This window comes from Paramormyrops kingsleyae, chromosome 18, assembly GCF_048594095.1.
Source record: "Paramormyrops kingsleyae isolate MSU_618 chromosome 18, PKINGS_0.4, whole genome shotgun sequence".
Taxonomy (NCBI): domain Eukaryota; kingdom Metazoa; phylum Chordata; class Actinopteri; order Osteoglossiformes; family Mormyridae; genus Paramormyrops; species Paramormyrops kingsleyae.
The window spans coordinates 24448192-24591575 of NC_132814.1; the positions used below are offsets into that span (position 1 = coordinate 24448192).

Sequence of the window (143384 nt, forward strand, 5' to 3'; positions counted from 1 at the left end):
GCTCCTAACTTCGTGGGGCCTTCAGATTAGCTCAAGAACAGTGAATAGAGACCTTCATGGAATGGGTTTCCATGGCCGAGCAGCTGCATCCAGGCCTTATGTCACCAAGTGCGATGCCAAGTGCTGGATGGCGCAAGTGGACTCTAGAGAAGTGGAGATGTGTTCCCTGGAGTGAGGAATCACGCTTCTCTGTCTGGCAATTCGATGGACAAGTCTGGGTTTGGCGGTTGCCTTCAGAGGTTGGGCTTGGCCTCTTAGTTCCACTGAAAAGAACACTAAATGCTGCAGCATTCAAAGCCATTTTGGACAATTTCATGCCCTCAACTTTGTGGGAACAGTTTGGGGATGGCCCCTTCCTATTCCAACATGACTGTGCACCAGTGCATAAAGCAAGGTCCATAAAGACATGGATGAGCGAATCTGGTGTGGAGGAACTTGACTGGCCTGCACAGAGCCCTGACCTCAACCTAACAGAACACCTTTGGGATGAATAAGAGCGGAGACTGTGAGCCAGGCCTTCTCATACAACATCAGTGCCAGACATTACAAATGCTCTTCTCGAAGAATGATGAAAAATTCCCATAAACACGCTCTGCAAGGACAACCTTCCCAGAAGAGTTGAAGCTCTTATAGCAGCGAAGGGTGGGCCAACTCTATATTAAAGCCTATGTATTAAGAATGGGATGTCAAAGTTCATATGTGTGTAAAGGCAGGTGTCCCAATACCTTTGGCAATATAGTGTATGTATACATTTACAGACAGAACGTATCCAACACATTAATCAGCAGTACAAGTCAAGATGGCTCTCTTTCTGCTTTATTTCACAGACAATAAAGCAAATACAAAAGAATCACAATTCCCCTTTGCCTCAGCAATCAAATATTTAAATGGTGTACATACATTAAGACCTTCCCACAATGACATCTACCCATTTTCCAGTATGACATCCACATCACCAATCAGTAACATTAATAATAATAATGCTTACTGATTGAGTAACTGTAGATTCAGTAGAATTAGGACATGCCAATTATCCTTTTAAAGTATATATTTGTGAACTATAGAGGGATTTGAGGTATTTAGTTGCATTAAGTTCTTACTCTACTTCTACAGAATTTATAAATTACCAGTACACATTGTTTTCAGGGAAAGGTGAAGAATTCTAGATACCTCCATCTCAAACAGGGGTCATTCTTCTTGCATTACTCTGTCACCCATACAAAACTATACCAACGAGGTGTTGAAAGTAAGTTGATTTCCATTGATTTTAATTTTACAAAACAGTAAGATTATCTGAGTAAGCCGAAATGAAGAAAGCGTTTAGATACTGCAGTCTTCTCCAATTCCTCCATCGTGTTCTTGTTGTTTGGTCATTTTGATGGACAGAAGGGACAGACATTGTTCCTGCTGGACTGCAGCCAAACACTGATACACTGAAATTAAATAGCAAATAATTTTTTATTTAGTTCTATGTACTTGTATTACACCATTATGATTTGGCAAACAGGTAGAGTCATAACCCACAGAGCCACACAGCAGTGGTGATACAATGCAACTCAACTGGCCTCCTTGCTGGTCCTCTCAGTAGGTTTCAGACTGTGCCAGCAAACCAAAGCACACATAAGCACATGCAGACTCCATATACCCTAGAAGTCAGACATCATTCAGCTCGGTTCAGCTCAGAATGTCATAATGAATAAAGCGGAGAACAGCATTTAAGAGGCATGTGTACCCAAGAGTACAAACAGTGTTCTTACATGACCTCTGCTATAGACCAGAAATGACGGCGACAGTAATGCTCACCTCCTTGTGTACGGTGTGAGAGCAGCTCATAAGGTGCTGAGTCGCAGCATCTACTTGGTTTTGGCACATCAAACAAAGCTTGTACCCAACTGGAGACGCAGTCTATAAACATTAAAGGGGAAAGAACTCCTTCAAAAATCAGGCGAAACACAACGAAATTCCTCAATGTAAGACCATCTTGCCCGTTATTTTGGGCAAGTACACCATTTCATATCATGACACAGGCTCAAAGGTCAGACAATAAGAATAAGTGTGTTACACTGTACCCGTGTTGGCCTCATTTGGATGAACGCAGCTGGGCCCTGCCAAGAATATGCAGAAAATTTGCATTCATTGGGAAGGCCTGATTAGAATCACAGGCTGATAAAAAGTGATAAAGAACCACCTTTGTGCACAACACTATAAGAAGCCTTGTGAATACAGGTATAGTGAATAATCTTACATGGATGATGTCTGAAAGTGAAACACAGATGCATCAAAAGTGTAGTTCTGTGTCTCTCACCGGTTTATCACTTTGGATTAATCTCTGTGCCACCAGTTGGTTCAACTCTTCAACCGAGAGCCCTGCCAGAGTGCCGCGGGACGACTTAATTTCCTGCAGCACGGACATCAGCTGCCTCCTGACAGAGGGCGAGAAACAAGGCTTAGGCCACCTTACAGAATGCCTTATTTTCTACACCCTCAAACATACAAAATACAAACATTCTAAATATTTTTTAAAACATGATGCTTAAAAGCATAAATAAGATATTTGAGGACAACACAAACATTAACATTTACCGATAAAGAGCAGAACACAATCTTAAAAAATATGAGCAGTACCTGCTGCATTGAGAGAACTGGGCTCCCAGATTCTCCAGGAGCTTCTCCAGTTTAGCTACAGGCTGGACGTTGCCCGTGGGAGCTGCTGCTGCTGATGTAGGTGGTGCCATGCGAACGTGCTTGGGGGACGACACGGCTTTGGAAACAGAGTTAGTCTTGCTTAAAGGTGTGGCGTGTGAGCTTGAGGAGGGGACGGGCTGATAGGCCAAGCTTCCAAGCTGGGGGCTCGGCCGCGTGTGATCATATGGGGCGGCAGCTGAGGGGGGGTGGGCAGGGAGTGATTGTTGGGCAGGAAGTGATTGACTGTGTGACGGCATATGTGTTGGCTGGCGAGATGCCCTTGGTCCAGTAATTAAGTCAATCTGCGAGAAAGGACATTTATAAACAGATTAATAATATTTATACATTCATAATTAAGATTGCCGTGGGTAATTTCAAAAGCCATAAGCAATGCGAATGACATATTCCTGAAACAATATCACTTAATTTAACTATGGATTTGCTCTTCCATCAAAGTATTCTGAGAACTGATAACAAAACCTATGCGGGGAATTGCTTTAGAGCAAAGTGCAGAGGAATGTCACTTACGGGGGGGATGGGAGGCAGGGAGGGAGCAGTGATTGGGGGCAGGCTGTCCAGATGCTGGCCTTGCTGGACCAAGTGTAGATACTCAGTGAACTGATCCTGTATAAGCAGAAACGCAAAGGGCAAAGAGCTCAGTGGCACACAGATACAATGAGTACCCAAAGTCACTCCATGTATCTAAACATTACCTGCATGGTATCTAAGCTGCTACGGACGGCCTCCACCGTGCTGTCCCATCCTCGCCTTTGCTGCATGTCTTCTTGGGACACATCTGACCTATGAACACCAAATATGAAATAAGAAAAAGAATTCATTCAAATGGTCGTAAAAGGAGTATAACATTAGCTCACACATTTATACGCCTGGAACGTGTTTATCCGTAATACGCATAGTATCCACACAATCACCCATTCAGACTGACAGACAGGTTAGGTCATGTGAACGGACAGGATACTGGGACAGGATTAGCCTAGTGCAGGAATGACAGAGCATGAGGCAGGTGACACCCAAGGCAGGACACCCGTCATACACATTTGCAGTAAATCCACACTTGTTTATTTACTTTTCACATATTAGTCCATGTAAAAAAAAAAATAAATGAATGTGTGCCACAGGCAAGCAGTTCTCCTACCGGATTGCACTGAGATATTGCTCAGCATCAGACAGCCAGTCTTTCACTTGGGATGTGAGCATCTCCTTCTGCATATTCAGGCTGGCTTCCTACACAGAAGCAATTTATCCACACAAATTTTAGGCTTCACCAACACAAATAACTACAGTCGACCCTTCTGCACTGCGACTTTGCCCATTGCGGTTTCGACATATCACAGCGTCGACATAAGAAATTGAATGTTTTCTGAAAGATGTAGACGACAAGCGAAGGCCAGCACATCACAAACAAAAAGTTCAGTGACTCATATATGTATAAAATATGTTTGGAAGACGCCAAACATGTTTACAGCAGCCTCTCACATGATAGCTCATGCTTCTAATCTCTTTTCACTTCACTCCTGAAATATTTTACATGTTTCTTCCAGATCGCAGGAGGCTTGTGCCCCAATCCCCCACAATGTGAATGTGTCGACAGCTTTGACTTAGTAATGTATATTTAAATGTAAAACAAAAAAAAGCTTTCAATAACCCAATACTCAGCATGCCTTCAACACAATGAGCTTGTGATACAGACAGACAGAGTCCTTACCTCATCTCTCAGAGCATTTTTTCGATCTTTTTCATATTCCTTTGTAGTTCTATTCAACATTTCACGCAGATCCTCTAACTCGCGCTGCACTGTCTTTCTGTTCAGGATCAGACAGCAATGGTCACAATGTGAAGTAATGTGGTTCTATACACACCTGAACACACACGGACTGCATCAATTAACACATAATATTAAAAATGTGGGCAAACTCCATACTTCCGCTTGATACTCCCTAAGAATGGACTATTATTAAACAAGCCAATTTATTCTCTTATTAATCACTTGTATCGATTCCACTTACAAGCAGTAAATCACTCCGGATACATGTACAATACTACCTATTTCTATGTATTATCTGTTTTGGTCTTTTATGTAGTTATGTACTGTGTAGTACACACATACATACATACATACATATTATATATATATATAATATGTATGTATGTATGTATGTATGTGTGTACTACTTAAATGTTAAATGCAGAGCTGTATATATACTGTATGTATGTATGTATATATATATATATATATACACACACACATACATACATACAGTATATATACACTCTCACACACACACACATATACATATATATAAGGGCAATGTGGTAACTCCAATCAGCCTCAGCATGTTTTTGGACTGTGGGGGAAACCTTACGATGACACGGGGAGAACTCCACACATATGCAAGCAGAGACTTGAACCCAGGTTGTATGTAGGTCAACCGGGTTAATAAAACAGTTCTCATTCTGATATATACTGAGCGATTAAACCATTCCAGTGTGCATCAGCATTCATGTTCAGCATAAGTAAGGACCAGGTCCTTCCAAGGTGTTTCTGAATAACCCCCCCCTCCCCCCACCAGCTGCAGATAACAGCTGCAGTCTACATGCAGAGAGAACACAGCTCTGCATTTAACTCAAGGTGAAGCCCTGATATCAAGTACGACGATGTGTTTAGAAATTACTATGGTAAGGCATTGTAAGAAAGAGTAAGCATGTCAGGTGCTATTAAATATGATCAAATGATGATTGGCAATGGATCCTTGAGAAGTTTTCATTCTGCCTCAAATGACCAGGTAATCAGAACTCTCCAGTTTTTACAAACTGTAAGGTGCACTGGATGAAAGATGATTTTCAGAATTTCTGAGTCATTTACTGCTGACTCAGTGACAAAGAAGCGTCTCCATCTCATAACAATATTGCCATAGCCAATGTAATAACAGCAATCACATTTATATTCCTTTAGGAAGCTGATCCAAGGTGCATATGTATAATTTAAGATTCGGTGCTCTGTATTACAACTATTTACTATTCATAGTCTCCAAAGGTTGTGTGCTGGCAAAGTCCTCTCTATTGCACACTGGATACTGCTGACAAAAATGTAAAGCAAAAACTGCATCTTGTTTTGTGCATATGAAGTAAAAAGATATCACAGTAATTAAACAGACCATAAAAACATGGAAGCCAATACATTAACGGCACAATTCTACCTCAAAGTTTCAAAAATATGCTACGTATTCGGCAAACATGAAGATGAATTCATTTTAATGCAGAGGCAGTTTTGAATATTTACAGGATGAGTTGGAAAAGGCTATTCAGAAAGGCAATTCAGAATAGCAATTTACCACAAGCGACCTCAACTCAACTATGGGAAGCATTAAAGTAAGCATATAGCTGCATTGCGAATGAATATTTCTGACATCTTGCACCAAAAAATGGATACTGTTCCAAGGGGAAACAGGGGCACAATGTCATATTAGGTAAGCATCCATAATGTTCTGTTTAAGAATAACTTAATAGCTGGGTAAGCTACAGTTAATTTCTACATTGTCCCCTCTGCTGTGCCATAACTACACCTAGTTATTCATATAGAATTTCTGATTAAAGGGAAAGTGATTAGTGATTGTCATTGTTGACGCACCACAGCACACAGGACATGTTCTGCTCTTACTTTTCTTCCCCTTGTTCTTCTATTAGTGACCTTAGATTTCTGTCCACCTCTTCCAGGTCTTTTCCAAGTCTACCAGGGCAGACAAACTTGCTTTAGTGTGACACATAAACAGTTACTTTATCCGCATATCATTCAAGCAGCCTCAAAATATAATAGGTGCACTCGCTTAATGCATGATAACACTACTCTGAGGACCATATATGCTTACTTTTATCAAATCCAGCCATTTTCTTTCCCCTTTCCCACGCCCCTACCCATGCCCTCTTTTACCCCTCCTCCTAAGCCCCCAAACCTGCTGGTTTCCTCCTTCAATCGATCCCGCTCTCCAGTCAGCTCCACCTTTTTCACAGTAAAGTTCTTGCGAGTCGTCTTGTAACAGTTGAGCTGGAGCTTTACTCGCAGGGACTCCATCTTTTCAAACAAGGCCTGTCGCAATTTAGTTACATTTAGAAAAACTGGGGGCCACCATGCATCACAAATCAGCAGGCAAATCCTATAGAAATTATTTAAGTAACATGCAAAATTAAAAACACAACTGTGATATGTAGAAATTTTAATTGATTTCTTCTATGTTTTTTGGAAAGTTTTTAATACTAATGGTATATATTGATAAAATCAGATAATTATCAAGTAATATTTGCATAGCAACACTTCATGTGATTTTAATTAAAGAGCCAAAAAATTAAATGTATTTTGGTAAATATACATTTTAGACAAGAATTTTGCCAAGCAACCAACCAAAATCATTTCAATTTTCTGTGAGTGTTCTGAATGCTGTAACAATTTCTGGAATCATGAGCAAATATGGAGAACATTACAGTACAATCCCAGATAATACTCTCAGGCGACTTCAGAAGCAGCAAGCCTTAATTCTGTCGGACAAGCGAGAACATTACATGGTGTGTGCAATGGAGGCCAGCAGCTAACAGTGAAGGTTTATTCTGCCAAGAGGGAGGGTCACTTCTTCACTGACACTACAAACCTTCACACTGGTGAAATATAGATTAGTGTCAAATCACAAGTTCAAGGGAATTCTTCAGGCTGCTTATTTAACGCATATTGCACTGAAACTTTTTTTCTTCAATCAAAGGAATGAAAAAAACAACTAGTCATCAAACTATTTTAAAATAAAATGTTTAATGTCTTGTCCTAGTGCAGCTAGGGAATCTCTCTTTTCATTGTTTGCCATTGTTGATTGCAACTTTACATTAAATATAAAATTTGAATCATAATAAATATATAGACATTAGATGCAAAGGCAAGGCACACTAGATGGCATATTGTTGAGGAACAACAATGGCCAAAAATTCACGTTTTGTAGAAGAAACGGTAGTATTTCTTAGTATTGCAGAACAATCTTTTTTTGGCACACGGTAAACTGTCAACATACTAAATTAAGTGTGTCCTAGCTAGGCAATCAGAGCGACACTTTGTCACTCAAGGGTAAGGCACGGAACTGCTGGAGACGCAAATAGGAAATTATCCACAGGCCACACCGTCCCATTTGATAGTGCTTTCTGTTCAACCCAAGAAGAACGCAGCCAGCAAAGCTACACCTTCATAGACCACGTACTTTGCAGAATGCAGCCGGCAAAGCTACACCTTCATAGACCACGTATTTTGCAGAATGCAGCCGGCAAAGCTACACCTTCATGGACCACGTACTTTGCAGAACGCAGCCGGCAAAGCTACACCTTCATAGACCACGTACTTTGCAGAATGCAGCCGGCAAAGCTACACCTTCATAGACCAAGTACTTTGCAGAACGCAGCCGGCAAAGCTACAACTTCATAGACCACGTACTTTGCAGAACGCAGCCGGCAAAGCTACACCTTCATAGACCACGTACTTTGCAAAACGCAGCCGGCAAAGCTACACCTTCATAGACCACGTACTTTGCAGAATGCAGCCCCTGAATTCGACCACGGTTAAAGGCTCACAGTCACAGAGAACTCAACCAGTTGGCTGAATCAAAATCACTGGATTTTTACTGCCAGGACCTTAAGTCTCCACGTCTGCATACAATTGCACAATTATTCAACCTTCAACAAGACTTCAATTGCTAAAGTGACTCCAACTGCAGCTCTGAAGACTGACCTTATGCTGTCGAATGGCATCATCCCTCTTTTGCTGCAGAAGCTGAATTTGTTTTTCATCTTGATCCTGGTCCTCCTTCTGCTTTTTGTGCAGGGCCTCATACTGCAGGGTCAGCTGTGCACTGGAGTTCTCCAACGAACTCTGTATTACCACACAGAGATAAAGAAAGACGACTAGACAACTATTTTAATATCTTCTCCCGGTGTTAGCAACTGGGATTTTCAAACAAAGCAATTTGTAACTTACAAATGATAATGATACCTTACCATTTGGCAAATCCTGTAACACTGCAGTGACTGCACTACTATTTTTTTTTCCCTTTTCCCGTCTTTTGTTCAAGTCTGCAGCTATATCCAAAGCAGTTACTCCCTAACATATACACTCCTGGGCAAAAAATAGCCCAAACCCAAAATTGCAAAACATTGAGCTTTTAATGGTCTCAACAACAAATAGCCAGAAGTTATTTAAAATTCTCAACACCCAGACATGTGTTATTTTGAATTTCAAACCATGAAATATTTAAATCTTTTCATGATTTACTCTTTGTGTATAAGAAGCCTGTGTAAGTCAATGTCCCAGTTTCCAGCTATTTCTCCCAGCTGTTCATTGCAGCAGCAATCAGTGACGAGCAAACGGTGGCAAAGGTCTCGAGGGTGTAATTTTTAGTTATTGCTAATTATGGACTGGCATCCGCTGCAGGTATGGGCAATTTAGAGACACCCAGCTGACTTAACTGCGTGCTGCAGTGATAACCCAAAGTACCCAATAACTGCAAACATATAGATTCAAGAGCAGGAATCAGCCACACAGCTCTGAAGGTGTAAAGATACAATGATAAACCATCATGCACAAAGCCAAAAAGTCAGATCATCAGTAAACATTAAAAACTATGTAATACTGCATTTAATTAACTGTACCGCAAACAAGTGAACATTTAATATCTGATTAGGACTCTAATATGCCATTGCCCTTCAAAGAAGTTCACTTTAAAATTACGGTTTTAAAAGGCTTACTGAGTCTCATCTCACACGTGATTTCCACCACAACATGAACACCATCCAAAATGACAAGCAACTTGTAATTAAAATATTTAATGTCCTGACTGGACCATGTAAAAATACTGTTGCAATTAAAAAACACATACACCTTACCATTTGGGACTCCCAATCTGTTTCAGTGTTTGCTGCATTTTCTGCTGTCCAGAATTCTGTCTATGGAACGACAACTAATATAAACTACACTTTACAAAATAAAAAATACACTATATTTTGTACATAATATATAATTTGTGACAGAGCATTCATAACAGAAACATTCATGCGTATTGGTTATAAATCAGTTATTTTCCAAATAAACACACAACACTGATAATCTGGATCCTTTCATTGAAGCAAATCAATTCTTTTTTCAAATTTTTTTCTTTTCTTGCCTTATGTGCTTTTTACGTTACTCCTGTCTTTCTTAGCCTCTCTGTCCCACTGTTGTCTCCCCCTTTGTTCGTTTTTTCTCTCTCTCTCTCTTTCCTTCCTTCTCTTTAATCTCTCTCCCTACCCCTTTTCTTCACTCATTTTCCTAATCTATCACTCCCTTCCGGGCAGCTCGGCAACTGGAATATTTTACATGTATTAAATAAAATACAATAAATATACGAATAAAAAGAAATTGACCAACATGAAGGGCCTATACAGAGTTTATAGAGCCCCTCATGGTAAAGCAAATATGTCTGACACAGCAGTGCATTCAGACCATTATTCTGCTTGTGAAAGCTGCCAGACAGGACACATTTAATAAAAAAAAAAAAAAAGAAGCATATCAATTCTATAGTACTTTACCTGAATTTCTTTCTCCTCCAAGTTTGGCCTTTCTGCATCATCGCTGGACAGTTCCATGCTCTGCAGTGAGTATAGTCTCTCCTGTCATTTAAGAGACAAGTGAATTGCAAGTTACATCACAAAACGCCAAACCAGAAGGCCAGGACGTCCATCTGTGACCGAAAACGTGCCAGAGAAACTTGACCATGTAACACGACAATGATACAAAACACAGGAGTAACTCAAAAACAGAGTCCTTCAAACGGAACAAACTCCATATACCAGAATGTCAGAGTCCTGAGGTCAGTCCCATTGAGGAACTGTGACGTGGTCTAGAAAAACTGGGTGTCCCCATGCAACGCAAACCATACTTCAGCAAGCAAATCCCACAGAAATTCCTTCAGTATCATACACTATTAAAAAACCATTTGTAGTTTGTATAAATTATAATTGATTTCCTCAATGTTTTTGGAAAGCCTTTAAGACTATTGAAATATATTGATAAAATTAGATAATTATCACAAGTAATACTTGCAACCCAAAAAAGTCAGATCATCAGTAAACATTAAAAACTATGTAATATTGCATTTAATTAACTGTACCGCAAACAAGTGAACATTTAATATCTGATTAGGACTCTAATATGCCATTGCCCTTCAAAGAACAAGTTCACTTTAAAATTACGGTTTTTAAAGGCTTACTGAGTCTCATCTCACACGTGATTTCTATCACAACATGAACACCATCCAAAATGACAAGCAACTTGTAATTAAAATATTTAATGTCCTGACTGGACCATGTAAAAATACTGTTGCAATTAAAAAACACATACACCTTACCATCTGGGACTCCCAATCTGTTTCAGTGTTTGCTGCATTTTCTGCTGTCCAGAATTCTGTCTATGGAATGACAACTAATTTGAACTATGCTTTACAAAATAAAAAACACAGAGAAATCAAAATACATTCTTTTACAAGGTTAATGACTGGATCAAATCAGATGAAAATCACAAAAACATTAAGCATACTATATTTTGTACATAATATATAATTTGTGAAAGAATGTGTGTGTGTGTATATATATATACATATACATATACACACACACACACACACACACACACACACACACACACAACACTGATAATCTGGATCCTTTCATTGAAGCATATCAATTCTATAGTACTTTACCTGAATTTCTTTCTCCTCCAAGTTTGGCCTTTCTGCATCATCGCTGGACAGTTCCATGCTCTGCAGTGAGTATAGTCTCTCCTGTCATTTAAGAGACAAGTGAATTGCAAGTTACATCACAAAACGCCACAGCAGAAGGCCAGGACGTCCGTCTGTGACCGAAAACGTGCCAGAGAAACTTGACCATGTAACACGACAATGATACAAAACACAGGAGTAACTCAACAACAAGTCCTTCAAACGGAACAAATTCCATATACCTGAATGGCCATGTCAGAGTCTTTAAGTCAGCTTCATTGAGAAACTCTGTAGCTCATTTCAGGTTTATGATGGAATAATATATATTTGCTGTAATATTTTCTTGCGTGGGAGTCTGAGAACATGAGTATGACGCCAGATTAGGGCTGGGCGATAAAACGATTACGATATGTATCGCGATAGACACGTGATCGATATCAATAAAAAATGTGTTCGATAAAACGTTCGATATTTTTTATTCTTCGTCGGAAGAAAACAGAGGTTGCGAAGCTAGTTTGGATCCGAACAGGTGTTCCGGGCAATTCGGTTTCCCTATGTTTCCCCTGTCTATCGGGAAATAATGTTTCCCCTAATATTAAATCAAAGAGGTATGTGAAATGTCTGAAAATCACTCAAGTACATTATTACATGTGAATACTGTATTGTTATTAGTACCGAGGCCCAGAGTTGCTGTATACCTGTTTTAACAGGGGGGAACCAAATATCCTGGATGTCAGGAAATAATGTTTCTCCTAATATTTAGGCAAATATGTATGTGGGATGTCTGAAAATCACTCAGGTACAGTATTACATGCGAATACAGTAGTTCGTCACGCATAATATAGTCTTATAAGAAATACTATACCGTTTTCATCAAGAAATATCTCTATCCAGCGAATTAAATACTTTCATTTATTATCAGTAAAAACAAAAAACATGTGATGTTTTAAAATATGTGGCTTGTTTACCTCAAGAGCTTCGTAAAAAGACATGAAAACAACAGCGAAACCGTGTACAAATCAGCGCGCGACAGGGGAAACATAGGGAAACTGAATTGCCCGGAACACCGGAAACGCAGCTGTCATAAATGGACGTAGCACAGCAAAACAACTGCTTTATGGAAGTTTTGCCGGTTTTTTGTGAATCACTGTGACCCTTCCCTAACGCCGCTCGCCCCCCGTCTCCTGAATATTAAGTTATAGGTCTGTATCCTTTCGGTTTGTATGTGTCATGTTGTCCGGTTTTTCGCGTATCCCGTGTTTCGTTTCGAGTCTGCCGTGTCTTTTGTTTCCCCTTCTCTCTTTCCTCTCTGTGTTTACGGCGCACTTCCGGGTTCCGGCTCCCTACGTATCGCGTCTTCCTCGTTAGTGTTTGCATGTGTGTCTTTTCCTAGCACAAAACCTGGACTGAAAATATACTTGAATAGTTCAACTTCAAGTATGATTAGAGTAAGAATAACTTGAAGAGTTACTTTTTCATATTTCTGCAGGTTTTATATTTCAAACAATGTTACTGTACTGTATCAGGTTTGTTTTTTTATATTACAGATGTACTGTATCTCAGTCTACGTCAGTTTTATTTATGTTTACAAAACACTGCACATATTTTAAAAACACTTTATTTTCCATGGTTGTTGACATGTTTAAAATAAAAATGTTTAAATGTAATATATTTTTCTCCTGGTCTTTATTTTAAATGGGTCATAAAAAATGTCAATAATTATCGATATCGACCGATATGAAACACTCATATCGTGATACAGTTTTCAGTCATATCGCCCAGCCCTACGCCAGATGCGTGATAGCTGGCAGCCCTGTTAATGAATTCGTCTGAAAATCCCCGAGTACCGCCAATTGCTGCTATTTCATAGCGCATACTCTAAAATATTTAAAAAAACGGCAGAGGTACCAGACACAGTAACTCCCCTGTAACACGGAGCTTATTTCATGTGCGAATAAAATACAAAATACAAATTGACGAACTTCCTGTTATAAAAAGCTAACAGTTAAATCCAACCAAAAGCGCGCTCCAATCTATTTCAGTGTTTGCTGCATTTTCTGCTGTCCAGAATTCTGTCTATGGAACGACAACTAATATAAACTACACTTTACAAAATAAAAAACACAGAGAAATCAAAATACATTCTTTTACAAGGTTAATGACTGGATCAAATCAGATGAAAATCACAAAAACATTAAGCACACTATATTTTGTACATAATATATAATTTGTGAAAGAATGTGTGTGTTTGTGTGTGTGTATATATATATATATATATATATATATATATATATATATACACACACACACACACACACACACACACACAACACTGATCATCTGGATCCTTTCATTGAAGCATATCAATTCTATAGTACTTTACCTGAATTTCTTTCTCCTCCAAGTTTGGCCTTTCTGCATCATCGCTGGACAGTTCCATGCTCTGCAGTGAGTATACTCTCCTGTCATTTAAGAGACAAGTGAATTGCAAGTTACATCACAAAACGCCACAGCAGAAGGCCAGGACGTCCGTCTGTGACCGAAAACGTGCCAGAGAAACTTGACCATGTAACACGACAATGATACAAAACACAGGAGTAACTCAACAACAAGTCCTTCAAACGGAACAAATTCCATATACAGTACCTGAATGGCCATGTCAGAGTCCTTAAGTCAGCTTCATTGAGAAACTCTGTAGCTCATTTCAGGTTTATGGTGGAATAAAATATATTTGCTGTAATATTTTCTTGCGTGAGAGCCTGAGAACATGAGTATGACGCCAGATGCGTGATAGCTGGCAGCCCTGTTAATGAATTCGTCTGAAAATCCCCGAGTACCGCCAATTGCTGCTATTTCATAGCGCATACTCTAAAATATTTTAAAAAACGGCAGAGGTACCAGACACAGTAACTCCCCTGTAACACGGAGCTTATTTCATGTGCGAATAAAATACAAAATACAAATTGACGAACTTCCTGTTATAAAAAGCTAACAGTTAAATCCAACCAAAAGCGCGCTCTACATCCCCCTTTTCAGTCATTCAAAGTATGCTGGTTTTACAAAATAATTATTTCATGAAAGTTATGCAAATATTAAATTAAGAAACTTACCAAGCGATATGTTTCGCTCACCCACCAAGAAACTGAAAGTGTGACGTTAAACCGAGTGCTAATTCCGGAAGTCGAACAAAATGTTGGGCATTGTAGTTTTTCTGTCCGAATGAGTTGAGGCATATTTATTTGGATTTGGATTCTTTCACTTCTGTTTTCATTCGTTCTTTGTGTGTGAAATAATTACTAAATGTAACCATGAAGTTCACAGACATGAAGTCGGCTGCAACATTTTTTTAATTATCTGCCAATATCTGATGTATTATCCACAGATCTTTATTCAACTTTAGTTAAGCTTTGAAGAAGCAGCATTTCATACCAGCATAATTTCAGTTCTGTACAAACCTGAGTTCACGACGATGAAGTTAGCTTCTATGAAATGTGAAATGCATAGTACACAGTAGATATGCCCATGTAAGGAATCTTGAAATGCTCAAAATGCCATGTTTCCAGCTGTTTTTCAGGTAAAAAAACCAATCCGAGCCAGGCTAATTTCAATGTTTACTAAGAGGCATACCTGCCATGTACTATGCATTTCATATTTGCCCGGTCCAAGATTAATAAGACCGAATTTCAGCTGGAATGTTTTGACACTTTTCAATTTCAATTCAATTTATGTGTATAGCACATTTTCACAATAATACATTATCTCAAAGCGCTTTACATTTATTCCTGCCCAAAGCCCCCAGTGAGCAAGCCAGAGGCAACAATGGCAAGGAAAAACTCCCTAGTAGGAAGAAACCTTGGAAGGAACCAGACTCAGGGGGTGGGGTGTGGGGGAGGAATCCTCCCGGGACCAGCAGAGGAAGTCAAATGGGCAAGATGGCAAAGTTCCAATTTTGGCAAACTCTCCCAATTTTAACAGTGGAGTCTCAATGTGGGGGGCAGGTAGGTGCTGGTGCTGCTTCAGATGGCAGGACAAACAGTGGTACAGCAGCAGGGGATTCAGGAGAGACGTCACAGGCAGAAGGGCAAGCAGGCCGGAAGGACGTCACAGGTAGTGGAGATGCCGCAGGCAGCGGGGTAGAAAATACCTTGATAATTGGGGTCTCTGGGTAGCATGTCTCAGAGGGTTACCAAGTGGTAGCGTACATAAAGTGAACAGTAACGGACCCAGCACTGATCCCTGTGGGACACCATATTTGACTTCAGTAGGCTTGGAAGATTCATTGTTCACATGGACAAACTGATAATGATCAGTTAAATAAGAGCGAAACCAAGAGAGATCTGTCCCCTTAATGTTTACCACAGATTGTAACCGGTCCAAGGGAATACTATGGTCCACAGTATTGAATGCTGCAGTTATATCTAGTAATACCAACAAAGATATACAGTCATAGTCAGAAGCCATAAGCAAATCATTCATTACTTTGATTAAAGCTATTTCTGTGCAATGGCTTGGTCTAAAGCCAGACTGATGTAATTCATTAGCATTATTTTTCTGTAGAAAAGAAGACAGCTGAAGGATCTTTGAAATGAAAGGAAATTTTGAGATAGTTCTATAGCCTCCTAAATCACTAGGTTCAAGATTTGGTTTCTTTAGAACAGGTCTAATAACAACCATTTTAAAAGGTTTTGGGTCATATCCAAGCCTAAGAGACGAGTCTAACACATTTAATAGGGTAGTGCTAATCAATGGTCGAATCCCCTTGAGGAATTTTGTAGGAATTGGGTCTACAAGGCTAGCAGAGGATTTGCAGGAGGAAACTAAGCTCAAAAGTTCTGATTGTTTTATAGGAAGGAAAGATTCAAAGTTCACATTATCATTATGCATAGGACTAGCAGGAGGCTGGCAGGTGTATGTAGCTACAGACATGCACTGGATGGTCTGTCTAATCTTAGTTATTTTACCATTAAAAAATGTCATGAAGTCATTGCTCTTAGAAGCTTGTGAGACTTCTGAGTTTAACGTTGAAGAATTCTGCATTAACCTAGACACAGATTCAATAGGAATTTAGGATTATTTTTGTTCTCTTCAATTAGCCTGCAGAGGTACATAGCAGTCACTAGTGCTTGTCTGTCCTTAGAGAGGCTCTCTGTCCAGGCAGACCTGAAAACTTCTAGTTTAGATGAGCGCCATCTGTGCTCTAGCTTGCGTGAAGCCTGTTTAAGTTCACGCGTATGATCAGAGTACCAGGGGGCAGATTTCTTATCTCTATGCATTATCTTCGTAAGTGGAGCTACAAGATCTAGAGTGCAGCGAAGCGATTTCTCCATGTTCACAGTTACCTGTTCAAGGTCATTGATACCATGGCTAAGAATCAAATCCACTTGACACTATTAAGGCAATATCTCAAGAAGTTTTTGGTGGATCTTTTTAAAACTGTGTAGGCACATTTTGAGGGTGACAACCTGGAAGTGATCCAATTTTGAGGCAGATTGTCCCACAAATGGAGCAGCGCCGCATAGTGATAGCAAAAAGGTAGTTTTATTTAACAAATAACCGAAAGATCAAATTTAATCAATTAAACTTAAGAGCTTAAAATAGCAAATTGAAAGCACAATAAAAGTAAAGTGTGCGCACATTTTAGGAATTTTGAGAGCTTGATTTAGTATTTTGTGACCATGTCCTACTAAAGCATGATTTAGTATGGTGTTAAATATATCTGTCCTGTAGTTCAACAACGGATTGTACTAACAACATTGACCCCGGGGGTTCAAATCCCAGGAACCACCCATAAGTTGTACGTCTTCCCTCTCTACTGTAAACATTTTTGGATAAAAGTGTTAGTTAAATATAAATGAGTTACATGTACATCGTGCACAATAAAAAAAACTGTCCAATCGCCCCTGCAGACCTCCATATATAATATTAGTGTATCTATTACAGTTCTTACTGTTATGTCAGAAAATGATGGTCATAGTACAAAGGAGAAATAAATATAACATAAATAATAGTAAAAATTTAAACATGAATAATATAAATGACAAGGTTGAGCATAGACATTAAAACACAAAAGAATTTGAGTAACCACCTAGTTGCTAGAGATTCTGCAAATATAAGTAGAATGTGCAATTAATTAATATGCATACTTTCACACCTACATATCACAAAAAGTACTTTCAGCATTCAGGTAAATCCCAGTTAACATTTGTTAACTTTTACGTTTCCATGATCCACCCAGTCCCAGAAACAGTACTTCACTTTTATATTTCCTGGTGATCCTTTTAGAGATTGTACAGGTTGGTGAAAGCAGGATGAGTATGGATTCGATGCCCAGACTAAATGACATGGACATCCAAGACATGCAATGCTGTCGTGTCCAACAGCACAAAGTCTAGTTTATTCATTCATCTTCTATACCTCTTGTCCAGAGCCATTACCAGAAACAACAGGTGCTAGTCAGAGAATTGCACACCAAAACAGGCAAAATATATTTTGGAAAGTTAACTGTGATTCAACACTAACTACAAATAGTCATTTAATTAGCAAGTAAGAGTCACACATTAATCTTCCATATGCACATATCAGTAGAGGGTTACAGAAAGCCAGGAACCTGAGGCAGGGGCACCTTGATCGGGATACCAGTCCATGGCCGAGCAAACACTCACATGCAAGCACACATTATGGCCAATTGTAGTCAGCGATTCACCTAATCAGGGGCTTGCACAGAGTGATGCAGCACTGTAGCCTCACACACACCCAAGGCTTGTTTCAGCAGTTTGCATGTATCCCTGAAGCACAGGTTTTCTATGGGTATTCTGGTCTCGTCCCACAGCTCAAAAACCGGTAGTAAGGTGAAGTAGTGTCTCAAATTGTCCATAGTACACTATAAGGACCAAAGTATTGGGACACACCTGTTAATCTTTGAATTCAGGTGTTTCATTCAGACCCATTGCCATAGGTACATAAAATCAAGCACCTAGACATGCAGTCAGATTTACAGACATTTGCAAAAGGATGTGGAACTGTCAAATTATGCCACATTTTCAGTAAGTCAGTTCGTGAAGTATCTTCCCTGCTTGACACTCCATGGTCAGCTCTGGTATTATTGCAAAGTGGAAGTGCTTAGGAACCCGTGGCAGACCATGTAAAGTGACAGAGTGAGGTCTCCAAGTGCTCAGCCACATAGTGCATAAAAGTGGCCAACGCTCTGTTGACTACAGCTTCAGATTTCCTCTGGCATTAACCCCCAACACAAAAATGCTGGGAGCTTCATGGAATGGGCTTCCATGGCCGAGCAGCTGCATGCAAGCCTCACATCACCAAGTGCGATGATAAGAAACTAGACCGTGTACACACACTACATGGCTGTCAAAGGATTGGATATACTCAAACACAGTATCCACAGTTCTGATTACTGATTCTGGGGAAACCGTGCATTCATCAGCAATGTGCTGTATGTTATCTGCTGCTTTGGACTGTGAAAATATTCAGCAATGTGCTGTCAGTTTTTTACCTGTTGTTATGAGCTGTGATGATCAGCAATGCTGTCTGTTATGAGCTGTGATGATCAGCGATGCTGTCTGTTATGGGCTGTGATGATCAGCGATGCTGTCAGTTATGGGTTGTGATGATCAGCAGTGCTGTCTGTTATGCTGATATGGGCTGTGATGATCAGCGATGCTGTCTGTTATGCTGATATCGGCTGTGATGATCAGCAATGCTGTCTGTTATGCTGATATCGGCTGTGATGATCAGTAATGCTGTCTGTTATGGGCTGTGATAATCAGCAATGCTGTCTGTTATGGGCTGTGATGATCAGCAATGCTGTCTGTTATGCCGTTATGAGCTGTGATGATCAGCAATGCTGTCTGTTATGCTGATAAGTGCTGTGATGATCAGCAGTCCTATCTGTTAGGCTGTTATGGGTTGTGATGATCAGCAATGCTGTCTGTTAGGCTGTTATGGGCTGTTATGATCAGCAATGCTGTCTGTTAGGCTGTTATGGGCTGTGAAAAACAGCAATGTGTTTTCTGTTGCTGTTATGGACTTTGTGATCAGAAATTGGAAATCATCTAATAAAGATAATGTTGTTATGACTTAGACTAAAAAGCAGAGGAATGCTATCTAAGGTGTCTGCCCCCATTCCCTGTACTTTTTACCCATTGACATTAATATTCATATATTTATAGATACATTTACATATATACATATACCTTTGTTCTATGCATATTTTTTCTTTTGTGTACTGCATGTTTTGCATTAGTCTCAGAGGCTACCAAAACTGCATTTCATTGCATGTTGTACCTGGATAATTTGTGTATGTGACAAATAAAGAAATCCTGAAATTCTGAATCCCGAAACAGGTTTTTCCTTCCATAGTGCTGCTTATGGTAAGTCGCTCGAGGGTAAGGGAATCCATCATCCTGCTAAGAAGTATGTGAGACTGTTTCTGACCAAGGTTTAAGTACCCCTCTGCCCTACTGCTTATTCACCGTGCTCCAGAGGTCCTCGTGCACCATGCTGACAGAGCATGCTGGATGGAGCCAGTGTGCTATGAAGGGTTTATTTTATAGCAAGTGAGCTTCCTTTGGATGCAGACCTGTGAAAATGTGCATATGGAATAAATGATTAGAGGATCCTGCTCTGAGGCTATGGCCTTAACGCATTACGTAATCATCTGGATAAGATGAGATTCCATAGGTCCAGGATCTGGATCAGCACGGTTGGTGATGGAGCTGGACAGTAGGTCCGTTACCACGTTCTTGCATCTAGGATTGCAGCTTGGGCTGAATGATACTGTTGATGCCTCTCTGACCAGAAACAAAGTTTATGCTGCTTCTGTCAGTGGTGGGCCGAAGGGCTCCCTTCATGATAAATCTGCCATTGCTAGAAATAGTCTCATCTTACTTGTGTAACAGTGAGGGCCTAAAGGGTAAAGGCAAGGAGCCAGTAACTGGAACAGCACAGTGCTGCCCAGCTATCTGTGCTGAGGGGTCTGTGTCTCCCTCCTTGAAGGGAGAGGTGCTTCCCCTGGACTGCGGACAGCAGCCCCTTTGTTACCACCACACTTCTGAATATCTTCCCTCTTTCTCTACATAAATCTTGCCTCTGAAAGGAAACCTGCCCACACCAGGGGTCCCCAAGCATTTTTCCCAGAGTGCCGAAGTCCATCAAAGCAAAGCAACAATACAAGGTCCACTATATCCGAAAAAGAAAAAAATTGCTGGCTGGTGGAGACCCCTGACAACACATTTCAGTGGGGGTTGGTCGATCTCACGATCGGAAACCCATTGTGTTTCAGGCCTGCTCCCTCGTCACCCAAATTTCCTGGCCCATCACATTGCTAAGACAAAAACCAGTTGAGTTGCACCTGGGCATGTAATTCTTTCCTTAAAAATCAATATAAAATTTGCTAAATTCTGCAAAAATATGCATGAGTCTCAAGTAATGTACTCCTTGAGCATTTAGGTTGCGTGGATAAAATGGGGGGCAGATGTGGCTGGTACAGTGGCCTCCTTGCTTTATTAACCAACAGTCTGGACTCAGGGGCAACATCACAAACACACAACTGCAGGTCATTTAGTTTTAAAAGGCAGTATGGTGACATGCAACAATCAAAACTCAAAAACTAAAATTTTCTATGGAAGCAGCAGTACAGCTTACCCAGATGAACAACATGCCCTTGACCAACACCAATGTAAAACACAAGTTATAAACAGCATCATTATTAAGCTATACACACCTCAACAATAATAATCATGAATGACAATAAACAAATAGAATACTAAGGCACTAAGGGTCATAGGGAAAACTCACCCAAAACAGAACCAATCACAGTCCAGATCTTTCTGAGGAAGTGCTGCAAGAATGCATTCTTTAGTGACATCCAATACAATATGATTACATAATACCTTGCAAAAACATTCACACCCTGCAAATGTTTTCAGACATTGTGGGATTACAAATAATAGATATATGTTTGTCCAGTTATTATTTATTTTGCATAGTGATATACTCAAACAGAAAATATTTTAAGCCATAATGAATTGTCAGCAGATAATGGAAATATTGGCTACAACTGAAAAATAAAAAACACTGAGCATGTTAGTTTTCCTTTGTGTGATCTTTACACATTAATCCCAGTTGTGAAAAATTCAGTTGATTAACATATAAATGAAAATGGTGATTTGATAAGGAAGAAAAGAGTTATTAGTTTTAAAGATTTAAATGAATTACATCAATATTAAAAATACATTTTCGAGGGCCTGCATAAATTATATTATTACAAAGGTAAATCATCAATAACTATATTTACAATTTCATTGCAATTTATTCAATATCATTTCATTTGAATGAGAGACTGAATAATTCAGTAGTGTACTCTAAATAGTATTAATAATTGCGAAAAATCAGAGTGGCACTAATAGTTCCAGCAAACATATGGTAATTTATAGTGAAAGTCCTTGTAGTATTTTAACATTTACTTTTCCATCTATCTTCCAACAGTCCTGGTTGGGGTTGCAGGGACACCCATCAATAGTGATGATAGCCATACACAAACAATAATACATATGGCAATTTAGAGAATCCAGTTAACTACCCATTTATACATTAAAGGCTACAACTACTAATTGATAATGTCAATAATAACTGGCAATAAAAATAGTTGACAATGACTTTTGTCATTGATTGGCTACAATTTTGTGTATAATGACATCACATAGCAAAGTTAATGTTGGTATGTTTGTACTTCACTTTTCTATGATTCATTACACTCTCCACACAGTAGTGCACACAGACTCTTGGGTACACACTACATTTACCCAGGAATGCAGATGGTCGTGGTCGGTGCATGTGTACAGTAGTGATATTCCACCAGACCAGCAGAGGGCAGATGTATTGCAACAAACAGAAATACAAGCAATATAGTGAAATAAGTAAACTTTCATGAAGTTTTAAAATTGTTACTAGGCTTTGGCAATATTACGGTAATACGATATACCACGGTATTTTGGAATCATGGTGACGAAATTAGCTGGGACCTCCGACCTCCCTAGCTCAGCAAATTTTATGGCGAAGTGCTAAATTTTTATTACAACTGTGACTTAAAAATACAGACGCTCCTCTACTTATGAACTTTCAACTTACGAACTTTCAGACATACGAACGAAGAGGACCAAATTGTCCAAATTGTGTTCATTGGGTTCTCATTTCCTGTACGCAACATCAAATTTTTTTTCCTGCGCGCCAATTCCGCCTAGTATTTCTGGCCGCTACTACCGCCGCGCAGCAGCGTAGCGTGCGTACTCCCAGCATCCTAGTTCTTTGTACCTGCGTATACCCTTAAAATGACGTTGAATAACGACTTACTAACATTTCAAGTTACGAACGGCCCTTCAGAACATATCTCATTCATAAGTAGAGTGTCTGTACCTCAATATTTTTGTTTGATTATTATTATTTGTTTTAATAAAGCATTTGCACTTTTCTTTAAACCTTGTGCTTTGGCCCAACTAATCTACTAATCATCTGATCACATGATTAACCAGTCATCGAAATATTTTTTTTGCCACCCTAATACAATTAGATTCTATGTGCAATTCAGGAATATTAATGAACCTAACTGCATGTCTTTGGGCTGTGGAAGAGAACTGGAATACCCAGGGGAGAGAAACACAGACACACACACACACACACACACACGGCAGAACTGAACCCCAATTCCAGTGTGAGGTGCTGCTAAAGACCTACATCTCTTTTCAAGTATTGAAATCAGTGTGTCTGTTGCCAGGTAATTTCAGTGGATTCTATACAGATATATCTGACTTTTGATATCATTTCAGAGAAGCCCATACCATCAACACACTAATTTGGTCAAATCCTTGTACAAAAAGATTTGATGATGGTAGTCAACCTCAAAAATCTCTAAAACACAGAACTGATCTGAAATTAAATCAATTACAGTCATGTGTCGCATAAAGATGTTTAGGTCACTAATCACGTAGTGACATCATTGTGCAATGCATCACTCACGGGTTTGTGGTGATGCTGCTGTAAACAAATCTACTGTGGTGCCAGTCGTATAAAAGTATGGAACACACAATTATGCATAGTACATAATACTTGATAATGATAAAGCAACTATGTTATTGCTTTATGAATTTAGTATACCGTACTCTTTTTACCAAAAAAAAAAAAGATTACTGTAGCCTAGGTCTGTAGTAGGCTATACCATATAGGTTTGTATAAGTACTCTCTACGATGTTTGTGCAATGACAGAATCGCATATCTCCAAATATATCCCCCTTGTTAAGTGGTGCATGACTGTGCAGGCATTCAACTCGCACCGACCTTTTGACCCTAGATATTTAGGTGAACATTCTTATTTTCTTGTATCTCTTCATACAGATGCTGTCTGAACTTCAACATTTCTTCCAAATTCTTGTATTGTAAGACCTCCTGTATGGATAATAGTCTTATATCTTTGGGAAATCTAAAAGTAGACTTGCCATACAGAGAACAGATCATCTGTGATGACAATGTGAATGAGCGCCTCAGATCAGAGCATTGTGGAAAAATGCTAGCATTCCACAAACCAAACTTGCCCATGTCACCAGAAAATTTAAGGTCTTCAACCCTTAAGCTCCAGTGATGTAGGCATTTTTCAAGACTATTTCCGAAAAGCTGCAGTTTGTCGATTTCAGTCAATGAGGTCACACACTGTTTCATATTGTCCTCTATTGCAAATGCAACTGTCACATAGCTTGTGGTGCCACGTACTTTCACACTCAGCGAATGCATGAACACACCAGAAGGTACATGAAGATCACTGCTGACGTCACACCCGCTGATTATTGCACCCTCACCTATTGTCACATTAGCGCCAAGTCTGGAGTACTCAATCACTGTCCCTGGACCTACACTGCAGCTCGGATGAAGGACACTGTGAATTATGCAACTGCCTGGCACTACACTAGGGCATGTGCTGAATGCACTGGAAACCAGATTAAGTTCAGACCTAAAGTTATCATCTTGTGTCAAGTGGAAAAGGTATTCCCCAGTAGTGCCAATGTGATAGAATTTAGAGTTATTGAGAACAATAACATTAAGGGCCTTTCCTTGAAGCCACTGAAATATAATTTGCCTGACTTTTAAAAGACTGCTTTCTTCTGTCGTCACATTGCTAGAGTTCTGGGTATACGCTATTGTGGCTCCAGGGCCCAACGCCTGCAGGAAATCCCCATAGGCATCAATCTCACAAATTATAGGCCTGATGTCTTTGAGCAAAAGCAGCAGACATTGCACTGTTGCATAATCTATATAGTATGTGCTGTCAGTGTAAACAAAATCAGAATTGGTTACATTCATAGCAGTTCCCTTGCACACCGCACCATTTTCGTACATTTTTTCAATGCTTGGTTTGTGGAGAAAACGGTAACAGGACCTGTATTCCATCTGGGAAGTTCCAGATTCTTCCCTGGGATCCAGTACAAACACTCCATGAGTTGTCCCGATGGAGAGGGGGGAGGGGTGAGCTAAGGCAGTAAAGCCAGGCTTGTCAAAAACGATCTTCTCTGTGCTTGCGATGTTGTAAAGTTCAATGTCATCGGCACAAGTCACCAAAACCCCAGGTTTCATGTCAATGGGGAAGTCTATGTACATTGACAACTTAAGTTCAAGCATCTGGTATACTGGGTCACCAAGTGGCAAGGCAGTAAAGATTTTTCCTAAGGCACTGGCATTTGGAAGTCTTTGACTCAATCCTCCTGGGATGCAAAAGAAAATGGTTAGAGTTAGCATGGTACAACATTTTTCAAACCTGCTTCCATTCACAAAGTAAAAAAATGCAAAACGAATAAATAATTGTACACACCTGCATGTATAATCATTATTTTAAACTTACTCAGACTCTCCCCATACTTATCTTCCAAGTTTTCTAAGACATATAGCGTGGAACCGCCATTGCCTGAAGAGCAATAAAAATATTTGATTAATTCTCAAGCTAGTTAAATGCCTGCACTTACAGTTAGAGATTCATTCAGAATTAGCTACCTACCTATTTTATATCCGGGAGGATCAGCAAACACATGATAATGAATACCAAGTGGAAGTTCTCTTCTACGGAGTTTCTCGGAAAGTTGCAGTTCGTATGCCAGTTTCTGGTCTTCATCAATGGCTGTGACAACAACAATATCCCAAAACTCTCCTGTCCGTACTTCATGGCCTACAGATAAAAATACAAAAGTCAACTATGCAATTTTTTTTTAGGAAGAGTACGGGGTTCCAACAATCCTCCCCACAAGCAGACATCTGTCAAGACTCTTTCCAGTTGGGAAAATATACAGCTTTTTTCAAAATCTAATTTAATCCTCCATTAAATATTTTGAATAAAAAACATTAATTAGATAATAATTAGCTTGAAAACTCAAAGTTTGGTATTTACTAACAGTTCCAAATGCTTAAAATACCCCACAATTTTGCTCCCACTGGCAACAGTGACACTTACACTTTGCTGCGATAGCAGCCCCACATGTAACACAAGCTGTAGCGAGTGCACAAAACAACCCAAGCTAGTGACTCCCAAATTATCCATTGTTTTTTTTTATACTAGTCATGTTGCCCTGCCAACTGCATGACCTTGGTTTAATGGGATTTTCCACTCTAGGCTACTTCCATCTGTCAAAACTTTTTGTTTTAAAAAAGATTGCATATCAGTGCTACTAGTTGTCGTTTCAAGCATAAAGAACATGTTTCTTAGTTTGCTTTGCAAGCATGCAAGTCACATTTGCTATCGTCACCCTCTTATCTGACGTTCTTATGCTAATCCTACTGCAAAGGGTATGCACATGACGTCACGGCAGGCAGACGTCACTGCACTTACACCCACTGAGTGGCATAAAAACTGAGTGGCAGCACTATCGTTCAGCTTGAGTGCCGCAAAAACAAATTTAAAATAGGAAAGCTGTTGTGCAACTGATTGTAGAAATCAATTTAACAAGAAATAGAAGCTATCTTTTTACAGACAGAAAACTAAACAAGTAAGTATCGGATGTGGATCGGTCACATATGGCTTATACCCGATCCATCTAATTAGGTACGGATCGGTGCAGATACCAATCCTGAATATCGATAGATCAGTGCACCTCTAACAATATCCAGGGCTCCCTGAGAGAAGGAGGAAGAGAAGGAGGAAGCACCTCCTTCTGGAAACACTGACAACCCCAACACAACCTTCAGCAACCTTCAAGGTCTTGTCACAGAAGGTCTCCCACATCACATTAGGATCTGCAGTTGAAACCAAGTCTACAAGTTTCTCACACAAACTGCATGCAGACTCATTAAAAACAGACTGATCCTAGAGTCTAGCTAAGTCAAGTCTCATTGTCATAGGAAGTGGTATCCAACTAGACCAAAGCTGACTCTTCAGAGTAGTAACAAGACGTCTGTGGTCAGAATTCACAAACTGGGCACTTCTGGAGACCCCGCAGTTCTGTAGGGCCACTTTTCCACAGCACCAAGTACCGTACGTTTGATACTTTCTCTTTTTTGAATTCCGGTCAAGTACCAAACCAAAAGTTCCAGTACCAAGAGTGCCAAACCAGCTGGGGTGCTACTTTGGGGTGCTACTTTGGTCCTTTGGGGGGGACTTGAAACGGTTGCTTTGTCGACTGGTTATTCAAAAAGCTTGCTTCTGAACCACAATACAACCGTAATCTTAAAAAAAAGTTACAAACTCAGATAAAAATGATAAAGTAAAAAAAAAAAAGAATTGCGATCTGGTCTGAAGGACGGGTACAAAAAAACATCATAAAGACATTTTTTGAATTCACTACAAAATACCCCGCCTAACTTTTATGATGTCATTTGGTGCTGGTAAGCAGTTTTTATGCCAGTGGAAAACCAACGCCTTGAAGTACTGTACTCGAAGCACCCCAGGAATCTCCAGCATCTGCCCACAAGGATGTGATCGATCTCCTTCACCGCACCAGAAATGCCGGTGCACCAAATCCAACGATGCGGCTCAGGACACTGGAACTTTTGCGAAGTCAAGGAACATTAAGCCACTTTCACCATGGTTGCCAGACCCGTATGGACAGACACAATCCTCATAGCCAGCCCTGTCAGTGGTTGCACTGCAGTCACCCATGGCCAGAGGAGTGTCACCTCATGGGCACCCATCAATCACCAAGCAAAACTGCAGATAAAATGTCTCCTTCACCAAGATATCACACACTGCGGTCGGAGCATACACTGAGACAACAGACAAGACACCCAGAGAGTACCTTAATCTGAGTCTTATAATACGCTCTTTGAAAGAAGTGACACTGGACACAATCAGAGGGAGCTGATCCACCATAGTATCAACTACTGCCTGAGTATGGCAGCCATCAGGGCAAACCAACCAATAATAGACCAATTCCTGTGGAGTCCTGTCTGCCGTCTCGGAGCGGGGCGAAGATTTTTACGGAGGCTGGAGTGCAAATCAGGCCACCAACCCACAAAATTTCCCTGCAAGTTGGAGGGCCACTTTCAGGACTGGATACATAGTCTAATCATATATATTCTACACAACAGAATATTAAGCTGGCTTCTTCAAATTACATACAAGTCTGTGTGATTCGAGAAAATCGTTTATATAACGATTCATGTAAAATCAGCTTTTGACATCTTTCATTATGTTCATCCACCACTGTATATTAGTGGCAAATTTACAATGTCTGCGTCATAGCTTTCAATTGAAAAGAGAAAAAGACCAATAAGGTTTGGTTGATATAAAAATTTTGTCTCAACATGATACAAATTTAAGGAGATAATTCCAGTAACAGATGCTGTAATTTTATATGGTGAAAAATTAAATGGATACCAGTAGTTTTAGTTAAACAGCGTTTTACTAAGGGACATGATGATGTCAATTTGTCAAACTCAAAGAGCCAAAAATATGAACATGAAACAAGTTGCCTTATAACTTTAAAACAAGTGAATAACAGAAAATTCATAATGTTAAACTCTCAAATAAGTACATTTTACGACAGTACCTCATGAATGAACCATGCCGATAAACACAAAAACAAATCACTTTTGGCCCTAAAGTTTTTCTGTGTCATAATACAATGTTTTCATTCCCATTGTCTTTTCACACTTTTGTGCCTAATTTATGGTAAGTTAAGGAGCTGGGTTAGTCATGTATAGTGTATTATTGGTGCTCCTGAATTTGTTCATTATCTGCAATAATACACATTAAAGGAATTTTCCTGTAAACCATGCAACACACATAGCTCGGAAGTGAGCTTCGAAATAACTGCGATTACCAAAATCCATTGCGCCTACGGGCACGGAAGTATACCCGGAAATATAATACAAATATGATGACGCCACACAAACGATACGTCGGATGGTCATTTTATAAGAGTTTAAATATGTATTGCATAGAATAAAGTGATAATGAAGCAACTGCGCTTTGTTTTCTAATTTGTCCCTGGAATTATCCTTAATTATTGTGGAAAAAGTACAACATCTACTTATGTATTTAACCATTACACTGCCATACTGATATATAACCACTCTGTTATCGCTTGTTTTAGATGTGATATTCTGAAGCAGTAAAAATTGTTGCCCATGTAACAGAATCTCCTTGCTAAGAGACAAGCTATGCTGCCGTGTTAACTACAACTGGCGACTACAATGCGAATAAGCAGCCGACTCCAGTCTCGTCGAAGCCAGCAAGCGCTTGTTTATTCGAGTAGAGACTGGATAAGATGTTTTTTTTAAAAGAAAAAGAAAAAAAAACTTACAACTGTTGTATACTAACAACTGAACTCGATACAAAACGGAGTGTCATTTTCTTTTATAAAAATGTCAATTAAAAATCTGAAGTGCATTCAGGAAATGGCCATATAAAACATTTATCACAATAGAGCCTGCAAGTTGCCGTAAATGGGTTATACCTAAATGTCATTCACGACTAACATCTGTGTGAACAGCACATCTGGTATCTAACTAGCCAAATAAAAAAAGAGAAAAGTGAAGGGCTGTGTTTTACCTCTTAATTTATTAAACTTTTCGAGTTTTTCCGCAGCAGCTTTTTGCAGTCTGTGCATTTTAAAACGTAAAACTCCGTACTGACATCCGCGTACACATTCGCACACTTCAGATTCAGGAAACTGCTATACGCCCGGAAGTTACGCAGCATTTGCCTGTTGCCATGAAACGTAGACGCGTCCGCCGTATTGATCCGGACAAGTACTGTACAGGTAAACAGGGTGCTGTTTTTTCAGATAAAACCCATTATAAAGTACTTATTTTTCAGCCAATTTCGGATTACATTTATCGTATATGCAAGGCCTTGCGATGCACGTTTGAAAAATTGCTTTGTTATATTCTACTTGGCGCTTCAAAGAGAGGATTGTGTAGATCTTTTGTCAAATTAATTGCTTATGCGGTGGAAAATAGATTTTACTAAGGAATTAATAAAAGCAACAAAACTCTCTTGAAATGATGTCATTTATGTCGTTTCTGTTTTTTCCATAGTTACTTCATTGTTTTTAAAGGGGGCACAAAGTGCATAACATAGACAGAACAATAAATAAGAAGCTTGCTTAAAATACATTCTAATTAACTCCTGGACATGTGTCTACCCGTGTACAATAGAAAAATAAATATATCAGTATGTTATTTGCATTAATCTGTAAAAAATAGAGAGACAAAAATAAACAATTTAGTGTTCCTGCCAGTCCTGTAATTTTAACAAATGAAATAAATAGAATCAGTAGACCTAATTAACATACAATAAAATAACATAAAGAGGAACATATTCAACTAAAAAAATGCACTGATTTGTGCAGCCCCATGCAGCACACCACTAACATATTTTCACTGAATTCCACTCAAAGTACAATATTCCCTTATTGCATGTTGCCTGAACCAATATGGCGGCACCACTGACATTTGAGGCAGAGGTGAATGTGGTGTCTATGTATCCATGTGCATGGAACTTACTACTGATTCTTGAATGCTGACTCCTCTTCAATTTTTGATTATGTTTAAAAGGTCGTTTCAACGATCTCTCTATATCTATCCCACAATTGCTTATCCTGAAACCTATCCTAGGTGAGACTGGGCACAAAATTTGGATTCATCCTGGATTGTATGCCAGTCCACCATAAGACACATTTATTGTGTTTTAATACAAAATTTTAGATTTTGTAAAAATAATAAAGGCTGAAATTTCTCCAAACACCAGAAGCCACTATGCATCTATAAAAATGTTCTTAATGAGTATTACCATAGTACAGTCATCATATACATCACTGTATTTGTATAATAGTGAATTATATACAGTATATTCTACATAGAATCGTAAAAGTAAAATAGATTTTATTTCACATACAACATTTAAAAGAGATCAACCTTGCTTCCCCTCCCATTTTATATTGTAAGTAATGGAGTTCCAATGAAATTTTATTCTGGGATGAATATTATTTTTGGAATGCAATAATTGTCAAATAAATTTATTGCACAACCTATCCAACAGGAAATATCTTTTCAATGTAAGTAGAGGCAATTAATGTGCAACCCCATTAGATGAATTAAACCAGTGAGCATGATTAATAATAAATTTATTGCATTCTTTAGAGGAATCAGGAAATTTATTATGAGTCATAGGACAGGATATGACCCGCTTCCCCTTATGATATGTCACCAACAAAATATATGCTACAGCACAGATTCATTTATTTGCAGTAAAATTACTGTTTTTCCACTGAAGAGATCTATGGGGAGAGAAGTTTTAAGAGGTGTTTATCTATCAAGTAAAAGAGAAGATTAGATCAGCACTATCCACTAGTATATCAGAAACCCAAACATTAAACAAAATATGTTAAAACAAACATGTACAAATTCTGTATGACACATTTTTCACCAGAGACAGCTAATGTGTGGCATAAAAGAAGTTCTTGCCAGGTATTCTTAAAACTATTGTATCAAAAATGAAACAAAAAAATCAATATAAAAATCCATATGAAATGGTGAGTTTACCTCTGTAGTCTGAAGTCCGCATGGTTTGCTCCTCTTTATGTTGTAAAGAGGTGACACAGCTTAGACAGGAACCCTAGTACACACACAGGCTTTCCGAGGGTATGTGGTGGTACAGGAAATGTGGAGTAATTCAGCTTTTCATTAGGAGAATTGCAAGCGATAGAGATTGCCATTTCAAGCTTAACAACCTCCTCCTTCTCTTCATTACCATCATTTTCATACTCTTCCCTGCTCTGATTAAGGTAGGCTGGAAGTCTGCCACATATGCCATCGAGCTCGAGGATCTTAGTGAGCGGGAGGTCCCTAGAACGACGTGAGTTAATGTTCTTACATTAATGTCAGAGCCACCACCTTGTGTTTGGCATTGCATCTGAGGTCACACTACTTCCTGGTAACTTCAATGACCTCACACAAGTTATGTTCACATGGAACGCCAAAGAGCTGCTCAGCATTCAGAAGACAGGCTGCATTAACTGCAGTCACCACATTCACTATTACTTTAACAGATCCAAGACAGATTACATTCAGGCCCTTCTCACTTACTAACACTGACTGGGTCATTTTCACGCACCAAAATATTTTGTGTAGAGAAATTGACATCACCTTAACTTTTCCATTTGTTGCTCTGATTTAATAAAACTGTAAGAGTTTTAAGGTCAAATATCACGAAACTAGATGACATGTTTATAAATCTTTCAACTTTATCGCATGTAATCCACAATAAACAATCACTTTGTATGTTTTTTTTCCCTTAGTTTTTTGGTAGTTTTATTTTCTCATTTCTCTGTTGCGCTGTACTTGATGAAATACTTTTGCTTATTACAGAAGTAAATGGTAATATGACAGCTAACACAATGATGTTGTGTATTTTCCGTCTGTCTTCAAACAAATTTTAGAAATCGATTATAAAAACTAATTTAAAGAAAATCGATGCTACGGTAATGAGTTTGTGAGAATGACTTGACTATGCTAGTGAATGAACAACCTGATGAGTACTTGTTACCAGTAAGTAATGGTGTGTCATACAGACATAACTTTCATTAACACATGGAACAAAGTTATATTTTGATTGTACGTCTCTTTCTTTTTCGGATGTCAAAGTGGCTTAGTGGGTAACACTGTTGCATCACACCTCCGGGGCTGCTGGTTTGAAGCTCATGTACTGTGTGTGGAGATTGTATGTTCTCCCACTGTCACACGTGATTCCCTTGGACACTGTGGCTCCCCTCACAGTCCAAGGATATGCAGGTAGGCAGTCAGCCCTCCCCCCCACGTCCCCGATCAGGATATGCAGTTAGGCAGTCAGCCCTCCCCCCCACGTCCCTGATCAGGATAAGCAGTTGTAAAATGGATGCGTCTCTGTATCCTTTTTCGCTGAATGACACGGAACTTGCTCAGTTTCTTACACTGCACTGTTAGTTACCTCAAGATACGTGTAATTCACTAGTGCACACTTGATGGCGACACTATCAGGGTCTATCTCACAGGTATAATTTGCTGATGCAGAAAAAGGAGTTTAAATTCCCAGGCTCTCTTTTACAGTTTTAGTGCCTGATCTTTAGAATCTACTCAGATTGAGCTTGGTGATACATTATGCTTCACAAAGGTACTTAATTCGCTTATCAATTCAAGGCACTGACTAAACATAAAAATTTGATGCGCTGTTCGATTGTAGGAATCAACTGTTGGAAACTGATACAGACACTATTGATCCCACCCCTATTTGAAAAAGCAGCAGTGTTTCCATAATCATTTTTCAGCGATTCAGTTATATCCTCAATGGCATCATCAGCTCAGCAATAACCTTCCTGTATCACCCCATTTAAGCTTTTCAATATAAATGTTTTATTATTATTATTTTTAGCTTTTAGACATGAAAGTGTAAAACACATCAGCTGTCCCCACCTGTGAATGGAATACTGGAGACCATGTAGTTCCACTAATGAAATGTACCCCCTCTCAACAGATTGACAGAGAAATCAGTTTAGCAGTCAAGCAGTCAATAATTCAAATGATTACCACTGTTGCTTTTATTGTAGATACAAGTGAACAGTGCATTACACTGAAGATAAAAGAAAGACAGCGTGAATTTGTGGCAGGTATTTGAGGTATAAAGCTTATAATAATTCATTATGTGGGTAACAATAAACATCTTAATTACACAGTATTATAAAGGATGGTAAAGGCACTCAAGTAAAATGTTAGCAAAAAATGTTTAAAAATTGTTCTCCTTAGAAATGTCAGGGGCTGAAAGGAGATCACAGACAAATACAAGTACCCATAAATAAACATGAAGTAAAACTAGTTTCGCCCTCGTTTTCAAAAATTTCCATCTCTTCATTTCTGCATGACAAGTAATATGAAGGAAATTAGAAATCATATGCAGCTCGAGCTGTGGGAAAATGATGTACTCTGTATACTTTTATCACAGCAAATATAAGTATGCTGTTATTTTTAATTAATTGTGAAACGCGCCATCACGGTTTCAGACTTACTGTGATGGAAAAGGCATATTTATTACTATTTGCATTTTAGCGGAAAAGTATCTCTCATTATAATTATTTCACACCGCACACAGTTTTTCTCTAATCTATTGCATTTAGGCAGAGAAAATAAGCCATTACCAAAAATAATAAAAAATATGTTTAGGAAAACAATTCACTTCAAGCAAAGCCTTGTGCAGACATCTTCTGGGCTTAGGAATACATGGTCAGTTGCAGCCACTACGGAAAGAAAGTTTATCATTTATCCTTTTCAATAATATATTAAACATTGGTTTTAACTTATTCAAAATTTGAAACAATATAATTAATATATTAATACAGCTAAAGAACAGATATTTATGTCTGGAGACATTTTAAATGACATTCACACATCATGCATGTTTTGCAAATATTTAAAATCAGATTAATAATATTAAAACTTATAGTATTTTTTTCATTTTACCTCTTGGACGTTGACCTTAATGGTTCCATTGTTGTCCTTGTCAAGGGTTTTGAAGGCACCTAATTTTAAGATAAAGAATGTAGGCTGAAAGCAGTACTGAACACACTACATCCACATTAAGCAATTTGTTATTTGAGTTCAAAAAGAAACTCACGGCACATGGCGTCTAGTCGCACCAGGCAGCCAATGTAATTGTCAAAGTCCATGTTACCATTCTCATCACTGTATCTGCGTATAATCATGTCAAAGAGCTGGGTATTGAGAGGAAAACCTGAGTGGTGCAGAAAAAGGAAAGAAAGATCAGAAAAACCACCATGAATGTATGTTTTTAGCACTGCCATGAAAATACTCAAACATTTTTATCCACAGCAATTTTTGAATGCAAAGGTACCTACACAAAAAAAAAAGATACAGAGAAATACCAACAGACCCATATGGCAAGGGAGGAAGCCCAAGAGAGCACACAAAGTCCATAAGCTCAAAATGTATATTTATTTATTTTTAACTATATAATCCATCCAGTACACAGGACAATAGCTTAAACATCACTTCATGACTTGGAATAAACTGGTTTTAAATACATTTAGGGTTCTCAAGTCATGCGAGATACAAGCAACTGCAAATGGAGATATCTTTTCTTTATTCTGGTTTACAATTCATCAGTTTAAGGGACCTCTGATGTAACACTTGAGTTAATGTATAATTGTATATTACTTAAGGCCATGTTTTTAGTAATTAATTACATTCATAAGGCACTATAAACATGCCTATAAATATCAAAAGGCATAACAGCCATATGTATTATGCAGTATGAATATCTCACCTGTAATGCCCTATAGATACCTTTATAATGCATTATAATGGTCGGTATAAGCATTAAGGATGCTTTGTACTGCATTATAAAGGTATCTATAGTGCATTATAGATGAGAGTTTCATAAGGCAGTCATAATGCATAATTAACATAGCTATAATGAATTCTAATTCTAAATTTTAATCCCAATGTGTTATGCCTTTTGATAAATGTACAGCCATGTTTATAATGCATTATGAATGTGTTTAAAAATTCCTAAAAACATGGCTTTAAGTAAGATGTTACCAAAATTTTTAATGAAGCATGCTTTGTAATTGTGCTATACACAATTTCAAATAAATTCTAGAATGGTCTGGGTTCACAGTATGTATTGTGATTGCTCATAATGTGTACCATTATGCCAACATTAACAATTCCATTCAAATTTGGTCATATTAACTAAATGATTTTATTTTATTTTTTCTGAATCCTCAACTGTTTGTAATTCTTGTGATATCACGTATTTGAAATTAGAATAAAATAATTTTATATTGGATTTAAAATGTTCTCTCACCTGCAGCTGTAAAGGCAGCTGGCAGTTCATCCGCTCCTATGACTCCAGAACGATCTGCATCATACGACTTGTAGATGCCCTGAGAAAATGTCAATCAGCAAAGGAACCACGTTAAATGAAGCCAATGTTATTAGTCATTGATACTGGTCAGTGTCTCTTCTGTGCCCAGGAAACATTACTTCACATTGAATTAAGTAGTGATTAGACAATAAACTGGTGGTGTGGAAAACAACAGAAGTTCTGATAAATACACTGCGGTAAACAGAGATAAAAAGGGAAAAAAGAAGCATAGGGGACAAATGACAGGTTGGCAGAGGGGTTCAAAAGTACATAAACCTACAGTACAAAGTACATAATCCCTGATGTCATCACCAGCTTCAGCACACTCAGTATTAATGGAAATGTTTTTTCACCCTCTTCAGGTCTCCAGTCTAGGTGTGAAGTGCCCAAGTGCCTTTTTTTCTACTTATATTAAAACATTCACATTTTTATTTTAAATCATCTCCCGGTTAAGGTCCTAAACCCACTTTACAGAAGCTGCAACTCTTATTTCATGCATTTCTTCCATCATCTATGGCAGCATTTCTCATCCGGGTCCATGGGCCCCCAAGACGGTCCACATTTCTGCCCCCTTCTGGGAACTGGGAGGCACCCGGGTCTATGGTCATGCTGTTTTCTGTGGTCTCCTCTTGTGTCCTCTTAGGGACTTAAATCAAACCTCCAGCGTTCCCACAAGCCATCACTCCAATACAAGCTCAGGCGCTGCATCTTCCCATCAGACACAACAGACTACGAAGTACTCAGTGTTTTCAGGTCTCTCAGCGGAAGACACTTAATGTATCTTACTGACCATCTTTCCACTCCAATCATTTGTATATGAATAATACATTATTCTGATACATTATTCTGATACAGCTTTTTTCCCTCTAAAAGTTAATGCTACTGCATTGTAGTAATGACTGACATTTTGAATTTGAAACTGACATTTTTAGATTTTTACAGAACTGAGTTTCCCCTTCTGGGGACTGAAAAAATGTTCCCCACACCGTCAGAGTAACAGGTTCTTTATCACATTGTGGGGGCATTTAGTCATCAATGTAACACATACTGTACATAACACACCCACACACACACAGACACACACGCAGATACACACACATGTGCTTACCTGCCATTTCTTGATGTTATTCCATAGATGTTTAAACTCGTGAAAGCCAAGTTTACCAGTGCTATCGCTCTAGATGAAAATTCAGGAAAATCCAGACAAAAACATACAGCACTTCTGCTTTTCATTCCGCAAAGGGGCAGCGTGTGGCTCAGTGGGCTAAGCCTGTGTGCCTGTAATCAGAAGGTCACTGGTTCAAACCCAGCCTCAGCACATCTACGGGTCCTTAAGCAAGGCCCTTAACCCCCAGCTCCCTGGGCGCCGCTATGGGTGGCTGCCCTTCGCGGACAGCTTACTCTACAAAAAAAGAGCAAGTTGAGGGAGGTGTAAAGACAATTTCCCCAAGGTGATCAATAAAGTATCTATATAAAAAAATGGGTAACACAAATACTGAGATTCAAATTTTAGTTTGGGAACAACTGACTTGTATTAGAAAAGGTTTGTATTTTTACTATAGATTTACCCCAAACAAAGTCGTGTACAGAACAGTTCAGTGCACTTTTCATTTGATCAGGAAAGCAGTTTGGGAGATAAAATGAACATACTTAATCTCCAAACACACATATTAAGTAAAAATGTGGCAAGACGGTACACTATGGGGACGATCCATCCTGGTTCCTGAGTGAATTATGCTGTAATATAGGCCTATCAAACATCTCTCAACCTAAATCATACTATACAACAGCACGGTGGATAAAAGTTATATGACTTTTTAGATGAATTTTCGATAAATTTTAAATCCTCGTTTCAGGCACGCAGCCTGCAGCTCACAATACCCCAAACCCTTTCTACTGGCAAAAGGATACATCCATCACAGCTACCATGCTCCGGCAAGACTCAAGGCTGAAGCCATCCGTCTTCAGGTCAGAATCTGCAAATGTAGCAAAGACAAACATATGAGTACTTCTGGACAGACAGAGAGGAGCAACATAAGTACTGAAAATCCTCAGGTTAGAGAAGGTATACACCAAGGTAAAATATATTGTATTATAATATAATATATTACATTATTTTTCATATTATATGATATTATGCATATGTCACAGTTCGTAAGTCACATCCACGATGTCACCCCAAAATCTAGCCAACATCTACTGTACTACTCCTCAACTTTATTTAGACATCCTGTATTTACTTAATTATTCATTTTGTTTTGAAGTACAATGATCTAAATGGGAATATTGATGTAGAGAAATACAACTTTAACAAAATCCATAATGTATTCGATGTTCTTACATACCTGGGTACAATTTCAGATATCTTATGCCTTCTACAGATCATTACCAGGTCTTTTGGGTCAATATTTGCTAAACTTAATTTTCTAAGAAGTTTTTAATAGGCACTTTAGGGCTAATTTCAACTTAAAAGCAACTTGAACATGAAACTGAAAGCAAGATGTTTCAGATTGAATGTTGATCGATTCAGTCAAATTTTCATCCAGATATCAGATGTCTTAAGACTTACGCTTAGCTATGATTTTGTTAAGGATGTTCATCAGTTCATTGGGGCTGACTTCCATATCCTTTACAAAAGACAAAATGCAACAAATGATCAACTTCAATAGACAAGCATTTAATCCATCCATCCATCAACTGCTTATCCAACACATGGTCATACTGTCAATCCAAGGCAGGTAGGGGAAGAACCCAGATAGGATGCCAGGCCATTACAGGGCACATTACAGGAACACAATGGACAAGTTAGTCACCAACTAACCTCACAGCATGTTTCTGGAATACAGGAGGGACCCCGCGAACACATGGACAACACAGAAAATTAAATTTGGAATTGAAATAATTATATAAGGCTAATCTTTTATTTTGTAAAGTATGGGAGCGAATAGCATGCAGTTTTATTACCACATAGTGTTTATCAATAAAAAAATGAAACAGATAATTGCAATCGTACTGTCAATTGCAAAATTGTGGCTAGTAGGAAATGAGTGCAAAAACAAATAAGCACATCTAGAATAGTTTATATTTGTCTAAACAAATAATCAACATTGACCTTTTAGTCCCCTGTAGTATATTTAATGCGATAATACGATTCGTAAGAGACGTTCCTCTTTATTAGCGGAATTCTCCCGCAATACAGGTTCTAGTGGTCTCATGTCTCACAGCCACTCTCGGACACTGCCTTGATTTTTTTTTACGGAGCATGTTGGTAGCCCTGTTACAAATTTAAGCAAGAATCAGTGGGTTGCTAGGCGACACATTTGGCACCGTATTCAGAAAATCACTCAAAAGTAAGTTTTTCAGCCACTCAGGCTAATTTGCGTTATGTTTTTGCCGTTACTTAAATTCCCAGCTAAATACTGAATGATTGCCAATTTCAAATACCACCATTCTGTAAATTTCTCAATGGCAAATAAAACAGTAAGAATTAGTTTCTACAACAGTAAAGTTCCTCTCACAGCACCTTAAGACAGAAGCCTAACCTGTAATTCTTGCTTGGTAGATTAACTGGAAACTATAAATGACAGATCTGATATTTAGGATTTGTAATATCCGTTTCCAATAGAAGTAACTGTTAAAAGCCTGTGATCGCTACAAACAGAATACCATTAAGTGGTGCAAGAATGGGAGTGCCCAGTGATTTTCTGGCACCCAGTCCAGGGTCTCTCATTCTTCATGGGATAGACTCCACACTAAAGATTGGATGAGCAGATTTGGGAAACAGATGGACACTGATTTCAGGAAAAAGGAGCAAAAAGGATACGTACATCACCAGCAAGCTGCTGGAAGACTCTGCGAAATTGCTTCTCTTCCTCAGTCTCATTTGGGTCAGCATATGCCAGCGGTCTACGCGGTGGAGGCTGTACAACACAGGGCAGTTTTTCAGCACTAAAACAATGCAGTTGTATCTAAATATGTCCATATGAAAGCCAAGTGTGTCCATAAGCTAAGTGTACTTTAACAGTCATTTTTATATTTGGTCAGGATACATTAAACACATTTGCATTGGCAGTCAACACATACAGTGCTCTCATAAAGGACAAAAGAATGTTACACGAAATGTTAAACGCCATTTTTCTAAAATTCTGTGCAGAATAGACCATTAAGGTTTTAGTCACTAGCCATTCTAAAACTATACTTCCAATATTTCCTATCCTTTAAAGAACAGATTCAGCTGGGCAGATTCAATGACATAGTTGGACAGGAGAAGAATTTGTCAGAGTGAATGTATAATTTTTTTATTATTTGGCAGGGAAATGTTTTAAAACCTTATTTATAACTAGTCAATTTTCTTCTGAATGTTAAATATTGATACATATTAGGCAGTACTGAAAAAGCACAACCTAATAAAACCATACAAGTGGCTTAATGTCCTGAATAGATACAGATCCAGCTTATCTTCCTAAATATATAGCCTACTAAACACATACCCTCATTATCTGCATCATGCACTCTAAATACATGAGTTGCATGGTGTTGTACTGCCATGTGATAAACTGCTGTAAACAGCATTGCAGAATACTCAATGTACAGGCCTGACCTTCTCCACTGCCAAATACCAATGACAATTCTTTTCTTTTAAAAGACAAACTTGGGGAAAGAATTTATCAGTAAAAAATAATATTTCTTAAACATATTATTATATCAAAGAGATGAAAAAGATAACTGCTCACCGGGTCTGAGGGTACAAATTGGCTGGGGTCAATATTGCTGCCAAAAGATGATGATACACAGATTAGTTGCCAAGTTATTTTAAACTATGTACCATTGCGACAATATAAACCCTATCAAAATATACCATATAACTCAACATTTAAAAACAAAACAGACATCCTAGAATATTTTACAGTTCAATTACCCGGGATAATGTCGTTAATATATGATATGTATAATAAATGTTGTTTTGATATATATATATATATATATATACACACACACACACACACGCACGCACGCACGCACGCACGCATATTATATATACACACACACAAAATGGTATCTATGACAAAAACAGCAGTGTCTAGGTGACAAACATAGACAGTATGCTTACCTAACAACATCCAGGAGACCACCAAGTAATTTTTTGGCCAGGTTCATCTTGTAAGGATCTACAACGCACAAATTAACAAATCACTACAGGATGATTAATATGAAAGCTATTACACTGCATATTTATGCATTACTCATAATTGCGGATTAATAGTGGATAGCCCACGGAAGTAGAATAGCATGGCGTAACTTTCTGCCAAAGTCCTACTGTTATACTACAATCATTCAAGATAAATATTCAAACAATTAGTGGAACGTAAGCGGCAGTACAGGATTTTTATACCCTGAAGGCAATGGGAGTTTCTGTCAAAACAGTTTTACGAGGCAGCTGGCTGGATGGAGGGGATTGGCCTTTTCCTCTCGTTTTACAGTAAAATCCAAAACAAGAGCTCGCTATTAAGCTATTACAGTATCACAAAGTGACAAATCAGTTTTTAAACAGAAATGCATATCATAAATTTATTTTCCAATTTACTACAAGCCTTAATATACCGTTAAAAAAGACTTACCTCGGGATCGGCGTCTTGTCAGCAATCGCACGAAAAAACACCCTACTTCCGGTTTTCAAATTAAAGGTCCGAGTGAAGCTATTTCTTTTTTTGATACAGAGGGTGGCACTCTGGCCTCACACTTCCGTGTTCGGGGTCCAAATCAGTATAAAATCGGTGCACAGCGTATAACTGTATAAAAATTTTATACCAGCGAGTTCTGAATATATCTTAATATATCAGATTTGGAGAGTAAGTAGTTGATAAAACAAAGACTGCCTATCAGCTCTCTTATACCGATGTCAGATATTTTGCTGAAAATACAAACGTGCTAACTCATTTGAGACAAAATCATCTGAATATGTGTGTAGAGCTAGAGCAAGGCAGAAACTGCATCTGTCAGTCAGTCTCCCTGTGGCATTTAAGGTACTTTTGTCAGGAAATTTTAACTGGGCTAAAAAATAACTGTAGACTATAGGGGTGTTTATTGTTAAAAATCCATGGCCATGCTTGGTTATACATAATTATACATCTAGCAAGTGATAAATCAGCTCTTGAAGCTGATGTGTTGAAAGCAGGATAAAAGCATAAGGCGTAAGCAAGCTTAAGGATCTGAACAACTCTGACAAGGACCAAATGTTGATGACTAGGTAACTGGGTCAGAACATCTCCAAAATGACACATATTGTGGGGCAGTGTTTCCCATCCCAGTCCTCGGGGAACACCGGACAGTCCACGTTTTTGCTTCCTCTCAGCTCCCAGCATACCTGTACCAGGTATTCGCGGTGTTCCTGATTGGCTGGGAGGGAGCAAAAATGTGGACAGTCCGGGGTTCCCCGAGGACAGGGTTGGGAAACACTGTTGTGGGGTCTTCCCCAGTATGCAGTGGTCAGCACCTACCAATAATGGTCCATGGAAGGCCAGCTGGTGACCTGGGGTCATGGGTGCCCAAGGCTCATTGATGCACGTGAGATTCAAAGGCTAGCCTGTCTGGTCCAATCTCACAGGAGAGCTACTATAGCACAAATCGCTGAAGAAGTCAATGCTGGCTGTGATAGAAAGGTGTCAGGTGCACCTCAGCTTGCGCCGTATGAGGCTGTGTAGCCACAGACCGGTTAGAGTGCCATTGCTGACACCTGTCCACCATCGAAAGTGCCTACAATGGGCATGTGAGTGTCAGAACTGGACCGTGAAGCAATGGAGGAAGGGGGCCTGGTCAGCTGAGTCACATTTTCTGTTTGCTGTGGACAACCAGGTGCATGTACATTGTTTTCCTGGGGAAGAGATGGCACCAGGATGATGGGAAGAAGGCAAGCTGGCGGAGGCGATGTGATGCTCTGGGCAAAGTTTTGCTGGGAAGCCTTGGGTCCTGGCATTTATGTGGATGTTACTTTGTCACATATCACCTACCTAAACACTGTTACAGACAAAATACACCCCTTCATGCTAACGGTATTCCCCAAATGGCTGTGGCCTCTTTCAGCAGGTCAGTGTGCCCTGCCACACTGCAAAAATGAGTTCAAGGTGTTGACTTGGTCTCCAGATTTCCTAGATCTCAAACCAGTTCTGGACAAACAAGGCCAATCCATGGAGGCCCCACCTGGCAACTTACAAGACTGAACAGAAAAGTGTGACAAAGTGGTAATGTTTCCCTTCAATGCTGAAATGCCAGCAGCTAACAGGTAGTATAGATTAAGATCAACCAAGGTCTGACCCCAATGAAGGGGCCAGTGGAACATAATGTCACAGTATGGACCCCAGAAGGACTGATCCGGGCTTTTTCTCCATGGCAAAGCAAGGACCGGAGGAATCTGGGCTGTTGTCACTTCACGACAATCACAGTATTTCGCAATTACATTTGGTGCATGAACTTCTGGAGATGGCCTTGCTGAACGACAAGAAGCATATCAAGAGAAAAAACAGGAAAATAAGCTGGAATGGGTACAGCTTACATTTTACCAAGATGGTGGAGGCCCAGGTACGTAGTGGAAGTGTGGCAGCATTGGGGGGTTTGGTAGAGGTAGGCGGGAGGCTGTAGGGCTAGAAGGGGTGGGGGCCGAAGTTTGGTGTTCTAGCATTGTTGGAGACCAGGGCACATTGCTGTATACTGCCTGAGTCATGGGAGTTTAGAATGGGATGAGGAGTATGATACAATGCCCAACCAAAAGGGCTCTCTCTCGCCCCCTCCAGTCTGCATTGCATTGCTTTTTTTTAGTCCTGATGGACCTCAGCCTTATTTGAAGACCACTGGTGCGCTGGCCCTTGTGGTGAGTCATAGTGAGCGTAGGTTCTATTTATAGAGGGGAACGTTGTGTGTGTGAGAGGATTCATTTAAATGAGAAGCAGAAACTTATTTATGCAGTAGAAGGGCCAGTCCCTCGTGTATCAATTGCTTATGATAGAGCTATGAGCTGGAAGGACTTATGTATCTGTCTGAAGGCACTAGAGGAAGTAGCGGAAAAGAATGATGAGCAATGGTGGTCTCCATCTGCACAAATGTACAGGATCCCACATTTAACAGTAATTCAGGTTAAACAAGTGATATGTAAACAGCTATCCCAAGGGACCTTGGCTCCAAATGCCTTATCGTTCTTGTTGGACTGAGTGCATAAATAGATTCTCAAGTAATGCCCCCCTGCTTATCGTCCTTGTTGGATGGAGTGCATAAATAGATTCTCGAGTGATGCCCCCCTGGTTGAAAGGGGAGCAAATGTTCTGAGAGGAATGCAAATGTCCCCTTATTTGCTTTTTAACACTGTGATCCCATGAGGAAAGACAATGGTCCATAGTGGTTTGTTCAGGATCTATGATTAGTGAATGCTGCTGTCCATACTTTTGATCCAGTGGTTCCACACCCTGTAACTATAATTTCTTATATCTCAATAATTAATATGGCTATTACTTTCTTCGGCATTCTCATATATCCTGACTTACTGTATCAATGGTATTACACTCAAGGTTTCTTCCTGCTAGAGGGAGTTTTTCCTTGCCACTGTCGCCTCAGGCTTGCTTGGTGGGGGTTCGGGCCACTTATATGTGAACTGTTTTGTGACAATGACTGTTGTTAAAAGTGCTATATAAATAAGATTGAATTGAATTGAAATGAATTTAATTGAATGCTTTACCAGTTGTTCTGCTGCTGACAAGAAACCACTAAGGTAAATCATCAACACTGCACAGAAAATCATTGGATCTCATGGTCACGTCAGACGTTTTTATCCTTGGAAAATTCTTGATGCATACGTATCTATACATTATTTGTTTATACACCACATATTTATTTATTAGTTTCTTTACTTTGTTTTTTCTGGATTTTCACTGGAATGACATAGCATTGGCAATGATGTAAGGCCGCTAGCCTCATAGAACTCTGTGACCCTGGATTCCTTTGGGCCTGCGCTTCATCCCTAACCCTAACCCTAACCCTAACCCTTCCTCCCTGGAGGAAACCGTCAGTTCAGCTCTGATGAGGCTGTCTGTCCAATGACTTACCTGACTGTCCAATGACCCTCAAGTATACTGATTACAAGGATATCTCAACCCTGAAGTAAAACAATAACCAAAACATCTGGTAAGAGATTGGTATATCACCAACTTCAAAGAAAACCCACTGCTTGCTTTGGTACTTAAAGGAGGGTCCATAAGTCAGGGGGATATTCTGTAGCCAGAACCCCCCACATGGCTGGTGTGATTAGCATACTCACCATGTGTAGCGTTTATCGAGGAGACACTCTGTAATCAGAGCTCCTGCATTGTGCTGTGTGAAAGGATCTGTAGCCAGATCTACCATTGTGTACCATTGTGATTCTGTAATACTTGTGATTAATGTGAAGTAGTTACAGAACGATGAGGCCACATAAATTAGACTTTGATTAGATGGATCTCTATATCTTGTTGGATTTTATAACTTGTAAATAATCTTTGCTTTGATTACTTCTTGATTATCTGAAGGTGCTAACTCCAGTGCATTCTGGATAGATTGGGCATACTGTCTTGACCGGGACCTAGATTACGTTAGAGTGTGGGGTAAGGGCATAATGCACTAACAGTGAGCGACTCTAGGTTTTCAGATTGCCATTTGACTAGATAAGTTGAGATCTCGGTTGTTATGTAAAAAACTATTGTGCAGCCTCTGAGTCGAGTTTGTCAGGACCACTACCGTCTATTATCTTTAGCGAGTGCCCAAGTTAGACTGCAGTGAGTATGGACTGAGCCTCTGAGGAGCTATATTCAGTTAGACTGCGTCACTGGACCTGACTGGCTGACTAAGCTGACATTCAGTATGTTTACATGACGTTAGAGGAAATTGAATTATTGTGTTAAACTGACAAAAACCGACTTTTAAAATACAGGTAAAAATGCTGGTCCAATTGAAATTGTACTAAATTGATTTTCTCAAGGGCAGACTAACAAGTCCAGATGCGGTTGGGAGTCAATATACTCTTGCATGTATATGTTCAATCAGACTCAAACTAGCCTAGGCGCTCTGCACATGCGCGACAGCATCCCCCCGGGATTTGACCCGGAAGTAACAGAAGAAACTTGGAGCACAGCAGAGGTCGCGTTGTTGCCACCCTCCAGCACCATAAGGTGGTGTTGTCTGCCTTTGGATAACACCATAGCCCACAGGGAATAGCATGCATCTCCTTTGTAAAAGTAGTACAACGTACAGCACATAATGACTTCTTAGGCACAGCCATCAGTAGTGTGTCTGTCTGCGGGGAGAATGTCAACCTTGTCGAAAGATTTATTTACCTCGGCAGCGACATTCATGTCTCTGGTGACTCCTCCTATGAAGTCAGCAGATGGATTGGAAGAGCATGGGGGGTCATGAGGTCGCTGGAAAGGGGTGTGTGGCTCCTGATATGTTTGCAAGAGGACGAAGGTCCAAGTCTTTAGAGTCCTGAGACATGGACGCTATCCAGTGACCTGAGACGAAGATTAGACTGCTTCAGTACTATGTCTCTTCGGAGAATCCTTGGGTACCGCTGGTTTGACTTTGTGTGTATGAGGCACATTACCTGCATTGTGAGGGAGCGTCAGTTACGGCACTACGGCCATGTGGCGCATTTCCCTGAGGGTGATCCGGCTCGCAGGAGGACCTGAGCGGCTGGTTCAGGCCGAGGGGACGCCCACGTAACACCTGGCTGCGGCAGATGGATGGCCATTTCTGAAAGGTGGGACTGGACCATGTGTCTGCCTGGGGGGTCGCTACCCGGGATCCCAGAAGTAATCTGGACAGCACAAATTATTTATAGATCATACGTAAAATATTCTAAACGATTCATTAATTATTTTGGAGCCAGATTAGTAGATTTTGCCAAAAAAGGTAAGTAACTTTTCAGAGGCACTCGGATAGGCCAACACGCATTCGGTGCCTTCGGCTACCCAACTGGATTCTACCGTTTGGCCTGTGGGCGGGTCCCTATAATGGCAATAAAAGAATTCTATTCTATTCTATCAGAAGATAAAATAATAAAATTAGTTGACACTGGCAGCCATGGATGATGAGAGGATTGCTTACAATCACAGTACTCTGAAGAGCATCTTTTCACAGGTGAAAGGCCAGCTCCTGTAACAGATACCCCCTACAAACCAGGTGGTGATGCCTTGAAAAATGACCTGAGCACTGGCACAAGCCCCGGGGACAGGAGACTGTATCAGGTGCTTCTGATGACAGCAACAGCAGTACGAGTGGAAGGACGAAATATCTGGGTCCATGCCAGTCACTGCAGGAAGTTAGCAGCACCTGGAAGAAGAAGCTGCCAATAGAGTCCTTGCCAAGGACACCAACTCCATACCCCCAGTGATGTGCACTTCTGGACTTGTCTTCTATGTTTCCCTCAGTTTGGGGATAATAATATTTTCTCCTCTGGGATTTTAATGATCATGGCAGTTATATTATTAAGCCTTTTGCTATATGGGTGGTGCATACATTCATGTATTAAAAGTGCAAAAGAGAATTCTGACCTGCAAATGGTGGTATTGCCCACAATAAATGTCATCTCCGGTCCCCTCTGTCTGAGCTGGAATTCTCCTTTACAACAACTAAGGAGACTGAACTGTGACGAGTTGTTGTGAAATAACAAAAAGACGACACAAACAACAGGCCACATGGTCTGAAGACTTCACATGTAGTTGTCTCACAGCCTTGCATGTAATATAAGTGCATGTAAGAGTCTTAAATCTGATGTGGACAAATAACAGATATAAGTTATAGCTGTGTAACTGGGCTCAGTTCCTTAGGTTGAATTGACCTTGCTCATTCTATCACTGTGCAAAAACATGTGAGGAGCAAAGTAGCTGATATAAATAACTGGTGTTTGCCTTAGAGTCTTTGAATCTGTTCAGCTTCAGCAGCTGATTAACAAAGCACTTTGTAGTATTGCAATAAAGGTTATAACACCACAAGTAACACAAACAGTATTTGAATTTCCAAAACACACTTGGTGTTTACAGTAGCTTGTGGTACCACGTATTTGAATAGCCAACATTTCTTATGGTTCATACAACAAGTAATACAATTTGGTAACACTTTACTTGACGGGGCACAAATACTTAATAACTCAGTTACTAGTGAAGTACAAATTATGAACAAATCATGGACAAATATAGTTGATACTTGACATAAGAACAAGCATGAGATCGGTGTTATTCATGATTTATTCCTTCAGTAGTTCCTTAGTAGATCCTTCAGTAGTTCACAAAGGTTTAAAGAATTTACAGATATAAGACTTAGTTTGTGGTTAATTAACACATAAGTAATAGTATAATACAATATATGTGCCCCGTCAAGCATGTTACCGGTTCATGTTTATGTTGAAATGTTAAAATGGTTTTCCCATACTTCTCAGAAGGAAAACTGGTTTTGGCCATTGTCAGTTTCCAAAATAAACTATTCCCATTGTGATTCTCAAACCCACATAATGGAAACCAGCTACAAACAATGTCATGCTTGTTTTGTGAGAAAATCCCTTACTTCTGCTGAATAAGTTCAATCCATCATTCATCTTGTTTATATAATAACACTGAATATTTTTTTTAAATAAGAGGGAGCAGAAGCAAAACCACCGCTGTTTAGTGGCTTGTAGTGACTCCTTATAACTCGCATAGACATGGCTGGTTCGGGGTATTTCGTTCGTCCTGAGAGCTACAGCTGCCCCCTTTGCATGGACGTTCTCCGGGACCCTGTCAACATCCCCTGTGGAGACACTTTCTGCCTGGATTGCATTAAACTGTACTGGGATCAGGCTGACCATGTAGGAGTGTACAGTTGCCCCCAGTGCAGGGCGACATTCACTCCACGGCCTGCGTTGCAGCAGTACGTCACTAATTCAGGACAGGATTGCCGAAACTGGCCAGAGCAGCCAAGCTTTCCGGCCCTCCAGCAAGACACCCTCTGTGATTTCTGCACGGGTCACCGAAACAAGGCCATCAAGTCATGCCTGATGTGTTTGGCTTATTACTGTGAGGTTCACATCAAGCCCCACTACGAATCAGCCACCTTCAAGAGGCACAAGTTAGTCGATGAGATGGGACACCTGGACCGCAAGATATGCCCTCAACATGAAAAGGGGTTTGAGCTTTTCTGCCGTTCGGACCAAATGTGCATCTGCGTTCTCTGCACTGTGCGAGAGCACCGCAGTCACAACATTGTCTCTGCTGAAGAGGAGCGAGCTGAAAAACAGGCAAGGATCTTCTGATTGGCTATGATTAAGCAATTATTTACTGAGAATGGAAATTAAGCCATGATGCATTCTTAATGGCATTTGGCATATTAATCTGCTAGTGTGATTTAAAAAAATGCCAAATGTAAATTAGTAGCATTTTAGTTAGAATATAGTTCTTAAAGGAAGAACATCATAGCAAATAGTGTGAATATATTTTATCGTACTGATTTATTTGCATATTTCTAAGAAGAATGAAGTTCAGCAATGATATATTTTAACCATTTATAAATTATGCTTTTCTCTGTGTTGTGTGGCTGTAGAAAGCATTGATTGTGACTCAAAACGATGTACAGAATGTCATTCAGGAGAGGATGAAGGAACTTCAGGAGCTTAAACACAACGTAGAAACACTTAAAGTAAGCTGGACCTTGAGCATGTTTATATCTTACAAAAACTTCAATGAGGCATCAAGTTACTAAGATGCTCTTTGCCATCGGCGTGACCAGCCACCTATAACCTATGTCGTTCCTTTGTCTGACAGGGTCACGGCCAGAGAGCCATGGCAGACAGCGATAAGATCTTCACGGAGATGATACAAGCAGTGGAGCGCTGGCATTCTGAGATCACCTGCCTGATCGAGTCCACCGAGCAAGCGTGCATGACACAGGCACAAGGCTACATGGAGCGCTTGGAGATGGAGATTATGGAACTTCAGCAGAGAGATGCAGACCTGAGGCACATACTGGACACTGAGGACAGCATCCACTTTCTGCAGGTGTGCGTTTAGTGAAATGATTTCAGTTCTTCTGTATATCATAAATAATAACGTCACTGTATGTCCTGGTTTTCTGGTGCCTGTTTTGGAGTTTTATTTCACTACTGGTGTCAGGCTGACATTACAAAGATTTCCACGTGTTGTACAGCCGATACCTTTCATGAGCTGTGTGCTCTTTTCTTCCAGAATTTTCCCACATTGTGTGTTCCACCTGAGCCAATAGTCCCGAAGGTGGTCATTAACCCAGAGTTCTCCTTCAGGGACGTCACCAAAAACGTGACCGGCATGAAAGACCACCTAGAAGATATCTGCAAAAAAGAACTAAACAAAATCTCCAAAACAGGTGAGAGAAAATTTGATGCTTGACTGCCCGAAATATACTTAACCACAGGAAAACTGGTATTTTGAATGACATTTTTTTTATTGTTTTATAAAAATCAAATTTGCAGTCAATGAAACTCCAATTTACATACTGTTATCCAGGACTGGAGATAAACATTTCAAAGGTAAGGTTCTGTTATGCATGCTGCAAAAATTTCAAATGCAAAACACCTAATAAAAAAACAAACTCTAAACTTTAAAAAGGGAATTCGTCATAATACAAGCTATCATATCATATAAGTACTTTTTATACATTTATTTTGAAGTTCCATCAAGAGTTGACCTTCAAGAACCCAAAACCAGAGAGGACTTCTTAAAATGTGAGTTTTGGAAAAAAAATGTGTATATTTACTGGTGCAAATATATTAAACATAAAAAAAATGAAAATTTTGAAAGCAGCTAAATTATTGTCTGCAGTACTTGTGGTATGTCACTGAAGCGTGATTTTGACAGGCAGAATTGAATTGTAGTACTATGTTGTCCTTTGTGAAATGTTTATTTATTTATTTATTTTATTAGATTCCTGTCAACTCACCTTAGACCCCAACACAGCCTATAAGGAACTAATGTTATCAGATGGTAACCAGAAAGTGACGAGAAAGAAAACTGCCCTGTTTTATGCAGATCATCCGGAGCGCTTTGATGGTTTCTCTCAGGTGCTTTGCAGAGAGGCACTAAGCGGATCCCGTTATTACTGGGAGGTGCAGTGGAGTGGAGAGTTCTCCATTGGTGTGGCGTACAAAAGCATCAATCGCAAGGGGAAAAATTCTTCCAGCCTTCTTGGTTACAACGACAAATCTTGGAGTATGCTGTGCTCTGACACTGGCTATTCTGTGTGGCACAACAAACTGGACAAAGATCTCCCTTGCTCTTCACATGCTGCAAGGGTTGGAGTCTACTTAGATCACCGAGGTGGCTCTCTGGCATTTTATGCTGTGTCTCAGTCCATGGAACTTATTTACAAGTTTCAGGCAAAGTTCACCGAGCCATTATATGCAGGGTTTGGTGTTGGTTCTACTGTCTCCATTTGCCACTTGAGGGACAGTTTTTCCAATCTCCACTGACCAAAGTAACAAGACACAAATAAAGTGGATGCACGTGGAGATGACCCTCCAGCCTTGTATGTTGGACAACGTTGTCAGCATGGGTCAGTATCCCTCAACGTCACTGACATCGTACGAAGTCCATGTCTGAAGTCTAAGGTGGAAACAACACAATATCATTAAACTAATTAATTGATTTATATTTATATGTGTGCGAAATATCTTAAGCCATGGGGCAACACAGTAGCTAGCATTGTAGCCACACACCTCCTCGTTTGGGCATTTGAGTCCTGGCTCTGTCTGGGCGGAGGGTTTTACTATTAGGACTTGAGGTTCACCATGGGTCATTTTTGTTATTTGAGTATCCCTGTAGTTTGTTTAGTTTTTGTGTATTTGTAAATCCCACAGCACAATATAACTGAGTAGGTGGCAGTGGTGACCTAATAGGTAGGGATGAGCACTTGTCATTAAAATATTGTTGGTTTGAATCCCTGACCAGCAAGGTACTGCTCCCTGGGCACTGAATTAGCTGTCCCCTGCTATGTCACCCATGTGACATATGAGTTAAATGCAGAGTATGTGTTTTGTTGTGCTATAATGTGTCAACAACGACAACTAATCACTTACCCCTTCACCAATTTCACACTGATTCCAGCCTGTTGTTAATAAATTTGCAGTAGTGACACACAACCTACATCCTTTTAGTTCCACTTCTGGCCCCGTCATGCCCAGGATATGTTACACGACTACCATAGCAACCACAAAGTTCTCATGCAGTCTAGACAAAATCTTACCTTATAACATTTACACAGTTCATACAAGTTTAACATTTTAATGTAGTTTGTCTGAGATGCAACACCCATAAAACCTTAAGAAAATCACAGCAAGATATCAGTCTTACAATGACTCAGGCATTTTGGATAATAGCATAAACAATTTTCCCAAGGGGCAACTGTACCTCCTACTGGTGAAATGAAATGCTATTTGAATATATTAAATTCAATAAAACTGAATTATATTGTAAAGTTATATTTGAAAATGTGGCTTGTGTAAGTCATATCAATGCATAATAATTTGTTTATTTGACTAATTTATCTTATTATTATGAATGACTGGCTGGATTGTCTCACAGTCTCACAGTCCCCCTGGCAGAAATGCCTAGAGTCACCTATGAATGCTACATTTGATTTCAGTGTGGATCTTTTACCGGTCTTTGTATTCACAAAATTTTAAGTACTTGAAATACACTTTAAATGTACACAATATACACAAGTGTGCAATGAATTGCTCAGTTAATGAGCTACGTGCAGAAAGGCTCTACAACTCATCACTCATTAGGAGACACTAGCTGGTACTACGCAGGTGTACCTCACAAAGTGGACACTGTGAGGATAATACCAATTTGCAAATAAGTAGCAATATTACTAATATTAACTGTAATAAATAGCAGAGGAATATATCAATTTAAATACATTATGCACATACAAATGTGAGTAAAAATGCAACAAAAAATCCACTACGTGCACCAAAATAATAAACAATCTGAGAAAAATATATTAGCCAATGCAAAATTATGAGTATAAGCGGCCAAAATGAGATTTCTCTGCAGGATTCCCAAGCTCGGTGGCAGGGTGTGGGGAGCTAGGGGGTCTGTAGCAACCTCAAGAACGAGCCGATGCCCCTTTGGATCTAGAGAAGCCAGCAAATGTAGTTTGGGTGTCTTAGGGACGCTCCAGAGCAGACCAGGGACACGCGGGATGGATTTCACGTTTCAGCTGACTTGGGAAAATCTGGGGCATCCCATGGAATAAAACAGAGTTTGTGGTCTTCAACAGAAAGAACTGGTCTGACCTGCTCAGCCACCACCACTCTCAACATACATTTATTGGTGTTTCTCCACATTACAGCAGTCAGTTAAAAAAATAACCTTCAGATACTTTCATTAGCATGGATTCCCTGCTGGATCCTGCCAGCTGTCATCATGCTGACAGCCACCAAGTTCTGGGGCTAGAAAACGTTGAGAGATGAGATGACAGGCGGGATGTTTTGTTCTGGTGGCACAGGATTTATGAGGCTCGTCACCCATACACACCCCCACTCTTCATTAGTGACATTGATAATGACTGAACCCAGGTAACCTAGGTGTAAGAGTTCCAAAAATGCCATTTTTGCAATTTGGAAAGCTGAAATATTAGACAAAGATACTGTAAAGCATGTTGTAGTTTTCTTTCCTTTTACAAGGCATTAGGTTGCGTGCCACTTCGTCAAAATTAACATTTAAATAAAAGAATGGCTTAATTATGGGGGGTAAAGGATGAGAGGAGCAGTATACATGAATCTTACTGAAGTTCTTGCAGGATTAGAACTTCCCCTTGTGAATATCATCATACCATCATTTTTGTTAGCTATTTTGCGACTGTTAAAAATGAAATTTCCATAAAGCATGGCTGGCTCTGTGACTCTAGGTGGTAAAGTAAGTATCATGCAGTTTCTTTAAGCTACACTTCCAAAATGACTAAGGATGCAGACCCTTCTCCCTTTACTGAAGAAAGGAAGTGGAAAGCTCTGCATGGCTTGTACACCTGTTATGTTTAACTGAACGCCTTTTTTATTTTTTTAAACTCCAAATACAACACACAACAAAATGAACACAGCGTTACTGTTTACATAATACTGCCACTTCCTGTATGTGTTGTATTATAAACAATAAAAGCAAAATCTCAACGGAACATTGTGCAAATATACATGTGCTTTATCCCTCCCTCAAGTACTAGCAATATTAAAAGCTTGATTTGAACTTGGAAAATTCTAACAATCAAATTACACTTGTGGGAGCCCCACTGGACCTTATTTGCCCAGTTGCACAGTGGTTCTTAGAACTTTAGGAACATGCCGTATCGTCAATGACACACGGGTGCTCCGAGTCAAGCAGTCTCCCATAGAAGCATTTGTTGCTGACAGATTAGCTACCCTGTCAGTTAGGATGTCCTGATTCACACCCTGGATGCCATGAAGAAAGTACTTATACATGTCATGCTGAAGAACCAGAAGGCTCCGGGGCTCCACCAGCAGAGACAGTAGGTAGCGGCTCTTTTCAGTTTGGGGAACATCCTGCTGTTGAAACAGGAAGACAGACTGAACAACCACAATTCCTAAATCCATGAAATCTAACCCACAGAATGCATTCAATGGGACATAATGCATGATGCTCATTTGACAAGCCATTAATATTTCAATGCATATTAAAACACTATTTATGGATTGTTTTTCTCCTGGGGTAGAACTCAAGAACTAACCAAATGTCACACAACATTATTGTACAAAAACTCATGGTAAATCTTTACACGACACATTTAGTTGTCCTCTGCTTTTCACTACTCCTGTAATAACCTGTGTCCTTAAGTATAATGTAAACACTAATAAGATGAAGGGCATTTAAAAACAATATTGTAGCTGGTAATACAGGGATTACTGACTTTGAAGTTTTTTGGTTGCAGTCCCAGGAGAGAATGGACCATAACGCCCTTGACTGATACATTTAACCTGATTTGGTTCAGTTATCTAACAATATAAATATGCAAGTTGTAAGCTCATTTGCATAACAGTACAGTTACGTAACTAAATGTAAATATTCTTCAAAGACATACAGACAAGGTTCACGCAAGTACTTCATCTCTCAAATTCAGCACAGTTCCCTGGGGACCAGATCTGTTTACAGTAATCAGATGGTGCTTTTGGTACTAATATTGGCAGTAATAAAGTCTGTTTTTACATACAACCATCCGGTCTTATAAAATTTACCTTAGATTCTACCCATTATGGCCTCAAAATGTGGAAGAAATGTTAAGCAGTTCTGTTTTCAGGTAAGTTTCTGAGTAAAAGAGCCCAATCAATAAATTCATTCAAAAAGAATGAGGCAAATGGCAAGTGCTATACAGGTCTCATATTTAATAGTACTTATGGTTACAATTTGTTCAAGACTAGGAATCTCCGTATGCAGTTACATTCACATGTAGTACAGCTCGGAAAGTGAACGAGGAAAAAAGTATTGTGTGTTTACCTGTGAATTGTCTATTGGATGGTAGAAATCTAAGAGAGTATGAGACCCCAGGTTAATAGTAGTCACTGTGGGGTGGTAGAGCGGCCCATCCTCATGTGGCTGAGAAAGAAAACACAAAAACATCAACAAAGCACTTATCTGTCGCACTACCTATATGCACTTTTAAACACAGGTGCTATGGGACAAAAACACATCTCGTTAGAAAATAAGTGAGACACAACGGTCAGATTGTCATGTCATGTTCAAATTGTTTTTCGTCACACTTTGTGTCCATTTAGCTGTAATTACGGTAGTATTTTATATACAAGGATATTCTGCTTTTAGAGAATAGTCCATTGTAGGAGAACTGCACATTTGGTCACATGACTGATCTGTGCTAATCACTGTATAGATATATCTGCAGTAAATATTTATAGGTCTATTAATTCCTGATGGCTGCTGGGGGGTTGTTACACCCATGAATACTCCTCGCAGCAATATTTTCAGGTATTCAAAATTTGCAAGAATTATTTTACCACAACTCTCATTAAGTTGAGACAGAAGTCTCAAAGAGGATTTGGCACTAGATATATGTAGAAGGGCTCATTAGAGGGGCAGCCAGACAACCAATGCATCTTATTACTACAACTGAAACAGAATTTTTATTTATTTTTTTAATTTTGAAGGAGGTTACTTCTAAGCAAGTTTTTAAATAAGAAAATATGGAAGGCGGTGATGAGAATCAGAACCAATTTTATTTGTTTGTAATACACATGATAATAAACTTCCCGATTTGGAATCTTTGTATGCTGCCTGCAGCCTATCCGACATTTACATGCCTGTCACATACAGCATCAACTTAATGAACAGGCAGAAATTACAGAAAACTCTTCATGAGTCTACATAACTCTCTCAAGCTCTACTTCTGAACATTCATGTTTAAAAAGCACGTCAAACATTTATAAACAAGCAATTTCCACAGCTCAAACTACAATTTCAGTCCATTAGGCCCTAGCATAACAAAATTAGTATTTATATTATTGCAAGAGAAATTAATAATTCCATACCATAATTCCTTCACCTGGTTTGTATTCATTCACCAAGACATGATTGGCAGTTTTCCCAGAAAATACTCCAAGGGCAGAAATCTTTTCAGTGTATTTCTCAAGCCAGCTGGGCAGTTTCTCAGAAAGCATCCCATTAGGATGGGGCAGGCCACCTGCAAATACAGACACTCATCTGTATGGCTACACTTTACGTGCAAAGGGATGACAACAAACATACAGAAACAATTGTAGCAGTTTGCAATGCAAATAAATTGACATTACTGGGAGTAAGAGGCTAAGATTTCACTCTTCTCTAATGAATTAAGTGCACGTTCAATAAGATTTTTTTAATCCAGTCATCAAAATTAGGGTAGATATGTATATACTGTATACCTTTACATGTATTTACCTATACAGTCAGCCCTCGTGCATTCGCGCATCATGATTTCATTGGAACCGAACTTATTTTTTCTGTACATCTTTACATAATTTTTGATTGATTGAATACCTGTACCCTGTACGTACAGTACATGTTTCCTTTACGGATTTTATTGAATTGTACCCTGGTTATGTATATGACTTCTGTCAATAAGTTTACAGTCCCGTTCATTTACTCATTTTACCTTACTGTGAATGCAAAAGAAAACGGCAGCCTATGGCGTGTACGATGAATTATTAGGGGTAACATTAGTATACTGTACTGTAAATGTGCTAGTGTGACAAATATCTGTAAGGCGATACTGTACTCTATTTTAGTATTTTTACATCAAACGTTTTTTTTTAAAAGGTAATGTATTGAGCTAACTTTTAAATGAAATTAAAGTGTTTTGGAAGTATGACTGGGGTCAAATTTAGGGTTTAAACTATAGAAATAAGCATATATTACCATTCTTAGTGACTCTACCAAACATCCACGAATCCTCCTCATTCGCGACGGACATACCTAACCTCGCAAATGTCCGAGGTCTGACTGTACTGCAATAGCATATGGTTTAATGACATGTTGTATTGCCCATATTGTACTTAAACTAAAATGTAATCATTAACATATTCTAAACCCAGAACAAAATCACCATTTTTAACAATTTATATTCACTTCTAGTATTTATTTGTAAAATATAAAATATAAATATCCAACCACAATTCATCCCAATATTAATTATATAAGATATAATGATAAAAAGGACAATTTCATTTAACTGAACTTGCATAGCTGTTAACTTATATTTACTTTGGTCATTTTCATTAGTTTTTCATTTTAAACTGTCAAGCAAAGCTAAAATTAAGGCTTTTAAAACAGAATACAAGGTTGGCTACAATAGCTATATACATAGTATAACAAACGCGGCTGATTTAAATGTCGTTATACCCCAATTCTGAAGTCGCCGGCCAGAAAGCTGGGTCCACTTTGGTTTTGGGGCTTTGTATACCTTCAACAAAGAAAAACATTTCAAGGACCAATATATATCAACTTAAAACATCAATTTTAATACAGCCTGAATTTAGGAGACTCAGATCAAAAGCACTGTCACATTACTAATAGGCTCCGGCAGGTAAGCACATTGACAAGTGGAAAGTGCAAACAGCAGCCCAAAATGCTTCATATTCAACTTTTTTCTATGCCCATAAATGTCACATTAATTATTTTAATAAATTATATGTAATAATATTTTTTTATAGAGGATATTTCTTACTCTTTTTGCCAACCATTGCTTTGTTGTCATTTATTTGAAAAACCACAATGAAATACAACCATTTTACAATGGTTCAAACAAAAATATTGGTGAACTCCACCCTCAATTTTCTCACAGAAGCCTGCAAAAAAACTCCAGTAAAGCAGGTACCACAATAAAGCTCCTGCTTTCTCAGTAGATTCAGTTGACAGTTACATTCCACAATTGATCAGTTCCTCTTCTGGAATTTTACAGTGAGGTCCTGACTCACCAGATCAGGGGGTACCCCAAGAGCCAGATCTCAAAATCTTTTACAGATAATTATATGAATGTTTTCATCTTTATTTGGTATCAAAATAAAACATTCTGACAACAAATCTAACCTGAGAAATTTTCAAACTTTACCTGCGGATAAATATTAGTAATACTGCTAACATAATACAATCATCAGGTTACAAAGGAACTATATTCATTAATATATGAGAAAATTACTTGCTGTAGAAGGTATGCTTCTTCATCCTTGCTTATGAATTCAGGAACATAATAAGCAGTAGAAGGCGCCTTGGAAAAACAAAAGTCAAATCCTGAACATTCCTAAACTTAACAAAACTAATAATTAAACGTTGGTTGCCACTGGACAGCATAGTTATTTAGCTATTATAAAGATATATACCTTAATTAATACTTCAAAGTTAATCTTAAAATGAGAATCGTCCCGGTAAACGGATTGTTCACATGCCCTGGCTAAAATAGTAATGCTACCGAGATGATACCTACATGCATCTTTCTTGAGCATCTAAATCCAAATACTCCTCATCCTTCTTATTTAAATGTAACATTGCAAGTGCGAAATCAACTAATCATTACACACACACACCCCCACACACACACACACACACACACACACACAAATACAATAAAATAAATAATTATAAAATAATGAAAATAAAATAAATGAAGCAGGTGAGTGAGGAGAGTTATGATAAAACGTGCACTTACGCCTTCTCGAAACCGAAGTTTACAATCACTAATCTACACAAGTCTTGAAGTGAAAACTGCATAACCAAACAGAAATCTTGTGAAATGCTCGAATACACAAGTCACGTCACCATTTCATTTTCTAAAACGCTACGTTCAAATCACAGACATTGTCGTGCAAAGCAACATTGCAACACTGATGACAGTTACATACAGACACACATAATACATGATAGACGTCGTAATTTTCAGAAATGCAGAGAGCGGATAAAATACCTCTTTAACTACAAAAGTTTCAAGTTGCTTGACAATTTCCCCAGGTTTCTCCATATTGCCATTCAGTAAGCCCTATGAAATTGTAAAAACCAGATTATCAGTTATCAAGCAGCCATACCGCAAACAATTATATAACTGAAAATCAGTTTTACTAGATAGTGTAACTCTAGGTTATAACATTAAACCCAAACATTCTCCATTTCCCGGAAGAAGAGAAAAGACTGCTTCCGGCCATCTGCGAAACGTTAAGTGGTTAAACACTACGAAGACCACAGGACTCGAGGTCTCTGTTTCAAGGTCCCATTCGTTAATATTCACGATATCCTACGGTCGGTAGAAAAAATGGCGAAATCACTCGAATTGATTAATGAAAATTATTCATTTTTAGTGAGGCTGGGTATGATTTTAAAACAAGTTCATTTCCGGTAGCCAAGTGAAATACACTTTCAAAATAAGAGCACGCATTAAAAAAATAAAACATATAACACATCATTTAAAGTATATATTTTGTCTATATTCTGTCTTAAAGCATTTATAACGGTTAGTCGTTTAACCACATTTCGACCTAAGTATAAATAAGCAGTAGCAATATAATGGATGGAACTTTGAAATATTTCCTACGTACGCGGAATCCTGGAGGATCGCGTTAATATGTATTTAATCCCTACGCTCAGGGGCCAATAAGTGTTTATATGTTATACCGACAAATTTTAGAAAAGCATTACGCATATGACTATGCATGTATGTTTCTCAGGGATATTGTTGAAGAATTGTTAGCAATAGGTAAGATTCGATTCTGTCGTAATTGTTTCGGCCGTTAGGCCTAAGTGCCGTACGTGGGTCTAATACGGTAAGTGTGTTAAGCTTGAAAAAGTATTTAGTTATTATCTTCGGGGGTGTAATAAATCGTTTTTCTGGTACTTAAAATGGTTTAGATTATTGTAAATCCGTTCATGTGTCATCTATCATTGACTCATTGGAGTACCTAAAGTACTGGCAAGAGAGGAAGCCTGTCTTTTCTCATTGGCTTGATAGGGAAGTGAATACTGTATATATCTATATCTCAGCCAAACGTACTTAATATTACAGTATTAATATTACAATTTTCCACTTTTATTTACATTAGAGAAGTTATGAACAGGAAAAGGAGCCAGAAAAACAAAGAGCCGGCAAGAATGGCGGCCTCCTTGAGTTATCTACAATTAGCTAGCAAGCAAGAGGTGAGCTTGAATTCAGGAAGTTTCCCAACCACCCATGAGACGACTGGTACATCAGGACTTGAAACGCCGGGGCCTTATAACTCCAAACCCTCAAACCTGTCGAAAGCTGAACCAACTGATGAGTTCAGCCAAGAGTTCACAGATCTGCTCACCCTAAATAATGAAGAGGGGCCACAGAAGAAAAACTATGACTGGGAACCATATGAAGGAGACTCCTACCAGGAAGCTTGTATGCCATCACAGGGCTGCTCTCAGACATGTAAGGACTGTATGCGATGTCCCTTTTTTTGGGGGGGGGTATGAAACAGAAATGAAAATATTATTTTGTACTATGATGCTCTGGTTCTTGTTTTACTAACTTTGGGGAACACTGGCACTTAAATGATATTTTAAAACATAAGTCATATATATCTCTTAGTTATTGGTGTACGATTTAGCTTTTATACACAGCATGAGAACATTAATGAATTTTGTTTTTAACCTTTTGTCCCTTTGGAATGTTGCTGCCCAAGGTTCACTTATAAAATCTCTGCCTTAAGTACTAGGCTGATAATCATGACAGCAAAGTCTATTAAATCTGGCTTCATTAATGTGATCATGAAGCATCTAATCATCTTGCAGCCACTTATCAAGAGCATGGGGCTTGAAGCTTATCCCAGGGACACTTAGGGCAAGTAGGGGAGCACTCTGTATAGGACATCAATACGATGAAGTAAAACTGACTGATTACTATAGCAGTGCTTCTCAAACGGGACCTTGGGGACCCCCAGACAGTGCATGTTTTTGGTACCTCTGGAGCTGGGAGGGAGCAAAAACATGCACTGTCTGGGAGTCCCTGAAGAACGGGTTGAGAAACGCTATAATGCTGCTTTTAGGAAATTTTGAAGATGATTCAATGGTAAACAAAGAGATGAAGATAGTGATAGGTGTTGTTGAACTTGTTTCAGTTCATTTTATTCCATTCAAATCACTTACTTACCCCCAAGGGGCAATTAAAAAGGCACATGGAGTAGCACAGCAGCCATTCACACATAACAATAAATATAGAATAAAAGGACATAAACACATAACATTTGCCTAACAGCAATACATTTTAATTCTGCGTGTTCTAATAAAGTTTTGAGAATGCGGTATCAAAGAGCATTTGCATACAAATGATAATTACTGAATATAGGTGTAATTTCAAAAGGAAATCTATATAACATCTGAAGAGATCAGGGAAAGAGGGACGGGGGGGGGGGCACTTGCAGAAAGGGAGGTCAGAAGAGCTGGAATTGTCGGCTCAAGGATAGAAAGGGTTAGGGTCTTAATACTGCAGGGGGTTGTGATGGTTTTGTGTGTTTTTTTGATGGATATGGAAATTACAGTTGCAGAAGGTGAGGTTCAAGTTCTTGGTAGCTTTGGGGAACAGTGGTGGTTGTACCCTCAGTAAAGTTGCAGTTAAGTAGGGGTAAATATCTAAATGGTGGCCTTCATGGTAGAAAAGCCTCATCCTGGTTGATTGCCCCAAATTTCAGCTTATTTCACTTGCCACAGTACCTGGGCTCTCCAGAGCGGTAAGATGACCCAGTTTTATGCATGCAGGTTTAACAGGTCTAAGAAAATAAGGAGAAATGAGGAATGTAGAGCAACTCCTGACCTGTAGAGTTGGTCTCCTGACCTCATTTGCACACTTATTTACAACTGCATTGCACATTCTGTTTTTGCACACTGCACTTTTTAATTGTTGTTTTTCTTACTATCTATTATTTGGGCAAAAGCTTAGTTGAATTTATTGTTGCCGTAAAGCCTGCTGTTTCCTTTGAGGTCAAGAAGTCTGTCTCTGTCTGTCTGTTAGTCAGTCAGTCAATCATCTTATATAATGTACTCTAATCAGTTGTCTTATATAATGTTCTCTATATTCCAGTCACTTACCCAGATGGTCACAGTTATAGGACAGCTGCTGTCTCTCATGAGTGTCTTGATCGTCTGCTCCAGAAGCTCCCTGAGTTAAATAGCTGCCGCGGCTGTCTGGCTGCTTTTGTTCTGGAAAGAGGTATGTTTATTCACACTTGACATTCACGGTGTATCTGTGCACTTACTGTTCTGCTTGTCGAAAGCTAAAATGAAATTTTCATTATTGTACTTTGAGTCTGGTGTCTTAATGTTAAAATGGTGGAATTGCATTCGGCTTGCAAATGAACACGAAGATGAATAGTATAGTGTTTTCTAGTGTTATAGTAGCAGAGTTGTTTTTGCACCATACAAAGTAGTCTGTGAATGATGTTTTTATTTTATGGCATGTGAGAAAGTGAGGATATTCTCAATTTTTATGGAATAGTGGTTGCCTTTTTTTAAAAGTTTCTATATCTGAATTTAAATGTGAACTCCTTCCCAGAGGTGACTGGATCTGATGGACAAATTTATGAGCAATATGAAACTGTGGCTCTTGGCACAGGCAATACAAGCAACAGTGGCTGGCTGTCTTTCAATGGTTGTGTGGTGCACGACTGCCATGCCATGGTTATGGCTCGTCGAGCACTTCAGAGGTAATACACTTTGCATGACTGATTGTCAAGGGATTCTAGGGTTTGGGGTTGTAGACATGATAGCTCAAAGAATATAATATAATAACGATAACATCTAATCATGTGCTTTTCTTGCTGCTGTTATTTTCCTTGAATACAAGGTCAAATAGTTATTTGAGCTGCTATGGGTTTTAATAACAATAGTAGTCATAATATTAGTTTGATGTTGCCCAATGAAAAATCGCTGCCAGTTACTCATTGGTCATTTAAGAAACATCCTCAGATCTGATAGGCCCACTGACCTACAATACTGGCTACTTAAATGTTTCATGAACATGTTCTAAATGTTTTAAATAAAACACAGCTGTCATTAAAAAAAATCCATTACCCACTGAATTTGCATCATGTTTTGGAAAACTTTTTTTAGCATTCAATTTAATTCCCATGCCCACAAACCATGTTCTGTATTTTGACACCAATACAAGGTGTCAAAGGGCAGCAGTCAAAAAACAAACAAATAATTTATTAAAATGACGACACAGTCCTTGTAAATGTGAGTCACATACGTCCATAGTGTATGACTGTATGTTTGCATTTGCCCTGCATTGGACTGGCATGCTGGCATGCTGGCATGACATGCAGCAGGTACCCTTGCTTTGCATTCTATGCTGCCAGGGTTGGCATACAGGCCTCCCTGCAGCACGTTTTGTAATAAGCAGATGGAAGATGGATGGATGGTCGAATGTAGCAGCGTTAGGTTTACAGTATGTTTAATCATTGGTAACTGGAGAAGACCAGCACTAAAAATTAGAGGATAATACTAAATTCATTTTAAAAAATGATTTTATTAAAGAATTTTTTAAATGATCTATAGACATTGATATGGCTCATTTGTGTGGGTTTTGTATATTTATGTAGTTAAGGACCTTGCTTTTAAAGAATTCCCTTCTTCGGATTCTCATTATTCCGTGAGCAATCGCAGTGTGATGCCTGTGACTGAACTACCTTCGCTTCTGCTGATGGATTCCCCAATATTTCTTTTGAGGGCAGGTTCTTGTTCAAGCAGCTTCTTCTTTTCTTCAGTAATGACCCAAAGTGTAATGAAAGTTCCATCTATAGAAGCTCTCCTGACAGTAATCTTCTTCAGCTCAAGCCAAGAATCTATCTGCATCTCTATACCAGCATAACCCCTCAAGGTGCAGCACAGTGTGTTTTCCTGTAAGTATGCAAAGGACTTTTAAATTTAAAAACGCACGACACATTTCTGCACATTTTACTGTACAAATGCCAAGGACCAATTATTCAAATTTGAGGTATAACGAAAAGCTATTTGCAATTTGATATATGTAAATGTCTGACACATTTTTCTACTATGGTTTAAAAAAATGAATTTAATTCAGCGTGCTACAGCTTCCTCAAATTAGGTATAAATATAGTCATTATATCTTGTTCTGATATATTTTAATATGATAATCTAAATCACATTATAATAACTGTTACTGCACTGTATTGTCCTTCTCCAACAGAAGGCACTACTTTGTACGTATCGACACTGTACAAATCCTTTTCAGATTTTTTTCTAGAATGATTGAGATCTAGATTTATCGAGAGAATTTAATTTATCATGCAATTTAAAAAAAGTTCCAAACTTACTACAATTTTTAATCATGTCAAAACATGAAGTTTGCATAGATGCTCTTATGAAATGTTCACATTGTATTTGTGAATTTTTAACTAAGCTAAAAAAAAGTTTTATCTATAACTTTTTATAAAATGTTCTAATTGAGGGCACCTGTGTAGTAAACATAATGGCAAAATTACCATGGTTATAAAAAAGTCTACATACCCTTATTGAAATTGCATCTGTGATGTAAAGGCAGAAATCAAGAATGATATTTAATGTGACCACGGAGCCAAAAAAGTAATGGGGAAAAAACAAATAAATAGAACAAATAATTGAAATTAAAAACCAGCTGTACCCTGTCTGTTTGCACACCCTAACCCCCATCTAATGCTTTGTGGAAGAACCTTCTTCATTTATTACATCAGTAAGTCTGTAAATAAGTCTGTTATCTTAGCACACAATCTTCTTTGCAAAAACAGGTTAAAGTTTCTTCAGATTACTGGGTCACCTCCTGTGCATAGATTTTCTTTGGGATTGAGGTCTAGGTTCTCCTTGGGTCATTTTAAGATTTTAGTCTTTGTTTTCGAAAGCCAAGTAAATCCGTTACTGAAAATCAATTTATTGTCTCTTTGATGATGCATCTTACTTTCTAGTTTCTAGTTAATTTATGGCTATCAATTTGGTACCAAGGTCTGAATCTGGAAAGCAGTTTTCCATACTGACGTCCACCAATAGTTTTCATAACCTTTCCTTTCCTCTGTTCAGTTCATTACACATGTACATTCATTGTCTTAGGACTTGTATAAATTTACATTTTTATTCTTGGGTTTTGCTGAAAATATCATTATTCTGCTTGCTTAGAAAACATCCAGTTTTCATTTTAGTCAGTTTTCTAACAAGCTTCGTAAAGCAAATGCATATAAATGAATACCACCTCACTATGGACTGCCTTTGTCTGCAGAAAATCACCCAGCAGCAGCTATACCTCCATGAATCTCCAGTGCCATGCTAAAGGCTCTCTTGTTCCCGCGGCTCTCATAAAACCTAGTGTATGGGGTGCAAGGATATGCTGCATGTCGGAGAGCGACAAGCTGAGCCGCTGGACAGTGACAGGCCTGCAGGGGGCACTGCTGAGTCACTTCATTAAGCCGCTTTACATGACCAGCATAGTTCTTGGTAAGCTAATTACTGATTAAGGTTCTTAGATCTTAGTACTACTACTTTTCATTTTTACATATTACCTGCTATATTGTTTGCATTCTTATCCAGTTTAATGAATGTACCTCATCCAGGTCTGCATAATGCCCAATACCCATATTCTTATTGAACTTCAGTCTTCATTCATTTATACTATTGCTGTGTTTGTAAAATCTCAGCCTTATTTATTTACAAGCAAGAAGACTCAATTTTTCTAGACTTCACTGATATTCAGTAAACTGCTCGTGTGTGTCGCCTCACACAGGCGATGCCAGACCCAGCTATGAAAAGGTATCAGACGCCATTAACGAGCGACTAGCTGGAGAGTGGGCGGACCAGCTACCCCAGCCCTTCTGCAGGAGCAAGGTGGTGTTATTCAGCTTGGATGATTTGCCGAAGGGCTGCTCAGAGCACTGTAGGAACTTCAGCCTTAACTGGAGTCTTGGGGACTCTAGTGTGGAAGTTTTGGACAGTACGAGCGGCACAGTCATTCCGGGGTAAGCCCACACACTACAAAAATATTGATCTTCTCTGTGACATATATTCAGTTTCTTTATCTGATCTATTTGGTATTGTATTTTCTGATTATTACAAAACTAATCATTCTTCAAAGGTTACAGTAACACATTAATGAATTAACACCATATACTGTGTTTCCAAAAAATGTTTGAATGAATGAATGTTGCATTTATATAGTGCTTTTCAAGACACCCAACGTGCCTTACAGAACCAGTGGGGAGCCATTACAACCACCACCATTGTGTGGCCCCCACCTGGATGATGTGATGGTAGCCATTCTGCACCAGTACGCTCACCACACAGTAGCTATGGTGGTGAAGAGGCAGGAGAGAATTCACCAGTTAGATATTAGGGATGATTAGGAGGCCAGATCTGATAGAGCCACAGTGGGCAGTTTTAGCCAGGAGATCGGGGAACCACCCCTACTCTTTCAAAAGATGCCCAGGGATATTTTAGTACCTCATGGAGTCAGGACCTTGGTTTTACATCTCATCCGATGGGCGGCACCATTTTTACAGCACGGTGTCCCCATCATTGCACTGGGGCGTTGGGATCCACACTGACCACAGGATGGGCTGACCTGTTGGTTTACTGAATGGTGTGCTTACTTAAACCGATGAACTCAAATGTGAACTTTGTTTCATTGTTTAGTTCCACTTATCCAGGTATTTTCTTTATTCAAAAGTATCCAAATGAGTTCAATTACAGTAAAATGTTTTGTTGTCTGCTGTGTTCACATGTTTCATTGTTGTATAATATGTTGGTAAAAATTGAAAATGGTGGCACAATTTTTAAATAGTCATGGAAAGTTTTATTTATTTATTTTCCAAGTGTGTGTAAAGCCCTATAAGCATCTGCTGAAAGTATAATCTTGGCAGTTTTTCCTTATTTTATTTGCCATCAGTCATGGAGATTGTTCTCACAATATACCAGGCATAATGCAATGGGTTTTAGCTCCACTCTGAAGTCATAGTTATTAATTCTTCATTAACGATTGCAACCGTTCCTAAGCTGGGGGTTGTGGGTCGGCCCTGGGTTGGCGGGGTGGGGGGGCTGGGGGCGTCTATCCGTGCCGGGGGGACCTGTGTCCTCCTGGACACCCCTTCCCATGTGGGACTGGCTGGGGTGTCACTCTGGGGGCCCCTGGGCATGCTGGCCTCTGGGGGTTGGCACTGGGGCAGGGCAGAGAGGGTACAGGTCCCAGGTCAGTCTGTCTGGTGGATGTGGGTGTCTGTGTGAGATTGGCACATCGGCAAAGCCGGTGCAGATGATGCTCCAGACACCTCCTTGGGTTGGGGCGGGGGGTGGTGTCGCCGTGCGACACCCCTGGGTGGTGTCGCCGCGCGTCCGGGCATGCCTTGCCTTATGCCTGCTGCCCTGCGGCACTATCACCTATTACCCCACGCCCCCCCCCCCCCAGCCCACACCCACCTACACCACACATAGGTAATGGGGGGTGATCAGCTATTCACCCCCCATCTCTTTTAACTACATTTTAGACGCCACACCAAAGACATCACACCGCACCACACAGAGGGAAGGGGGGGGGGGGGGTGAGATTAGCCATTCACCCCCCCCCCCCCCCCCCATTATTTTAACTGCACTTGAGACATACATCCATGTCACACACTCCTTCACGTAGGGCCTTGGAGGGCGGGGGGAGCTGTGCAGGTTCGGGGTCGGCTGCTTCGGCTGCTCGCAGCTGGACTGCGCAGCTCCCTTCCCCTCTATTTTAACTGCACTTTAGACACTGAGGGCTTGGGGGGGGCGGTGGGGGAGGACCACAGCTCTGGCTGGGGTGTCCTGTGGCCGTGGGGCTCCTGGCTCGTGCTCGCCGGTGGGGGGCGCCCGGTGCCTCCCCCCTCTGCCTCCTTGGGTGGATGCGCAGCCCTCCGGTGGCGGGAGGCCCGGGTACCTGGCCGCTGTGGGGCGGCTGGGTCCATGATGGCCCGGGGCTCTCCTGGCCGACTGGGGGGCCTCGGGGTGGTGCTGTTGTGGCCTCACACACTCATTGGGAATCATTCCATGTTAACCTGCACACTCATACATACACTCACAACCTATTTCAGTTCACCTTCCCTGTCAGCTCTGGCTTAATAGCGCAATAATCTAAAATGACGAATAAAGAGTATATTTCAAGTAACATAAAAGTGTTGGCACAATATAGCACCCAGACTAACATCCTGCTTGCTAAACTGCCGGACACGACAGGGGAAGAAAAAAAAAGATTGCAACTGTTAATCAGTGGTGGAGGAAGTACTGAAGCTTAGTACTTAAGTAAAAGTACAAATATCCTGCTAAATATGTATTCAAGTAAAAGTAGAAGTGCTACATCAACAATCTTACTTAAGTGAAAGAAAGTACTAAGTACTTATTTTTAAATTTACTTTAAAGTATTTTTTTAAGTAAAAGTACTCACACAATGGTTTATCTCAACGTCTGGGGTGTGCCATTTTGTAAAAGAATAGTAGATACACTGACTTACGCCTCTACCGATGTCATTGCTCGTAATAATTACAAGCAACTAAACAGTATATGTGTATTGGCTCTGGGTCCATGTTGAATGTCTCGTCTTCTTGAAATCAACCAGCTCGTGCTGCTAACTGACGCGCGCTCTGCCATCATTGGAGCTAATAAAGCCACCTGATTGGTAGGAAATGGCAAATAACACAAGAACGCAATAGGCTAACTATTGTTTCATGCAAGATTTTGAGGAAATTGTGTTCATAAAATGTAACGACTAACAGCATAAATTGTAGAAATTTAGTGGAGTATAAAGTACAGATAATTGCGGCAAAATGTAATGGAGTAAAATAAAAAGTATGCATTATTATTTTTACTTAAGTAAAGTACAGATACGTAAAAATGTACTTAAGTACAGTAACGAAGTACAAATACTTCGTTACATTCCGCCACTGCTGTTAATACATTATGTGCATTTATAACGTAAGGAGATTCCAAAATTAATGAACTCAGTATTTTATTGTTTAATACATGGTGCACAGTTTATTTTCAGATTTTACAGCTTAGCATATAATTTTGCTATTATCTTACCCATTCATAGCTTTTTATAGATATTATTTCAGATTTTATAGATTTTCACAGTTGGATTGGTAATATAACTAGAGTACAACTAGAAACACAGAAACGTGTGTAAAAGCATTCTGAAATATATGTAAGTACATGTAACATTTGTTTTTTTTGGTCTTCAGGTCTCCCTTTATAAGCGGACCTGGGTTCTCCAGCAGGCTGTGTAAGAGGTCTTTCTTTGCAGTCTTCAGAAAAATTGCCAGACTAGGGAACCATCAAGTCCTACTTGATCTCCCTACCTACCGAAATGCCAAGGTGTGTGTGAGATAATTTGTAATTAATGTTAGAAATTATTACTTATCCATAAGATGGGGAAAAAATAAGCATTAATACCTCATACTTATCTTCCTATATACTAACATTGAGAAACAAATTTGAAAATTCTGTGTCAAAGGACCAGTTTTAAAGATAGCAGTGATGGCTTTTTGATTTACTGTCAGCTTCATTACTCTTGACTTTATGTATTTTAGATGGCTGCCTGCCCTTATCAGAGCGCTAAGGCTATGGTCAGCAAGCAGTTCTTAATTAACAATGCAGGCCCCTGGATCTCCAAGCACCTGGTGGACTGTTTCAGCCAGTAAAAGACTGTGGTAAATTCATACAATGTTCATAATACTGGTTTCTGTGTGATGTCTTTTTTTGGTGGAAGTAAAAATATTAAAAGTTAAAGCATTTAGAGTTTAAAAGTTAATAATTTTCTTGTGTGCTCTTTCCAACAAAATATATTTTGTTGCTTTAATTTTGCATGCTTTTGTTTAACTTTGTTTAATGTTAAATAAAGAGAAATGATCAAGTGTCCTTTATTACTACATGAAATCAGGTAAATATTTTACTTATATTGTTTTCTTAACTGTCATGCACTATTTGAACCAAACTATTGGGACACCTGGGCTGGGTTTCCCGAATCCTTCTTAACGCTACATCATTCGTAAGTTGTACCTTAAGTTGTCTCTTAATGCTCTGATGCGTTTCCCAAAATGTTCTTAGTTAATTATATCTTCGGTAAAATATTATTTCGTAAGGTTGGTCTGAGCGCCTCTTAGCTGTTGTTGGCTCATACTGCTCATTTAAAATAAGACCAACCTCATTAGCTACAGTTTCATAACCAAACATCACTTAACTAAAAAGTAACTGAACCTTATGAAAAAATTAATTTGCCTGACTACAATCTTTGTTAGGTTTCGTCCTTGAGTTCTGAATGCACAGCGAATTCAACTCAGTAATGTGTGGATTCATAATGAAAGATAAGGAATATATTTTGATATATATTATATATTGATTTATTAATTGGGAAGGGGGGGTACTGCTGATATTGGGGTGAATGCATTTCCCCTATTTCCGACACCCCTGGAATGCACACACCTCTCTGAATGTGCCAGAGTCACAGTATATCAAAACTTCAGTTCACGAGGTTGATAGAGTTGATGTTGCAGGCTAATTTACATACTTGTCACATATTTTCCCTAAAAACACCCTGAAATAGTCTTTAGTATCGATACTGAAGCACATATGACATTCTCTTACATTCTCTTTTCTTTGGCCATTTCTAATGCCTATATCAATGACATGCGCACATATTGGTGCACGTAGGTGTTTTGTAGAACAGATAACAATAAACTAGTGATGCTGCATTCTGGGGGGTGGGTTCATATTTATGGTTAGATGATTCAATTTGTTAATTTTATATTTTATTTTTAGCTTCTCCCCAGTTCTGAATAATGCTATATTTTGAATGATTCCTGCAGTGTTTTATTTATTAAAAAACACCACTTTCTCTCATGTGGTTGTCAAGCAGTTGCTGCATGGAGGGAATAATCAATTCTCAAGCCATCCATGTCAACCAATCAGGTGTTCTGGTGCCTATTAAGGTCGCTCTTAAGAAACTCTCCCTTACGCAACTTCTTAAGAGACTGGTCGGGAAACATATGTAGGAAAATAAAAACCTTTTGTAAGATATATCTACAGAGAATTTGTAAGATGCTAAGAGTCATTACACCTACAGGAACTTTTGACATGCCATTCTATGCAGTTGGTCCCCCTTTTGCAGTTATAACAGCTGCCACTCTTCTGGGAAGGCTTTCCACATGACTTTGCAGTGTGTCTGTGAGAATGTTTGCCCATTTATGTAGAAGTGTGACTTTGCAGTGTGTCTGTGAGAATGTTTGCCCATTTATGTAGAAGTGTGACTTTGCAGTGTGTCTGTGAGAATGTTTGCCCATTTATGTAGAAGTGTGACTTTGCAGTGTGTCTGTGAGAATGTTTGCCCATTTATGTAGAAGAACATTTGTGAGGTCAGTTACTGATGTTGGACATGAAGGCCTGGCTCTCAATCTCCATTCTAGTTCATCCCAAAGAGGTCAGGTCTCTGTGCAGGCCTGGTCAAGTTCTTCAACACCAAACTCACCCAGCCATGTATCTATGGACCTTGCTGTGTGCATTGGGGCAGACATGTTGGAACAGAAAAGGGCCTTCCCAAAACTCTTCCCACAAAGTTGGAAGCATAGAATTGTCCAAAATATCTTGAGGCTCTATTTTTCACCACAAATTGGTTTTGCTAGTTTCACACTAGCGCATGTTTTCAAAATAACCTATGATTATGCACCTGTTTCCTGCTTGTAGGAGGGGTGTTTTCTACATGAGGTGTGACTGGTTGCATTGTCAGCACGTTGCTATTTTAATGTAGTGGAATGCCATTGTGCTTTTGACCAACAGAAACCACGTCGCATATTATTAAACGATATTTAAGTGGTGCATTTTAGAAATGTGCCGGTGCATGATGCTCATTACAGACACAGGTACGTGCTTGAAATGTTTTTTATTTATTTTGTTATTTAAAATAGCTAAATGGATTTGGACATGCCCATAAATGTTAGTTGCACCTTTGCATTAGATTGTCAAAATAGAGCCCTTGATATGCTGCAGCTTTAAGAGTTACCTTCACTGGAACTAAGGGGCCAAGCCCAACCCCTGAAAAACAACCCCACACCATAATCCCCCCTCCACCAAACTTTATAGTTGGCACAATGCAGTCAGGCAAGTAATGTTGACTTGGCATCAGCTAAACCCAGATTTGTCCATTAGACTGCCAGACAGAGAAGCATGATTTGTCACTTCACAGAGTCCAGTGGCAGCGTGCTTTACACCACTCAATTCAACACTTGGCATTGCTCTTGGTGATGTGAGGCTTGCATGCAGCTGCTTGGCCATGGAAGCCTGTTCCATGAAGCACAGTTTTGTGCTGGAGTTAATGCCAGAGGAAAAGCTTTAGTGACCTTATAGCACTATGCGCCCTTGGTGTTATTTTACATGATCTGGAACTTCATGGGTGAATTTCTGTTATTTCAAAACACTTGCACTTTGCAGTAATACCGCATACAGTTGACCATGGAATATCTAGCAGGGAAGAACTTTCAAAAATTACTAATTGTAAAGGTGGCATCCTATACCAGTACCACGCTTGAAATCACTGAGCTCTTCAGAATGATCCATCCATTCACAAATGTTTGTAAACCTGACTGCATGGCTGTGCTTGATTTTATACACCTATGGCAATGGGTCTGATTGAAACACCTAAATTAAATTATTAAGAGGTGTATCCCAAAGAGGTCCCAAAGATTAACAGGTGTGTTTTGTCCATATGATGTATATTCGTTTAAAAGCACATATAAAAAATTGGAGAACAAGGAGCCTACAGATTTCAGCTGAAATTGCTAAGCACATGTCTTGATTGCTTGCCCAAGATGCCACACACTTACACGTCAGACCATTGCACTTGTTACAAGCATGCAAGGGTGTGGTCAAAATATGGTCTCTGATTTCAAAACAGTGAAATGTACATGTGTTTGGGTATAGGAACGCACTAATTTAAGAAGACCTTATTGTGTAATAACTTTAGTATAATGTTTGCAGGATAAATCTTTTAGTAACAGAATAATATTTCAACTAAGCTGAATATCTATTTATGCTCTTACCTTTTAAAGAGAATGTACAGATATAACCTTTTAATATCAAGCTCTTGTCTTTTTATAATTTGTGTTTTCATACATCACTCAAGTCTATGTACGTATTCCTGTTTTCCATCTGTTTCACATTAATGTATTATTTGATACATTGTTGGTGTTTTTCTACTACCTTACCTCACCACATATATCTCGCTACAGCATCTATACGGTGCATCTGTTGCACCTGCAGGGTTGTAGACTGGTCCATGATCTTGTGCTAGTTATTCGTCGCTTAACATCCTTTGGCTTACTGACCAACCACTTTAACGACCAAGCTGTCATAGAGATAGCATAGATTGAACTGAATAACATCCGAAATCGGACATAAAAGACCTGCGTCGCGACCTACAGTATGTACCATGTGGTAGGCAGTATGTAAACAAACGCAGTCGAGGTAAGATTCTCAAGCTGGTGCTCTTATTTACATGATATTTAAGTGCATCATGGGCTGCAAACGCCATCAGACCTGGTCTACAAATGCTCCCAAGAAAAAAGGAAAGTAGTAGACCTTGTAACAGAATTAAAAGTAATAAAACAACACAAAGAAGAAAAATATGTAAATGCTATTGGATGACCAGTTAATGAGTGCTCAACATATGTGGGACCTCCTTCAGGACAGCTGGAAAAGCATCCCAGGAAGCCACTTCATGAACCAGTAGGAATTTGAACTGGCAACCTTTTGAGTCCCAATCCACAGAACTGCCACGACCCCCTACCTCAATCACCAACACTGCTTTGGACATTGCTTGATTCCTTATATGCTATTTTATAGTTTGATATCTTTACAGTTATTCTAAAATGTAGGGAATAGTACAAATAAACCTTTCTATGGTAACATTTTGACTGGTACTGTATGTATCATCAATATTCATAAATTAAAATAGACATAAGTAAATATTCAGCACTGTTATAGATATAATTCTTCACATTTGTGCATGCTTTTGTCTAAGTCAGAACAGATGTATCTTACTTGAAGAAATCCTGTCCCAAATCAAGACAAGTGCTGACATGTTCTATGTGCTTTGAAAATCTAAATATTACCTAAATAATTTTAAGAAGTCCCTATGTGAAGAAATCTGTCTCCATGTCTTGTAAATGTTGTGTCTTGCAACGTTTTTATTAAGTATTCTAGAAAACGTTAATTTCCTTAAAAATCCGTTTTTTTAACGGTTGGAACATTATAATATTAGATGTTCTATAGGCACTTGTGGGGAGGAGTTAAGAGGCAGAGGTAAGTGATTGGGAAATTCACATTGATTCATTTTACTTGCCTCCGCATCTTATTAAATGTATCAGCGATGTTCTTGCATACCTGATCGGGCAGCCAGTGCCCATCCCCAGTTCTGTATTGTCACTTTGTTTTATCCTTGACGCACACACCTAAGTTTACGCACGGTCATTACCTCTGTCCCTGCCCAGTCTTGTAAAAAGGGAAAAGAAAAATATGTGCGATGATGTCAAGCTTTTCCAGTTATAAACTGATAGACGTCACCATGTTTTTCATGTGGAAGAGCTTGTTGAGCAAGCAAGTGTAGCAGACTGGGGAGCTATGGGAATTTACGGGGAAAATTAAAAAGTCCAGTTTCAAGTGCTATTTAAACATAGATCCTAGATCCTATTTGTTTAATTTAACTGTTGACCTTTAATTTATACTGTAAGGATAAGGCAAGACTCACATGATGATTATGATTTAAAGCTATTCTGAAAAGAAACTATTTTACATTGACATATAATATATACTATAGTTACAATGTATTATTATGCAATCAACACGTTAGGGCTCTGACGGGTATTTTTAATGTCACCTTTTCGTTATGACAACTGCATGCTGCCTATAATGCACTGTGGTGAATCCGCCTATATAGGTACCCAAACAGGTTTTCAGAGTGTTATGTTCTGGCTTGCATTTGTAAATAAGATTAAGGTGTGGGTTGGCCATTTAAAAAAAAATTGTTGCAACGGCGGGTGTAGTTACAGACTTCAGTTTAAATTTGTTTCTTGGGAAGAGGTAAGGTTCAATATTTTGTTTTTAATTGCTGAGCTATTTACATATTATGTTTTGTAACATGTCCCAAAAGGGGTTTATGGTAATGTTTTTTATTTGTATATGTCACGTCTATTAAAATAATCTCATGGGTAATGATAGTATAGTCGTCCCTCTGTATTCGCGAATTTCATATTCGCGGGTTCGGTTATTCGCGTGTTGGCAGTCAAAAATGAAACGGGATTTTTTTGGACGACGGGTAAGCAAAAAATATATGAACAGCACCGAAAATGATTTGGATTACATAGAATCATATAATATATAAATATTAGTCCTATGTCATATTTGATAGTGTAAGTGCATACAATCTCTTTAATATTAAGTTATTTTTTAGAAAGAAAGAAAGAAAGAAAACTGCAGGATTTAAATAAGTATCTTGACTTGAATAACCATCTTTGTGCCGTTTTGTCTCTAAAATGTTAAAGAGTAGAAAAGACACATGCAATGTTTAGAGTGTAAAAAGTACTTAATAATCAGACTTTACACTAAATAATCTAACTTTATTCTACAGATTGAGTGAAATAGTTAGTACAGCCAAATTCAAGATTGACATTTCAAGACAGTTTGAAACTTAATGTTCTCATTGGTTTTAAATCTTTCAAAATATGACTATATATTATACGAGATATTAAACATAACTTTTTATTCCTTTACAATATGTTAATAAAATAAAGGAAATTAGGAACTCGTAGCAGATCCTTTTTGTAGAATAATATATGTTATAATAATGTATTAAATCATTCATTTTATCATTGAACACATTTGCAAAAATATCTTCAAACCCTAACAGCATCCAGACTTGACATCTAGAGGGTGATGCTAATCAAATCGGTTCATCGCAATTCTTTAAACTGCTGTATACTGTACTGTATGTTTGTAGCTAAAACTGAGTGCCACTAGAAATAGGCCTAATGATGCCCTTGAGCTAACATAAGAATTTGTTCAAATCAAGCTTCACACACCACAGTTGTGCTACAGATGGCCAGTATAGTGCTAGGACAAGCTCACAATCTTTAATGGAAAGAACAGTTTGGACATTCAAATGATCAATGGGTTTCATTGAATAAAATTCACCTTGAGTACCTCAGATGAACAACTTTTCTAATATCGATTAATTGGGTTAAGAGCTGCAGGGACGTCCTGTGGCTACTGCATTTGCCAGACACTCGGTGAGGGAAATTCACAGGCTATATTGCATTTGTAAGATAAGCTGAGATCCCAGCAGTCACTAGCTGAAATATTCAGAGATATTAGCTGTCATTTGAATCTCAAGTCATCAATTTTTATTAAGTCATCAATAACTAAATATTAAATTTGTTATAGTTGTAAGGAACCAAGTGTCACAATATGCAGAGCTTTTTTTCTGGTGTTATTGTCAATCAGTACAGGCTAGAGAACACTTTGAACAGTTGTTTTCCATTTTAAGAGAGTGCATAGTTTTATTGAATTACAATATGGATATGTAACCTTTTGTAACAATTTGTAACCTGTTTTAATAGCATTTCTTAATTGTTTTGTAATTGTAAATCATAATATTCATTAAGTAACAAGATAGTGGCATTTAGGGAATTGTTTATGGTTTATGCATAAATAGAATTCACAAACAATGACTGACATTTGGCAGGAGTAACATTCAGCTTCATAGTTTAAATTGCATTGCATACTGCAGGGGCGCTAAGAGAATGTAGTAACTGGGGATGTTTCATTAATCCATTTTCCGGCTGCTTAGTTGGTACCAGGGGTCTGTTCAATTCAATTCAATTCAATTCAATAGGTTTATTTCACTTGGCGTCTTTTCATTCATTATTACTTCACAAACAAACATCAAATAGAAACAGTCAAGTGAAAAAGGGGGAGGAAGAAGAACAATCTTATATAACCTGCCCCTTTCTATGAAATACAAAGTAATTTACTACATGGCCTTACAAACATACATCATCTTATTTCCTTTTTTTGTTTTTTATTTATTTGCATTTATTATTACAATTAAACATGTCAATATCCTTCATTATTAACTCAACTCATAAGATTTTATAATGTTTTCTTTATGAAGTTTCCTAAATTGACCAATTGGACATAGAAACAGCATGGCTGGGATGTATTGCATTGTGGGGACCAAATATCCCCACTATGTGATAAATCCTGTCATTTTTACCTTATAGGGTATTTATTTTGGTCCCCACAAGGGGGAACTCAAATTAATAAAAGTTAGTGCAATCAAAAATTAAAATAGCCTAAAAAAAGTCTTGTATTTTATTTGGTTACTTATGGTTAAGGATAGGGCTGGGTAGGGGTTAAGGTCGTCCAAATGTCCCCACAAAGATCTATGAATACAATCAAAAAAGTAAAAATGCCAAAAGCCCTGTATTTTGTTTGGTTTGTTCCACTTAAAGAATGAATTAGGATCCTTGTTTATAAGATTGAAAGTAGAACTAATGCATATTATAACAAAATATTAGAATGCAGTAGAACATTATAGAACATTATAATCACATTATATCCATCTAAAGAGTGATAACAACTGGGGAATGTATAAAGTAGCCACTTACAACACAATGCTCAGCAAAGCATATTATGTATAAGATTTGCTTCATTTAGGAGGGCAAACAAATCTGCATTACATGGGCCGGGAGGACGAAACAGGGTCTTTTTTTCAGTTTTGGGAGTTTGACAAACTGGGAAAGATGAAATGACTGAAAGGACAGGCATTTCAGGTTTACTAAAGGCACCTGAATGCACAAGTCCTGACAGAAAGGTGGAATGTGTGGTCTGAATGATGACAGTAGTGAGAGAAAAGAAAAGACTTTTATATCATAATAAAATATAATAATAAAAGTTGAATAAGTAAACAAATGGCTGGCCAGCTGACATTGTTCTGTCAAAGACCATACACACCCTCTAACTGCCTTTCATTGCATTTGTCCAAATCTTTAGCCCATCCCACCATTTACTGTATACCTATTTGTTTCTCCCTGTGCTGATGCTAAAACAGCAGCCCTTCCTTTTCATTCCTTGCTGTTTTCATTTAACCCATTTCCATTCCCATGATCCCAGTGTCACATTGGTCTGTTTGCTGTCATATCCGATCTTACAGTTAGTGACAACTAAGTTTGGTTTCTCTTAAGACCACACTCAAGTGCATCTGACAAGAGATATGAGATTGGTATGGCTCAACCAAATACCTATAACTAATTAATCTAACCTCAAATTATTTAATATATTCATAAGTTGGAGCATTACTTGGATTCACATTTCCATCAAAAATGACATTAATAGAATAGGTTTATCTTTCAGACTGGTTTCATTTTTTATGACAATGCTATGGTGATATAAAAGAGTACATAACCTTATTTTATCTCCCTTGTGGGGTCCCCCAAGGATCTATTCTTGGGCCTATTCTATTCTTGCTATACATGCTGCCCTTAGGAACATTTCCTTTGATTTTTGTGCAGATGATACACAGATACATCCACCCCTGAAACAAAGCAAAACAATTTTTTCTTAATTTAAATTACAAAAAACAAAGATTGTGTTGTTTGGGCCCTCTGACCTTTCATGCTCCTGCAAGTAACCATGGCCCTTGGAGAACCTGTAAACCTTTCACTAAAAACCCTGGTGTGGTTTTTGATACGACCCTTAAATTTAACAAACAGATTAACTCCGTTAACTGTTTCTATCATTCAGGGCTGTTAGCTAAATTTAAGCCTATTCTTTCTGTAGCTGATTTTGAAATCTATGCTTTTGTCTCCTCTTGGCCCGGCTATTGCAGTTCATTATACACAGGAGACAGCCAATTGTCCCTTGCTTGTTTACAATTAGTTCAGAACACTGTGGCCAGGCTCCCAACAGGCACATGAGAACATAATCATGTGTCACACCCATCTTTGCCTCTCTCCACTGGCTTCCTGTTCCCTACAGGATCAATTTTAAAATCTTATAGTTTGTTCTTAAGTCTCTGAATAGTTTAGCCCCCTCTTATTTTGCAGACCTCCTGATGACTTAGGTCCTCTAATCAGGTGTTGCTGGTCGAGATTTAAACTGACTGTGTCTTTTTGGTAGTTACCCCCAAGCTTTGGAATGATCTAATCCTTTATATGAGAGCTGCACCAACTTTGGTCACATTTAAATCCAGACTGATAACATATCTTTTCTTTTAAATTATCATGTTTGTCTTATTTGTTTGTTTGTTTATTCTGTTTGTTTCATGGATATTTTGTCTATTTATGGGATTTGTACAGCATTTTGATCAACTGCTGTTACTATAAATGTACTTTATAAATAAAATTGACTTGACTTGCTATCATTCTTGATATTCTTGACCTCAAATGCGTAATTCATGCATTACTTAAATATATACAGTCAACCCTTCTGCATCTCAACTTTCCCCATCATTTCAATAGGCCTATATTGGCAGGTTGGCATAAGAAATTAAAAGGGAATTTTTTGGGAGTCTTGAGAAAGCTGGAAGCGCCACAGAAAAAGTTTTATTAACTCATAAATGTATAAAATATGCATTCAGTGCTGGTTGGAAGGACACTAAGCGTGTTTACTAGAGATGGGGGGAAAACTCGATTCAGTTATGTATGGCAAATCTTTTGTGCAGCGATTCATGTATCACCACACTAACTCCGAAATTGTTTTTTTTTATTTTTTTTTATCAATTTACAATTTCTATGTATTTGGATTCAAAGTGGAGAAATGTTGCAGTTCCTCTATTATCCTACAGGTGGTGCGCTTTAGAATACAGTGGAAACCGCATATAGTGATCACACCTGTCTGGGTGAAATTGATCAGTATAAGCAGATGATCATTATAACCAATTGTTTTTTCTTTCTGTATGTCTCAGGCAGATTTCAATCTGCACATTTGTATATTTATTGCATGAATATAAGGTAATAGAACAGACAGCATTGCTATTTACTGAATACAGTACAGCTGTTTAAAACACAAATTAAATCACTGAACTGTATAACTCAAATATGCTATAATACAGTACTGTTTATATAAAATATAGCTTATTGTGGTTTTGCTGCTCATTGGCTCGTTTCTGGCAGTTTATCATAAGCTTTGGCGAGTCTATATTTGCCATTGAGAGAAAATTACTTCTTTTTTCCGTTATGTTTTCTTTGCATGAGGCAGGTAGCTATCAAAAAAAGATGAGTTACTGCCCAGAAAAGTAGGGCTATAAAAGTAAAGTAAGAAAAAAAATGGAATTACCATAGTTTAATTTTTCCATATGTTGTCTTGTATAAAAACCACAAAAGGAACACTATAAGCAAACTACTTGATTACTATAAGCAAATTATTTAAACAGAATTTGTACAGGAATGATTCTATCCCAAGCTTTTTGATCCATATATGTGGTTGATCACTATAACTATGATCATTATAAGCAGTTTCCTCTTATTCTTGCCGGGATATTCCCACATTGACAGGCAGCACACCATTCTGTGTAGTAGGAGCCATTTATATTGTCTAACTTCATTTAGCAATAACCAGAATGGCGGAGGACATAGCAGAGATTTGTGCTATTACTCCACAGTTTAAATGCAATGTATGTGTCACGATTAGAGGCGAAGGAAGACGCAGGGCTGCGAGGTTCTTCAAGGGAACGGGTTTATTCATGAGATCCGGGGAGACATGGACTTACATCACGACAATACAATGACTGATCTGCTCAGACGTACTCAGACGCGGACTAAATACACAGGAATGGGCGAACAGAACAAGAAACAGGTGCTGACAATCCGCGAGGTGGGCGTGGCACACACGAGGATCGGACGGAGCTGGGCGTGACAGTATGGAGGAATTTTGGCTTTCAAAAGTTTATGCTGTTGTTTAAGTTTAAATGCTGTCTTTGGTTTTTTGAGGACGAAAATTATTTGGAGTATGCTACGCTTAATGACGTTCAATTCAGCTGTGCAGCTATTTAATAAAACTTTTGAGCTATGATTCAACTTTTTTACATGTTCAAGGTTTTTAAATTCTAAAAAAAAAATCGGGAAAAAAGTAGTATTGAATTTCGATATTCATCGAATAGCAATACATCGAATCGGCATCACCTAAGCATCGTGATAATAGTGTAGCGCCAGTGAGATCGGCATGCCTCGTGGGCGCATGTATATAGCCCATATATGTACTGTAAATAGCCCTTGTATTGTTGTTGTTATTGTAGTTATGGTTAATACTTGTGTTCCTGGGGGGTATTCCAGAAAGCTTGGTTAACTTACCATTTGGTAAATCTTAACCTCTGGGTTGATATACCCCAAACCCGCATACCATGAGTATGTCGGTTCCAAAACACCTGAGAAGAGTAAGTTCAATCAACCTCCTATTGCTTACCCAGAGTTAATGCGCGTGCACCGTGCATACATAAAGACGTTTTCAATTGATCGCCGATTTCACGAGTCAGAATGGAAAATCAAAGTGAAAAAAAGAGAGCGGCATACTTCACAGAGGCGGAGTTGGAAGTTTTAATGCACGCATATGAGGAATTCAAGCCAATAATAATGAAAAAAAGCAATACGGCTGCATCGGCTAAAGAAAGAGTTGGCTTGGCAAAAAATAAAGGACAGAATAAATGCGTGTGTATTAAATTGCAAATTTGACATCGCCTCCCCTTTTATTATAATGCAAAATAATTAAACACATAACCCTTCCGCATCCTTTTTACTGTTAAATCACTATGAAAGCATTTACTTTTCCTGCCATTCATTTCTTTAGGTTAAAATAACAATGTGTCTCGACTAGGAATATATGGTTTCTTATTTAATAAGGTGTAATCCTTCTGGAGACAGAAGAACTTTGAGCCAAGTCAAAATGAAACACAAAAACATTCTGCAAAAAGGTTATTGATTACACGATCACTTAACTATTTATTAAACACGATTTAGTATATTCTTTCTGTCATGTAGCTAATAGAAAAAAGGCTGAAGCCCGTCTAACTGGCGGGAGCCCACCACCACCTCCCCTCACCCCATCTGAGGGCAACCAGTGGTAACCAGCATTGTACTGTCCTGTAATGATTACCTATAGTTAGTGGAAAAAAGTAATGAGTTTGATGATTTTAACAAGGCAAAAAATTAAGGATACAAAATCAAGTTACCTGCACATTGATACTATGAATAGATTTCCTCCGCTATCTCGCTGTACTTGTATAGTGACAATAAAGACATCTATCTATCTATCTATCTATCTATCTATCTATCTATCTATCTATCTATCTATCTATCTATCTAACATAGTCTCCCTCATTTATTAAAGGAGCCTTAATAGGAATGTAGGTGCCATCAATGCACCCAATTATGAATGAATGAATGAATGCCTTTTATTGTCACTATACATGTATTACATGTATTCCAAATTACATTTGGAAACCCTGAAATAGAAAGTCATATAGGGAAGTATCAAGTGTGTGTGTGTGCAGGATGAATACATGTAGGCTATAGATATAAATAGTATGACTATATATTAAATATGCATCATAGATTTTACTACAAAGGACAAACCTACCACTCTGTGGAATTCCTCTTTAATAACACGCAGAGCTTTATGGACAGGGAACTGTATAAACGTGTGTAAGAAGCGTTAAGTACCAGACATACTGTGCGAACGGCTCTACACACAGTTGCCTTTCCTATATGCTCTGCGTCGCCCATATTGTACAAAAAATGCCCTGACGCAAAAAACCGAAGCGCTATGTACAGAATGTTTTCTGTGCTAAGCGCAGACCCGCGGTTTGGGTTTGTGACATTTGCAATATGCGGTTTCAAGAGATGTTAAGTAAATGAACGATTCTTTTGAAAACTGATAACGCTTTTTCAAATAATCATTAGGAAATGACAAGACATCAATACGCGGTCTTATAACTCTCTCCCGGCGAAAAAAACCTTGTATAATTTATGCCTCCACGTTCACAGGATCGTCATCAAAAGGGCACGCCATGCTCAGTAACCTTCTGCAACAAACTTACCCTGGAACATAACCTGCTCAGTAGCAGGTTATCTTCAGAGAGTAAGCTGCTATGGTTACGTACATACCCAGAAAGTTAACCTCCGTTTTTGGAACCGAAAGTTGAGGTTATCCACTAACTTACCCTTAAACTTACCCGGGTATGTCACATAACCTGCTTTCTGGAATACCCCCCTGATAGTGGCGTGTATGTTTTCCCATGTCATGTGTGTACCCTGTCCGATCTTCGCGTGTTCTTAGCTTGTGTGAATCTCCCTCCGTGTGTGAACCTTACAGTGTCGACGTCTGACCACCTTGTGTCTCCGCTGTTGTATTTGAGTTTGGTGCTGGTTTGGGTCCTGTTCCGGACCGTAATAAAGAACGTGTTCTCTCCTGGCAAGCAAGTCTCCTCGTCCTTCGCTGCTCTCGCGATGCCTCGGTCCACCCGTCGCTACAATATCGTATCAGGAGGTCACTGGTGATTTCCATCCTTAGTGTTTACTGCAGCCGCTCACGTGATATCTCCCAGTGATCTTGTAGTGAACTTCGTGTGTCGTATTTCTCATATCTTTTTGTGCCATTTTGTGCTGAACCTCCCTGCTGGAGGTGCTCGCTTCGTTTCGCTTGCAGTGGAGACCAAAACTTTTATATGGATTTTTCTGATCGCTGGGAGCCTGCATTCTTAACCCTCATGATGTGGAATGATCAGCTTTATAATGCTATGAATGAACTGCTTTATATAAGCAGTGTTTGAGAAGTAATAAAAAAAAATGCAATGAAAATATAAATAAAATATTATGATAAGCTTCTGTATTATTGGTTTTTAACATCTACAAGGAGGATATACATTTACTGATTATGTTCATTTGTGTTTTCATCAAGGTATCAGACCACAAAACATGTCTTCTCAAACCAACTTTGAAATGCGCCTGCTTCAGGCTATCCTTCTTTGGGGAAACTTTGTCATTATGGTGAGTTTTTATTGTTTACTAATTCTACCGGGTCTTACATGTTTCTCCCTAACTGCTGCTGTTCTGTATCTGTACATATTAAACACTACCGTACCATACCATATCCCTAATTAGTATCTTGATTATTGTAAGATTCACAGATCATGAGGGGACATAAGAAGCTGAAACAAAATAATTCAGCAAAAATATTTTCATACGACCACAATAAAACCAAAATAATACCTTAACAGTGGGAGAATACAGCCATACACAGAAAAAAAACCACAATAACACAGATAGACAAGGCAAACTAAAGCAGAATTCCATTACAGCACAGACAGTGGCGAGGAGTGAGTCACTAGGGCTGCATGACAATGCTGCACACGGAATTCTCATGCCAGATATAACTGTTAGAATGTCTAAGAACCACTTTAAATGCAAACTGAGAATAAAATGACACAAATCTACATTTCTATAGGAAATAGGTTTAGTCATCATTGTACCATAGCATTTCTAATCATGACGGAACCATTATCAATTGTAATAATAATTTCTAAATCTATAAAGTCTTTCTATAGAAATTATATCTTTGTGTTAACTTGTGTTTTACTTTCTCTTTTCATTCTGTGGCATTACAGATATATTTTTTCCAAGAATGCGTAGTACAGGAGAAGATCCTGGATAGGATTCCTGTCCACTGAACGGCAAATACATACATACAGACACATCCTTTATGCAATTTAGGCACCAGTTGCTCTAGGGACACTGGATGCTGACCGACCCTGTGCTGTCACCCCAAAACTTGCTTTAATTTTATGTGTGCCTGTGAGAGACTGGGTATGAATAAAGTATCACTTTAAGCCACGTCTTTGCAAACCCGTGGGGAAGGATAAGTGAGTCACCATGCCAACAAGAGGCAAAATGAAATGTAATTAGCACAGTCATAGCTGAATCTGGGTGGCACGGTGGCTCAGTGAACAGATGGAGGGTTTCAGTCTGTATAGGGGGGGTCCTTCTTTGCATGCTGTGGAGGTTTCCTTTGACTACAGACTGTCCCTGATTTAGACCCTGTGTGACTTACAACAACTTCCACATACCATTGAAGTTTTTTTTTTTTTTTTTAATTAAGTAAATGTAAATGAATTAAAAGAAAAGGTTAAGGGACCAGCCAGACAACGCACAAGTCTCTACCCATTAAGATTTTCCCCGTACTTGTATGTTCTTCATATATCATGTCCATTGTGTGATGTCATACTCATGACCAATTACATTAGCAGATACAGTGCTGTAACCAATCAGATAACACAAAACCCACATGAAAGGGTTCTGAGCGCTCTTACACAGAGCTAGAGGCTCCGCTTAGTCAGTTGCCACATCGTAACTGTTTGTCTGACATTATTAATCTAACATTTCAGACCATCATCCAGTCCATGTTGCATGCTTTGTGCCCCACACTCATGTTTTCTGGGATAGGTTCAGGCCATCCTCCCAGCACCACCAACACACTGTGACCCTATTCGAGATTCAAAATGCAAGAACTTTATTGTCATTGTGCAAACACCATGAAATTGCAGTTGCATCAGCCTCAAATGGTGCATTATATTTAAAAGCACACATACATGCAAAGTCAATTTACATAAAAATTAAAACAAATCAGAGCTATAAAAGTACAAATTCTTAGTAATAAATACAATTTATAGGCAATATAAAATATAAATATAACTAAACATCAGGGTACAAAAGAACATCAGCAGAAGTAGTACAGTGAGGGTGCAATAGATAGATATTGAGTAAAAGTGAATTAGTGATGTTGAATGAAATGCACGTACCCCATAGACGATAAGCAGTTGGAAAATAGAAGGACATTGTCTGAAGCAGCTGGCTTTCCATTCTGGCCGTTTCCTCCGATTTCAGTAAAATCCCTGTTCCTTCTTCCCTTCCCCCAATCATGCAGCTTTAAAGGGGTTTTTGTTTTTTAACGACTACAACTAATGTGAAAAGAATGACCTCCCCGTTCAAAATGTATTTGATTGCAAATATTACAAGAATAGTGTATTGATTTTTAAAAGATATTTATTTCCTAGTTGTGTTTGTATTATTTGGGACATACACAATCGTGAAAAGTTTCATTAGTATTGCATATGGTGATGCAATGGGCATGTAATCTCAGGCATGGTGTTACAATTACTGAATGCTAACGCTACTATTTATCATCACAGAATTTTCTTGATTTTAATTCCATAGCAATGATACTTCAGGCATTTGACATTTCTGTTAATAGTATCAATGCTGTCTCACGATAAAAAATAATGGCTGCAAGTCACAGCATTTAAAAAGTTAATTTAATATTAGTCACATTTTAACAATTTTTAAAAATATCTCCAGTATAGTTTACACACCACCTGAAGCGAAAATATGCCCATATACTTGAGGAATATTAATATTACTATTCCCAGTAAACATGTCAACATAGATGTTCCCTATATATTTTTTTTTTTTTACTGTTTTTTATTAATTTATTTCAAACAAAACACTAGTCTTAAAAGTTGCATATTGAATAACAAACTAAGGATTAACTTAAAATTTGTTTGTGATCATTGTGATGAGATTATGCCTTTATTATTGGCAGCTATATAAAGTGTTTCCCGTACTTTCTTCTCTCTGACAGTGCTGTGGGATTGCTCTGATGGCTATGTGCATCTTCTTCGTCTACGATCGCGACCATTTGCATGTCCTGGTGTATTACACAGGAAGTGACAGTATCTGGAGAGCAGCCTGGATAGGCATTTTCACAGGTTTTGCCCTTTTTTGTGTAGCAGCATATGCAATGTATGCCATCATGAAAGAAAAGAAAATGCCCATACTTGTGGTGAGTTTTTGTTCATATGCTAAATGATGTTTGGGATTTAAGGACAAAAATAAATTACAAAAAAATTTTCATGAATGGTACTATTTTATATTTTATATATACATACTGACCATTTAGTTGACTTTGAAACCACTAGATTAGTTTCTACAAATTACATTTATACAAACTTGTTTTTTTATTATTACATTATTTTTAATTTTTTTCAATTTGTTTCCAGTATATTATACTCATGATGATCATTTTCGCCTTCGAAATGGCATCTGCTATCACAGCTGCAACACATGAAGACTGGGTAAGTTGAATGATTGCTTTTAATTGCTATTAATTTAATATAATTATCTAATTGCTTTTAGTTATGTTGCCTCTCCAGAAATGTATCGATGTAAATAGGTAAATATGTGTAACGTTTCTCATTCTTTTCAGTCATAAATCTTGATTATGACATTGTATTAAATATACTGACATTGTATTAAAATGTTTTGATGGGACTTTTTAGTAATAATAATTAATCATATATATATATATATATATATATATATATATATATATATATATATATATATATATAAATGATAAACAATGTGAGTACTTATGTAGTCCATTACATGTTTTATATATTTTGATATATATTTTTATAATTTGTAATGGATTTATTCTATAAATAAAATATTGCATAAAAGTACATTGTCTTCCCAGAGCAGTGATTCTCATTTTTTGTATTCCATCTATAGTTCGGACCAGAAATTTTCCTGACGGAGATGCTACAAAAGTACGATAAACAAGTACTGCCAAGCAACACGAATGAGATGAACCAAATACAGGAGATAACAAATTCATGGAATCAGCTCATGACTCAGGTATTTTTGTAAGGAAATTACATGCCGTGGTCTGTCATGAAGTATGATATATTAAAAGAATTTTTGTTGAATTAAAAGATAATACATTTATAATACATTTTTCTTATTAAAATGTCTCCCCCTTCACAGTGTGTAGTATTTATATCATTTGAGATAAACTGACTATTAGAGTGGTCAGAACTGATGGCCTGATCTTCAGTTTAGAGTACTATATGTCTAAATGAGAGTATGGAAGCATAAACACAACCTGTGTCTCTCACACAGAAAAGCTGCTGTGGAGTAAATGGCCCGCAAGACTGGGTGACGTACAACTCCAGCTTCAGGCAACTATACTCAGATGCCAGCTACCCCTGGCCAAGGCAATGCTGTCAGCAAGATGCAATGGGTGGTGTCGTCCAGTTACAGGGATGCCAGATTGGAGTTAACCCCTATCTGTCTACTACGGTAAATATCACACAAAATTTACTGCCTTACATTTGCTCGACATTCAAACTTAGGTTGACATATAATGATATAGTGTATAAGAACATTTAGTATGTTCTGTGAATTGGGTCAGTTTTGGCAAATATCCACTTGCTAACCAAGTGAGCCCAGAACGTTCTCCAGTCATTCATTATCAATGACTTCTGCAAATGTTCACGCATTGGAAAATGTTCATATTTTGTTTCTTCGTATTTAAAGCACGCATAAGTCAAGCATAAGAATGCAAATATTTGTATAATATACAGGGCATTCTGTGCATTCAAAGCAAAAAAGAGGATCAATTAGAAAAAAATGCATAAGAATACACTTCCATAAATATTCGAACTTACTTATTGCGATACAAAATTCCATTAAAGGGATACCCAACGACCTGCCCATTCTTTCTTTGAAATGGTTGTATTTGTTATGTGGCCAGTAATAATGATCTATAGGGGTACCCGATTAAACGGCTGCAGAGAGTATAAGTGTCATTTCCTTTCTTTTTCATCGTAATCTAGAATAAAGTTACTTTCACAGCATATGTCTTGAGAATTCTGATCAATCTTTAATATATTTTTTGATTAAAAACATTTTGTAATTTTACAGTATGACATCATAAGACAATGTTAAATATTTTTTTATGATGCTAAATTGATCACTTTTTATGATTAACCATTATAATTACTGGTATTATTATTTTGCCTGTATATCTTGATATATTAAAAGTGACAATGTCCATTCTCCCATTCAGGGCTGCTATGCTTACATTGCTGGACCAATAATGACACAAGGCTTGGCAGTCTCCTGGTTTGGATTTGCTATTTTGTGTTGGGTTGTAAGTATATCTGTATATCTTTAGTATATTTGACTATAAATGAATATATATACAAACATACATAAACACACAAACACATGCATATACGTAAATGTAAGCTAGTGATTCAGAAGTCTATCTTTCTTTTGCATTAAGCATAGTATTTTTATTAGTACTGATTTAGCTGAATACATTTATCCAAAAATACTACAGTTTATTTTATAATGCAATATTGGTAAGTACACTGCATCAGCAGGGACCATCTGGGAATTCATAAAATATCAATCATTATTTCCAATCATTCTTATAACTAACAGTCTACTGCAAAGTTTCTCAACCACTGCTCTTATGGCTCAAACTATTTGCCGTGGATATATATTGGGCAGGATGACCATATAATAGACACTCCAGGCAGGATGCAAAAACAGGCTTCAAATATGCACATAGCAAGTATTCTGACTGTAGAAAACAAACATCACCATGAAAAAAAGCGAAATCCTGGACATTTCAAGCTATTTTTAGGTCCCAGAAACAGACAAGTCTGGGGAAAAGAAGATGTGTGGTCACAGTAATAGCAAGTAAATGCGTTCTGTAGTGGCCTTCCCACCCCCAACCAGTTACTGAAAATTACAGAGGGAACTCCCTCGCCCCTGGATATTTTGACTGTCTTTTTTAGGGCATGTTTAGCTTCTTCAAATGCCACCTGGTCAATAGGGGTGGGAATGAGCAGTGAACGTCCGAATTGCATAAATACCTAGGGACAACTATAGACTTAACGTTGAGCTTTGAAGAAAACTGAGAGACTGTGTGTAAGAAAGGGCAGCAATGTTTGTACTGTCTGAGGAAACTCTCTTATATACACATTGACAAAAGCATATTGACCTTATTTTATCATGTTTTTATAGAATCAGTGTTATCCTTTCCTTTGGTTGCATGGTTTGGAAACCTGTCCTTAAAAAACAGAAACTCACTGAATCAAATTATTAAGTGGTCAAGTAGAATAATTGGGGAGCAACAACACAACCTAACATCATTATATACTAGACAGGTACAGTGGATAACTGGCTCAATTTTGAACGGTAAATCCCATCCCTTAAACACGGAGTTCCAACTTCTTCCCTCAGGACGAAGTTTTAGAATTCAAAAGTGCAGAACTAAGAGGTACAAGAATAGCTTTGTTCTTGTGGCAGTCATTCAGCTGAACAATGAAACTACAGTTGGGCAAGGGATAAAGGGATACATACTTGCATACTTCCTCGTATATTTTATCAAATATTTTACACATGTAATTATACTTATGTCTTGTGTGGTTTTGCTTATTTACCTACTGATTTACTTGTCTGTGTGGGTGTATGTGTGGTTTGTTTGCTGGTTATGTGGATGCTGACTCTACTCCTGTAAACTAAATTTACCTACGGAATTGATACTACAGATGTTCCCCAGGTTACGATGGAGTTACATTCCGATAAACCTATCATAACGTGAAAATATTGTAAGGTGAAAATGCATTTTTATACAGTACACCTAAACTAACAAACATCATAGCCTGACCCAGCCTACCTTAAACATGCTTAGAACACTTACATAAGCCTACAGTTTATTTGTTCTCCCTGTGTTCATGTGGGTTTCATCCAGGTCCTCTAGTGTCCTTCAGGGAATTAGTGTCTTTAAACAGTGTGCCCTGCTCTAGGCTTACTGCAAAACTGCACCATGGAAGATTAATGAAAATAGATAGTAATACAGAATTTATACCACTTATTTAAAACAAATTTGGTCCCAAACTCATCCCAGGGTTACTCAAATTAGAGCAATTATTTTAACACATCTTAAACCATCTTTTAATAATGCAATGAAAGTGTAAAGTGAAGTAAAATCTACTTTTGTTTGTTCATTTGTTTGCTTATTTGTCTGTGTGTCTTTGTGCCAGTTCTTAGTCTTGCTGGGCATGATGTTCTACTACACTCAAGTTGATTAGTAAAGAAGATGCTCAATCATAGAAGAAGAAGCAATGGAATTTCTTTCATTATTGTTCCCATAAATAGGTAAATCAAGGTGTTATGTCAAGGAGTTTGTTTTTAATTATTATTATATGTATGGTTGTTATGTGGTGTTTGGTATTCAAAACTGCTCATAATGTTTACAGTAAGGCCTATTTTGATACATGAAAGTTTGTTACTATACTAGTTATGTTATTCATAGAATAATGAATAAAATAATACAATAAATTTGGAAGAATAATATAATTATGCAAAGATCTCTGGACACATCTACCCATTTCCTTCTACAGCTTTTGGGCAATACATAATTTAGGAGTCACATGTTAAGAGAAGATGGCACATTGAATATTTTTTACATATATTTTGTTCTTTTGCGTACTAACTTTTATTGTCCCTAAAAATGTATTACTATTGTTGTATTACACTTCAATTATAGGCAAATTGTACGCTGCAGATCTTTTCCTTGTATTATCAAAGATTTTCCAAGCACACGAGTGTTTAAAAGAGTCTCACACTGTTCTAGAAGATTTCACTATTTATGCTGTTCTGGAGGAATTTCAGAAGCTGTTCTTTTAAAAAATAAAAAAAATGAAAAGTGTCACTTCTCAGTATGTTTTTCTTCCATTACTATAATGCATTATACCCTGATAATTGCTCTGGTCAGGAAGGCAAAAAAAATGTGTGATATGCCTATGAGGCATTTTATTGGAGTCAGGGTTGCACCTCATTAAACAATCCTTAGTTGATAGTTTATGCTCTTTATGCTGAAAGTAAATTGAGTCATTGATTCACAATATACCTCCCCAGGGAGTTTGTAAACATTGCAAAATTTGCATTGAAAAATTAATAGTTTTTGCTAGCACTAACCCATTCCCTATTATTCATTATTAAGGTGTTTCAGAGCTCATTTAACCATTTTTCTCTATGCAGCTGTTATTCTAGCTTAATCCGACTTTGACATTTGATTTAAAAAAGTATCACTACATGACAGGACCTAATTATATTGAAAGTTATGTCATTATAGTAGCAGAATGTAGTGTAACCAATAGAATTTCATAATGTTTTTAATGTGACCAGGAGACCTTAAATGAAACTGCAAGATACTTATGTATGTACTTAAAGGGACATCAAAGGGGATGGCATGTGGCTCGGGGGAATCGGAATGCTGCCAATTGAAGTGACAATTAAGGTCAGCAGCAAGATTTCAGCGCCAGTCCTCCTAGCATGACCCTTGACCTTCCAGGGATTGATTGACCTTTCAGGTGGCCAGGGTGCGTCCAGGGATACGAAGCAGCTGCTCAGGCACCCTGATTTTCGTCTGATGGAACACACGATGCTCTTTATGTTATGCAATTCGGAACGTGATGTTCTCTGCTTGTATAACACATCCAAACCTTGCCATTTGGTGACCTTCACTTAATTCTGCAGCTGACTTAGGCCATTGGTGCTGAAGCTAGTCTATGGCTCTACATGGGCATGAAATGGCACTGAACACAGTCCAAAAAAGGCAATGTGGGTTTTACATGAGCTTTCATCCATAAGTTAGACAGCCCTGTAAAGTATTGTAATCTGCTGATTAACTAGCACTAACGTGAGCAAACCTGACAATCGTTTTGCAGAACACCCCAACCTGGGCCATCCATTCAACACCAGGTTTTCTGAAAATATTAACGGACTGTATTTCTTGCAGACTGTGAGGAAGTGTCTTCCAGAGTATAGGCCCTGCCACCCACAGGGGACAGTCTGAATTTAGGTACAGGAAGAAGGTTAGAGCCTGAAGATCTTAGTGTGTGGGCTGGAGTGAAAAAGAAGGTCAGACAGATATTGAGGGACAAAGCTCTCCATGGGAGAGCTTTGTGGACGATTAGTAAAATTTTATACTTGATTTTATAAGTGACAAGTAACCTCGAAGAATAGGAGTGACGTGGGTGGATTTTCTTGTATGTGTAAGTAAAGGGGCAGCAGAGTTCTGAACATACTGTAGCCTGTTGAAAAGTTTAGATGGGAGGCCAGAAAGCAGAGCATGACAATAGTCAAGGTGGGTAGCATGAAGGCATGGATTAGTGTTTCAGTATCAGTAACACTAAGGGAAGAACAGAGGCGAGAGATGTTACGGAGTTGAAAAACTGATCGAAAATTATGCCCAAGCTATTGACTGTACTTGATGGTTCTGCTCCATTAACATTAATTTGTATCTTAGGCAGAGTAGAGAGGAGTGATTTAGTACCAACCAGAATTTTTTTGTCAGAGATGTAAAAAGTTATGTCATCCAGTGTTTATTTGTACCAGCACTTACCTATAATTGAGTGTCATCAGCATAGCAATGGAAGCTGAGACCATAGTGATGTATGATTTGACCTAATGGGAGCATAGGGATTGTACACAGCCTCTCAAGATGGCGGCCCACCTGTTTCATGGTGCGGAGTTCCGGTGTGAACCAGGGGTGTGAGTAGTAGGGACTAGCATGGATTTAGTAGGTGTGTAAGTGTCCAGAACATGTGAAGTTATTGAGTTATACAGTGAAAGTATCTGCACAGGAGAAGTCAACTCGAGAGCAAAGGAGACCAGATGCACGAAGAGAGTCTGAAAAGGATAACTGATCAATAGACTTAAATTTGCGATACCTAATCACAGTTTTTTGGCTTGTTCTAGGAAAAGAGTAATTCAATTAGAATTCAATTAGTTTATGATCTGAATTACCAGAGAGTGAGCCAGTAGCATGAACATTTTGCAAACCAGAGGAACAGATAAGGTCCAGTGAATGACTCTTGGTATGGGTTGTAAAATCAACATGCTGTACAAAATTGAAACAATCCCATATCAAGCACAGCTGATGAGCAGATGGACAGTCAGTTTCCATATAAATATTGAAGTCACCAACATTATTGCAGAAGACACACAACAAACAAGAATAAGCAGCTCATTGAGGTTAGAGAAAAAATTAGGATGGAGCTGTCATGATAGACCACTGCCAAACCACCACCCCTGTCCCTTAAATGGGGCTTAGACAGAAAGCTATAGCCAGGAGGTGTAAACAGGTTCAGTTGTAAATAGTCGTTCATAGTTTGCCAAGTTTCGAATAGGCAGCACCATGTCCAGATTTTTTGCAGTAGAGAGGTAATTCAGGAAAGCTGCTTTACCCGTCAAAGGCTGACAGTTTAAGAGCACACATTGAAGACTTAAATCAGCATCTTTGCCCTTGTTATTCCACTCTGTAGCGATTGACCGGTGTCTCAACAAGCTCCTTTGATTTAAGCCAGATTCTTGATGAGCTAGAACCCATAGTTACACCCCACTGAAGAATCAACATAGTAAATGAGAAAGTGGAAGCTAACTCACCGACTATGCTGGCACAGGGGAACAATATATAGAGGGAGAGAGGGCTCATGGAGCAGGTGATATGATCAACATAATGTGAGAGAGAGCTCAAGTAGAGAATACACCAGGAAAGTGGCTGTTCTGAAACTGAAATAAGCCAAACTGAGACTGACAAAATGCTAGACAAAAATAATAAACACCGGTGAGAAGCGGCAGCCAAAATGTGCACAGCGTTCTCTCGCCCGGAACTGGAAATAAAAGGTGACTGAGTGAAGCAAAAATGTGAGAAAGACGTGATGCGGCCAAGGACATGAGGTCTGTTTCCTTAGCAACCCCTAGCACCAGCTGGGGTATGAGTCTGATGAAGGCCGCCTGGGAGGAAGTCTGTGGGATAGTTGTACCCCCTAGTCGTTCCCTGACAACCTGCGTCAGTTCATATTACAGTTACAAGGTATGAAGGCAAACTTCACCTTGATTCAGCACCTGGTCAATAACTGGGGCATAAAAAGGGTGGAGAAGAAGAACACCCAGAAGCTCAGGAGAGTGTCAGCACTGACTACTGTGTAGCTTTCCTTCATTCCCATCAAGAATTAACCAGTTGTACTGGAACTTTTTTCCTGCCTCACTGTCTCTGCTTTGTAACCGCAGAGCCTTAGGGGTTCATACGGCATAGCAAACTCTGCCGAAGATGGGACCCACTGAAGAACCCAGGGCTCTCAGCTGAGGACGAGTGAATTGTTTGAAGGTGTCTGAGTAAAAGCTTGAACGCCCTTCCTCAGGTCTAACATGGATCCCTCATGGTGAATATGCCATTAACCTTCCTATGGTGTTTGGGTCAGCACCGAGCCGTCTGTAAGTTTAAAATGCATAAAAGCAACACATAAAGTTGTGTACTGCATCAGGAACCTCTATTTAAACAAAATAATTAAAACAAAAAAAAATTCACTAGGCAAGGCATGCCCAGACACGTAAGGCAAGGTAAGACCAGTTCAGTTTTTTTATATAATTCTCTTGAGGTTTATTTTACCACCATTTTTTTATTGAAACGAGAGTTATGCTGTCATAAGAAATGTCCAGAAAGCCACAAAAAATATTAAAACCAGTCTTTTCATGGATAAGGAAGCTTAACAAGGCAACCAAGAGGTAAGAAACAAATTGGATGATAAATTATCGCTTTGAGGGTATTTTATGGCTGATTTAATACACGGGATGCACCGACTCGTCTAACATAAGAGATAGGAACAGAAAGCTAACACAGGACAAAGGCTACACCGAGAGATTTCACATCCATAAGTGAAATGCAGGTAAGGTAGGAAAATGGTTCCCTTTGTGATGAAGGGGGGTTAGAGTCCCTGTCTGTGTGCATACATGAGTGTTCAGGTCAGAGTCCCTGCCTGTGTGCATACATGAGTGTTCAGGTTAGAGTCCCTGCCTGTGTGCATACATGAGTGTTCAGGTTAGAGTCCCTGCCTGTGTGCATACACGAGTGTTCAGGTTAGAGTCCCTGCCTGTGTGCATACATGAGTGTTCAGGTTAGAGTCCCTGCCTGTGTGCATACATGAGTGTTCAGGTTAGAGTCCCTGCCTGTGTGCATACACGAGTGTTCAGGTTAGAGTCCCTGCCTGTGTGCATACATGAGTGTTCAGGTTAGAGTCCCTGCCTGTGTGCATACATGCGTGTTCAGGTCAGAGTCCCTGCCTGTGTGCATACATGAGTGTTCAGGTTAGAGTCCCTGCCTGTGTGCATACATGCGTGTTCAGGTCAGAGTCCCTGCCTGTGTGCATACATGAGTGTTCAGGTCAGAGTCCCTGCCTGTGTGCATACATGAGTGTTCAGGTCAGAGTCCCTGCCTGTGTGCACACATGAGTGTTCAGGTCAGAGTCCCTGCCTGTGTGCATACATGAGTGTTCAGGTTAGAGTCCCTGCCTGTGTGTATACATGAGTGTTCAGGTCAGAGTCCCTGCCTGTGTGCATACATGCGTGTTCAGGTCAGAGTCCCTGCCTGTGTGCATACATGCGTGTTCAGGTCAGAGTCCCTGCCTGTGTGCATACATGCGTGTTCAGGTTAGAGTCCCTGCCTGTGTGCATACATGCGTGTTCAGGTCAGAGTCCCTGCCTGTGTGCATACATGCGTGTTCAGGTTAGAGTCCCTGCCTGTGTGCATACATGCGTGTTCAGGTCAGAGTCCCTGCCTGTGCACATACATGCGTGTTCAGGTCAGAGTCCCTGCCTGTGCACATACATGCGTGTTCAGGTTAGAGTCCCTGCCTGTGTGCATACATGCGTGTTCAGGTCAGAGTCCCTGCCTGTGCACATACATGCGTGTTCAGGTTAGAGTCCCTGCCTGTGTGCATACATGTGTGGTCATGTTTTGAGTCTTACTATGCAGAGGGTAAAGCTATTTAGAAGAAATGCCAGATATGATATGGCAGGGTAGTGTTCAATGGTTCTCGCTTAGCAAAAAGGTATGGAATCAAGAAGTAAATTTAACAAGGAAGGTTGTGAGACAGGAACAGAAGAAGAATGTGAAGAATAATGACATTCAAGGAATATCCATTGAACCCCATTAGAGGTCATCCTAAAATCACTGACATGTCATAGGCCCAGTATCCGAGGCTGAAGAAGGTGTCTAGGCCATAAATGAGGATTTGGTAGGAAGGGAGGCTCTTTCAAACCGCAGGAACTTTTTTTCAGGACCCTTTTTTTTCAGGTTCCTGCACCCTTCTTGGTGCTGCGTCATTTGTAAGTTCTACCTTAAGTTGTCTCTTAATGCTCATTATTTCTCAAAACATTCTTAGTTAAGTATACAGTATATTCCATAAGATGTTCTTTCATAAGGTTGGTCTGAGCCTCTCTCAGCTGTCTCTTATCAATGTTTTCGGCTCATACTGCTCATTTAAAACAAGACTAACATAGTTAAGGGTACAGTTTCATAACCAAACATCACTTAACTAAAAAATAACTGACCCATATGAGAAACTGATTTTGTCTGATACATGACTTCAGTCTTCGTTAAGTTTCATCCTTGCGCTCTGAATGCACAGCAAATTGGCCTCAGTAAAGCGCAGATTAATAATGAAAGATAAGGACCATGGTGTCGATTATGTATTTATTTATTAATTGGGAAGGAAGGGGGCGGGGGTTCTGCTGAGATTGAGGTGGATTCATTCCCTCAGTTTCCGACGCCCCTGGAATGCACACAGTTGTCTAAATGTGCGAAAGTCACAGTATATTAAAACTTTGGTTTATGAGGTTGATAATAATCGACACTGCACTTTCATTTACATCTTAGTCTAATATATTTTGTATTTTACTTTTAGCTTCTCCCCAGTTCTGATTAATGCTGTATTTTGAAGCATTATTGCAGTGTTGCATTTATTAAAAACACCCTAATGCTGCAGTCAAGCAGTTGCTGCATGGAGGGAATAATCAGTTCTCGAGCCATCAATGTTAACCAATCAGGTGTTCCAGGGAATCAGACGTAGGAAACACGTTCCAGACGTTTACATACCTTTCGTAACATATAACTACAGAGTCGCTGTTACTCTTAGCATATAACGCTAAGAGTCACTGTTATTAGGAAACTGGGCCTAGAAAGTGGAACTCAGCCCGATTGCAGTTCCTCAGAGGCAATTCCAGACCGCTTTTTAGTACTGACTCAAGACAAACTACTGGGCTGATTGGTTGACCCATAAACAGCACCGCTTGAAGGTAGGTGGAAATACAGGTAAAAGAGATTGAAAATTGAGGCAATGGAATTATTTTTATACTTCATTTACATTTAAGTAATTTTTTTTTGCTTGCATCTCCATATTTCTGCATCGGAAAATTTGATCGTTAACCAAAACACTTTTGCCTAATATCACCAGTGCCAGTGGTGAACCTTGTCAGCGCTTATTAGCGGAAAACGTTACAGGTTTCTTTATTATGTGAAAGCAAAAGATCAATCTGCCAGCCACACTTAATAATCAAATATGAACATGTCACTGGTGATATAAATAACAGATAAATGTCCTGTTTTGATCACAACCCCCCCCCCCCCCCCCCCCCAAATAACTAACAAATAACAAAAGTTATTTGCTTATGAGCTTTTTTGCATTTCCCATGCTTATTTAACACAAAGGTCCCAGTTCCTATTGTGTGATATGAAAGCAACACACCAAAGTGGCCTGGGGCTCCAAAAATTCCACATCGAGACAACCCAGGAACTATTAACCAGGGAACGGATACTGGAACTTCAGAGTGAATAAAGCACCTATAGACAGAATAGTACAGTATACTCTCCCATTAATTATCCAGTTTTACCTGTAAAGAAGGCAAATCCTAATCCCAATTCTCTCATGGACTCCCTGGAGGTCCTGTGTCTTTCATTATTGGCTTAGTTAATTTGTTCTTCTCAGTACCAGTGCATGCAGACCCACAATACTGGTGTGTATTTACATTCAGAGTGAAAAGGTGGGCCTGGACGGTGATGCCCCATTTTTATGGTGTTCCAGAAGAAGAATTCCACAGAATTTCAGATTAGTTAGTTTTAACAAAAAAAAAAATGATTCAGCAATGAGCAATATAACCATGAATGATAATCTTATATTACAGGATTTCCAAAGGAAGATAGACACCATTCATTGAGTAAATGAGAGAAATGTAAATGGGAAATATTCCCAAAGTGTTAATGTGCATGCAATGACAGAATAGTCTTTTTCTTACAATGCATTACTCTTGAATGTTATTCGGATAATGTCCCTTCTCCTCTGCCTGATTCCTTTCCCTGACGATGGCCCACCGCAGGACCAGGTCTATGGTGGAGGTGGCCATACAGTAGGTGCCCTTCAAGCCAGGCCCCAGGGTTGCCCTGAAAAGGCTACATGCTGTACTGCGCAACGCTGCCGCAATCACAGGACAGAGACGTCCAGCCACGCCACCGAATGACCAAGAGCAAGAACTTTCCCTCCTGCCGGCTGACCCTGGAGATAGTTCTCTGAGACACAGTCTGCAATAACCACCTAACTGCTCAAAACCACCACTACCCAGCAGTCGTGTAAACACAGCCCCTGTTTTTGTCCTGCTTTCTTTATTTTGTGCTAATAAAAATAACAGACATGCTTTAATTTTCTTCATCTTTTGAAAACAATTAAGTGAGGTCATCCACGTTTAGGCACGGATGGTACCCACCCACCTGTAACTGATGCTCTAATAATTCTGTCTCTAGCTGGGCTTCTTAATTGGGAACTTCACATGATCCGTCTAGGAAATTACACTTTTTATTTGTTTCTCTAAGTGAACGTTGTACTTTTGCAGGATATGAGAATAAAATGTTGTTAATCTTGAGGACATGTTACCATTTCTGAGAAGATACATGACCTCAGGATAACTACGGATATCCTTACTGTGTGTACTGTAGCGATGTAATGCGTAATGACACCATCTGAGTCTGTAAAACGATGAAGGTGAAGAAGCAAAGTCATTGATTCCATCCCACATCAGAGACATAAAAACATACCACACATTCAAACACAATTAACAAAAATGGTTAATTAGCCTCCAAACATGTCAACCCTAAATAACATCACACTACCCAGCACCTCCAGTTAGTTGTATCTGGGCGCTGCTTTATTTTTACCACTACTGCCATCAGCCATGTTCTGTCTTTCTCTTTTTTATGTATTTATTATTATTATTATTCTTTTCTTCCTATATTTACTGACCCTTCTCTTCTTGTATGTTTTATGTGTCTTTTTATTTACTTTTTTTATTATGATCTATGTATATTTTATGCATCTTGTTTCTTTTATTATGTATCTGACCTGTTGCCATCGGTCCGTGGACAACAGATGTAAAATATCCATTTTGGCTAATTCTGGCACATTTACATTTTATGTTTATTAATGTGCACTGTTCATGTCAAATAAACCATAAATAAATTGTTACTATTATGTCTCAGGTACTGGAAGCTTTGGGATTCCCAGCCGCCCTCAGATATATCACTGGTAGAAGGGTAAATATTAGTTATGAATGTAATAAATTCATTATTCGTGTGCAGTACTGTGCAAAATTCTTAGGCAGTCAAATGACATGTTTAAAGCTATTTATCTGGGTGGCAGGTATATATTTGCTTGGAACAAAAAACACATTAACATTAGAACATATGCAAATTGAGAGTAACAATGAAAAGTAACAGGAATTAATTATGGGCGACAGAGTGCTGCAGCAGTTAGTGTTGTTGCCTCCCCCCTCTGCGACGAGGCTTCAAGTTTCGGCCATGGCTCCGTGTGTGTGGCGTTTTCATGTTCTCCCCGTGTTCTCCTGGGGCTTCCTCCAGGTACTCTGGTTTCTCCCCACAGTCCAAAAACATGTTGTGGTGAACTGGCGCTACCAAAGTGTGCCCTGCATTGGGTTGGCATCCCATCCTGGGTTGTTCTCTGCCTTGTGCCTGCAGGATAGGCTGTGGAGTCCCAGCAACCTCACGCAGGATAAGTGGATACAGAAGATGGATGGATGGAATTTCTTTGTTCTCCCAAAGGTTACTCACCTCATCTATTACACATATTCATGAAATTTCACACTGACCATAAATAATTAATTAAACAAATTAATTCAATGAGGTATTGATTAGATATATTAGGTGTGTTAGTTGCTCAGTCAAAAATACATGAGGATATTGAATGGTGGCTGCAAATACTGGGGAGACTTTACGAGAGCTTTTTTAAATGGTTAAGCTAACACACTTTTACATATATATCTTAGTTTTACAGTGGCATGAAGATTTAAACATCATTTCTTTTAACTGTCTAAAACTTTAGTGTAGTACTGTGGATGCTTGTGTACTGGGGGGTGGCACTGATGACTTGCTTTGCAGTGTTATATGAGAGTACCAGCACCTCTTTTTACTATATATTAAAACCCTCATCTAGTATGTGAGTCAAGTATTCATGGAAGATTGAGTGCCAACTGAGAACAACCAAAGCAAATAAGAGAAATATTCAAAATTTGATCAAGTATGTAATAAATTATTATAGGTAAAAACCAGTATAGTTCTCACTATGGACTGAGATGTATATGGTACAGCAAAAAATGGCTAATTTGTACTACTTCATTAACTATTTGCTTAAAATGTTCTTTATCATTGTTAAATAAGTAACTTTGAGTTTCAGGAATGTGTAGGGAGATTAATTTTCAAGGAGACATTTCCCCATGGTTTCCGTTTCAGTATGACTTTCATTGAAGAAATTTACGGAACAGACCACAACACTGTGATAACGCGCTGGCGTGGGACTCCGCCTGACTCTGATCACATGACCTCCTGTCGTCATTTCCGCCTTATTTCTGAAAATGAAAAATGACAGCATTTAGATGTAAGGAGTAATTTCATTAACTAAAGTTAGAGGGGAGACAGGGATTGTAATGTTCGTTCTGCACTGCCGGAATTCCGCTTTGCCAGAACTCCAAACGAGGGTTTTTAGATTGTGGTCTTGTGATTAACGCTTTGTCAGATTTTGCGTTATCGTACATATTTAGTCGAACCTCATCTGTTAATTTTGCAATGCTGATGAATTTGTTCAAGAAAGTCAGTGAGTGAAATCAGTGTTTGGTAGATAGCTGAAGGCTGCAGAGAGAGCAGTGTTTATCGGTTAATGCTCCGTTCACGCCTCTCGGTAATTCAACAGTAAGAATAATTTGGAAGATGACTATTGCTACTCCGATGTTTAAGTTTACAAACTGCAGCTTTATTGTCACGGTTTAGGATTGTTCGTTGTATCATATTGCAAAGATTCTTGTGTATCGTAGTACAGACTAAGATGTTTCATGGCGCTGAAGGAAAGTGTCCTCTTGTAGAAGACAGTTTCAGCCGTTTTCCGTCGCAGAGTAACATATACGGGTTATGTCAGGCTGGAGAAAGGGAGCTGTTGGCTGCAACCCTTAAGGGAAAGGTTGTTTGTTTTAAGTATCAAGACCTCCGACAAAAAATTAGGCCTGTTGCTAAAGAAGTGCAATTCACGTATATCCCAGGTGAGCGAGAACGATTACTGCAGTCGACAGAAACTGAATTACAAAATGTTTTACATGTTCATTGCAGTCCCTCTGACATAAGCAGCGACCTACGACTTCAAATAAGGACCTTCACTGTAGAAAGTTCCTTGACTGTCTTTCATGTTTTTTTTGTGTTGGCAGTTGATGCAGAAATTGTATCTATCGATTCCTTCAATAAGTCACCTCCTAATAGAGGTCTGGTTGTGGGCATTACGTTTATAAAGGTAGGGCTTATTTCTCCAAGCCTGCATATGCACGTCACTCTGCAATTGCATGTTGCATCTTACAGATTAAGAATGCTAGCTAGTACCTTATGTTCTGTTAAATGTTAAAATAATGTACTGTGTGTTCACTTTTAAACAGTGCTGCTCTTAATTTCTCATATTACCAGATAACTGGTAATTTTTCTCACTTTTTACCTCTCCATCTGAAGTCTTTAACTGATTATAAACATAATTTTCTGCACTTCAACCTTCCCATAGGACTCGGGTGATAAAGCTAGCCCATTCCTCAACATCTACTGTGATTATGAACCTGGTTCAGAGTTTAATCTGGAATCAGTTGCACGTAAGTCACTTACAGTGCATATTGGTAAAATGTATAAATATTTTTTTAGATTCCAGATGTGCCTACTCATGTTATATTGTAAATGTCCTGATGCGTAAGATTTGTTAAACACTGTAGTAACATCACTGCTGAAGTTCATGTAATATGTTTTCAAAGCAGAATTAACAACATAGGTCTGTCCTCTTGCTATGCCTGTAATTTCTAAGTACTATTTGTAAAGTTCAAATTCACAATGCTGATTTAGAAAATGTCAGTGCATCCAAAAAAATGATTTCTCTGTTGATTCATTCTTTTTTTCTGTCCTTTTAGAGAGCTGTCTGAATCTGGAGCTGCGATTTACTCCCTTCCAGCTGTACCACACAGAGTGAGCTATACTTTGTCTTGACTGATGCATGAGGAGTATTTTGGCAAGCAAACTAATGCAACATTTTTTAAGTTCATCACTTTTATGTTCAGAATAAGGGTTGAGCAGTTTGTTACCTGGGGGTATGGGTAGCCAAATTGCATGTCTGTGGTACACAGGTAATTGTGACATTTCGTTTATTGACAGAGGTGGCAATTTCAGGTCCAGAAAGTAAAAATCCAGACCATGATTTTGTTTCAACCAACCAGTTGAGCATAAAGAGTCAGTCACAGAGTACTCACCTGGTTGGTTGAAACATAATCATGGTCTGGATTTTTACTTTCTGGACCTGAAATTGCCACCTCTGTGTATTGGAGCACATCAGGATGGTTTGTATTTAGCCTGTAAAAGTTTCTATGCCCATTATGTGAAGGTTTTTTTTTTCGTTTTTAAATACAAAGATAGAGAATGACTGCTGGTTGTGTGATTTGAGCAAGAGGCAGATGCAGAAAACTTACTTGATAATACTGTGTTATAAATCTTGCTGCATTACTTTTCGTCCTCTATAAACGGTGGGAAAAGTTTGGAAGCAAGACTTCTTGTATTTAACTCTCCCACAAATAGTAGCAGTGTATATAGTGTTTAAATTTTTTTTCTTTTGTATGCACCATTTAATTGGACCGCATTTCGTATTTTCTGTAGTACTATGCTTTCAGTAGAATAGGAAGTCCAGCTTTGTCATACTCAAGTTTGGAATTTTTGTAATCATGTTTTTGATGGAAAAGGTGTTACCTGGGGGGGGGGGATGTGCATTCCCAATATATAAGACTCTTTTTCACCAACCTCAGAGTGCAGTGTGGGGACGGCAATGAGACGGTGTTTCTGCTCAGCGGCCATGACCAGCAGATTCATCTCTACAAGGAGGTTTGATTATTCAGCCTTGTTATGTAGGGCAGTGTCTCCCAATCCGGGCCTCGGGTGTTTTCGCTCCCTGACAGGGAGCAGAAATGTGGACTGTCTGTGGGTTCCCGAGGACTGGATTGTGAAATACTGATGTAGTGTAATTCCTGTGGATTCTGTATCATCATCACTGTTCCTGTCTTCTGTAGAATGCGTCCTTACACCAGTTTGAGGAGCAGCCAATCGGAAGACTCTTCCCTGAGCTCCTGGACCTTCCCAGCAAGTCAGTAACGTCTGCTTTCCAAGTTTTGCTTCCTGTCAAATGTGTGTTTCATGTGTGCCAATTGCTTTTTAAAATCTCTGCAGTGTGATATGGATGGATATGATGAGAGTCTCTGGTGGTCGACGGCTGTCTGCCTTTGGGTGTCAGAATGGCTGTGTAGGGCTGGCCTTAGTGAAGCAGGAAGGACCTGGTGAGTCACCTGATGCTGTAGCGTTTTATTTATACACTCATTCCTATTAATGTGCAGTTATGTCATCCACAGTGCTGCTGAACTGAGCAGTAACTTTATTGCATTATAGATTGTATTACTTGCAGTGGAAATGTGTTTATCTTTTCAGGTACTTCATGATATGGCAAACTTGACAGGGAAATGGCAGGAAATTGTTCATACTTTGTGGTATATTGTGATTTTCAGATATATATATATATATATATATATATATATATATATATATATATATATATATATATATATATATATATATATATATATATATATATATATGAACAGAAGCTGAAATAGAAAAGTAAATGTACTGTTCAGAGTCTGACATGCAAATTCACTCACCAATCAAGGCTAGTGACTCGCCAGTATATACTGAGCCCAGTTCTGGCCTCGAGGCAATGTGTCACATGCAGTTTAACCAAAACAGGATGTCCATATACAATTTTAAGCAGAATGTAACCCTAACCCTGATGTCACAGACCGTCAGTGTTTTTGTCTATGTAATATAGTTGTCCTGTTTGAAGTCTAAATGCTTTATTTATGTTGAATCTGATGTAGGAGGTTATATAAAATTTTGTTGACCTCTGGGGGGAAAAAAGCAAGAGATGACTCGGTGTTTCTTAAAATTCTGCATTTTTTAAGCCTGGCTTAATCCTAGATCTGTTGGCCGAGGCTACATTGCGCGACAGGCTACTTCCAGGCTCAAAGTTTCTGAGACAGCAGTAGACAAGAACAAGGTGAAGCAGGAGACGCTGGCAATGACCAAAAAACAGCCAGGTAGAGGGGAGAAGCGACGTTCTAATGGCAGAGAGATGACCGTCAACATATCCGGCAGTGTCCCATAAATTGGAGGATGACTTCAAGCGACCTTACGAATAAATGGGAAACATTAACTGTATTTTGCAACATTTTTGTTATTTTCTCGTCTTTATATTTAGTGAATCCTGATCTACATTGGTATTTTGCAACAGTCCAAACATGTAACTTAGGTGGACTAGTGTGTCTAAATGACCCTTTGTAACCAAATTTGAGTACTGGTGTTGTGGGATGGACCAGAAATACCCTGCCTTGTTCCCGCTGAGACACACACATACTGCTCTGGAAAAAATTCAGAAACCACAGTAAAATTTTCAGTTTCACTCATTTCTCAGTTTTTGGGTATGCACCTGTGTGAAATACATACAAACTCCAGCCTGGCTCTTCCCTGATTCTCATTCTCCTCCTACATGGTGGATCTTCAGTCCTGCTTCTAGGAGCCTGATACAAACTGTCCTAGCAGTGCACTTCACACCACTTAAGACCTTGAAAGGAAAGCTTTTCTTTTGTGTTTTTCCCTGTTGCATTGGAATAACCTGTTTAAATCCATAACCATATACCAAAGAACTAATCCAATGCCGAAACTGTAATAAGTACTTTTGCTAATAGATAAATGAGTGAAGATAATGTAGTACATGCTTTGAACTGTTCAGATACAGCAATGCGGTGATCTATGCAGACTGGATGGCATGTGGCAGATGATAGAATGATCATTATGACTATGAGAGACTTGAGACTTGACTTGCAGAAAATGACTTGTGAGCATCTCTGCTGCAGGATCACAAAGAGTTTGCGCTGGATAAGCGTTGTGGAAAATGGATGCATGCAGTAAAAAAAGGCTTTTAAGTACTCAGAGATACCAGAATTCCCACAGTCTCAAGATACCACACATACTTTGAATCAAACCTTCATGAAGCTTATTCTCAAATTTGTGTTTTAAGTGTATGGAGGACAAAGAGGCTTATTTTGGCTTATTTTGATCTATGGGTGTTTCTCACTGCGATTATAGAAATTCTGCAAAGTTGGCGAATCCAGCAGGACAGCCCAGTCTCAAAGGTCCTGCTCTTCTCACTGGGAACTCCACGGCTTCAGACAAGGACAGACCAAGATGCTTCAGCACATACAAGTGAGTGTTATGATTGTGTCCATTTTGACTTTTTCACAAAGGCATTTATAAATTTCCAAACGATGTTTTTATGCCGCTTTTCCTTCTCAAATCACTAAAACTAAAACTGAAGGTCAGATAACAGAGGATGGGAACGAGAGCTATAATCTTCTTGTCACCAGCACCATTGAGATGGCTGTAGTGTACAGGTCAGTCATTTTTGTATGCATTGCATTCATATACCTGCTTTTTGAAATATCAGAATGTTTTAAATGAAATATCCAGTGTTTTATAGTTATTGAGAGCTCTGTGAGGTATTCTGTCTCTCCGTTTTCCATAACTGCTTACACAAAAAATACTTTTTATAAATGTACAGTCAGATTCACCAATCACACCCCAAAGCAGCATGGTGGAATCTGATCTCCCAGATGACAGTGTAGCGTAATGCTTTGTTGCCGTGTTTCCCTCTGTTGGGAAAACTTCATGGGGGTAACAGTACACGTGCTTGGATGATGTCATCTCAAATGACTTATCTGTTTGGGTGTTTTCCAGCAACATCTGAGTTGGGTATAACAGACTCCACAGACAGTCTTGGTCTTATCAACTACTTTCTCTGCAACAAGAAGTAGCCATAAACAACTCAAAGCCACATTTAGCACAATATTTTTCTTATTGAACATCTACTTGTTGGTTTAGGTTGTGACCGTATCAGGAAATGAATTCATTTGTATCATTGTGGGTGTGCCAAACTGACAATGAAAAATTTGACTGATCTGCGTATAGTGCATGTGGTGGTTTTGAATTCTTTTGGCATTCTGTTAAAAAAATACAGTAGCCTAATAAATTTGCATCTTGTGTTGAGGGATTCTTTATGGTTCTCATCCTGACTTTTTGAACTTCAGTCCAAGATAGAATAATGAAAGTTTAACTCAGTTGGGTGGCATTATTGACTAGGGCCCATGTTCATGGCTGATGGCAGGATCTGAAATCTAATGCTATAACTTTTGTTTCTGGTGTGTTCTCAGGGATGTACATACATGTGGTTTAACCAATTCCATCTGTTTGCCAGAGAGCAATCAGTATGATGTGGTGCTTTGTGCATTAGTAATTGACTTGGAGTTTGATGGAAACAGAGAGTTACTTCTGGGAACTTATGGACAGGTGAGTGGCAGTGTGTGTCCTGTTTTGTATGAAAAATTGTTTATAATTGTTTTCCCTAGACAGGGAATACATATGATTTTGGGACTGGTCCACTACTGCAGGCACTTTCTTGTTAGTGCAGTGAGTCAAAGTATTTGATGGATCATTTTCAGATTTTGCAGACACATTGTGTGGGTAGAGATCTGGAACTGATCCAATTTTGAGACAAATTACACCCAAACTGAAGCAGTGACACATACTGTAGATAGCAAAGTAAATGAGCATCTCGATTGATCCTATTAGATGAATAACACAAGGTATTTGTAAGTATATAAGTATAGCCAAAACATTTTGCCTTTAGTTCTACAAATCTAATTAAGACAACTTATGTCACTGAAGCTTTTAAATGGATATTACATCTTCAATATTTGAACTTGGCTGTTTTTTCATCTTTATGGGGACACCGTGTGGCTCAGTGGGCTAAGCCTGTGTGCCTGTAATCACAAGGTCGTCAGTTCAAACCCAGCCTCCGCACATCTGCAGGTCCTTCACCAAGGCTCTTAACCCCCAGCTTTACACACACACACACACACACACACGATAGCTGGGAAATGCATCAGATATTAACATTATCAAACAAGGGTCTAATACAATGTCCCAGCATGCTCAGCATATTGCACAGGCGCTACAATATTAAAGGGCTAGATGATGTGCAATATAAAAACAATTCTTACATCACTAGTCAGTTAGATTAGGATTAGGCTTTTTCTTACTTTAAATTCTGTACAGAAATTATAAGTCATTGGAAAAGGGAAACTACAGAAAGTACCGTATCAAAAGTACAGTACCTGGTGCGGTAGAAAATCTTGACTTCTGCTTACCAATTGGGGAACATGAGAGTATATTCATTGTGAAGTGGAGAGAATACAACATTCTGGCTGTAGTTATGGAGAATTGTTATGAGTATTTGTTCTTAACAGTTTACCACACCATAGTGATTTGGCTTGCTCAGCTGAAATCTGGGCACCGCTGGTACTCATCTGCTGTGGGTCAGATTGCACACTTTTGGTATTATCTCCACATGTAGCTACCAATTTCTCCAAGTGACCATAACTGGTGAATGCGAATCAAATGTTGACCATTGTGTCATGGTTTAAGTGTCTACTCATTAATTTGCATCATCCATGCCCAAATATATATTAATTCCTTCCTTACTTATTCAGGTCTATTTATTCTTTTATTAACTTGGGTGGTGGTTTTTCCAGGAGTTGCTGTGCTACAAATTTCAGCTCTCAGACAGCAGGCAGGTCCATCTAATGTGGAAACGAAGCTTCAAGAGTCCATTATTATCCATCACTTATTTGGACTTAACTGGCGATGGTTTAAGAGAACTGGCCATTCTTACACTGAAGGGCCTTCACATACTACAGGTATAGTATGGGAGACGGTCTCCCCTTATAATGTCTCCCCCTCTGTCTGGGAAGTTCCTAAACAATACCGTAATTGCACAATGCATGTATTAGTATAGATATGAAAAAGCACTAACTGTTTCTTTCCTTCCTCCAATTGCCTGCAGCATAGCCTAACCTGGTCTGCCAATCTGGTTCTTCAATCTCTGAGAAAGAGAGCATCTCTGCTGCATTAATTCTGGCCACTCACTGGTGCCCTAAGACTGCCCAGGTTCACCAAGGGGTGAGACACTCCTGTGTGGAAGGTTAAGGTTCCATGCTAATTTTGTACATGGTTGTGCAATATCGTGCTTGTATGCCTTACACGCATATTAGGATGCTTCCTATGTCTGGATGCCCCCTAATGTATAAAATTGTTCATGTAGACATCAACAGCCTTTTATATTTTATTTGAAAACTTACAAAAACTGAATGCTGTCATGAGAACATTTTTTGCTTTCAACTTAAAATACATCTGAACTGTGGCCAGCTGCAGTTTTTGCCCATTTGTATGACTGATTCGCTGAAGATTCATGTCTAAATTATTTGTAAAACTACTTTTAAAAACTTTCAAAATAAAAGTAAGAGGTCCTCACACTGCCTAAGCTGTTCTGTTGAAACTTTGCTGTGTGCCTGGCATTTGTCTTGTTAAAAGGTGAAATTTTGCATCGGTTTTGTATACTGCCTTTATAAAATTGTCTTGTTCTTGGTTCCAAACGAAAAATCTATGCTACTCTTCTGATTTAATTTTAATGCCCTTTCTGTTAATAGTCATTTTTGCTGCGTTCCATTTACTTTGAGGGTGAGCTTTTGTGCTGGGAATAACGTCACACCCAACTGTAGCAACACGTCCACAGATAGCGGTGGGACAAATAGGCACAAATAAAACGTAAGTGCTAATAAACAGCGTAAAACTACAGCTTTAACTTCTGTTTATAAATAGTGCAGCCATCTTGAATTCTGAGGTTGGTGGTGTGTACATTCCTGCGACTTTACAAGTCGGAATTTCGACTTCAGGGGGCACAGAATTTTTCCCTCCTTTTTTCCCCCTTGACACAAGGCATGTACATTGGGGGAGTGGGATATTTTGTGCATTGCATAAACTGATTGATTATACTTATATTTTGTGAATTTGATACATTTCTGTAGACCCCTTCTACTGTTCTATGGACCAACATGGTTGCACAAATTAATACTTTTAACCAGATTTCCCTAGTTACTTTGTACCATTTTTGTACCATTTTCCACTTCTTGAATTTAGAGTCTAGGATGGACATTACTAAATTGTTCAATAATAAACATTGTGGCAAGGCCTGCTTTTAAAAGGTTGCCAAATGTATCTGCACAATGCTGAAAACTAAAAGCATTTGAGGGTCATAGAAATGCATAATAGGACAGGCTAGAGAAGAGTGACCCATGGAGAGAATCTGGCTTATTGGAAACATTCCTACTAATACTTGGTTGATTTTGCTTTGGGGAAATTCTAAAACAAAAAATGTCCTGGATAGCTTCTAAAAGTGGGCTCTGCCTGTGGTAAAGGCATTCAACCCTTTTATCTCTTAAAGGAACAGATTTTGTCCGAAGAACAATTAAGATATTTGAACCAGTAGCTTGATTACAGTAACATATACCATTAACAAGATTTTTTTTTTCTTTGAAATAACTGCAAGAGAAAATGACTGAAGCTCCAGTGGATAAAGGGAGTGCCCAAAACTGTAGTACCGTTCACCTGTGTGGTATTCCTTTACAAATAACGCAAATATTTCAATGAGCTGAATATGTGGAACTGAAAAGATGCATAAAACATGCAGCAATTACTGGAGCGTGTACACATCGCTGGTGTTTACTCAGGTTAGTTGAGCCCTTAACTTCCGTAGAATCACCTTATAGATTGCCAACACCAAAGTCCAAACAGAGAATTTTGCAGGACTAAGGTAGAAGGAACAAAAATATCCTTTAATGTAATTTAAAATGAAAAGCCAGTGCAACCCTAAAAGGAGGTTTTAATCAGAATCAGAAAACTTGTATTATGCCATAGGAAATTGATTGCAGGCTGTGCCCCCCCCCCCCCCCCCCCCCCCCGACCCTGAACAGGACAAAAGGTAACAGAAGATGGATGTATGGATGGATGGAAATTATGATTTGACTCTACAGCACACAATCACAGAAGAGGGAAACCAGACGATAGTAGACAATACATAGTACCACAGACAACACTTTCTGTATAGAAATGTTGATAAATTGAAACGGTTTAAACTTGAAAATATTTCTTCTTGGCATATAGGTGTTTAAATGCAAGTTTCTTCCCCTTATGTCTGCACTGGATAATTTAGGTTATACGCAGTCTCGCCTGCTGATACACTCGTGCAACTCACAAGCCAAATTTTAAACTAAAAATGGACAGATTTACCCTCCGCCCACATTAGATAATCCTGTGGCTCACCCAACATTTCAAAGCTGGAGTCCGGCCTGCTTTACTTCCATTTGATTAAACATAAAAGGGACCCACTCGGGGAATACTGAAGGCTACGTGTCGGGAGTTATCGATTCAAAGAACGCTTCTAAACGGACCTTTTAGGCGAATGATCACTGAAAATAATCTTGGTTTCTATCTCAAATAGTAATATTATGAAAATCACAGGTAAACAGATTGGGATAATTTTGTGTTTGGTCAGTAGCAGAACCGACAAAGCTCGCCAGCTTTAAATACATCCGTAGATGACCTTCTGTCTCAGTCGCCGTTTTGTCTTCCCCTACTCTAGGGGGCGCTACTTTTTTTTTTGGAAGGTTACTTACAGTTATTTTTCGGGAAATGAAATCCAGACCCACATACTGTGAATAACGATCGGTTTGTTTTTCCGTGAATATGTATTAAAGTCACTTTTCCTTTTGCATTCATTGTAATGCTTTAGTGAAAAGTGTCTTTGGTTTTATTTGTTTATACTTTTAACCGTTCACGGACAACAAAAAAATTCCTGCATAACGTTAGATATTCAGAATGGCAGAAGAAGAGGACGATACGGGGGTAAGGGTTCAGTTTTAAATTTTGTTTGTGAAGTTAATTATTTTTCCTTTCTTAGAAACAAGTTGTAGTGGAGAATATTTTGTAATACTGAAAACAGCTCATGGCTACGTATTTCGACATCAGTCTATAGTTTCGTAGCGCGGTCATGTCGAATTAATACTGCACAGAATCAAAACATGATTTGATTCTATCCTGTCCTGGTGTCCATTGTAAATTTTATTACCAATAAGATCGCGTAGCCGTATTTTTCTCGTTTCACAGCTTTCGTGTTGTTTAGGCTACCTTCCGTTTGTATCCGCAGATATTTTCACATCCGTGTGCATTGAAATGCCGTTTCCCTTGGGGCCCCCCATGATGCTATATATGAATATAAGGCTCAAATATTAACCTGTTTAAGTTAAAACCCACACCATTAAGTCTTTTCTATATGTGTTTCTATATGTTAATAGTAAAACTTTTAACATCTTCTGTACTTTTAGCATCTAACTGTAGCATCTTCCAAACAGAAAAGTCAGTAGAAGTCGTTTGCAAAATAAACATATTAAACATATTAATGCTGAAACAAAAAAGGACATTGGTTGGTAAAAAGTCTAGTTGGAAATCATCGAAGTAAATCGAGGATTTTTTTTCCAAATTATTTTTAAGCTTTGAGCAAATCTCGAGGGTTTGATAAACAGACCGTTTTGGAGTATAAAAAGAAAGTTATTTTGTGATGGTTATTGAGCCGCATGTAGCAGACCCGAGGGCGTTTGTTTTGGGACCAACAAGCATTCTGAGTTTTAAACACGTGTGAAACTTAAAATGAATGTACCTACATAGACAGCCTATATCTATATTTCATAACAAACGTTATGTGAATATCCCTATTATTATTATCATCATCATTATTGTTGTGATGGAGTGGTGGCTCTGAGGCTAGGGCTCTGTGCCAGCAGTTGGATGGTCGCTGGTTTAAATTCCATGAATGCCGGTAGTGATCCTACTCCATTGGGCCCTTGAGCAAGGCCCTTAACCTCCAATTGCTTCATCCTGGGTATGATGTTACTCTACATCTAGTCCTGTAAGGAGATCCTCCAAATCTGGGGGTCAGTGACAGGTTTGGCACTCCAGCCCCTGGAATACACTTGTCCATTCAGACTAGCGTGGTGCTGAGGTTCTCATCCCTGAGGTGGTTTGTCATGTGATGGGTGCTGCAATGTGCTGTAATTAGCACATGCCCCCATTATACCTCCTCTTATTATTATTATTGTACCTGTCATCTTCCTGTTGCCATTGATTCTGGCTGTTCTCCTCTGACTTAACCAGAAATCCCTTCTGGTTGCTGATGGGATTTTCTCCTGTGCTCATGCCATTCTCTGTAAATTCAGTATGCAGGGAATATACACACGCATGCACACACAATTGGAGATTTAGACTCCGCTTCACCTAGCTGTGTATCTTTGACCCATGAAGGAAACCCACACTGCGCAGGGAGACATTGCACACTCACAAAGCAGAGGCAGAACCTGAGGCCCCATCAGGTGTGAGGTGTGACTTGATGCCACCCCCTGAGTCTCTGTGCTGCCCGGTAACAGTCATACCACATTAAAAATCACTTAAGCTCTATTAAAATGGACAGTGTTTAACATCTTGACCTTTTCTGTATGCTTTCAGTTTTGAGTTGCAGCTGTGTGATTCACTGTTTGAACTGGCAGAATGAGCATTGATGAGCGGGTGTACCTTATACACTGGCTGCTAAGTCAGTTTCCAAAGGGAATGTGCAAACAGGAAGCCAGAGGTTTCAAAAATGAAATTGTTTGGCCTTGAGGTGGTGCTGTGTTTAGCTTGGTTGCCTTACACCAATGGGGACTGAGGTTGGAGTTTGCATGCTCTCACTGTGCCATGCCGAGGTTTCCTCCAGGTTCTCTGATTTCCCCCCACAGTCCAAAAACATTAAGATTAATCGTGCATTCCATTTGCCTCGGATTCCGATTTTCGGAATCCGAGATTACGTCACATCCGGTAAAAACTCGGAAAAACCCAGTTGGATACGTTCCATTTGCCAAAGAAGTAGCAATACCATCGACCCATATGAAAAAGCAAGATTTTTTGCTTAGCCGGACAACTTGTCGGATTTAAGGTACCTCAGTTTAAATGGCCTTTATTTTCGTTCACTTACAATTAGCCCGAACTACCTTAAATCCGACAAATAATCCGACTAATCATGAAATCCAATTCTAGACCGGTTAATTGGTAGCCATTGTTAGCCATATCACTTGATAACACATTACGCGCGGTGCTTCACGTATAAAACTCCGTAGCAACACGTCCACAGATAAGTTGGACGGTATAGTGTGTGCGACCGATTTAATGAGCCAGAAATGAGAAGTAGTGCTTAAACAGGATAAAACTACAACTTTCCCTTCTGTTGATAAAGGGCGCAGCCATCTTCGATTCTGAACTCGGGATCCTCTGCGTTATCCGAGATCATTCTCGGATCTCCGAGAAACGGGAGCGCGCATGTCGTCACTTCCGGCTTTGAAACTCGGAATCCAACTCGGAATCCGAGTTCCCAGGGCAAATGGAACGCACCATAAGATGGAGTTTATTGATTGTCTGTGGGTTTCAGCACTGTGATAGGTTAATGCTCTGTCCTGGGTTATTCCCTGCTTTGCGCCTCTAATTCCCTGGATAGGCTCCAGACTCCAGTAACCCAGAATTTTTACATATGATATGTGTTTGTGATAAATATTAATTCGCCTATTTGTGTGTGTGTGTGTGTGTGTGTGTGTGTGTACACACACACACACACACAGTATTGTGCAAATGTCTTAGGCAGCCAAAGTAAATGATGTTTAAATGACCTTATATTGGTGTAAAACTGTGCTATTATGTTTGTCAAAGTGTGTTAGCTTAACCATTTCAAACCTCACCCCATTATTTGCAGCAACCATACAATACACCCATGTATTTCTGGACTCGACTATTAGCACACCTCGTGGCTAATAAATATCCCATTGAATTTTTAACTAATTAAGTGAGGAGAGGTTTGGAAACTGAAATGATGTTCATCCATTCAACTAGATGTCTAACTTCTGGGAGAACAAGACATTTTTTACTGATTTTTAATGTGGAAAATGTGGAATTTTCATATATTCTAATGTTAAATTGTGCTTTTTGTCTTGTGTAAATGTGCACTTTCTACCCAGATAAATACCAGGGAGGGGCGATCCACATTTTTTCAGTTCAGATACGATTCCAATACACAACTGCCATTGCTTTTTTCATGTTATCTAGCACAATTCCATGCACTCGATTTAGTGGGCTTTTCCACTAAACGCTACTTCCACCTCTCAAAACTTTGTTTTTACAAAGATTACAAATCACTGTGCTAATACTAGTTGTTAAACGCATAACATACTTGCAGATCATCGCCCTCTTATCTGATGTTATTACATTCCTCCTACTGCAAAGGGCATCCACATGACGTCACAGCAGGCGGAAGTCACTGCGCTCACACCCACTGAGTGGCAAAAAGACTGAGAGGCAGTGTTAACGTTCCGCTTGAGTTCTGCAAAAAAACACGTCTAAAATGGGAAAGAACTGTCGTGCAGTTGATTTTACAAATTGACTTAACAATAGGATCTCTTTACAGACTGCCAAAAACGAAGTAAGTATTGGACGTGAATTGGTCACATATGGCCAATACCCGATCCGTGTAGTAGGGATGGATCAGTGCCGATACCAATCCGAATATCCGATCGGTGCACCTCTAATAAATCCATTAAGTTATTGTAACTTTATCAGACAAGGAAAACATCTATATCAGTCGCATCATGTAGTCGTACGCTTTCAGACACAAATGCGCGGTGAATACTGCCATACATTCCTAAATTTTCCTTTTGGATAATGTGCTGAATCGATAGCGTTTATCAAGAGATTGTCATAGCATCTCTTTTTCTTAGTTTGATGAAGACATTGAAGATGGTGGAATAGGAGCTGAGGGGGGCCATGGGAAGAGAAAGAGGCTTTTTTCTAAAGAACGTAAGTAATTTTTGTCATTTTGGTTAGAACATGAAATATGCATGGAATGCTTTAGAGTTGAATCCTCAGGGGAATTGTACAGAATAGGACAGTGCTAGTTCTGAGTAGCGATTTCATATTTTTAAGTCACATTTTGCCCTTTGTCTATAATCATTGAATAAATATGGATATGAGATTTGTCCATTTTACTGAAATTTGCCAATTAAAAAATCTTAAGTACTTTCTAGCTAACATATTGGGTGCTATATGACATGAAGTAGCCCATACAGTAATAATGTACAGAAATATTTCATGAGATGGTAGCACCTTAAATGTTCTGCAACATAGAATAGAATCTTGCTGTGTCCCATCTTGTGTCCCATCTTGCTCTCTATGGGACACAGACACATTACACAGGTGAGAGTGAGCTTGGGGGTCACAGCACAGGGTCAGCCAGTGTGTGACGCCCCTGGGTGCTGGCAGCTAAGAGTCTTGCTCACTGGCCCACAGACATGTGACCTTTCTGCTGAGGCCACGACTGAAATGCAGTGAAATTTACAAATAGTAATATCACAGTATTTTGTTTCACCTTGAATTTTCTAATGAATTTTATCATGTTACTCAAGTCAGGTTAGTCACAAATATGAATGTAAATCAAATTTTTCAGCTGGACTAAATGAAGAATATCTGGTGAAATGTTCTTTTTAACTTGCTGCTTTAAAAAGTTGACGTACGATTTTCAAAAACACGAGTCCACTCATGACACACACTTGTGTGCTCTCACTACATTCAAGGGAACAACAACTGAGACATGAGCAGTTGTCAAAACACAGTTCTTAAACTGTTGGATTTCCAATGGATTGACTTGGCATCATTTTATGCATACTCGTGTATTAGATATTTCATTACTCTCACTAAAGATGACCACTTTAGTAGAGTGTTATGAGTATGTTTTGGGTTGTAATTGCTTGAAATATCTTAATGTTAAATGTATTGCCTCTGTGTACCTTTACAAGCAATTCATAGTACTGACAATGTCTACTTGCTTTTTACATCTTATATTAATGCAGAAATTGAACTTGTATGCTCTTAACTAAATCAATGTCTTCAAAACAAAAAGTTAAACACATAAAAGCTTATTAACTATTCAGAGCAGTAATGTAATTTTACAAAGAATATGGGGAATTCAGTTCTGCTTAATGATGTGAAATGTTTTGGTTGCCTGTTGAAGAAATTTAATATAAAATGAAAATGCTGTTCACAGCTTTATCTTTTTTTCTTATCTATCCTTACCCTGCCTCCCCCCCCCCCCCCCACACACAATAGTTCGATGCATGATGTATGGATTTGGTGATGATCAAAATCCATACACGGAGTCTGTGGATATTTTGGAGGACCTTGTGATAGAATTTATCACAGAAATGGTAAGGTATGACTTGTAAAAACTGTTGCAATGGTGCAAGCCTTTGCATATGTGAATTTTTATTCCAAGTCACTGTTTACCTTACCATGATGATACAGTAGTGGATATTTTATCCTAGTAAATGTCACACAAATAGATATTTTGGAAATGAGGGCAAATTCTGTAAAGCGCGTTAGATGTGATGCAGCCCTAAATCAGGGTTACCCCAGTCTTCCCCTCCAAAATTGGGAAATATTAACAGGAAATTGAAATTCTTCCAGTATATGTGAAACTGGTTCTGTTTTTCAAAATTCTATTTTTAGACACACAAAGCAATGTCAATTGGACGTCAAGGTCGGGTGCAAGTGGAAGACATTGTATTTCTTATTAGAAAAGATCCACGGAAATTTGCCAGAGTTAAGGATCTCCTGACAATGAATGAAGAACTGAAACGGGCTCGCAAAGCTTTTGATGAAGCAAATTATGGATCCTAAATACAAGTTTCTGCATTGCTTTCAAATGTATTTTGTATTTAACGTTTGTTCCCTTATGTTTATTAAGATTAAAAAAAAATTGGTCATCATGCATTGTGTAGTTGAACTGAGCATTTTATCAAATTCTTGTTAGAGCATAATTACACGCATGTAGTTATTAGATTTCCAGTGCTATGGATGTTGTTCCATTCTCCTTCATCATTGTTTAATGCTAAAGACCAGTCCCAAGGTTTTGCAGCCATGTTTTTTATGGGGAAGTGCTTTGTACCAATAAATTTTTGCCTAAATCAATGGATTAGTGTATTAATATTAACATTGTTATTCAACAGTGTTCAGTATACTGAGTACGTGCATCTTTCAGAAAGATATTTGAATATCTTACTCATAGAGTTGGCAAACTTAGGGTAAGGAGTAAATTTTATTGAGCAACGATGATGAAAGTGAAGGTTATGTAGGTCCTGTGAGTGTGTTCTTCCTCTGCTTTTAGAACATAGAAGTTATGTTACCTCAAGGATACAGCTGTGCACCTTCACCCCAACCAGCATGAGAGGAAACTGGGTACCCAACAGCTTCACTTTTTTGGCAGATGGCCGGTGGGAAATATTTTCAGCGGCACAGATGTGTAAAGTTTGCTCCAAAAAAAGAGCAGTGTATGGTGGTTATTTTAGGCATAGGTGAATATTGATGCACTCCTCCTCTTGGGCAATAATGCAGAAGTCAGTCAGGAACACTGTTTTTCACATTAAGAAACAGGTTCATGTATTTTGATGAGAACATGGTTCACATGCAAGAGATCTACGGGTAAATACAGGGCTCAGCTGTACACTCAGCATTGCATTATTCTTATTTAGCAGTGATGTGGAATTCATTTAAATTTTTTCATCCGTCTATCTTCCAGATGCTTTTTCTAGCTGGGGATAGACATCATGCACTTAGGATGATTATAGGATATGTGTTCTGAAGATGAACAGGTAGTTCTTTTTGCTGTTCCAATGAAAAAGATTTCTTAAAACATGCTTAATTTGGAAGCTCCAAGACGAATTCTTTCTAGAATTTTACTTTAGTGCCAATATATGCCTCTTATTTTGGGCAAGGCACAGCACTAAGAGTGTAAAGGAATTCATAATATGTTAAAATAATAGGGTTTCATCTTGGTTCCCAGTTTCTTTGTGATCAAATGGCCAAGAACACCTATGTTAATTGCCGGTTTTTTCTTAAATGCCACCCTCTTTTGTACTGCTCGTTCCATTCCCTATCTCTAAAAAGAGAAAATTCTCTGTTCCGTTACCAACTCCCCATGTGTTGTCCATCTGTTCGCCAATCTTGATCAAAGCTTTCCCGCAAGCTTGGGGCGTGTGGTGGGGTGGGCTGGGGGGGGGAGGGTGACTGACCAGGCAAACTATGGAAACCTTTCTGCTCCATAGCAACGGCAGGTTTTCTCTGCTGTCCTGAAGCTACAGAGAGACACAATTCACAAACCCAGTTGAGGATTGTACCGCTGGGACTTTCTTGCTTGGCCTCAAAAGTACTTCCCTCCCTTCCTTCACATATGTGTTACCCATTTAAAAAAAAATAAAAAATTGCCCAAAATAGCAAACAGCATTTTCCTACAGTTTCTAGTGGGTGGACGCTGCATGTTTATGGCCAAGTACTGAGTGGCTGCTGCCGCTTGTGTTTGGAGAAGGTCAGATGGCAGAACCTCCCGAGGAAATCAGTGGTGGAGAGAATGGGCTTGCTGCCAGGGTGAGATTGAAAGAAGCTGAGGCAACTCTCCTAGACCAAGGTCAAGCATCCCTTTGACTGTATGCAGCAATTTTCGGACTCCAGCCGGGTGTTATTGCAGCTAGCGGTTTGTTCCCCTCAGTAGACTGTAGAACAGGAGGAGGTGGAGCAGTTCGTCTTCAGCTGTCTAAAAACCACGTCAGACAGGCTGCGGCGCCTCCAACCCCCTACTCTCTCTGCAGCTGTCCTTTTGGCCCAAAACCACAAAAAACATCCCCTTAAAAAGCTGGGATGTGTCTCATCGCTTTTTGCTACTGTTTATGAAGGGGAGCTTCTGCAGAATAATCCAGATAAAAATAATTCTTCAGGGTATGTTTACCTTTTTACCATGGTCCATTTTTGTCCAGTTTTTTCCAATGAAGGAGTACCATTTATTTCACAGACATTAAAAGACCTGTACAAATGACTGGTTGTGAAAGCAGACCAGGTATTTGGACGACTTGCAAATAAATAGTGTAGATTCAGATTTATCCTCACAGTTTTCATGAACAATAAGTGAGTGAAATTCTTGAGCTCCAAGTAACACAGTTCATGGGGGAAAACACATCCTCAAAAACCACAATTTACAATTCGAACAATAGAATTTGGAAATTCCTCTGGGATTCTGAACTCATGATTGTACCCGAGGTCTTTATTGTAGACAGATTGTTCTTCTTTTCAGGATAGAATAATGTCTTAATTCCATGCATTTCTATATGCACAGTCAATAAAAGTTTTTTATTACCCTAATGCCTGGAGTTTTTGCTTGTTTTCATAATGATTTTAGCCTCGTAATGACTTGCCTGACAGGATTTCTTAAACTAATTTATTATATTTGACATGGGCACAATTATTGGCACCCCTGCTAAGGACGAGTAAGAAGTATTATAAGAAATTCACCTTTTTGGTAAATAAGCTTAATCTCACACTGAAAAGATGGGAAATATCCAGCCTATAAGTGAAGTAAATTTATTCCAAGGAAGAAAAAAAAATCCCTTATCAAGAAATATTTATTTCTAACAAAATCACATCAGCCACAATTATTGGCATCCTGCCAGCATAGCAGCACTGCATCTTCTATAACATCTTATAAGGTTGGATGATGCGGAGCAAGGAATCTGAGACCATTCCCTTTTACAGAATCATTCAGGGTCCTGCATCTTTTCTTGTGTAGGTGAAGGCCACGGCAGGAGCATAATTTTGTGTTCAATCACCAATTTTTTTGTGTTGATTAGAGCATTGTCCCGCTGGAACATCCAATGACGAACCCATTTTAGTTTCATGGAAGAAGCAGCCAGATTTAGATTTAAAATGGTGCCCATGATACCATGTGTCCTAACAAGTTTCCCAGGGCCTTTGGAGGAAATGCAGCCCAGTGACGATCTTAGCTGATGTGGTTCATCACCACCGGCACCCCCTGTCTGAGGCAAAGTGAAATCCGGTGTCAGTTCAGCGCCCTAGGCAGCCGCCTACGTCACCGATAGGATTTATAAAAATACATTCTTCAGGAAACATTTATACATAAACTCAATTTTCATACGAAAGTAAACGTCAGGTTTATAAAACCTTGTGTAAACTGCAATACACATTGTACAAGTTATAAATCCCACATATCGTGTGTGTGTGCTTAAGAGGTCCCCCATTCCCAAGCACTATTTACCCTGCATTAGCAATGCAACTTGACCCCGTGTATATAAACGCGCACATCCTACGTTTGCAATGCCATTTCAGAAGCGGTGGAGCCTCAAACAATATTTCTCGAAACAAATTTGAAGTGCAGACTTTATAGTATCCGAAGTGGAGGGATGGCAAATAATTTTATCTGGAAGTATGTTTGCCGGTGTGACAAACAAACGAAATAGCCGAATGGCAGCATGTGACTGCTACTGTTACGGAGGTCAGCTCAATAAGCTGATAGAAATAATTAAACGGTCACAGATTTAATATCCGTTGTACTGACATTTCTCTTGTCTATGTAGTTAGTGAAATAGGGTTAATACCCAGAGTTTAAGTGAGTAACCGCTGTTTCCTGTGAGTAATGCATGTAAATATCAGTCAAAGGAAAGCTTACACATACGAAAAACTCTGACATATGTCTCATATATATATATATATATATATACTGTACATATATATATAGCTATACATACTCGCACACACACACACACACATACGTAGCTCTTGAAAAAGATTAAGAAACCTCTCTATATTTTGAAAACAATCTGCATTTGTAAATCCTGGTTTAATCCCGGTTCTGCTGGCAAAAGGCTACATGAGAAGCAGGTTACTTCCAGGTTCAAAATTTCTAAGACAGCAGTACGCAAGAACAAAGCGAAGCAGAAGACACTGGCAATAACCACAAACCAGCCAGAGTGGTGGAAGTGATTTCCTAATGCCAGAGATGACCGTTACCTTATCTGACAGTTTCTCATTAATCAAAGGATGATATCAAGTGACCTTCAGAAGGAATGGGAAACATTAAGTGTAGGTGTGAAATGCAACACTGACACTTCATATCAGGCTCCTAGAAGCAGGACTGAAGTCCCATAAAGCCAGGAAGAGGCTCTTTATTAATGAGGAGCAGAGAAGAACCAGGCTGTATACATATTGTTCACAGACACACACCCATGAATTAAGAAATGACTGAAACAAAAAATAGTGCTGTAGTCTTTTAATTCTCTTAATTTTTCCCAGAGCTGTACGTGTGTGTGTGTGAGCGGGTTTACCTATCCTTATGTCCCCATAATGTGATAAATATCTGTTTTTTTTCCCTTATGGGGACCGGTTTCCTGTTCCCCATAAGGGAAAACTCTATTTTATAAAAATCGGTGACTTCTATGAAAAAACTAAAAATGCAAAAACTCTTGTATTTTGTTAGGTTACTTATGGTTATGGTTAGGGCAGGGTAGGGGTTAAGGTTGTCATAGTTAGCATTAGCATTTTTCCTATTGAAATGAATTAGCGGTCCCCATAAGGATATGTATACCCTACCTGTGTGTGTGTGTGTGTGTGTGTGTGTATATGCATGTCTTCTTTAAACTTCTTGTTTAAACCATTTTGTGATGCGGCATAGCTTTTATTGATGGCAAAACCTCTCTTGTTCTCTAATTCTGATCACCACGGTATATGTGCGTATGTTTCTGTGTGTGTGTGTGTGTGTGTCATGTGAAAAAGAAAGTACACCCTCTGTCTTAAAATTAAGGACATTAGATAAATACAACCTTAGATGAACAACAGCACATGACATATTACACTGTGTAATCATTTATTTAAGAAAAACTAAGCCAAAATGCAGAAGCAGTAGTGAAAAATTAAATACACCCTTACTGCTTCAAAAGGAATTAAAAAGATAAGTAACATTCAGGTGCTTGATGCACTTGATTAATTGATCATCAGCAAGTGTGACCACTTCTATGAAAGCAGACGTTTTGGCACTTTGCTGGTCTATAGCATGTATGTTACCACAATGCCAAGGAGGAAAGACCTCAGCAATGATCTTAGAGAAGCAATTGTTACTGCCCATCAGTCTGAGAGGGTTATAAGGCCATTTCCGAACAATTTGAAGTCCATCATTCTTTAGTGAAAAAGATTATTCACAAGTGGAAAACATTTGAGACAGCTGCCAATCTTCCCATTAGTGGACGACCCAGCAAATTAACCCCAAGGTCATCCCTGCAATGGTCGGAGAAATTGCAAAAAAAAACCAAGAGCTGAGACTCTACAGGCCTTAGTTGACAGGTTAAATGTTAACTTTCATCACAGTACAATTAGAAAAAAGATTGTGAGCAAGTATGGCTTGTTTGGAAGAGCTGCCAGAACAAACCACAAGATTTATGGTACAATATCCTTTGGACAGGCGAGACCAAAGTGGAGAAGTTTGGCCATAATGCACAGCACCACGTTTGATGAAAACCAAACAGCTTATCAGCAAAAACACCTCATACCAACTGTCAAGCATGGTGATGGAGGGGTGATGATTTGGGCTTGTTTTGTAGCCACAGGACCAGGATACCTTGCAGTTATTGAGTCGAACATGAATACCATGGTAAACGCCTCTGTATACCAAAGTATTGTAGGGTCATATATGAGGCTATCTGTCCGAAAGCTATAGCTGAAATTGGGTCATGCAACAGGACAATGATCCCAAGTACACCAGCAAATCTACAACAGAATGGCTAAAAAAGAAATGAATCAAGGTGTTGCAATTACCTAGTCAAAGTCCAGACCTCATCCTGATTGAAATGTTGTGGCAGGACCTTAAGAGAGCTATTGGATTGTGGGGGGTACTTATTTTTTGACACATGGCCTCTCTCCATTTTGGCTTCATCTTTGTAAAATAAGGACACGGTGAAATCTAGTAAGGACCAGATGAGTTTATATTTTAATGTCCTAATATGTAAAACCATAGAACTGAAAGAGGGTGTACTCTCTTCTACACATGTGGGTATTTATTTCACAAATATACATATATGTATGTTTTATTTATGGTGTTCTTTTATAAATCCCAAAACCTTTGTATAAATGTGAGTACTGAGATTCATATATATATATATATATATATATGTGTGTGTGTGTGTGTGTATGTTATATATGAGACGACCTGCATTGCTTTATATTATATACATTCATTCTTTGATGGTGCTTTTATTGCAATGGCCCGCAATAGCACCCATAACATTAGAATGATGGAAGTGTGTGATCCAGGTTTTTTAAGTACTTAAAGATGGACAGGAACAGCATGATTTTGTAATGTAGGTTGTTCAAGAGCTGAGACCAATTCATCACACAATTCCATCAGAATCACTCATTATAATCCAAGATGGCTGATAAGCCACATCATCAATGGAAAAATAATCATTGTGGTCTCTAATACCCGTTACCTTTGTGTTTGGTCGTACACAACGTCATCCAACAAAGTTAAATATGCCATGATGATGCTGCGTGTGACATACTTACACATGGGCCATGATACATATTACAGTAATTGTACGTGTGAGTACACATGTGTTGTTACCTATGACTTTTGAGTATGTACACCTCTGATTTACCATAGATTCTATGCATTAAATAGAGACCATTGTCATATAAAGTCATTCATTTAAAAAATAAAACAGATGCTGAATGTTAGTTGCTTATGAGATATAGTAAAAATGTTTCAGTATTTAATGTGCATTTCCCCAAGTGCAAAGACTAACTAAATGCAACATAGATGCACATTTCTATCCGAACTCTAGATGTCACTTTTTCCTGTTTCCTCTGACACATTCGTACGGCTGCACTGCACCATTCATAGACGTGCAAACTTTTTCAGGGGGATTTATTTTTGTTGTTCCCTTATAAATCCCAAAATCTTTGTATGTGCATAACAATCTTTAGTGGCTTTTTTGTTCATATGAAGCCTTTATAAATGACCCCCCGGGTTCCTTTCAGGATAAACATCTCTTTTGAATGCCAAACCCACCTGTACTGTTTGTTGCCAAGAACTCGATTTCCATTTAATCTGATCATACAACATAGTTCCAGTCAAAATTCCAGAAGCACTTGTGCTTTTGGATAAATGACAGGAATGGCATTTTTCTGACTGCCTTCCAAATATATATTGCCATGGAGGCAACATCTGATGGTTATAGGACTGAATTAAAAATATTATTACTGGTGTACAAAGTACTAAATGGTCTCGGGCCTCAATGCACTTCTGATTTACTTGAACATTAAGAGGCATCCAGACCCGTGAGGTCTTCTGGGAAAGGTTCACTCAAGCGTTCCCAGAATCAAGACCAAGCAAGGAGAAGTAGCATTCAGTTTCTATGTTCCCCATCTGTGGAGCAAGCTTTCTGAAGAGCTGAGGTCTGCTGAAACTCTCAGCTCATCTAAATCAGGGCTTAAAACATTACAGTTTGCTACAGCTTTTCAATAAATTAAATCAGGTAAGTCATACATTATCACTTCAATATAACTACTTTTCAGTTAACTGTTTGGCTTTTAGGTAATTTATTATTATTATTAATAATAATGTGTTTTAAATGTGATTTTAATGTCTTGTCTTCTGCCTTTGTAAAGCACTTTGAATTGCCTGAATTTTGTCCGAATTGTGCTACATAAACAAACTTGCTTTGCCTTGGTTTGGGTGAATAGCTGACCCCAAAATGCTACTTTTTCCTTGTAATTCTCCAAAAGAATTCCTTTGGAATTTTTCCATCCTCTTCACTGTGCCTGGTGGCAAGATAAACCTGGATCCTCTTTCAAGTGAGTTTGCAACATTGCAGTTGATTTGAACTTAATTATGGCCATTATTGTAGAAATGGGCATTTTCGGGTGAGTAGCTATTTTAATATAACCATTCCCCGATTCACGAAGATGAAAGCACATCTCTCGCATTTGATTCCTATGTTGATGAATGACTAACGCTGAAGATGAGCCTTTGTCGGCTGCATTCCTCGCAGGTCGAACACTAAGCACTGTCAAATGGGACGGTCTGCCCACTTGACCTCTGCACCATGAATGTTGGAATATATTGGGCTGCAAAGGTTCCATCTGGTGGATCCTTTGTGACTCAGCAAAAGGACGACACATTTCTAGACCTCATTTGAAGGAGCCTTTGGGTGTTTTCACACCTTTAAAGCAAACTCAGATCAATTAGTCAGGATTTTTTGCGTATCTGTGAACACGCCAAACGAACTCAGACCCCTTTGAAACGAACTGAACTGAGACCACATCGGGAGGTAGTCTCAGTCCGGTTCGCTTTTAGTCTGCATCACGGTTCGTTTAACTTGCGCATTATGAACACAAAGCGGTCCTGGCTTGCTTCGACAATTTTTACCCTTTAGCTTTGCCATAAGCAGATCACGTGGTACAGTCCCGTGAAACAAGCAAAATAATGGCTGCAAATGTCGGACACCAAATAGTTTGGTCAGAGAAGGAGACTACAGTGCGTCTTGACATTTGGAACGAAGGAAACATAAAACATCAACTATGTACAACACACAGGAATTTGCATCCATTGTGCAGCCATCTTGTTTGAAATGAAAACTACCCAGAATCCAAAGCAGTAAAGGTCTGAGAGCTCCATAAGAACTTGAAGTATGAACAGAAAAAGGACTGAGGCCCCATCTGAGCTGAAGTAAATCAGAAAGAGAACTAAGTCCCCTTTCAAATGAACTCGCATTGTAAACAAAAAAAGAACTGAGTTCCCTTTCTGTTGGTCCACTTTTGGGACCACTTCTATAGGTCTGAGTTCAGTTCCTTTAAAGTGGACTATATGTGAAAACACCCTTTGAATAGGTCAGCCTTGTCACTCTGCTAATATGCATTAGCCTTAGAAGGATGCAGCCCCTGATTTCAAACACAGCCTAATGGAATTTGGCCTCTGTGTCACCTAATATTTATACCCCAGTGAAACAGGAAGTCATGGATTACTGCTTGAAAGTTCCTTCACACTCTGATCAACTTCCATCCATCCACCCATCTTCTGAAACCGCTTGCCCTATTCAGGGTCGTGGGGGGGTCCTGATTTGATTTGATTTGATTTGACAATGCTATACAGTTTGGGCATCCTGAACATTTTACTAAACGGCCACTGCAGCCATATTCTTTTCTGTGTTTATGTTGCACCATAACCTTTTTTTTAGGCCTTTGTTGTTTTGACTGTTGTAACTCTTGTATCTGGGTGTTAAATTACTGCAGTTGTCTGCACCTGGCATAAAGTGCTGATTAAAAAAAAAAACAACTACAGTTTTGTGTTGCATCAGTTTCCCTTGATTCAGAGCTAAATGTGAAACAGTTCGTCCCTTTAAAACCCTAAGCACATGAGCACTCTGTTCACCAGATGCGGGCTCTTTGTATTATGTGTCCACGATGTAGAAATATATATTAGCTTCTCTCTATGATTCTTATTCACTTTTTAATCACTTTACATATTATATCTTACCTTCACATAATTTCCCACTTTTTGTAAATGATAATCTTTTTCTCTCCTCTCTGTAATCATACATGGTCACAAGTTCATACACCATTAATACTAATCAAGGCACAGCATCCAGAGAATTCTGTCAGTGCCTTTCCCATAGAACATGATCACAAATTTTCTATCATATTCTAGAAGCTGACAAGATTGCTTGTCTGCTTACCAAGTATGTACATTTTCCAGTTTTCTCTTCTGATTATCTTGCTTGATGTGGTCAGTGTAGAGGAAACACACTATAGATGATGACTGGGTGTGACATTGGTGACATTGTGATGCAATTTGTCCACTGCTCCACAATTCATATTAATACTTGTTATTATAGAAGATGGTGTAAGTTCGATTCATTTGATAAACACTTCAGTTAGATGTCTCTTTCCCCTGTTACTGCATTCATCAATATCTGTAGGATTTATTTGAACTGAAACAAAGATGGATATTTATAATTCTGTAAATTTGTATCTGTTGTAATGATGCCAGGACATTCAGAAATGATAGCATGTTCATATCATTCAGTTGCTTTATTTTTGGAGCAAGATATTCTGGTCTGCAGATAGACATACATGAATATTATTTAAATGAAAAGTATAGAAAAAAGACTTACATCATATAGATACAAGATAATTCAAACATACCAGACACTTTACAAAAAAACAAGAAACGATTAGTTGAAGTAAACAAGGATGATATAGGAGACAAGGATTACATTTAAGGCTACTTGAAATGTTTAAATCATAAATGAGACATGGACTGTAATATCTGTGCGTGTATATACATTTGCATAAGATTCTCTGTAACACCCCAGCAAATATAGAGATATTGTAGTTTGTAATTAAATATCAGTCATCATACAATTATGATTAAAATCATTTTTATTTATGCATTATCCAAACATAATATCAATTTTGAGATAAATCATTTCTTACGAGATCTTAGGATGTCATATTGGATTTTTCCACCCTTAAGTGTAAATTTCATGACACTAAACTAAACACATGTTCTAAATGTTGTTACGAGTTTATCTTGTGGGATATGTTGTTTACATTAAAATGGGGTTATAGCTTAAGTCAAGTCAAGTCATTTTATTTATATAAACAACCAGTGGCTGACCAAAGTGCTTTACATCAATAAATAAATATCTCAAAGCATGTTGACCAAAGTCAAACCTTCGGGAGGTTCCAGGATAAAGGTTAGAAGCAGGATGAAACATAAATTTTAAAGTCACATTCACTGTTTTCATTGCCTTTACTAATGAAATGGAAATAATTTTATTGTCGCGTACAAAGAAGGTTCAGTATTTCTGACTGAGGTTCAGCAAGCAGTTAACCAACTGCTGTGCATACCGTTTTTAATTCAACAAAGTATTGCATGACTCATACAAACACATAGAGGTTAATTAAAAGATTAAAGAGCAGTTTATACATCTATTGCAATCAAAATCTTCACAATGTTCACTATGGTGAAGATGGAAAATGTGCAGATGTATCCATTAATAAAGTAGTGAGATTAAGTTTAGTTTAAGTCATGAGTGTAAGATTTCAAAAGTAATGTCATGTAGGACCATTATCTTCTTGATTCTTTGTAAATTGTCCCTTTTTATAAATAACATGAGGCCCTTAAGAAATTGAGATCTGAGATATTTCATCTGTTCATCATTTTGTCTAATTAAAACACAATTCCAGCATGTTTTTTTAAACGCTATGTTATGTTTGTCAGTCAATAAAAATATGATGGAATCCCATTTCAATATTCAGCTATCAGGTCTGGATCTTTCATACTGCCAAAAGCCTTCCTCTCAACTGCATTACAAGAACTCAGTCCACTATGATTTACTTTGCAGTTTATTTCATGAGTAATTTATTCATAAATTTCCTTTTAACCTGGGTTAAATTGCAAGTAGCTTATACTACAGTGTCAGCTAAAATGATTGGTTTTTGAATTTTAATGTGTCTTGAGATCGAAATAAATTTGCATATTTTGAAATAAGATTTAGAAGATATATAATAAATATAAAACCATGCTTTTCGATCTCGTGCATAGAGCAATTTTAAGTAAAATTTGTAAAGGCATGCAAGGTCTCTTCCAGTTTTATAACAATTAGAATTGAAATAATTAGTTCCATTCATTGTCAGTAAAAAACAAAAAAAAATCATGCTGTTTGGTTGGACCTAATTAACATGACCACATTATTTCATTAATCTAAAGTCATCTTTTTCATTAAATGTAAAAAGTGACATATATGTCTAGGCAACACACTCTGAATTAGCAAGTGGTCATTTGATTCTCCCCTTTTCAGTTAAAGTGAGTACAGGTATCCTCTTGTGAGCCTAATGCTGGAAATTGTAAGGTGAAATCTTGCTGGGGACCTAATTTCCAATAATTACCGTGAGTAAAAATGGAATTGATAAATTGAGTTGAGGTGACACAAAAACACTGAAAAAGTTGAGTGCAAAGATAGTAACTGTGGACAAGATTGCTAGTGAGCTAAGCGTGGCTAATGGTGCAAACGTTCAGTCGTACGCATAAAAAATTGGAAGTCAGTGACTCGTAAGGGATACCTGTCCATCATGTAATAAGCTAATTTAATTAAATGATTCATAATGATCAGAGACGAGTGCCTTCTCAGTTCCCAAATCTCATGCATCATAAATATCCCACCTTGAAACATTCAATCCTAGAATAACAGTATCAATGAAACCCCAGAGTAACTTAAAACTTAACCCCACCCATCTTTATACTTTGCAGGAAGCCAACTACAGACTCCCTTATTATTGACAATAAGTGTGAATCAAATATATATACTTAAAAATTCTACCTCAAAGAACCAGTTTCTAAAATTCATTCTTATTTATCACTCTCAGTCTTGGTTGGGGGATATTTCCTCTGTTCTTTACTGGTGCAGCATGGTAAGATACCCTGGAGATTGAAAAGTTATTTAACTACCTGTGAAATCTACCCCCTTATCATTAGACTACCCAGTCAGACTTCATTCATTGAAGTTATCAATTCAGGTGGAAAATGTGTGCAAAATACATTAATACAGACATCATGTAAATAAAGAGTATTTCTATAATATATATTTTTTTCTGCTGTCTTAGTAAACAGGTAAAATGTTTACATTTTATTGAGTCAAGTCGCTCCGTCATATTGCAGAGTGACATTTACGTATAGCAGAAGTATCAAAGATTTTAATAATTGTTTAGTAATCTTCATAAATATTATTGCTGAAGCTACAGAGTTTCTCAGCATTGCTGCATGTAAAGGTGCAGGATAACTTGTGTATTACTTTCTATCCCTCATGCATGCATGCAAATGAGACAGGAAAAGGATGCAAATCTGTTAAACAAATCTTTTAGGTTACATGTCATTATAGTTCTTCTATTCCGTTATTGTTCTGTAAGCATGCTTAATTTTTGTTTTTTGGAATATGAATGTATTGTCATGAGTACATGAGACAATTCAGAGGCATATACACCATCTACATAACCTCTGTACCGTCCAAACCCCAACAAAAATACTATTGCCCTGATCCCAACAAAATATATATTCTTAGTTCATTATCACTCATATATTAATTGACAATTCATTATATCGCTTTTAATTATTGCACTAGTTGGCACAAAGCAGAACGATCTTTATGCTAGTTGTTTAAAAATAAGGAAAATGTAAATACGTTATTTTTCCTGCTTTGAGTGGGCTTCATTTTCAAGAAGCTCAAAAACAAATAAATAGATACATACATAAATACACAAAATAAATAAATAAACAGAATTTATAAAATAAGTACGTATGTACAGTATAGAGGAGACCTAGACTGCAGCCCGCAGTAAAAATAAAAAATGAAGCCCATGTTAAGATAATTCTTTCATTTTGGCAATTCTGGCTTATTTTTATATAGTTTTAACACTAGAAACCTGAGTGTTTTCAGAGGAATTCTCCTAATGAAAATCAGTGACACTTAAAATTTGTGAAAGAAGGGGTTGCTTGTATTTTCTGGGTAACTATAAGGAAACTTGTCCACAATGACACTGATGCACGTCGGTTTGATACATTCTTCATGCCGATGTTACTTCATCTCCTTGGAGTCTAAACATTTTCTTTCTCAACTGTCTTCCCATTCATAGCTTTCATTCACATTTTTTCTTTGATAAGGAAGGAAGAGGAAGATGTTCTATTTAAAACTTAAAAAAAAGATCTGATACATTTCCAGTTCTGGAGATACGTGTGTCACACATAAGCAGACTCGCTGGACTGGGTCCTTCCAAGGTTGGGTGCCTGTGACAGATGTGAGACATCTTTCTTGCGCACTTCACAAATGGACTTGCGTCGAGCCTGTACCCCTCGAATCGCTGTCTTAATCTTTCGCCAGCCAAGGTGGTTGAGTTCAGCTAAGTTGAGCAGCACACAAATACCACTGACTGCAAACATGAAGACCAGGAAGACTGTTTTCTCAGTAGGTCGGGAAACATAACATTCCACCTCCTTCACACAAGGATAGCGGTCACACTCGAACATGCCTGGAACATTGAACCCATACAGGAAGTACTGGCCAGCCAAGAAGCCTATCTCTAGGGCATTACGGAAGACTACCTGAATGACATAGAATCGAGAAATACCCTCTTGCCGGCGTACCTTTGCACTCTTTGTGTGTGTGAGCCCGCGTGGGGCATTGGGAATCTCCTTCATACCCAAACACTCATGGTCATCCTTTCCCATAGTCTCTGGGTTCTGTACGAGAATTCCATTGATGTTGCGCAGCTTGCGAGCATGATCACCACGTCCATGATCTCTCTCCATGTATGGGTGTAAGAAAGAGTAGCTACGATCACGTTGCTTGGCAGATTGGTGAACCGAGTAGGTGATGAAGCAAAGACTTGGGGTACAGACCAGGATGATCTGAAAGACCCAGTAGCGGATGTGGGAGATGGGAAAGGCCTTATCATAGCAGGCTTGGTTACAGCCAGGTTGCATGGTGTTGCAGATGAACATGATTTGCTCGTCTTCATACACCTTTTCACCCACTATCCCCACAATCAGGATGCGGAAGATCACCACCACAGTCAGGAGAATCCTTTGGGAAAGGAATTAACAGGCTTCAATTAGGGAATGTTTACCAGTGAGAAAATAGCAGATAAGGACACTGAGATATATGTAAACAACATGAGAACCTGATCAAACATAGTATAAAGTACAAACAATTGTAGTTTACTGTCAAATGGATTTAAAAATCTTTGTATGGTGTATTATGCAAAGCCAGATGATTGTTTAGTATAGTTTTCCTTTTTACTCTGTATGTTTGAAGATACACACTGAAAGTAGATTGTACTTGAATATAAGACAGTTTCAAGAACTTCTGCTCTGCTAGAACTTCTTCTGAGATGATAATTGTAATGATAATGAACTGTGATCGTTTTCTCCCTGAATGAATATTTTTAAAGCTAGTAAACAACCAGGAAGAAGTTATGATTCCATTCTAAGAAAGTATAGTTTCATTTTTTAATCAATGTCTGAAACTTATATGTTATGTAGCCATTTTAATGTTGAACAAATGATATTTAACTGAATCTGGAGTTCATGTACATAATAGATCATTTTTTTTGTAATTATGAAGCATTTTTAATCAGATACTAAAAGCTAACACAGTTACAAATAGACTTTCATTTATTATTCTGCACATATGAATTTTGCATATATAATTATTGGTGAGCTAAAACATTATGGCATGAATCACAGATAATGTTAATGACGGTCACATGGATTGAACTTGCTGTTCCAACACATCCCACAACTGCCCAACATGTACCAGGCCACGAATGTGATGCAACAGAAAACAGGACTCATCAGACCAGGCAACCTTCGTCCATTGATTCAAGGACCAGTACTGAAGTTCCCATTGTGAACACTTTCGAAGGTAGACAGGGATTAGCATGGGCACTCTGACAGGGATTAGCATGGACACTTGGCTACACAGCCCCATACACAGCAGGGCTCGATGCCTTGTGTGTCATGACACATTACTCCTGTGACATCATTAAATTATCTACGTTATATGCCACAGTGACCCTTCTCTTGGTTCATACCAAACAGAAAAGAACTCGTTTACATCTCACATGTGGCTTAGCCACCCTGTAAGTGGATCGTGGTTTTTCCCTCCTCGACAAATCGACCATAAGCACCGAATGTTGGCTTAATGTCTAATATATCCCAGACCTTGGCGTGTGCCATTTTTATGAGACAATCAATGTTTTTTGCTTCACATGAGGGTGAATGTTGTAGCTCGTCGTGTGTGTGTGATCTGTGAATGCAATCAAAAAACTAAAAATGCCAAAAGTCTCTCATTTTGTTTGGTTACTTATGGTTAAGGTAAGGGCTGGCTAAAGGTTAAGGTCATCATGTTGGAATTAGAGTTTTCCCCATAGAAATGAATGGCGAGTCCCCACAAAGATATAATTACAAACCTGTGTGTGTGTGACACACACAAACACACACAGACATACATACCTGAGAAGGTGCTTCTGTGCAAGTCCAACTCAAAGAAAGCAATATATCACGTAAACATAAAAACAATACCTAGGGCCCTTGTGCTAACTCAATTTTATATGAAATCGTATGATTTTAGTATTTCAACTGGGAAACTGCTTAGCAAAGTGCTATTACTATCCCAGCCCAAAATGCCATTAACTTATGCTGGTGACTTTGAATTACCCTGTGTGACAGCATATCTAATTATACATGTGTGTGAATGACCTACAATGCAGAGGCGCTGCATAAAAGGTATAAATGGATGCTTTTGTTGTGCCCTATGCCTCCAGCAAAAGGTTAGAGACACTCAGGAACCTATTTGGATAAGTGGTTATTGGAAAAGGATAATAGCTATAAATATTCTTAACTGTTATCAAGTTTACATAATGTTGCATTCAGCTAAGAAGATGGATTTATTTTGCTACTTAGTATCTTTATATCTATAACGAATTCATTCACATCTCACATGATATGATATCTCTACTTAAGGGTTCAACTTTTAAAATGTTCAAATTTGGTAAATATCACAATGCCTGTATTTCCTGTATTTAGAGGTCCCTATTGGCATTCAGAAAAACAGTGTTAAGCAAATTGAGAGTATAAAACACTAGGACCTCCTCCTTCTGCTGCCCAAAAAAACAACCAAAGCACGGGCCTAATAAGGTATTAAAAGGGATCCGCAAGGACGCTGGCCCACACAGACGCCATCGGCTCCTGCAGGTACGGCTGGCTGTTAGTAGTTCTGTACAGAGGTGGATACTTCAGGTCCAGAAAGTAAAAATCTAGACCAACTGAGTATTCTGTGACTCTTGGTTGAAACAAAATCCTGGTCTGGATTTTCCCTTTTTGAACCTGAACTATCCACCTCTGCTTCTGTACTCCAAAAAGCTCATTCTACCTCATCCCACTAATATTAATTGGGATTGAGATCTTGTGACTGGGCAAGCCAATGCATTAAGCTGAATTCATTATCATGTTCATGGAACCATTCCAGGACAAATTTAGCCTTGTGGCCTAGGGCATTATCCTGCTGAATAATAAAAAAAAACAAGAAAAGCAGAAATGGATAAACTGTTGGATAACACCTGATTAGCAATGATGTTCAGGTATCCTGTGGTACTCCACACTGCACCACTTCTTCTTAAAGGGATCAGTGGGCGCCATGGAAACAGCCCCTTCACATCATCATGCCACCAGCCCACATTGTTAAATGACATGCACAGTTCTTATGGTTTTCTCCGTATCCTTGTCCCACCATCAGCAAAACAAGGCAATGTTTTTCCATTCCTCAATGTTTTACTTCCTTACCCCGCTGCTGAAAGAAGCAGAATGCTGAATGGAATGAAATGGTAAGTCAATGGCTGCTTCATCCTCTTGCGCTATTATTTTTTGATGTGTTATGCATTATTTTATGGGTCCTTCAGCACCAGCGTTGTATCGGACCGTCAGTTGACTAACTGCAAGCCTTCGGCTGATCTGCACATTTTAACTCTTTCATCAATGAGTAATTTTTGACCTCTGGTCTGTTGTCTGGGTGGGTTTTGGATACATATGCAGCAGTAATGCACAGTTACACTCAAAGGCAAATCTTTTTTTCTTGTCCACTCATGCCCATTCACAATCTATGTCCCAGTTATCTCAAGCCTTAAAAATTATTTTAATCTATCCTCTCATCTTAATCTACTATGACTAATGTAGATTCAACAGTTGAAAATCAAAGACCTGCATTCCTCTTACGAGTTTATTTTAAAGAGGGACTATACATCCCTAATCGTTTGCACACTCGGTATACATAAACAATGCCTGTGGCATAGCAAAGAGGACCGCAGACCGTTTGAGTCTGTACATTATTAATGAATAGATTGTATTTACAGTGTGCCAGATTCCTCTGCGTAGGGCATGCAGGATGTGCCACACATAATCTTTCTGCTGATAACTTCACACTCTTACTGTGACAAAAGAATTAGATTTGAGAAGATAGATGTGGCAAAGGGTAATTTCAAAGCTTTATCGTGTGTAAATGATGTAATGAAATTATTATATGTGCACATCCTTCAGATCTAGTGCCAATAAATACTGGAGAATAAGTACAGCAGCAGACGCAATGTGCAAATCGGCACGGCATTGAAATTATATATTGTGTTGAACCATGAGACCATGGTTATCATCAGGATATCAGATATAAGATATAAGTGCAATGTGTAAACCTTGGAAAAGCTAAACCACCTTTGAAATTAATGATATCTCTACATAAACATTGATATATAAGACTATACCTGTATCTGCATACTATTTTATGCACAAAGAGGACACATTGTGCTGCACGGAAAAGTAATTTTGTAGGTTACATTCCCTGTATAATGAAGACCATCCCATCCAGGGCGTCTCCTTGCCTTCTGCCCTCGGCTGCCTGAGATGCTCTCTGTGACCCATACTGGGTGAGCGGTTGCATGGTGAATGGGTGGATGGAAGTGTTTTAATTTCCACAATATATTTATAAATGTTAATTACATTGTGTTTTCATCATTTGATGTCTGTGTCAGTGTTAACCTTCATAGCAGCTCTTATGACAGTGGTTGATCTTTTATTTTTGGTTGTGTGTGTTTATTATATGTATGTGTGTGTGTGTGTGGTCCAGTTATACCAAATGTCCCCACAACGTGAAGAATACCTGTCTTTTTACCTTATGGGAACCAGTTTTCTGGTCCCCATATGGGAAAACTCTATTTTATAAAAATCTGTGACTGCAATGAAAAAAGCTAGAAATTCAAAACCTCTTGTATTTTGTTTGGTTACTTATGGTTATGGTTTGGGCTTGGTATGGGTTAAGGTTGTCATAGTTAGCATTAGCATTTTTCCCATAGCGGTCCCCAAAAAGAAATGATTACACTGTGTGCATGTATGTGTGTATGATAAAAACCTGTTCATCTGACGTTGTGGACACCATTTTTTGGTCCCCACAAGTGGAAGTTAAATTTTATACAAATCTATGACACTGCAATCAATTAACTAAAAATACCAAAAGTCTTGGTTAAGGTTAGGTTTGGGTAGAGGTTAAGGTTGTCATTATTAGGATTAGGGTCACGCCCATAGAAATTAGTTGAAGGTCCCCACAAAGATATGAATACAGGTCTGTGTGTGTGTGTGTGTGATGAAAATTCCAATTCTATCATTATTGAACTGTTTAAGGAAATTATATGAAAGAATACATAAAGTCATCATTTATAAAATAGCTTTTAACATATATCGGTCTTTAACATAACTATATGATAAATATCAATAACATTATATTGTAACATTTTTGCAGCGTCAATGGCTACATAATGGGAGGAAAGTCGCACAATGAGTATCTTACATAAATAAACCTTTTTTACAGTTTTAGTTTCAGACACTTTATTTCTAAATTACCGACTAGCCAAGAACATGAATAAACTGTTAGAATATTGACCTGGATAAGCACATAATGAAGAGACACAAATTTCCTTAATCTAAATTAAAATATATGAATGTATGAAGTCCCGTAACATTTATCATGGGGTTCATTCTTATTTCTAGGAAAACTGATGACAAGAGCTTAAGCGCTTCTTGATGCCATGCAAACCAGCAAATACTGTGTCTGTATATTTCAGGTGCGAAAGCTGAAATTTTCTTACCTCCCAATCATGGTTGAATGCTGCTGGACAGCTGCTTCCAGCAGTCGCTCCAGTATGGTCCATTCTCCCATGGCGACAGCTTTTATTGGGAAATACCCTTATCTTTTAATCGTTCTTCTCTGTGGCTTTTTGGAGAACTCCACTAATGACAGTCAAACTAACACCTGCACTACCGCTTCACTTTGACCGTTGTTAATTCTGTGATCAGTATCCATGTGTCTTTGTCTATTGTACCAGAATGCTCTGCTCTGCTGAGAATATATTCTTTTCTAAGAATTCCCTACCAGTACTGTATGCCAGAGCAGGAATGTTCAGCATGCAGCCTGTCTATGTCCCAGCAAACTGCTGTAGAGCGTATCCTGTCCTTCTTTCCCCATTAATGTGATCATTGTGTGTGATCACCACGCTTTCCTCCCCCCCCCCTCTGCTCTCGCCCCTCTGCCCCTCCCCCCACCCACTGACCTCAGTGATATTCCGTATTTCACAAAAGCACCAGCTCCTATGCATGTACAGTCATGTCCTTGTGCATGGTCATGCATGGACCTTCATATATTCAGCTTCTCCTACATTTAGCACCGTGCACTGAGCAAAGCTGTGCTGTCTTTTACATACAAACACACCATCACATATATTGAAAGCATAGTGATGATTCTTGCTCGCCATAAAAGCTTACAAACACTATAAACCACCACAGCCAATGGCAAAAATAAGTCCCTTCACTCACACCAACAATCATCCTAAAAATCTTCATATTAACAAATACACAGATTTACAGATATAAATAATTTTACTTCCACTATGAATTAGCAGTGCTTCTTCCTAATTATATACATGCAATCATTCACTGCCACACTGCATGGACACTGCAATTATATCCTTGCTGTGATTCAATTTACTGCTGCATCCCTGCCAGAGAATAAAACACACCCAGAATTTTAGATCAGTATCTACCTTTTGAAAACGCCGTATGTCCATTTTCTTTCCTTTCTGATCCCATATTTGTCTGCTACTCCAGTCTCTCTAACCTCTCTGCCTATTTTCACCTATTCCTTTCCCCTGTCTGCCACGTTTTCTGTTACATTGCTCTTGCTCTGCCCTTCTATTCGGATTCTGACCAGCCTCTCTATCCTAATCTTGCTTGCATCATTTCTCTTTCACGATGGATTTTTTCATCTATTTTTGTTATTTATTTTTTTAATGCTGGCATTGCTTATCGGGTGCTTCGTTCCTATGTTAAAATACGCTCTCCGCCGCTATCGCCGCTCCCTCTATCTGAGCGTAATGTCTGGATAAAAGGATACTGCACCACCCACTTTCTGCAGTTCCTTCTCTCCAGACGCAGGGAACTGGTTTCTCTCGCTCTCTCTCTCTCTCTCTCGCCCCCCCCCCCCTTCCAACTAGCTTACATGCACCTTTTGCATGTGCAAGCAGATTAACAAAATGAATCGCTGATTTGCCCGTACCTCCTCTTACCCTTTGTTTCCCTCCTCCGCGCGCTATATAGCAAATATCCCAATTTTTTACTTTATAATCTGTACTACCAATTTTTACCCTCTTTTTCTTCCCTCTTCTTCTCATTAATTTATCCATCTCTATCTTAACTCCTTCTGCTTTTATAGGTAATGCAGTTCGATATATTTCCAATGTAACCTGATTCTATGTTTGATGAGATTCAAAGCTATTCATTTTGTTTATTCTTCTGGGACTGTCTGATTCAAGCACCAAACTACACTAAGTCACATTTCGGTAACTAATCACTCTCAACACACAAATGCATGAACAGCCCCTTTGCTTACACCGGGAAAAACACATTCTGTTTTGGATAAGGTTATAAACCTATTGAGAGACTCGGAGGATGAAGGTAAAAGATTATTTACATAAAAATTGTTATATTTATCGTTTATACTTCATATACAACATACCTCATATAGGTTTCTTCTATTAATCTTTTCATAGGGAGTGTGCATAAAGACTCATTATGTCAGATAGGTTTAAATATTTTATGTTGTGATGCAGAATTCACGCCATTAAGTGGTGACTATAAAACATTTTAAAGCACGGGATGGTGTTATATATTGCCTTGGCAAGTTGACAGAATTGATGTTACTTACTAGAGGAATTTCACAGTCAACATAATACTGCACTGGGGAGTAATGCAGATGTGCTGTCAATGACCCAGAATAATCTGGCATTGTTCTCTCACATAGAAAAACACCAATGCAAAGCCAATGTAAAAATAGTGGAACGTGTGTTTCCACTTGCCTTAATTTTTCTGTTAAGATCTCACTGGAAGCTAACAGCTCTGTATGGATATAAATTAAGCAAATATTTTGTTTTTAAAATGTGATATTTACAGTGAAAATGACAGAAGAGTAAATACTAAAAAAAATAATATATAAAAGAGTTCTTGATTTGTCCTGCCATCCATCTTCCAGCTGCTTATCCTGGTTGAAGTGAAAAAGCAGCACAGGGCACAAGGCTGGGGTACACGCTGGACAGGATACCGCTCCATCACAGGGCACAAGGCTGGGGTACACGCTGGACAGGATACCGCTCCATCACAGGGAAGAAGGCTGGGGTACACGCTGGACAGGATACCGCTCCATCACAGGGAACAAGGCTGGGGTACACGCTGGACAGGATGCCGCTCCATCACAGGGAAGAAGGCTGGGGTACACGCTGGACAGGATGCCGCTCCATCACAGGGCACAAGGCTGGGGTACACGCTGGACAGGATACCGCTCCATCACAGGGAAGAAGGCTGGGGTACACGCTGGACAGGATGCCGCTCCATCACAGGGAACAAGGCTGGGGTACACGCTGGACAGGATACCGCTCCATCACAGGGAACAAGGCTGGGGTACACGCTGGACAGGATGCCGCTCCATCACAGGGAACAAGGCTGGGGTACACGCTGGACAGGATGCCGCTCCATCACAGGGAAGAAGGCTGGGGTACACGCTGGACAGGATGCCGCTCCATCACAGGGCACAAGGCTGGGGTACACGCTGGACAGGATGCCGCTCCATCACAGGGAAGAAGGCTGGGGTACAGGCTGGACAGGATGCCGCTCCATCACAGGGAAGAAGGCTGGGGTACACGCTGGACAGGATGCCGCTCCATCACAGGGAAGAAGGCTGGGGTACACGCTGGACAGGATACCGCTCCATCACAGGGAACAAGGCTGGGGTACACGCTGGACAGGATGCCGCTCCATCACAGGGAAGAAGGCTGGGGTACACGCTGGACAGGATGCCGCTCCATCACAGGGAACAAGGCTGGGGTACACGCTGGACAGGATACCGCTCCATCACAGGGAAGAAGGCTGGGGTACACGCTGGACAGGATGCCGCTCCATCACAGGGAACAAGGCTGGGGTACACGCTGGACAGGATACCGCTCCATCACAGGGAACAAGGCTGGGGTACACGCTGGACAGGATGCCGCTCCATCACAGGGAACAAGGCTGGGGTACACGCTGGACAGGATACCGCTCCATCACAGGGAAGAAGGCTGGGGTACACGCTGGACAGGATGCCGCTCCATCACAGGGCACAAGGCTGGGGTACACGCTGGACAGGATGCCGCTCCATCACAGGGAAGAAGGCTGGGGTACACGCTGGACAGGATGCCGCTCCATCACAGGGCACAAGGCTGGGGTACAGGCTGCACAGGATGCCGTTCCATCACAGGGTACAAGGCTGGGGTACAGGCTGCACAGGATGCCATTCCATCACAGGGTACAAGGCTGGGGTACAGGCTGCACAGGATGCCGCTCCATCACAGTGTACGCACAGCGGGTGATTTGGAGATGCCAGTTCACCTAACCTTATGTCTTTGAACTACAGGAGAAAAGCTACGCAGCACAGAGAGAAGCGGAAAGCCGCACACACACACACACACACACACACACACACACACACACACACACACACACAGAGCAGAGGGGGGTCTGATTCCAAAGGTGCCACCCACTGAGGCACCCTTAGTATGTTTTGTATTGTACTTACATTCTCCAACATTTGCAGCTCTCCGTGTCCGTGTCCGTGTGTGTGTGTCCGTGTGTGTGTGTGTTTGTGTATACTCTACTCTAAGTACAGCATCATTTAAAAAAAAAAAAATGAAATACTTGCTTATCTGGCACTTTTAACTGAAGAATATTATTCTGTATAATATTTCAATGCTTGCTTATGCATCCTCTAGCATAGACTAGGGCATGTCCATGTGCTTTACTGTACCACACTCGGTGATGGTCTGCATTTTCTCACGTCTGAGCAACACAACCTGAGCAAACTCCGACCATCTTCTCCAAAGGGTTGATAAAAAAAAAAACAAATCTTAGGCCACCTTAGTTTTTCTCAGTTGCCTCCCCAAACTCTTCTTATATATCAGTTATATCAGCTCATATCCCCATGCCTTCTCTACAGTCATTATGGGGTGTTAACACCTCTCTGCGGGACAGTAGCTCTCAGGTTTTACTGCCAAAACAGGCACCAACTCAACAGCTGTCACCATGACTAAGACCTTGGGCGTGGTCTTGGTCATGGTCTTGGGCGTGGTCTTTTACAACTGCTTATTTGGTTCTTTCTGGATAATTTATCTTCCTCCTTTCCACCTGATCTGTGTGTGATCTGTTGACAACTCTGCCCTTTTCTTTGCCTAAGCATGCACAACAAACAGACTTAAAGGTGCCATAGAATGAAAATCTGTGTTTACATTAGCATTGTTGAAAAGGAGAGTTTGGTACCTGGAACTGACATACCGTCAATCCCACACGCTGTTGTTCCCTCGTTCAAATATAAATCCCACATATGTAAAAAAAGGTGGTAAACGGGCTGATTAAAAAAATCCTAGAGTGTTCTGTAACAGAGCCTTAACTATGCCCCTGAACAAGTACAGCAGCCCTTTTTCAAGCCCAACACACCTGAA

General features: G+C 39.0%; 10 protein-coding genes across 26 annotated transcripts; 5 read left to right on the forward strand and 5 right to left on the reverse strand.

Moving 5' to 3' along the window:
• Positions 1 to 794: 794 nt before the first annotated feature.
• On the reverse strand, positions 795 to 14661 carry rnf214 (ring finger protein 214). Of its 4 annotated transcripts, none has more exons than XM_072702028.1 (18): positions 14591 to 14661; positions 13864 to 13942; positions 11463 to 11543; positions 11112 to 11171; positions 10294 to 10374; positions 9613 to 9672; positions 8462 to 8602; positions 6657 to 6790; positions 6365 to 6433; positions 4412 to 4508; positions 3842 to 3930; positions 3399 to 3486; positions 3214 to 3309; positions 2626 to 2987; positions 2306 to 2423; positions 2070 to 2105; positions 1804 to 1905; positions 795 to 1433 (listed from the first exon to the last, which is right to left on the reverse strand). In XM_072702028.1, the coding sequence occupies exons 2-18, from the start codon at positions 13918 to 13920 to the stop codon at positions 1371 to 1373; spliced, it is 1734 nt and encodes a 577-aa protein (XP_072558129.1). In that variant the 5' UTR covers positions 13921 to 13942; positions 14591 to 14661; the 3' UTR covers positions 795 to 1370. The 4 variants fall into 4 exon arrangements, with proteins under 4 accessions (XP_072558129.1, XP_072558130.1, XP_072558132.1 ...); XM_072702029.1 differs by lacking the exon at positions 14591 to 14661 and adding an exon at positions 14127 to 14432; XM_072702031.1 differs by lacking the exon at positions 11112 to 11171.
• Positions 14662 to 20973: 6312 nt separating this feature from the next.
• On the reverse strand, positions 20974 to 29629 carry fpgt (fucose-1-phosphate guanylyltransferase). 2 transcript variants are annotated; one of them, XM_023834004.2, is made up of 4 exons: positions 29518 to 29629; positions 25534 to 25701; positions 25381 to 25443; positions 20974 to 25243 (listed from the first exon to the last, which is right to left on the reverse strand). In XM_023834004.2, exons 1-4 carry the CDS (start codon positions 29573 to 29575, stop codon positions 23838 to 23840), a joined length of 1695 nt encoding a protein of 564 aa, XP_023689772.1. In that variant the 5' UTR covers positions 29576 to 29629; the 3' UTR covers positions 20974 to 23837. The 2 variants fall into 2 exon arrangements, with proteins under 2 accessions (XP_023689772.1, XP_023689770.1); XM_023834002.2 differs by having other exon boundaries at positions 25351 to 25443.
• A 3888-nt stretch (positions 29630 to 33517) lies between these two features.
• On the reverse strand, positions 33518 to 41594 carry capns1a (calpain, small subunit 1 a). 2 transcript variants are annotated; one of them, XM_023834137.2, is made up of 11 exons: positions 41502 to 41594; positions 40994 to 41051; positions 40617 to 40653; positions 39711 to 39803; positions 38453 to 38510; positions 37795 to 37859; positions 36992 to 37060; positions 35824 to 35902; positions 34612 to 34728; positions 34458 to 34516; positions 33518 to 34234 (listed from the first exon to the last, which is right to left on the reverse strand). In XM_023834137.2, exons 2-11 carry the CDS (start codon positions 41038 to 41040, stop codon positions 34208 to 34210), a joined length of 651 nt encoding a protein of 216 aa, XP_023689905.1. In that variant the 5' UTR covers positions 41041 to 41051; positions 41502 to 41594; the 3' UTR covers positions 33518 to 34207. The 2 variants fall into 2 exon arrangements, with proteins under 2 accessions (XP_023689905.1, XP_023689906.1); XM_023834138.2 differs by having other exon boundaries at positions 40994 to 41076; positions 41502 to 41577.
• A 6952-nt stretch (positions 41595 to 48546) lies between these two features.
• On the forward strand, positions 48547 to 52378 carry ftr84 (finTRIM family, member 84). Of its 4 annotated transcripts, none has more exons than XM_023834124.1 (7): positions 48547 to 49168; positions 49471 to 49566; positions 49692 to 49925; positions 50112 to 50268; positions 50375 to 50431; positions 50573 to 50626; positions 50826 to 52378. In XM_023834124.1, exons 1-7 carry the CDS (start codon positions 48596 to 48598, stop codon positions 51368 to 51370), a joined length of 1716 nt encoding a protein of 571 aa, XP_023689892.1. In that variant the 5' UTR covers positions 48547 to 48595; the 3' UTR covers positions 51371 to 52378. The 4 variants fall into 4 exon arrangements, with proteins under 4 accessions (XP_023689892.1, XP_023689894.1, XP_023689893.1 ...); XM_023834126.1 differs by having other exon boundaries at positions 50931 to 52378; XM_023834125.1 differs by lacking the exon at positions 50375 to 50431.
• Positions 52379 to 53934: 1556 nt separating this feature from the next.
• Positions 53935 to 59499, reverse strand: alkbh6 (alkB homolog 6). Of its 3 annotated transcripts, none has more exons than XM_023834135.2 (6): positions 59362 to 59499; positions 58600 to 58668; positions 57804 to 57864; positions 56456 to 56607; positions 55410 to 55508; positions 53935 to 54460 (listed from the first exon to the last, which is right to left on the reverse strand). In XM_023834135.2, the coding sequence occupies exons 1-6, from the start codon at positions 59413 to 59415 to the stop codon at positions 54197 to 54199; spliced, it is 699 nt and encodes a 232-aa protein (XP_023689903.1). In that variant the 5' UTR covers positions 59416 to 59499; the 3' UTR covers positions 53935 to 54196. The 3 variants fall into 3 exon arrangements, with proteins under 3 accessions (XP_023689903.1, XP_023689902.1, XP_023689904.1); XM_023834134.2 differs by having other exon boundaries at positions 53935 to 54463; XM_023834136.2 differs by lacking the exon at positions 58600 to 58668 and having other exon boundaries at positions 53935 to 54463.
• A 33-nt stretch (positions 59500 to 59532) lies between these two features.
• Positions 59533 to 70316, forward strand: adad2 (adenosine deaminase domain containing 2). 5 transcript variants are annotated; one of them, XM_023834132.2, is made up of 9 exons: positions 59533 to 59644; positions 60488 to 60840; positions 62488 to 62616; positions 62959 to 63109; positions 64139 to 64306; positions 65674 to 65888; positions 66175 to 66406; positions 69641 to 69773; positions 69989 to 70316. In XM_023834132.2, exons 2-9 carry the CDS (start codon positions 60495 to 60497, stop codon positions 70097 to 70099), a joined length of 1485 nt encoding a protein of 494 aa, XP_023689900.2. In that variant the 5' UTR covers positions 59533 to 59644; positions 60488 to 60494; the 3' UTR covers positions 70100 to 70316. The 5 variants fall into 5 exon arrangements, with proteins under 5 accessions (XP_023689900.2, XP_023689897.2, XP_023689901.2 ...); XM_023834129.2 differs by having other exon boundaries at positions 59577 to 59690; XM_023834133.2 differs by having other exon boundaries at positions 59582 to 59658.
• Positions 70317 to 75373: 5057 nt separating this feature from the next.
• On the forward strand, positions 75374 to 92060 carry LOC111855329 (uroplakin-1b). The gene is made up of 8 exons (XM_023834252.2): positions 75374 to 75527; positions 84396 to 84484; positions 87132 to 87332; positions 87550 to 87624; positions 88064 to 88189; positions 88454 to 88633; positions 89403 to 89486; positions 91393 to 92060. The coding sequence occupies exons 2-8, from the start codon at positions 84413 to 84415 to the stop codon at positions 91438 to 91440; spliced, it is 786 nt and encodes a 261-aa protein (XP_023690020.1). The 5' UTR covers positions 75374 to 75527; positions 84396 to 84412; the 3' UTR covers positions 91441 to 92060.
• A 9996-nt stretch (positions 92061 to 102056) lies between these two features.
• kptn (kaptin (actin binding protein)) lies at positions 102057 to 110231 on the forward strand. Of its 3 annotated transcripts, none has more exons than XM_023834274.2 (12): positions 102059 to 102787; positions 102950 to 103032; positions 103291 to 103375; positions 103685 to 103739; positions 104567 to 104642; positions 104828 to 104901; positions 104985 to 105091; positions 106953 to 107069; positions 107182 to 107257; positions 108074 to 108209; positions 109454 to 109618; positions 109765 to 110231. In XM_023834274.2, exons 1-12 carry the CDS (start codon positions 102577 to 102579, stop codon positions 109831 to 109833), a joined length of 1254 nt encoding a protein of 417 aa, XP_023690042.1. In that variant the 5' UTR covers positions 102059 to 102576; the 3' UTR covers positions 109834 to 110231. The 3 variants fall into 3 exon arrangements, 2 of the variants coding, with proteins under 2 accessions (XP_023690042.1, XP_023690043.1); XM_023834275.2 differs by having other exon boundaries at positions 102065 to 102132; XR_002840873.2 differs by lacking the exon at positions 109765 to 110231 and having other exon boundaries at positions 102057 to 102787; positions 108118 to 108209; positions 109454 to 109592.
• Positions 110232 to 112406: 2175 nt separating this feature from the next.
• taf13 (TATA-box binding protein associated factor 13) lies at positions 112407 to 118850 on the forward strand. Its single transcript, XM_023834001.2, has 4 exons — positions 112407 to 112661; positions 116606 to 116684; positions 117990 to 118087; positions 118389 to 118850. The coding sequence occupies exons 1-4, from the start codon at positions 112635 to 112637 to the stop codon at positions 118557 to 118559; spliced, it is 375 nt and encodes a 124-aa protein (XP_023689769.1). The 5' UTR covers positions 112407 to 112634; the 3' UTR covers positions 118560 to 118850.
• Positions 118851 to 128772: 9922 nt separating this feature from the next.
• Positions 128773 to 138887, reverse strand: LOC111855346 (gap junction delta-2 protein-like). The gene is made up of 2 exons (XM_023834272.2): positions 138456 to 138887; positions 128773 to 133351 (listed from the first exon to the last, which is right to left on the reverse strand). Exons 1-2 carry the CDS (start codon positions 138524 to 138526, stop codon positions 132508 to 132510), a joined length of 915 nt encoding a protein of 304 aa, XP_023690040.1. The 5' UTR covers positions 138527 to 138887; the 3' UTR covers positions 128773 to 132507.
• Between the last annotated feature and the right edge of the window lie 4497 nt (positions 138888 to 143384).

What these genes read in the sequence shown, in the direction of transcription:
- rnf214 (XM_072702028.1), bottom strand. Translation starts at nt 13,920, where the DNA reads ATGGAACTGTCCAGCGATGATGCAGAAAGGCCAAACTTGGAGGAGAAA. An exon ending in CAATATCTCAGTGCAATCCG is followed by an intron (nt 3,487 to 3,841) that starts GTAGGAGAACTG and finishes TGGTGTTCATAG; the next exon opens with GTCAGATGTGTCCCAAGAAG. An exon ending in GCAGCTTAGATACCATGCAG is followed by an intron (nt 3,310 to 3,398) that starts GTAATGTTTAGA and finishes CTGCTTATACAG; the next exon opens with GATCAGTTCACTGAGTATCT.
- fpgt (XM_023834002.2), bottom strand. Translation starts at nt 29,575, where the DNA reads ATGCACAGACTGCAAAAAGCTGCTGCGGAAAAACTCGAAAAGTTTAAT. An exon ending in AAAGTTTAATAAATTAAGAG is followed by an intron (nt 25,702 to 29,517) that starts GTAAAACACAGC and finishes TTTTATCTGTAG; the next exon opens with GCCATGAAGTACGGACAGGA. An exon ending in TCCTCCCGGATATAAAATAG is followed by an intron (nt 25,444 to 25,533) that starts GTAGGTAGCTAA and finishes ATTGCTCTTCAG; the next exon opens with GCAATGGCGGTTCCACGCTA.
- capns1a (XM_023834137.2), bottom strand. Translation starts at nt 41,040, where the DNA reads ATGAACCTGGCCAAAAAATTACTTGGTGGTCTCCTGGATGTTGTTAG. An exon ending in GGTCTCCTGGATGTTGTTAG is followed by an intron (nt 40,654 to 40,993) that starts GTAAGCATACTG and finishes ATCTTTTGGCAG; the next exon opens with CAATATTGACCCCAGCCAAT. An exon ending in AATTTGTACCCTCAGACCCG is followed by an intron (nt 39,804 to 40,616) that starts GTGAGCAGTTAT and finishes TGTGTTGTACAG; the next exon opens with CCTCCACCGCGTAGACCGCT.
- ftr84 (XM_023834124.1), top strand. Translation starts at nt 48,596, where the DNA reads ATGGCTGGTTCGGGGTATTTCGTTCGTCCTGAGAGCTACAGCTGCCCC. An exon ending in AGGAGCGAGCTGAAAAACAG is followed by an intron (nt 49,169 to 49,470) that starts GCAAGGATCTTC and finishes GTGTGGCTGTAG; the next exon opens with AAAGCATTGATTGTGACTCA. An exon ending in TGGAGATAAACATTTCAAAG is followed by an intron (nt 50,432 to 50,572) that starts GTAAGGTTCTGT and finishes TTTATTTTGAAG; the next exon opens with TTCCATCAAGAGTTGACCTT.
- alkbh6 (XM_023834134.2), bottom strand. Translation starts at nt 59,415, where the DNA reads ATGGAGAAACCTGGGGAAATTGTCAAGCAACTTGAAACTTTTGTAGTT. An exon ending in AAACTTTTGTAGTTAAAGAG is followed by an intron (nt 58,669 to 59,361) that starts GTATTTTATCCG and finishes TGTTTTTCCAAG; the next exon opens with GCGCCTTCTACTGCTTATTA. An exon ending in CCGGCGACTTCAGAATTGGG is followed by an intron (nt 56,608 to 57,803) that starts GTATAACGACAT and finishes CTGTATTTGCAG; the next exon opens with GTGGCCTGCCCCATCCTAAT.
- adad2 (XM_023834132.2), top strand. Translation starts at nt 60,495, where the DNA reads ATGAACAGGAAAAGGAGCCAGAAAAACAAAGAGCCGGCAAGAATGGCG. An exon ending in ACAGGGCTGCTCTCAGACAT is followed by an intron (nt 60,841 to 62,487) that starts GTAAGGACTGTA and finishes TCTATATTCCAG; the next exon opens with TCACTTACCCAGATGGTCAC. An exon ending in GCAGCACAGTGTGTTTTCCT is followed by an intron (nt 64,307 to 65,673) that starts GTAAGTATGCAA and finishes CTTTGTCTGCAG; the next exon opens with AAAATCACCCAGCAGCAGCT.
- LOC111855329 (XM_023834252.2), top strand. Translation starts at nt 84,413, where the DNA reads ATGTCTTCTCAAACCAACTTTGAAATGCGCCTGCTTCAGGCTATCCTT. An exon ending in GGGGAAACTTTGTCATTATG is followed by an intron (nt 84,485 to 87,131) that starts GTGAGTTTTTAT and finishes TCTCTCTGACAG; the next exon opens with TGCTGTGGGATTGCTCTGAT. An exon ending in ACCCCTATCTGTCTACTACG is followed by an intron (nt 88,634 to 89,402) that starts GTAAATATCACA and finishes TCTCCCATTCAG; the next exon opens with GGCTGCTATGCTTACATTGC.
- kptn (XM_023834274.2), top strand. Translation starts at nt 102,577, where the DNA reads ATGTTTCATGGCGCTGAAGGAAAGTGTCCTCTTGTAGAAGACAGTTTC. An exon ending in CTCCTGGACCTTCCCAGCAA is followed by an intron (nt 104,902 to 104,984) that starts GTCAGTAACGTC and finishes AAATCTCTGCAG; the next exon opens with TGTGATATGGATGGATATGA. An exon ending in AGTGAAGCAGGAAGGACCTG is followed by an intron (nt 105,092 to 106,952) that starts GTGAGTCACCTG and finishes CTGCGATTATAG; the next exon opens with AAATTCTGCAAAGTTGGCGA.
- taf13 (XM_023834001.2), top strand. Translation starts at nt 112,635, where the DNA reads ATGGCAGAAGAAGAGGACGATACGGGG. An exon ending in AAGAAGAGGACGATACGGGG is followed by an intron (nt 112,662 to 116,605) that starts GTAAGGGTTCAG and finishes TCTTTTTCTTAG; the next exon opens with TTTGATGAAGACATTGAAGA. An exon ending in GAGGCTTTTTTCTAAAGAAC is followed by an intron (nt 116,685 to 117,989) that starts GTAAGTAATTTT and finishes CACACACAATAG; the next exon opens with TTCGATGCATGATGTATGGA.
- LOC111855346 (XM_023834272.2), bottom strand. Translation starts at nt 138,526, where the DNA reads ATGGGAGAATGGACCATACTGGAGCGACTGCTGGAAGCAGCTGTCCAG. An exon ending in CATTCAACCATGATTGGGAG is followed by an intron (nt 133,352 to 138,455) that starts GTAAGAAAATTT and finishes CCTTTCCCAAAG; the next exon opens with GATTCTCCTGACTGTGGTGG.